The 123,694-nt window shown below is 33.5% G+C and overlaps 6 protein-coding genes and 1 long non-coding RNA gene across 11 annotated transcripts; 2 read left to right on the forward strand and 5 right to left on the reverse strand.

Moving 5' to 3' along the window:
* Positions 1–37,649: 37,649 nt before the first annotated feature.
* LOC148606481 (uncharacterized) lies at positions 37,650–57,807 on the reverse strand. The gene is made up of 3 exons (XR_015915240.1): positions 57,637–57,807; positions 47,867–48,009; positions 37,650–38,975 (listed from the first exon to the last, which is right to left on the reverse strand). It is a non-coding gene; the product is annotated as an uncharacterized LOC148606481 (long non-coding RNA).
* A 1,011-nt stretch (positions 57,808–58,818) lies between these two features.
* Positions 58,819–60,963, reverse strand: LOC148606482 (thrombin inhibitor rhodniin-like). Its single transcript, XM_088545723.1, has 4 exons — positions 60,774–60,963; positions 60,309–60,432; positions 59,778–59,975; positions 58,819–59,199 (listed from the first exon to the last, which is right to left on the reverse strand). The coding sequence occupies exons 1-4, from the start codon at positions 60,814–60,816 to the stop codon at positions 59,133–59,135; spliced, it is 432 nt and encodes a 143-aa protein (XP_088401849.1). The 5' UTR covers positions 60,817–60,963; the 3' UTR covers positions 58,819–59,132.
* A 717-nt stretch (positions 60,964–61,680) lies between these two features.
* On the forward strand, positions 61,681–64,333 carry LOC148606483 (agrin-like). The gene is made up of 4 exons (XM_088545727.1): positions 61,681–61,840; positions 62,426–62,555; positions 62,985–63,188; positions 64,227–64,333. Exons 1-4 carry the CDS (start codon positions 61,804–61,806, stop codon positions 64,297–64,299), a joined length of 444 nt encoding a protein of 147 aa, XP_088401853.1. The 5' UTR covers positions 61,681–61,803; the 3' UTR covers positions 64,300–64,333.
* A 679-nt stretch (positions 64,334–65,012) lies between these two features.
* Positions 65,013–70,431, reverse strand: LOC148606484 (sodium/calcium exchanger regulatory protein 1-like). 2 transcript variants are annotated; one of them, XM_088545726.1, is made up of 5 exons: positions 70,324–70,431; positions 68,942–69,024; positions 66,614–66,786; positions 65,803–65,901; positions 65,013–65,246 (listed from the first exon to the last, which is right to left on the reverse strand). In XM_088545726.1, the coding sequence occupies exons 2-5, from the start codon at positions 69,015–69,017 to the stop codon at positions 65,181–65,183; spliced, it is 414 nt and encodes a 137-aa protein (XP_088401852.1). In that variant the 5' UTR covers positions 69,018–69,024; positions 70,324–70,431; the 3' UTR covers positions 65,013–65,180. The 2 variants fall into 2 exon arrangements, with proteins under 2 accessions (XP_088401852.1, XP_088401851.1); XM_088545725.1 differs by having other exon boundaries at positions 68,942–69,010; positions 70,324–70,427.
* Positions 70,432–73,422: 2,991 nt separating this feature from the next.
* On the forward strand, positions 73,423–85,224 carry LOC148606485 (structure-specific endonuclease subunit slx1-like). The gene is made up of 7 exons (XM_088543979.1): positions 73,423–73,525; positions 76,606–76,795; positions 79,214–79,265; positions 80,402–80,553; positions 81,919–82,144; positions 82,708–82,914; positions 84,595–85,224. Exons 2-7 carry the CDS (start codon positions 76,623–76,625, stop codon positions 84,664–84,666), a joined length of 882 nt encoding a protein of 293 aa, XP_088400105.1. The 5' UTR covers positions 73,423–73,525; positions 76,606–76,622; the 3' UTR covers positions 84,667–85,224.
* LOC148606486 (NACHT and WD repeat domain-containing protein 2-like) lies at positions 85,221–103,482 on the reverse strand. 3 transcript variants are annotated; one of them, XM_088543975.1, is made up of 8 exons: positions 103,079–103,482; positions 100,714–100,797; positions 95,055–95,276; positions 93,877–93,965; positions 93,572–93,685; positions 92,049–92,232; positions 90,732–90,857; positions 85,221–90,351 (listed from the first exon to the last, which is right to left on the reverse strand). In XM_088543975.1, exons 1-8 carry the CDS (start codon positions 103,101–103,103, stop codon positions 85,769–85,771), a joined length of 5,427 nt encoding a protein of 1,808 aa, XP_088400101.1. In that variant the 5' UTR covers positions 103,104–103,482; the 3' UTR covers positions 85,221–85,768. The 3 variants fall into 3 exon arrangements, with proteins under 3 accessions (XP_088400101.1, XP_088400102.1, XP_088400104.1); XM_088543976.1 differs by lacking the exon at positions 100,714–100,797 and having other exon boundaries at positions 103,079–103,481; XM_088543978.1 differs by lacking the exons at positions 100,714–100,797; positions 103,079–103,482 and adding an exon at positions 96,940–97,780.
* A 2,983-nt stretch (positions 103,483–106,465) lies between these two features.
* On the reverse strand, positions 106,466–120,924 carry LOC148606487 (fructose-bisphosphate aldolase-like). 2 transcript variants are annotated; one of them, XM_088546921.1, is made up of 8 exons: positions 120,831–120,924; positions 116,354–116,472; positions 112,667–112,933; positions 110,695–110,855; positions 110,140–110,223; positions 109,523–109,697; positions 108,509–108,708; positions 106,466–107,662 (listed from the first exon to the last, which is right to left on the reverse strand). In XM_088546921.1, exons 2-8 carry the CDS (start codon positions 116,463–116,465, stop codon positions 107,570–107,572), a joined length of 1,092 nt encoding a protein of 363 aa, XP_088403047.1. In that variant the 5' UTR covers positions 116,466–116,472; positions 120,831–120,924; the 3' UTR covers positions 106,466–107,569. The 2 variants fall into 2 exon arrangements, with proteins under 2 accessions (XP_088403047.1, XP_088403048.1); XM_088546922.1 differs by lacking the exon at positions 120,831–120,924 and adding an exon at positions 120,553–120,661.
* Between the last annotated feature and the right edge of the window lie 2,770 nt (positions 120,925–123,694).

Raw genomic sequence — 123,694 nt, forward strand, 5'->3', positions numbered from 1 at the left:
AACTTTAAAGTTTTCTAAATACATGACTGTATGCAATGTTGTTAAAAAGTGGAAATATTTGTGTAATTTAAAAAACTGTTGAAAATGAAGTATATTTTTATTTTCATTATTTCATAAGTTACAGGCCCAAGTAAAACGCAATATTTCAAGGCCAACAACTATTTAGATATATCCTGGGTAGGAAAATAAAAATATTATATGTTGTGAAGTTAAACATGAATTACAATAACGCATAAGTGAACAAAAGGAACTACATAAAACAAATATAAATTAAAGGTACAATATTGACAAAATGCCAATAAGCAGGCGCGTAGCTGAGGCCATATTGAAGTGTAGGCAAAATTACGGCAGGGGGTGTGGGGCCGCTTAAGGCCCCAAGCAGGTCTAGTGCGGAGCCCTGGTAGGGGGTCCAGGGGGGGCGAAGCCCCCCGAAGCTCCGCGGAGATAGCGTTTTAGAGCATCAATTATGCCTCTCCTGGATGTATTTTATCTAAAAAAAAAAATTGGCAAAATTAAGTGTAGGCAAAAGTTTTTTTGCCTAACGGCAGCTACGCGCCTGATAGGTCATGAAATGTTAAAGTAAAGGTATATCTAATATTTAGATATTAGAATAAAGAGTATCATTATTCATAAAAATATACTTCAAATACCATAAACATTCCCACTTTTAAATAAAATAAAACAATTTCCAAACATTCTGATGCTATAATAAGGTTGTTGAGACTATTCGAGCTTTGTATTAAATTGTTGAGACAGTTTAAGACTTAGTCGAGACTGGTTGAGACTTATTCAAGACTATTCGAGACTGGCAAGACTGGTTGAGACTTATTCAAGACTATTCGAGACTGGCAAGACTATTTGAGATTGGTCGAGACAAGTTAAGACTTGTACAAACTTGGTCAAGAGAGGTGAAGACTGTGTCAAGACAAGTCGAGACACGTTCGAGACTAGTTTGGACCAGGTGATACTCGGTCAAGACAATCCGAGTATTTTTCAGACATATTTAGAAAAGTTAAAACTGAGTTAGCACAAGTTAGAACATAATGTACCCTATTCAGACTTATATAACTTAGTAGTGGGAGGTAGACCAGGGGTAAGGGACACAACTCTTACAAATCATTGGAACGTTTGTATTAAGTATTTCACATCTATCTCATGTAAGCATCAAAGTAACTCAGAATGATTTCATACTGTTTCAAAAAGGAAAACTTAAAAGGCTTTGGTAAAATTGAATATGAAACAAACATATCACTGATTTCAAGAGTTATTTCCCTTACCCTAGGTCTATTTCGTTAAATGATTGTTCAATTTTAGGGAATACATCTTGTGTCTAGTTTGGAAGAATACAAAGGTTAAAGCAATGAAAACTAAGGATTTATGCATGGACTCACTTGTTGTCCAAGAAAAGTTCAACAGTAAACTAAATTGAAATCATGCTTACATGTATTGGTCTGACACAGCTAGTATGCTCTTCGGCTTTTCAAAACATCAAAATGAGTTTTCCGTAACTTGAAGAATATCCCCGAACTGTCGTCATGTTAATATAATGTGAAACAATTCGACTGAGAATTCCTAAAAAAAATAATAATCCTAGCTAATGTTGTAATATTTATCGACTAGTTAATGTTTTTGGTTTTTGTTTGTTTTATGTTATAGTGTTTATTTAGTTTGGGTTTTATGTGGTAACGTTATATAAGTTACTTATTGTTGGCCTTTTTATACGAAAAGTAGTGCATAATACATGGGTGTTATATGGTAACGTTATATAAGTTACTTATTGTTGGCCTTTTTATACGAAAAGTACTGCATAATACAGACTAATAAAACCCCTTCCGGTTTATGTGTATTCTATATTTTAATAAATATGTAATTTCATATTGGTCCTGTTATAGGTTTGAGGTCTGTCATATTGGTCGAGGCGGTCATGTTGGTCCCGAGGCATCGCCGAGGGCCAATACGGCTGTCGAGGCCAATATGATTGACCGAAACCTATAACAGGGCCAATATGAAATTACATATTTATTGACAATTTTATTAACTAACTCAACTAGATGATTTGTAGAACAGTTGTTTTCGTGTTTTACCAAGAACATGTAGGTTTATTTGCATTTATAAGTCTTAAATATCCTTTTTTATGAAGTTATGATGCCGTATTGGCCCTGGTTTGATCCTTATTGGCCTTCTTTTTTTCATATTGGCCCCGTATAGATGCCTGGTTTGAATTCATATCAATTGGTCAGTTTTTGACATATTTTAACGTATTTTCGGTTAATAATGGATAAGATTAAATATAAAAGACCTTAATGTGAGTTTACAGACTTACCTGTATTAGAATATCACTGAATAAAGACATATCACTGAATATAGACATAACAAAATTAATGTTTCAAATTATAAAATGAAGATGATATTGTCCAACTTGATTATGCCGAGCCTACAAGAACTTTGTCAACCAAAATATTTTCAATTTAGTTATATTAGTGTCGCAAATCAAATGCGAATTCCACCAAATGAAAAAAAATGTGGAATGTTAATAAGATGTTATTGATTGTGGAATTATTTGCATATAATTATGATGCAGCACTAAAGCATTTGAGTTAAAATAGTTTAAATCTCTCATAGAATCAAATCAGAAACTGCTTGAGTACGGATTTCAAAAATACTTCAAGGCGCATATCTTACACCCAAGAGCTGGCTTAAGATCAAGCTCCACGCAGCTGCAGACGTTTGTACCGCCCGCTGCAGACAGGAAAAATTCGGACTTCATTCGAATTAAACGTCGTTTTACATTCGAGAAAGTTAAACGCCGCGTAAATTCATCTTCCCCTACTATGGTAGATGCTTGCATTTTTGGAAGGTTGTCCTAGGTGTCTAGTAAGTAAATGTTGTTCGGATATGCTCTTCACTGTTGTCATTCTACTGATGGGCTATCTTAATCTGGATAATGTACATGTATTTTAAATTTAAAATACGAGAACCACATAAATAATCCCAGACATTCTAAATATATTTCGATTGTGAGATTATAGTGCCCAATTGAATAAATGAGAGATCGCCCTATCTGTTGAGTTTTCTCACATTTGTTTCAAAATTCAAGTTAGCTAATTTGGTTTTAAGAAAAGAATCAGAAAGTCCTCAAATTTAAATTTTCATTATGAAACTTCGATTCTGAGGCATGTTCCATTTCCAAGACAGATGATACCAAAGATGTTTTAATTACTTAAATTACAAAGACTTGGGTAGTGTTTTTTTTAAACTTATTGTTTATTTTTGTTTCTGTTGTTGGTTTTATTGTTTGGTTCTATGCATTTGTTAATTGTTTTTCTTCGTTTTAACTAACAAAAATATGTACGTATGTTCATTTTGTTCACCATTTACATAATTGATATATAAACTCTACTTATGTCAAACCACCCCCTCTTTCCCGTTTTGAGGAAATCAATGTAAATTGTAACATCAAATTAGTAATTCTATATACTATATACACTGTTCTCTTTCAGAATTTTAAACTTTCCCATGAATAAAGTCATAATTTCCTCTCGCCCTTTTTTTTTCTTTCGAGTCATCAATATGTCAAGTTCTACCTTTTTCTAAGTAGAATTGTAAATAACTAGTGACCATGAACAAGGTCATTGTGACGTAAACATGTCAAACTTAAGCATCAAACACACCCTGACTTCAAAACAAACGCATTACAAATTCTGTTTAAATTTCGATATGAATTGCATAATATTAACCGTTACATTTTAATACAGACAATTAATTTAAATATATTGTTTTGAAGTATGTTAAAGTCACGCTAAAATTAAACTTAAATATGGAATAAGTTGTGAAGAGATACGAATTGGTTGTCTAACAATCTGACAATTTTGTAAATGAGTGGGATTTAAATGTTTGTAAGAATCGGGCAAAACGGGAGAAAATCAGAAACATGCATGCCAAAAACCAACCGATCTGACAATACGATTTCATTCAAGGATGCTTTCTCTATTTGAAAAAAAAAAATTATTTAATCTCTGCAGCTCTGGATTTGCTCAGAAAGTTAGAAAAAAGAGGTTTTTGAGTTATCTGCCCTAAAATGTCCATTTTGAGTGCATTTCAATGAAATTATAACTCAGTTTACCAAAATGAAATGAAAAACTTAGTCTTTTTTCTTTGATTCTTATGGTGCAAATAGTTAAATTAAACTTCAAAATGGTCGTGTTTCACCCACTGCCTGATTCTAACAGAGACTGGCACTTAATGGTCCCTTATGTAATGTTTTGATAGATGTTGTTATTGGTCTTGACAGAAATTTTATTCCAAAGTTACAAAAAGTGCATTTGAGCACTTCGATCTGATTTAAAGATATCGGGCATCAATTGAGGTCATGTAATGTCGGAATGACCTGAATGTCATTGCTTGATCACGTGGCTACTTGTTTCGCTGGATTTTGTTGAAAACGGTCCGAATTTGTCCACTGAAAAAGAACAAAAAAATGCCAGAACTTGATCTGACATGTGATAGTTATTTTATGGACCACATTTCGACCCATGGGTAAAAAAAATCCATTTCTCTTCTTATGGGGAAAATAATAAATTGACACCTTCTACCAACTGTTTAAATAAAAGTTAAACTGACACACATGTCACAGTTAGGGTCAACATATTCACACTAGGCCGTATGTGGTCTTGTAAAGAACTTTTTAATTATGTGCTGCAAAGGTTAATTACTGCATTCAACAGATTAATTGAAACGTCATGAAGATTACTACAAGGTAACCTGTACAAACCGATCCCATTTTGAACATAAAAATTGGGTTCGGTTAAGACAAGTGGTCGGTTTTAATTACCAAGGTTCAAGTTTAATTTAAACTGATATAAAGCACCGTGTCTAAACACCAATTACCTAATTTTGGTATAAAAACAGTCAAATCTGTCGTTAAATTATAATTCCGTGATTTTGCAGTTCAGTGCATTTATGAAACAATGACAATACTGCAGACTAAATGATGACTAAAGGATTGTCCAATATGCATTGGAGGTACCTGACAAACCGTTTTGAGGGAAAGAGAGAATCAATGCGGCAAAAGTGGCCTTGTTTACATTTGCTTGTCACGATCGAATGATTGAGAAACGTTTGCTTTAACCTCTGTAAACAAGCAACCACTTAAAGGCTGGTCAATTTTAGCACCGACTGCTCATATTGCTATATAGATTAACAAAATTGTCATTCATATTAGAGTCCTTTATTTACGCTACCTTCTTTCTCGCAGGAAATGACCGTAAATTAACAAACGTCTGCGTTTGAAAAAAAATGTGAATTCGGCATAGAATCCGTAAAACCTACATGTACGTTAGGGATTAGATTCGGTGTAAAGGGACTTTGGAGAGTAGACATGTTTTCGTATTATTCAGGGTTTGGTTTAAACAGGATTCAGTGGCAGATCCAGCCCCCCCCCCTAGAAAAAAATTGTTGTAAAATAGTGTGTTAAATCATGAAAAACACTCACTTCGTGATCCTCACCGGTGATCCTGTCAAGAAATTTTGTTTACCCCTCCCCCCTTACCTAAAACTCTGGGATTCACTGTAAATTACCGCCACTTCACTATAAAGTAGTTGTTATAGGAGCTAACTTAGTTCAGAGGCCTTGAAAACAGCTTTAAATATGACAGTTGCAACTTAATGAATGACCATAAATATAGCTTCTTCCTATGGCCATGCTTGCTATACAGTGCGTAAGGAACCGGACACTAAACATGTATATGGCCTACAACATTTTAAGTGACAACTGCTGAACGAAAAAAAACATTTCCTGCAAAAGCAATTATATTGATATTTTAGGTACATAAGCATGACTATCGTATACATTAAAATATGACAATGAAATGAGAATAATTATACTTAGTTTTTTTATTAATATACATATACATTATCTGCTCTTGTGGCAATAATAATATGGTGCAACTTTTATCATGTGTCAAAAGCACAAAATACATATTTACTCCAATCGAGTAAATTTAAAGTTCAATTTATGCGGCCTCTATAAAACTCTGTAAATTTTTAATAAGTACTATTAGATGTTAAGTCAGAAAATGATTGATCTAAAATGGTATCCAACTTGGATGTATAACGCTCTAATAATCCGATATAAAATACGTAGTTGAAAACTAGTTCAACAGTGCATGGTACATTTATTAGTACATGGATAGCAGAGTACAGAAGGGTTGTTTATCTGACATTTAAAGACACAAATAAAGTGCAATTAGGTTAATTGAAATGTTAGCAATTACTATCTTTAAAAAAAGATAGCCGACGCAGTAAAATTTGTTTTCTTTAATGTTACTTATAATTTTCTACAGCAATTTTCGATACAATTTTTTCGAACGCCACTAAGTTATCAGGATTTGGTCAATCGAGAAACACAATTGCGATCAGGTGACTTGCGTTTCCATGGAAGAGCGTCTTTAAGGTCAAAGGGTAAAAAGCGAAACTATACCGACTGCGTCGGAAAAATGTAAAAAAAAATAAATATTTTTAATTCAGTGTTATCATAGGTTCTACTACTATATGTATAATTCATCCAATGGGCTAGTCTTATACAAATTTAGTACACCTCCTCCTCAGACCTAAAACCGCTTCCTGATTTACTATGTATTATTTGGTTAAATTTGGAAGCACCTGTGCGTTTCTGAATACTGCCGAACTCGCTTAGTCTAGCGTATGTTGTCTAGGAACTTATTTGTTTTATAAAATTATATTTTTGTATAATACAAGAGGAAATAAATGTAGCCCTGGATAAATATGGTGAACAATGATACAATATACACATGCAAAGTTATTATAAATATCCATCGGAACAAGGGAAAGTCGAGAAAAACACAACAGATATCAAGCAAACAAGACACGATTGGTATCCATACAACAATAAAATATAAATCAAATCAAGGTACTATTGTGCTGAATCAATTTATATCTATTGTTTAAATTTTTGCGCTTCAAACAATCGTCAAAAATAAGGATAAGATAAAAGCAAAGAACCGGGGTCGTTTTTAAACGTATTTAAACACAAGTTTGTTGTTGCAAATTGTTATTATTATTTAAATACGCATTCTTATGACGATCAATTTATCTTTAGAGTATCACATTAAAATTCAATTGGCACCTTAGTAGTGTGCCAGTTACTGTGATATTTAGGTTTGTGGTCGGTTTACATGGAATACCTAGATGAAATAACACAAAACTCACTGATATCCTGCATAATTGAACTAAAACTACTAGTTGGCCTTTTTTAGTTTATATATCATCAAGTCGGAATTCAATTTAGCGAACTCCAGATCGAAACTGTCAGTCAAATTATTCAAACTTGAGCCACAATCGTTGAAATCAAACCTGACCTTATTTACATGTACATGAAATCCTGATCTATCTACAACGTATTCTCAGTTGATAAGCTATTATACAATTTAAGTGTTACAAATTGTCTCATAGACACCCATACAGATGATTAACAAAGCAATAACACCATACCAAAGACTGACACCATTCCGTAGAAAATTGAATGATCAAAATAACCATGCCACCGTCTTTGCAAAGTTCTATTTTATTTGACATTTCTTTTTCCGATAGCCGTGCTTAAATTCTTTTGAAATTAAGAAAAGAATGCGTCATCTGGATTAGAACTATCGCTGCTTTGCATTTGAGATTAGTCTATAAACACAGTACGTGGAAGTTGTAAAGCAGCTACTCGGCGAAGAAGTTTCAATGGAAAGCCAAGAGTAACAAAAATAAAATAATTATTCGATCAATAGCTTCGTTTTGACAGAGAATGAATGACAAACAAAAAAAAAACGAAACGATCGTGCACCTGTCCATTTTATCTTTGTTTTGAAGAGATCTTAGTTCAATACAAATACGTCATATTAAATAAATGGAAAAAAAAGAAAATTCATTCGTTAAAATATAGCAATCTGATTTTCTGAATTAGAATGGTTTAAAGTGCTATTTTATAAATCGCCTTCTCCGTGAAAAACTGTTTCTCTGCCTTTTATGTATTTTAAATGCCATTTCCATTATTTTAAAATTCATTTGAAACTGAAGAAAACACTGTGTCCAAGGCCTAGTCTTCATTAATTTTGCTACGCGTACTATATATGTAACAAGTGTTGTAGCAGCCTAGCGTTTGAACATTCACAACCGTATAAACATGTAAAGACATGTGGACGTCGCCGAAGTAAAGTATAAACGTAACCGGAAAAGACAGTAAGTATTCCCACTTAAAGAGAGCATGAAGGGTTAACGAGCTCCGTTGTCAAGTGATTTTTTTATATCGTTGGATAGCCATTACAGTTGATAATATATATATATATATATATTTAATCTAGGCACCGTTATCTCACAATACTAAGAAATGATTTAATACCTGCCGTTTTTTTTAACAATTTCCCTACGTATCCTATGTATTTTCATCATTGTACTTGTGTAATTCTAATCTATGTACAAAGAAAACGATGTCCGTGGACTATGTGAGCTATTGTCATCACTTGGCGACCGTCGTCGTCGTTAACGATTTCTTCAAACATCTTCTCCTCTGAAACTACTGCATAGATTTGCATGAAAATTATAATGACTGTTTCTTAGAGTATCCTGCACAATATGACTGTTTGGATTTTTGATCGGTTAAAAAAAATGGCCGCCATCACTAAAAATAGAACATAGGGGTCAGACAGCAGATTTTTGCACATATCTCCAAAATCGTTAAATTTAGCCAAATTTTGACTAGATGAAAGTATTAAGCATGATGAGATCTATCTGTGGTCAAATTTTGGTGAAAATCTGTTGATCCATGTTGGAGTTATTGCCCTTTTTGGATGTTTTTTTGCTGTTTTTGATGTTATCACTTTAAACAATCTTCTCATCGGAAGCTACTGTAAAGAATTCAGTGAAAGTTGGTATTTTTGTTTTTAGAGTATCCTTAACAAAATGACCGTTTGAATTTTTGATTGGTTAAAAAACATGGCCGCCTTTACTAAATATAAACATAGGGGACGTACAATAGTTTTTTGCATATACATGAACCTCCAAAACCGTTATGTTTGCCCAATATCTTTCAATTGCTGAAAAAAAGGCCTACAAAAGTCTCTAAGGGATCAAAGTTGTCAGACGACTCCATATAAGAGTCATTGCCCTTGAAAGGCAAAAATTACGGTTTTTTTTTTTGCAGTTTTCAGTCAATATCTTATTATGATAGATAGAATGAAACTTTCGATTGATGAAATGATCCTCATGATAGGTCCTACCAACGTCTTCATAGAGTCAAAAATGTCGGACAATTTCTTGTTAGAGTTATTGCTCTTGAAAAGCGAAAATTTAACAAGGTGAGCGATTCAGGCTTTTGGGAGCCTCTTGTTTTCTGTCATATGACTGCATTCGAGCCGATCTTTCCGCATGTAAAATTTCAGAAAAAATCTAGGATGCGATATTTACGTATCTCCTACCATAAACGCACGCTAGGAGCGTTCTTTTAAACGTACGATGACGAAGATTTTTTTCCGCACATTTTTCACTAAGTCATAGTTCTTCTGGTGCACGTCCTTGTACAATTGTCACCTATTTAAAGCGCGAGTACAATGTAGTTCAAGGGTATATATGCATTTTTATCATTATTTTGAAATAGATCAGACAAAGGGTTTTTTTATATTAGAGAAATATTATTTTTTGTATACTGGAATGCTTTTTACAATTTCAAATTCAGAAAGTAACCTTAAGAATTATATTATTTTTACCATACTCCCTTTCAGTGATATAGAATGATTATAAGCTACGTTATTATATTTGATTCATTAAAAACTGTTGTAAAGTTTGTATGTTGATATACAGTTGGAACAGGTTTAATACCGTTAACTTCCGTTATATCAATGTTGTATTTGGACGAGGTTTCAAACTTTATAACTACTCAAATCTGTATGTTTATTCTCGGTCTCTCGAGTGACAGATAATCCAGACGCATACAAACAGATAATCCACACGCATTCAAATAGATAATCCAGACGCATACAAACAGATAATTCAGATGCATACAAACAGATAATCTAGACGCATACAAACAGATAATCCAGACACATACAAACAGATAATCTAGACACATACAAACACCATTGACAAATATCTAACGATTATATAAATTGCTTGGGAAAATTTGGTAAAATGACACATTACGTTACTTTTCATAAAATTATTATCTTGATAATCGACAAAAGATCAAAATTCATGACGAACATTTACGACATACGACTTGGTGGTTAATTCTGGGTTGTCATATTGAACACATGATGCCCACTTAGTAATTCTCTACTTTTCGGTTAATGTATGAGAGTCTTTAAAATTGTTCGGTAGATTCCCTGTCGCTCAATTACATTTCGTTTCATATAATAATGCATGTCATTGTATTTGATGGATGTTGACCTTTTCTCCATATTCAAGTATCGCCTTTGTTAGCTCCTTTCACAATGATATTTTAAATTCGCTTTAGTTGTAGTCACTCTTCAGTTCGCAACTAAAGTTTTTTGTTTCTGTTTTATTTGGCGAGTGACTAACAAGCTATAAATTTTCATTTTTTTTATACACCCATTATAATACCGCATTATTATACATCAAATAAAGCTTTTCGAAATTGTCGATCGTAAATCAGCAAAAAAATATGGTAGGATTAGTTTTTTAGTTGGAATCAAAGGTCAAACCTACTGGAAATAAATTATGTTAATCGAATTTTAACTATTTTTACTCTCATTTTAATAAGTGATGTTAGTGCTTTAAAATATCTCTTCTTTTTGAAGTGCAAAGACGTCGCGTACAATGTTGACGAGAACAATAATTTGGGCTATTCCAGACCACGTGGTATGATGCACTCGTGTTAAAAATATTTTGAAATTTCCTTTATGATAAAAGAGCAAATATTATTTGTTTTGTTTCACAACTCATTATGTTATTAACATTAATATACAAAAATATGAAATTAACAGACAGGAAGCTGTAAACATGTAACACTAAGTGACAATAAAAAGTTTTTTACATATCACTTTTTCTAAACTAATCAGATTTCCCTAATTTTGTAAAATAGAATTTCGTGGATTCGGACTTTAAGGTTATATGAAATTCACCACAAATAATAATAATAATAATAATAATAATAATAATAATAATAATAATAATAATAAAATTAAAAATGGGCGATGATGACGGAATTTACCTTAAAGAACTGTGCTTGATATTCTAAAAAGCATTTAATTCTTTGAACATGAAATCCTGGATTCGCCCCTTTGTATGCATTTCTTATTTCGAGTATAAGTGCCTACAATGCGCAAATCAAGTAAATCATTTTATTATAGAAATGAATAAAATTCTTTTTAACTTTGATAAAATATAGCAAGGAAGTTAGAAAAAAGGTTGTTTGCCATGCACTGGGATATATTTCACTGCATTGTTGTTGGACCGTAGATGAACTCGTAGATGCAACATGATGGGCACCATCCTTCAATACGTACCAACATAAGATGTTTTGCTTTAAGCGAAAATGTGAACGTGTGCGGAGTTGACAGACGTGGCTTTGTAGAAGAAAAATTTGACAAAACGCGGCGGTCGAGGACGAATATCAAAATGTAAAAATGAATGGAGTTTAAATGGCAAAAAAGCTTTTTGTCGTAAAGAAACACTCAAAAGCATGTGCCATGTTTAATTATTTGAAATAATTACTTCAGTATTCCCCGTCCCATCAATTTAGGGCCTACTGGCAGTCAAAACGATAAAAAAAACGTTGGTGACCAATTTGCCAATTACATATGTTCCAATTCATACATGTAATTTCTCTGAAAACAATAAACACTGAACAGTGTGAAATCTATCGAAATCTAGACTTCCAAAGAAAATAAGAAGTTTCTAAACGAGTGACACTTTTACACAGACATGCTATTTTATATAGTAAACGACTTAAACATCATCACTGGACATTTCATTGTAATTTGACTCATGTTGTCCAGAAGTTCCTCGTGATTACTTAAATACGATTGGATGCGATGTATCGGTTACTGACGAGTTCACAGACGGTTGTAGTGCCCAGAATAAAAGTCACTGCAAAGGATATATCGGTTATGCAAGTTTTGATTTACGATTTCGGAATTTGAAGTTGGTTCATATTGATGATTCCTTCCATAGAAATGTACTGTGCTGCCTTGACGAGTGAAAGGTCGACTAACATTTTGATAACGGTTAACAATTTTTTTCCTTGTCTGTATTTAATTAAAAGGAAAGTTAGAGGTGTTCCATACTCATCCACCGAAAAATGTCGTTTGAGAGTAATCAAGGGAACCAAGGTTTTAGCGCCGATCAAAAGAATGCAATCCTGGGACAAAGACCAGACATGGAGAACAGACATACACAACAAAGAACATAAAGTAACTAAAATCATACATACAAAGTAACAAAAGCAAATGAGCATCTCGGACACCACTAAAATCTGGGAGCATGGACCAGGTGTACCGGTAGGGTAAGCGTCCTCTGCGTTTCTAGAAACACCCACCGAGTTGCTCATAAAAAGTCAAGTCCGGGGTAGACGAAAGAGGAAAGGAAAACTATGACACGTTGAACAAATTAGTTTTCATGGCGCAGATGGATACACCGTAACGATCAACGAGTTCATGATGACGATCATAAAACTTCTGTAGTGATGACTTCAATCTTGTAGCAACATAATCCTATTCCAGAAGTGTATTTGTTTCTAGCGCGATACAAAAAGTCTGCTTAGTTTCGGCAAGCTCTGGCATAACGTATAAGTTGTGATATGAATACTCCATACACAGCCGCTGAAGGGATGTTGCCACAGATGTAAGGAAAGTTGACAATTTTGAATGAACACGGGGAATAGAAGTATACAGCGTTGAAAAATCAAAGGTTTTTATGATATTTTATTCTGATAATAGTCTTTAACTGATTGTCTTCAAAAGATCTTTTAATTTTTTAAAATCTTTTTTAATCCACATTAAATTAATACCACTACGGAAGTAACAAGTGCTGTGGTAGGACTGCATACCTTCTTAGACAACTGTGAGTATAGATGTTTAAAGTTTTGAAAGAGGTTTGGTGGTACATTTTGTAGATCCAGCTATGTAACATTGTTTGTATGGATTCCTGTGGAGTTTAGGAATCCAGTACATAGACGGTAAATCACAATCACCGTCCTTGGTAGACAGACCAAAAGAAGGATAGCACAGATTTATAGAAATATCTTTAGAACAATAGCATTTAAAATATTTACCTCGCAACAGTAGATGTTGAATAGATCAAATACTTTGTACACAGAGTCATATTACGAAATTTATGACATTTACAAAAATAAGTAAATAAGACAAATCAACAAAAGAGCCTTCTCAATAACAAATACACGAAAAAATCATTCATTTAGTAAAAACGAAAACAAAAAAAAAAAAGAAAGAATTTGCTTTCAATTTATGAAACGTCCAATTGAAAGGCACAACAGGAAACGTTACATCCATAGAGTCAACTTAATGCATGACGTCAAAACACTCCTCACCATTTTAGATATGTAATTTTTAAATTTCTGTCATTTTTGTCAAAGAAATTCTAAATATTGGGGAAGCAGAAAATAGGCCATTAAGAATTCAACCACTTTAGCTTTCACACCGATGCTTTTAATACGGAAGCGTTGAGAGTCAGATACTATTAGATATGTATCGAATGGTGTTCTTATGTTCACTTATCACCCATTCACATTAGTCAGATTAAAATAAGGACTAGTTCTTAAAAGATGACACTAAGAAGAAGAAAACTTAGGACTAAAAGGCTTTGTCAGATATTTCTTCCTTTTTGTATTGATGGTCTAAAGATTTATCTAAAGGGTAATATAACAACAAAGAGTGGCAGTAAATGCGCATTTAAATGCATTAAATTCGCAATTATTACATTTGTACGATAACCAAAGCTTAATCAACTTTTTGAAATTTTCAAAAACGCTTGCGATTAAAAAAAAAACGTTGATATTATCAAAAAGTTGCCATGCGTTTTTTTACGACCTGTCAAAAAATGAAGGTCAAGTATCATAGATATTATTTAAAAAAATAGATTCAGATACAGATTCAATAATTCATTATAGTATCACCACATTATAACATAAATATTTAAAGACCAATCTGTGAAAGAATCAATTTCCCCAACTTAGTCATTTTCTTTTTAAATATATTCAGCACTGGCATTTCACACTGTTCAGTGTTTATAGTTTTCAGAGAAATTACATGTATGAATTGGAACATATGTAATTGGCAAATTGGTCACCAAAGTTTTTAATCGTTTTATATAGGGGAAGAGCGTGAAAACTTTTCCCGCCATTTTTCCGTTGTGCATTTCAACTAAATTCGACCTTTCAATATCTTAAGTAGCTGTCTTTGTAAGAATCATGCAAAATCTGAAAACATATGATACACCCCACAAAAGGCTACATATTTTTATTTTTGTAATTAGGTTGTTTTATGGGTCTATACTATGAAATGTGTAATTATTCATTCAAATCTGCCTGCTCTTAGGAGGTAATCCACATTGAAAATCCAGTAGATTCTACTGTATTTGAGTGCCATTTACAGAGTTATCTCCATTAATTTTGAATCTACAGTGCATTCTATATAATTTTTATCTCCTAAGAGCATGGGTTATATGAAAACACCACAAGTTAATTTCTGTTTACTATGACATTTCAAACAAAATATCAAAAATAAAAATATTAGGCTTTTTACCAATGAATCACATTTTGCATGATCCTTAGCTGGAGTCCTACTTAAAAAGGCAAATATTACTACCACTTTGATGGTTATTTCTTGCGGTTTTCAAGTATAATTAATTGGTTAATGCAAAAAAATCTCTGCGTTTGTTCCTTCATGTGCCACAACTTATATACATTTTGCCCGATTCTTAGACGGAGAACTACCTAAAATATAAAACATTAGAATTGCATGCACCAATCTAAAAAAAGATTTATAAGAGACTATTGAAAGACTATTTCGTCTTGATCAAATATTGCTGCAGGTTTTGGCAGCTATATTACTCATTTTTTCACCATTAAATAAAAATATATTTTTTTCATTTTCTGATAACAGATTAAAATGTTCATTTGAATGTGTTGCATTATTTAGCATAGGTTGCCTAACATCTGCATATACAGGGCATTGTATAACAATAGAATTGATTGATTGATTGATTGATTGGTTGCTTTGATTGATTGTCTTTATTTCCTCCATTTTATGAAGATTTACAAAGTATGACACATAAAGTAATTTAACTACAACATGTATACACTACTCAAGAAAAAAACAAAAACATACTAAAAAGAGTTGATTGGGCAGATTACAAGTGCCTTAAATGACCATAATTAAATTTGATATGAAGTAAGACAACCTGGAAATCATTGTACATTTTAAACAAACGACTAGCTATACAGATCATCATTGCTTCCATGTATCTGAGTTAAGTTCGTTAACAAAGTCGGTAACACCACCATAGAGAGTGATAAGAAGATCGTCTACATTTTTTTCGAATAGAGTAACTGCGTCTTCTACTGGAAGGAAGTCTACAGGCGCATAGAACCTTTCGTTTCTTTTATTGACAAGTTTTTTTCACAATGAAGAATTAAATGGTCCAGAATATCTGCGGCATATTTATTGAATAAAGTGTACTGTCCGCCTTTGATTGCAGAGGAGCCGAGACATGTCAAAGAAGCTGTTTAGAGTTTAGAGTTGGTTGAAATTAGTCTGATTAGTCTATGTTCCGTTAAGCAGGAGTGTATATTGCTATACCGATTAAGTTCGGGTACGGAGTCGAACGGACGATTTCCGACTTTTTTCTTCGTATTTAGTAATTGATTGAATAACTATATTTGACCACAGTCTTTTATTAGGGAAGTACGTATCTTTAAAAAAACTGTTACTCGCGTGTACATTACGAATTATGATTTTTTTTAATTTAAACTATTTGAATTAAGAAAATTTTGAAAAAAAACTCAAAATCCCTTTCCCCTATTCACATCTCCATGTACCAACCCAATATACCATAGAACGTTATCCCTATCCCCCATTCACATCCTTATCTCCCACCCCAATATACCATAGAAAGGAATCCCTATTTCCCATACATGTCCTTGTCATCCATCCCAAAATACCATAGAGCGGAATCCCTATCCCCCATTCACATCCTTATCTCCCACCCCAATATACCATAGAACGGAATCCCTATTCCCCATACACATCCTTATCTTCCACCTCAATATACCATAGAACGGAATCCCTATTCCCCATACACATCCTTATCTTCCACCCCAATATACCATAGAAAGGAATCCCTATTTCCCATACATGTCCTTGTCATCCATCCCAAAATACCATAGAGCGGAATCCCTATCCCCCATTCATATCCTTATCTCCCACCCCAATATACCATAGAACGGAATCCCTATTCCCCTTACATATTCTTATCTCCCAACCCAATATACCATAGAACGAGATCCCTGTCCCCCCTTCATATCCTTATCTCCTGCCCCAATATACCATAGAATGGGATCCCTGTCCCCCTTCACATCCTTATCTCCCGCCCCAATATACCATAGAACGGGATCCCTGTCCCCCATTCACATCCTTATCTCCCGCCAAATATACTATAGAACGGGATCCCCATCCCCCATTTACATCCTTACCTCCTACCCCAATATACCATAGAAAGGATAGCGACTAAATAGTGCTCAGAACCCTAGCCGGGGGCTAGGGCGCTCTGCCCACAGAGCAACTGGGATGTGTGCCCCATGTGGTGGAATGGGGTACCCCTGGCGTGTTTAATGCTGGGGTTGTCAGGCTATAATACGGAAAACCTGACCGCAAACCATAGTGGTGCACCGTGTTGGGAAAGATGCCACGTTCCTCGCACGTAAAAGAACTCTACTGTGGTATTCTCCCGGTATAGGAACCATAGGGCTCCGCCACAGGTGGCTAAATTGCCCGACTCTACCCACCTCTCCATATTACCAGTGGCAATCAAAATTTGGCGACCCCCATTGTCCTTGTGTCACATCCCTTTTTCATTTCATCGTCATTTCATGTTCATTTTATCATAAATTTCATGTTCATCGTCGGAATATAGCTGAAATATTGTTGCTCGGACGTTAAACCCCAACCAACCAACCAACCTATCACCAATTCACATCCTTATCTCCCATCTCTATATACCATAGACAGAATCCCTATTTCCCTTACATATCCTTATCTCCCAAGCCAATATACCATAAACGAGATCCCTGTCCCCATTCACATCCTTATCTTCCGCCCAATATACCATCGAACGGGATCCCTACCCCACCTCCCCCACCCCACAATTTACATCCTTATCTCCCACCCAAATATACCATAGAACGGGAGGTTTATCATATAAAATGACATACATAAGATATATTTAGATTTTATTTTGTATTCATTCTGTTCTATTTGTTTTGTTTTGAGTTAAGTTGTTTTTTTCTTCTTTTTTTGTCACTTTCTTTTGTTTCTTCCTTTTGATGATCGTTTTTCTCTTTCCCACTCCCATTTGTTCCACGGAGCAAAAATATCCTGATTTACGTATGGAACAATTTTGAATTATCATCTGTATTTTACATGTGCATGATTTAAAAAAAAAAACGATTGTCCCATCCATAATTCTCACGTCCCAATGCTCTACCCCCTTTCACCCTTAAAGTAGAAATAGAAAATCATACCGGTAATGTACCGGTATTTAGTGCCAATTAAAAACATGGTTTGTAATCAACGTGTGCCATTTCACCCCTGACCCACCATTCCTAATACCCAGATTGATCTTTTGTAACATTACCGTATATAATATAAAAAGAGTCGATCGATCGTTTCAAATTATGTATCTTATGAATCATTAGCATTTTAAGTAGATCCGCATATATCAAGTCAATAAATGTGTCTACCTCTCCTCTTGCATACGCTGACGTTCTAGTAAGTTCATGCTATAAGCCTTAACACTTATATTACCATACGATAAGAGGTAAGCTATAGAGATAACTGATCAATGCGGTTGTTAAATACTTGTATGTTCAAGCCTGTGAGAGAAACTGAAAAAAAATTACCTGTCGATTTGTACACTTTTTCTTTTTATAAAAAGGACAGATTGTATGAAGCCTTAGTGTGTTTGGTATTTTGGGATTTTTAATATAACAAATATTGATTGATACATGTATAATAAATAAAAGTAGTGGTCAGACATGTCTGAATGGTGGGTGAATACACTCATGGACCTTAGGTCTACCAGCAGTGGCATCGACCCGGTTTTAACTGTACGTCTGGATTGCATTTTTTTTTTTAGTTTTGATTTTGGTAGTTCATAGTGTGTACACTCCAGTTGGATTTTTGTTTTCGTCAAGTTATTACTGACCTTTAACAATTAAGCACACGAGAACCCATGAATTATGAAGTCTGTAACTTCATTAAAAGATATTGGAAAGCATTAAAAGAAGTTTTTCCGACAATGACGGCAAACATTCCGTGTGGGCGGATGGTGTGCTTAATTAAACTACGCCTGTCATAAGACGTTGGATACAGTATTAGCAACTTGGCGAGTGTTCCTAGGAAAGCAAAGGACGCTTACCCTGTTGGTGCACCTGGTCAACGCCCGAATTTTTTTACAGTAAGAGTACAATAAAATAAATAGGAACAGACGGACAGACATTGATATATTAAATATTTTTGCGTTCTAAAATTATTCTACTGCAATAAGCAGAATTTTGTATGGAAAACAATAGAAAAGGCAACCAATTTAACAGCCGTAGGTAATGTTAGCCTATTTTAAATAACTTTACAAACCAAGACGAAAGCAAACCTTCATTTCAACCTACAAGCACACGTATTAGGTAATTAAACATGTAGATAAGGCTGATTGTAATTTAAATAAAAGTGGTAGCGTTGGTATTTAGTGCACATAAATAGATATGACAAGCATTTCACTAAATTCGCAGAAATGAGCTGTCGAAATTTCCAATTAAATTTTAGGTTACATCCTTGTACGGATAAGATGATTTACAAATATATTGCTGCATTATAATTTGTCATGAAGTTATTATTAAGACTCTCGTTAGTGTACATCATTGTGTGGTTATTCAGTTATACATTTTGACACGATACTGTTGTTTAGTTGTTCGGCTGTAGATTCATTTGATTACGTATGTTTTGTGGATGCAATGTAATTTTCTCTTTTCTCACTAAAGAGACTTGAATATCCCTATTTTTAGCCGTGTGATATTTCCTTATTTCACACACGGGTGAGATAAAATACGCGGGATTTACTTTCGATGCTTTGTACGTATTTTGGTTATATGTTCTTTGTTGTATGTGTCTGTTTTCCCTGTTTCTGTCTTTGTAACTGGATTATTTTATTTTGATTTTCGCTAGAATCTTGGTTCCCGTGATTAATCTTGTGACATAACAATAAAACGTTTTATGACGTCTTGTAAACTCCGTTTCCGTTAGTCGGGCGTTCTGAATTGGAGTACTAATAACAAAAGCAATTTTAAAGGTGAAAAAAGTATCAAAACCCCTAAGAAAACACAAGACTAGGACATCAGACACCCTTGAGTAATCAAATATAATTTCGATGTTTTCTATCGATGTTTTTCAGATCAAACGTTGTTTGAAAATCGGATAACGTCGCGTAGAATCATTCATTTTTGCCCGCCTTTGCAAGATTCATGCATTTTCTGAAATGGCTGCAGCGCCCATAGCGAATTTCGAACGTTAGACGCTGTCCGGAGCTTAGGAGACTGTGGGAACCTTTTAATACACAAGTGACGTTACATTCTACACTTATGTTCAAAAATCATTTCGAAATTTTCTATGCAAATAGTGGTATCTTAGCATGAATTAGAATTTTTTTTCTTACTTTGGTTGTGCGAAAAAGTAATGGTTTACACTTGCCGTATTTTGTTCAAATTATCCTTCTATTTATCTCACGGAAATGGTCATAAGATACATATTTTTTATAAAGACATCAATGCTTTTTCTTTCGAAAACCATCATTCTCGACAAAGAAGAAAAGTTGACAATTTTGTATATGATTATTTTTTACGTAGGTTGACACTGATGTACTATTTCAATATAGATTAATTCCATACAGTCGAATGTTTTATTCATTATAATTGAATACTTTTACTCGTTTAGTTCTTGACCCAAGATTTTGGGTGGAGTGTTCCTCTACGGATATACTAACATTTAAGTAAGAATCATGCAAAATCTGAAAAATATGATACATCCTAAAAAAAGGCTATATATTTTTATATTTGTCATTAAGTTGTTTTATAGGTCCATACTATGAAATGTGTAATTATTCATTCAAATCTGCCTGCTCTTAGGAGATAATGAAAACATTGAAACTCCAGTGGATTCTATTGTATTTGAGTGTCATTTACAGAGTTATCTCACTTAATTTTGAAATCTGCAGTGCATTCTATACATTTTTTTATCTCCTAAGAGCACGGGTAAACAAAATATCAAAAATAAAAATATGTATGAATCACATTTTGCATGATCCTTAGCTGGACTGCTACTTGAATCAACATGTAATTGCAAGAAATGTTTCTCTTCTTTAAGGTGCACCTGGTCCATGCTCCCAGTTTTTAGTGGAGTCCGAGTTGCTCATTTACTTTTGTTACTTTGTATGTATGACTTTAGTTACTTTATGTTCTTTGTTGTGAATGTCTGTTTTCCATGTCTGGTCTTTGTCCCTGGATTACATTCTTTTGATTACCGCTATAACCTTGGTTCCCTTGATTACTCTTTCTTTAAACACGTGTAGGGCTAAATGGAAGAAAATTGTTCATTTTTTACTAGATGTCAAGTAGCCGTCATCTTTTGACGCAAGGCTAGATATTTTCTATTTATATTTTAGAAATCTGCTAGACCGCATAACATGCGAGTCCAATAAAGAAAAAAGTAAGACAATACTAATGCGTTTAAGAATGAAACTTGGCATGGAAAATGAGACGGATTCTCCCTCCTTGATGAACAAGATGATATAATCCAGGTGTAGCTTGTGAATATGGATACACTCTTTCATATGAAAATTGAACCACCTTTTGAAAAATAAATAGTTTTTTAAGGAATTCAAACATATAATTTTTAAGCCTTTTAAAATTTTGTAAACAGCTACATCAGCACATAATATACCCGACGTCTCTTTTTTTATGTACTAAGTCACACGACCCTTTAACTATAAATCTAAAAGCTATGAAAAACTGAAGTGAAGTGAGATTCGCCGACAGACCAACGGATAGTGGTAAAGACAGTTAGCATTATATTCACATTCAAATTAAATTGTAACTCAATCTACCAAAGTTATTTGCAAAATCTTGTACTTTTTCCTTGATTCTGATGGTAAAGTAGTCAAATCAAACTTTCAAAATGTCGGTTATTTCATACAATTTAGTCATCTCTCTGAAATGAGAACACTAATGGTATTTGATCTCTGTTCACTGGAGAAATTTGATTTTTTTCCATTTGAATGTTAGACAATTGCGGTTTTTATATCTTGTCTTCACTGCTTGGTTCTGGTTATATAAATATTTAAATAACACTGTTAAAGCAGTGAGTTATTTCATACTATGTTTCATCATTTGGCCTGATTCTTAGAGAGACTGACACTTATTTTTTGTTCGGTGTGTGGTCGAAACTGTCAAAACCACAATTAACTAAATAGTTCCGGGTAGTGTTGGCTGACCTTGAGATTTTAAAAAATGACGTTATAAATTTCAAAAATGTTGTCTAATACGGTTTTGAACACAGAAAAAGGGTGAAACTTTTAAAAAAAAATGTAAGGCTTATTTTTATGGAGTTACAATTGGAAAGTTATGGTTAACCCAGGATGATAAATTGAGCTCATATTACTGAAGTACACATTAATTACATAACAATATTAGATAAAATATATTTGTTAACCAAAATTGATTGATAAAGTTTTCTGTATTCAATATCGGTTACATCCGCTTTCGAGCAAGTCAAGTTGATTGTACCATTGTAAAAACATTAAAAGTAGGCCTGTTCATGTCACTTCAGGCTGAACATTATACGTGACTTTTTAATCACCTATAAAAACGATATCAGTTCCTTTATATTTAAGTCTACTGCTTCTTATGTAAGGATTGTCCTTGAAACACGTGTACAGCTTATCGATATTTGCAATATACATGACTAATATTTTTTGTATTAAAGAGTCTGAAAACAATAAGTTAATTAAACGATTTTCAAAGCATATTTCAAATATATTGATATTTGTTTTTCATTACCCATTGTGTAACATGTAGATTTTAGAAGGTGGACCTAGGGTAAGGGACATAATTCTTGAAATCTGTGGTATGTATGCCTATCAAACTTTCATTTGAAACAGAATGAAATAAGTCTAACTTACTTTGATGCTTACATGAGATTGACGTAAAATAGCTGAATACAAACGTTCAAATGATTTGTAAGAGTTTTGTCCCTTACCCTAGGTCTACCTCTTTAATATAGTATGTGTAAGTTAAAAACTATGATAAACAGCCTACCTTGATAAATTTATTCTTGCTAATGATAGTTAAGGAGCATATCTTTTATTTCTCTTCTTTATATCTGTTCCCTAAAAACACAATGAAACCCATAATAATTTTATCCTTTTCCATGCCCTTTCATACTAGTTTAAATGCATCTTGAAACTTGGTATTCCAAACACCTGTCTCAACCGGACAATGTCTTTAGCCCATCGAGTTTTCGATATAGACATGTTTTTTTCTAGGTAGGACTAAAAGATACGATTCTGCAAATTTTGTCTCATTTGGTTGAAATAAAGCTGTTTTGAGGCAGTCAAGTTTCAAGCGTTTTTTTTTTATTCATAAAAAGTACATATATGGAGGTACAAAAATTCGAAAGTGCATTAGTGAATATTATCATAAAAACCAGTAGCCATTGTAACATACTGAGTTTTCGTACAATTCAGGCTTTCCAAAATTAACAGCCAAATACTATATTTTATATAATATCAGGCACTTAGAAACTAACACATGAGTAAAGCATGCATGGAGGTGAAAATTGGTAAAAAAAAAATAATAATAACACCCTTTTCGATTCATTTTATCGCAATTTTAATTCACTAAGTTCATTCGAAATAAGGAATTTGAAAAACAGACAGCTGATGATGAGAGAAACTAAAACATTAGGGGATTGAATCATTCCGGTACCTTTCTTCATTTTAAGTAGCTGTCTTTGTAAGAATCATGCAAAATCTGAAAAATGTGATACACCCCAAAAAGGCTAAATATTTTTATTTTTGTAATTAAGTTCTTTCATGGGTCTATATTATGAAATGTATAATTATTCATTCTAATCTGCTGCTCTTAGGAGATAATCAACATGGAAAATCCAATAGATTCTTTTGTATTTCAAGTTCATTACATAGTTATCTCCCTTAATTTTGAAATCTACAGTGCATTCTATATAATTTTTATCTCCCAAGAACACAGGTTATATGAAAAACTGAATGTTAATTTCTGTTTACTATGGCAATTCAAACAAAATATCAAATATAAAAATATGTAGGCTGTTTACCTATGAATTACATTTAGCTTGAGTGCTAGTGAAATACATGTGATAACCATCATTTGTCTAAGTATAAAGGTTTAACAACATATCCATCAAATTTCAACTAATTTTTAATTTTGCAAAGTTAGACCGCGTCAACTTAGTTTGTGAGACGGAGCGTCTAAATGTAATTTAAAGTGCATCCCTATGTTCCTCACTCTTTATGTCAAAATGGGACATAGAATGATGTTAACGGAAATTTTGTATGGGGCATAAAAAAGCAGATTCAGACGTGGTTTATTCCTGATTTCGAAAGTAAACATATGGTAGTACAATGCAGTTAGGTCATTTCTGAACATGTGGTCTCATTTTGTTAAAATAAAGCTGTTTTGAGGCAGCCTGCACAGAAATTTCTAGTGTTTTGTCATAAACATCCTTTGGTGTGTGAAGGTTCAAGTCATTTATAAGTAATTTAGTGATTATTGTTATAAAATGACGTAGCCATGGTAACATACTGAAAAAAAAATACTACTGATTTTTAGTACAAATCAGGTGTGCCTTTCCAAAACTAACAGCCAAATACTATGATTTATAAAATATCAGACACTTAGACACAACCACAGGATGAAACCATGCATGGAGTAGGTGGAAAAAGGGTAAAAATAATAAGACGCTTTTTGATTCATTCTCTCACAATTTTAGTTCCAAACGTTCGTGCGAAATAAGGTATTTTGAAAATCAGCCATCTGATGCTGATGAGAAAACCTAATACGGCAGGGGTCTGAAACGTTCCGGATACCATTCTTTACTTAAATTACACCATGTTTACCATTGCATGTATTTCCTCTGTCTATGCACAACTACATTTAGACGATATATCCATCACATTTCAGTTTTACAAAATTTGACGGGGGCAACTTGGTGTGCAAAACATTGCACCTTAATGTAACTGTATAGTGCACCATATGGAAGAAAAAAGAATCACAACGGTAAATTTGGGATTTGTCTGTTTATTAAAAATGTAATATCAAATACATCTAATCTAACAATAGCATATAAACAGATAAATGCAAACAAAATGATTGATGATGGTAGTGTGAACAAACAATCAGTGGCAAATCTGGAATATAATAGGTTAAATAAACCTCATTAAAACGTGGTAAGTGTTTCTAATACAAAATATAGATTATTTTCTAGAATTAATTTTTTTGTTTTATTCAGTTTTTAACGGAATCTAAGGAACCCACCCTTTGAAAGAATTTTAATACTAAAATTTCTGGAAACAAAACTTAAGAAAGGAAATTTAGATAGAAATGACTAATATTATTTTATATACAACAAAAGAAAGCCTACAGAAACTAGATGAAAAGAAAGACTTCGGACTTCAAAGGTCAGATACATGAGCATATGTGCATTAGTGTAATTATTTTTGAACTACATATTTTTTTTCTGACGCAGTCGGTATAATTTGGCTTTTTTACCCTTTGACCTTAAAGACACTCTTCCATTGGAACGCAAGTCACATGATCGCAATTTTGTTCCGATTGGCCATATACTGATAATTAAGCGGAGTTCGAAAAAAAATGGTATCGAAAATTGACATTGCGTGCCATGTGTTATTTCCTGATTGAAATGTAGGAAATCATAAGTAAAAAGAACAAATTTTACTGCGTCGGCTATCTTTGTTTTTAAAGATAGTACTTGTATTTAATTACTTTCGAAAAACTCGCGTACACATTATTGAATTTTTTTTTAGTATCGGTAAATACCGGGATAAAATTACAAAGCATTACAGTAGAACAATTCAGAGATATCAAATCTGACCTTGAAACAGAAAACAAGCACGATCCTCATATATAATTCTTATTGAAGATATATTATCCCAATATGATAATATCACCATGTTGCCACCATAAAACTAGAGTAGGAATTATTATAACGAACGCTGATCATATATATGTCATAGAAGCTTAATTGACACTATCCTCGCTCTTCTAAGAAAGTGGGTGCAAAATGGCATGCACAACAGTAACATGTTAACTATGAGATCTATACTCTATACACTGGACATGTCAGTTTCTTTGCTACTACGAAGATGGAAATTTGAAAGTTTAAATCATTGCATGTATCACGTTTCGATCCGAAAAGTTCTGTGATTGAGGTCTAGGTATATATAAGACGAAGATGTATTTGCTATCGCTTTAATTCTGTGAGTGAATCATAGCTAAACATTCCTTTAAATTTGGATTACTCTTCAAAAAATGCACCAAAGTACTAAGCCAAATGCCTCTAATATTCTATAACAAACCTTTTAAAAACTAGCAATACACGTATGTTGATAGAAGCAGACCGATCAACAGTGACACACAATCTGTTCTCATGGGTATTCCTATAATTTGCTGGTAAACTATACCTCCAAATTTGACTTTTGACTTTTTAATTATCGAACAGGATAATTCCAACATCAAAACTTCGGAATCCCACAATGTTTTTCTTAGAGTCATTGCTTTTGATTTTTTTAAGATAAAACTTTTCTATACCTAATATATAATAGCAATATATTTAAGTCAACCGTTTTGTATAAAGAAATGATGTATAACATAGTAATACAGAACTGAACTGATTTTAGGCTGCTTTGTGACAGTATGGTGTGGGTAATACATCAAAATTAAAACAAATTATAACAAAATGGAAATCAAAAGTGTGCATGATATTATACAAAATACGATATGAAAGCAAAGCAACCAGGAATAGAACGGTAATAAAAAGAACACAGCCTAGGTATATAGACTAAACAAGGAAAGCAGACATACACAACAGAGAACTTGAATACTGCAGGTCAAAGAACGATTACACGAACATCATAAAATATTTATGAATAACTTAAATATTTTACATAATAATGTGTTTTGTATTACATCAATGACTGCAACGGTAATAATAACAATATACTTCTTTTGTTATGGGAAGTAGTAATCAAGGAAACCAAGATTCAATCAGATATCAAAGTGTATATAATCCAACTTTGAAGGATACCGATCAGACAGGGAAAGCAGACACATACAATAAAGAACACGAAATAACCAAAACAACATGTACTAAGAAACAAAAGCAAATGAGCAATCCGGACTCAACCAAAAACTGCGGGCGTGGACCATTGTGCAACGGTAGAGTAAGCTTCATCGGCTATGTTTAATCGAATTTTTAATCGACAACATATTTGTCCAGTGTGGTGGACGTGTTTTTCAACAAACGGTCGGCATTCCAATGAGAAAAAATTGTGCTCCGTTACTTGCCGACTTATTTCCTCACTCTTATAAGGCTGACTGTATAGCTGATTTGATCAAAAAGAAAGAACATCAATTGGCAAGATCCTTCAATCTCAGTTTCCGCTATATAGATGACGTATTATCTTTAAACAATCCTACTTTCGGGGATTTGATACATCGCATCTACCCAAAAGAACTTGAGATAAAGGATACTACAGACACTGTAGAGTCAGCCTCATATCTTGACCTACACCTAGAAATCGATGGTAAAGGAAAATTATTGACCAAACTTTACGACAAACGTGATGACTTTTCATTCAAATTTATCATTTTTCCTTTCATCTGTGGCAACATCCCTTCGGCTCCTGCGTATGGAGTGTTTATATCACAACTCATACGTTATGCCAGAGCTTGCCGAAACTACGCAGACTTTTTGTATCGTGCTAGAACTCTAACAAATAAGCTTCTGGAACAGGGTTATGTTGCTACAAGATTGAAGTCATCACTACAGAAGTTTTATGGTCGTCATCATGAACTCGTGGATCGTTATGGTGTATCCGTCAGCATCATGAAAACTGATTTATTCAACGGGTCATAGTTTACCTTTCCTCGTTTGTCTACCCCGGACTTGACTTTTTTGTGAGCATCTCGGAGGGTGTTTCTAGAAAAGCAGAGGACGCTTACCCTACCGGTGCACCTGGTCCATGCTCCCAGTTTTTAGTGGAGTCCGAGTTTCTCATTTGCTTATGTTACTTTGTATGTATTATTTTAGTTACTATATGTTCTTTGTTGTATGTGTCTGTTTTCCATGTCTGGTCTTTGGCCCTGGATTACATTCTTTTGATTAGCGCTAGAACCTTGGTCCCCTTGATTACTCTATGTAACAAATATCGGCGAAGGCCATAACGTTAAATGTCAAACGTTGCCAAATGTCAGTATAATTCTTTCACCGAATTTGTACTTAAAAAGCCTTGTCGATTTGTTTAATTGAAAAAGACCATTGACACCAGTTTATTGTATAAGGAGTCAAGTTTGTTTTCATCTGGAATAAAAGCTCATACGTGTATAATAAAATTTTAATGTTGCTTCAGTCTGGTAGGTATTATATGAAAGATAAATTTAATTGCAACACCGATTTAAAAGTTCAAAAATTATGTATAAGCTTTAACGTATGTAACTTAAAATTGATATCAAAAGTAGTTTTTCCCGCTCTATAAATTCTATTTCTCTTTGTGGGACATAAAGTGTAGAAAGATCATGACCGAAATTATCAAAATAACTTATGGGTTTTCATAAATCGTATTTTTTTACCAGTTCTTATACATGTATACACAATTCTTTATTACAAGACTTAAACTGAAATCTTTATGATTATTTTTCAGTTGCATTTTGGGCGTATAAATTAACTTAATGCCTCTTTTGTACTGAGCAAGTCTAAATTATGAAATTAAGAAATATAAAGACGTACAGACATACATATAGGCATTTTAATGACTTTTCATCTTTGGCATGTTTTTTTTTCAATACACGATGATATAAAACAAACAAACTTGTTCTTCAATGTTTACTTTCCTATTACTTTTGGTTTGCGTCGCGTCGGTATTAAAGAGTAATCAAGGGAACCAAGGTTATAGCGGTAATCAAAAGAATGTAATCCAGGGACAAAGACCAGACATGGAAAACAGACATACACAACAAATAACATAAAGTAACTAAAATCATACATACAAAGTAACAAAAGCAAATGAGCAACTCGGACTCCACTAAAACCTGGGGGCATGGACCAGGTGCACCGGTAGGGTAATCGTCCTGTTTTTCTAGAAACACCCGCCGAGTTGGTAAAATTGGTAAATGAAAAGAATGCACACCAGACGGAAAAGTGACATCTTCTTGTGATATCGACGTTTGCTTATTATATGAGTATGACCTTTGACTTTATGACCTTAAAATCTGATAGAAATTCCTTAGAAATATGCTGACCCTATCATGCTTACATGGCAATGGATAATTCGTAAGTTTATATCTGAACTAGACATTTGAAATCTGATTGCATTTGAGACTGAAGCGAAATCGTATGAAGCTCATGTTACCCTAATCCGTTCATAAAATCATCGCTCAGTTTACAAGTGGCTGTTATACATTGGCCATTGTAATAGGATGATATGCACGACTGAATCTGTCATATGTAAAAGAAAGTGTTGGTGAAACTAAAAAAAATTTTTTATCAAATGTATGCTAAAGAAAACAAAAGAGAGACACTACATGCATTAAACACACACACACACAACTCTTCTTAAGGAGGCTTCTTCCTTTAGGTACTTTAATGAGACTTGGAGATCTACATTTTAATTTAAAGCAACGTTAAATGCACAGATGTATACATAAACCTGGGGTACAATGTGATATTATTCATTTTGTTATTGGTAAGTATACGTAAAAAAACAATGATTGAAAAAATGAAAATATGATTCCTCTTATTAATAAAAAAAAAACAGTGTGTACTAAATTATACTTTCTTATATTGCATTAATTGTATGGTAATTTACCAATCAATGATGCAAGAGTTTTTACTGTTAATATTTATCGGCTTAAGTTGTCCAGAAAGTAACTGTGCGTTGAAATATGAATGTTCTTTTTCCCCTGAGGTTAACTATTAAATGTTAACTTATAATAGGAAACATGTGAGTGCGTTACTTGTTTGTGAATGTGCCAACTTAATAAATAATTGATATGGTTCCATCCCATATAAAAAACTTGACTTTGACATTCAATTTTTAATGCATGTTTTCCTATAGAAACGTCACAACGTATTCCCGACTTGCGGACCAACATTTTGTCAATATGTATCTCCCTTTGGAGCAGGTGTCTATTCGGAACACGTAAGGTTTTCCATCCGATATCGACGATAATTTAGAAAATCTCGAAAGTCAGAAGGGAATTTCTCATTCTACTGACCCTGCCATAAATTTTCTTTACCCGGGATACAAATGAAAATCATCCTTATGTAACCAACCAACAAAACGAAACACCCTGTAAATTTTAGAAACACCGTTGTGTTTGTCTGCTGGGGATTCCATTTTCATTCGAGTTATCTCTTTTTCCTGTACCCGAATCCGAACATCGATTAGAGAGACTTCGAAATTATACCTGCTCTTACGGGAGGTAACTCTGCAAAAACAGGATAAAATATGGCTGCATCCCGAGCTCCGCAAGTAGGGAATTAATAATTCACAACGTAATATTTTATTACTTTGTGACAAGTAATTATGCACGTAATACTTAACTTTTCCATTTGCATATTATCAAAATAGTTCTAGAGTAAGAAATGGCTCAGATTTTTTTTTTAATTTTAAATAAGACTAAAACTTGTTTTAAAAATATATACAAAAAAAATATAATAAAAATGTTTGAAAAGTAATATAATTGATAAAAATGTCTGCAAATTAACAACAACTAATAATAATGATTGCAAGCAGTTTGAGTGATGTAGAATATTGCTTAAATAAAAATAAAGCATATTTTTTCAACAATTTCAAAATTAACGGCTTATTTCAACTCGCCCTGTACGTGCGCTTTTCTGCGTTTGAAGATGTAAACAAATGCCGGTCATGTGGAATGAGAAGAAAATTCCATTTTAGAACAGATTTATTGAATTCATTGAAGATACGCAAGTTATTGTAACGTACATATTAATAGAGTATATATTTGATATCACATATTGTGTAAATAATTCGATTTTTTATCAGATCGTTTGTGATTCATAGAAAAGGGGGACTCATGTATAGACAAGTACAATGCATAACACAGATCATTTAATTAAAAACAATTCAAGGGGGAATTACCTAATTGGTATTTGTCAATCATTATATTACAGACATCAAATTAAATCAATTTTATGAAATGAAAACATGCACAAAATGAACCAAAATTATGTCCGTCATTTTTTGGACCTTATTACCTTATTACCAATATGACTTTGTGACGACGTTGTGTGGATGGTCGTATTTACGTGCTCTGGAGTCTACGCAATTACGTTGCGACGACATAAAGTATAACGTTGTGGCAATGTCCTCCCAACGTCGGATTGTTTGCTAGCCACAAAAGCTGTAAAGTTTTAGTTGATACATTTCTTTTCAGTTTGGTTAGTTTCAAATGATCGGTAACATTAACAAATATTCAGTGGCATGACATAACTAAATTGAACTTTTTACCTGATTAAATTTCCATTTAAAAATGAATTTGTAAACAAACTGAATAACTGAAACAAGGGTAAAGTGCCTTTGAAAGAATTCTATTTGTCCTTGACTTTGACTTTGAAATTATTTCAAACCAGAAGTCAAGTCCTTAAGTGTCAGTCTCTGTAAGAATCAGGCAGTGGATGAAATGGTATGAACAAAAATCGCCATTAAGAAAGTTTTATTTGATCATTTGCAAACAGAATCATTTTGGTAAATTAAGTTATAATTTCATTGAAATGTACTGAAAATAAACATTTCAGGTGAAGATTACTCTGTCAAAAACCTAACTTTTTGTAACATTCTATTGAAAGAATTTGCTGATCAAACTAGAGATGCAAAGATCAAATTATGATTTTTTTTAAAAGAGGAAGTATGTTTAAGTAACAAGTCAATATTACTGTAAAAACATAACATTTCTTTACCGAAAAGTCAAACGTTATTGGATGTAACGGCTTCTACTACTTAAATAATAAAATGTTAATGATTATTCACTAACATAATTCTGGCAATTATATACAAGTGAGGGATAGGTTTCAAGTGAAAAGAAACTTTTTTTTTCTTTTTAAATTAAATTAAATGTTAATGCTTACACTTTCATAACTAAAACAAACAAACAGGATGATACTAAATTTCAATCGGGTAATTACCCTTATTTTGTTCCAATAATTCTGCATGGTTGCAGCCAGTACAAATATGCTAACAGCTTAGTTCGAAAAGGTTGAAGACGTCGAAAATCATCGTATTAGTATCATATTCCTTGTGACGTTATACTGGTAATCTCTTTAACATAATTCAAAGGCTATTATACTGTTCGATCCAAAACATTTGTGATTGAAATGAATGCAACGCTTAACTGGATTCTAGAGAGGTCGCCTTGTGACATGGACTTACCAACTAAACATGACCACAAAGATTTATGTTGTTCCAGATTTCCCTCTGGATGTTTGGATAAGTCTATGTAAGGGTGCTGGTTCTATGATGTCCTTATAGCGATTGATCAATTTAAAGTTGAACAGTGTTTCTGAACTCTGATCTGTAACCATGGATATCTTACCGCATCAAAATAACATTAATTTTAGAGTTTCTTTACTTTGCTCAGCATTTTGCTAGTTTATTGTTTTGTGAATGGAATTAGACGGAATGGGTTTGTTTGTTTGTTGGGGTTTAACGTCCGAACAGCAATATTTCAGCTATATTCAGACAATGAACATGAAATAGATGATAAAATGAAAATGAAATGATAAAAAAAAGGATGGGTCACAAGGACAATAGGGTCGACAAATTTTGATTGCCACTAGAAAAAGGGGGGATGGGTAAGGTCGGGCAATTTAGCCTCCTGTGGCGGAGCGCAAAGGTTCCTACTCCTATCGAATAACACAACAGGGTTCTTTAACGTGCGAGGAACGTGGCATCTTTCCCAACACGGTGCACCACTATGGTTTGCGGTCAGGTTTTCCGTATTATAGCCTGACAACCCCAGCATGTAACATGCCAGGGGTACCCCATTCCACCACCTGGGGCACACATCCCAGTTGCTCTGTGGGCAGAGCGCCTAGCCCCCGGCTAGGTTTCTGAGCACTATTTAGTCGCCTTTCACGACAAGCTTAGCGCTGCTGCAGGCCTATTCTTTTGACACCCGGACCTGCACGGGGTAGAGACGGAATGGGTAAAGCTAAAATAATACTATATATATTAATTATGATATTTTCTTTTCTGTTTTGTTAGAGACGCTTTTGTTGAAATTAAAGCAGTTTAGAGAAATTTCAAATGTACATTTTTTTTCTAATCCTTGATTTATGGATATTTAAGTAGTTTATAATATATAACCCGTAAGTTCAATTATCTCCCTTTAGAATCCTCCAACAGGAGCTACATGTATATTCCTTCATGCACATTTAAATATCATGCCCAATCTTTCTATAAAATTTCATCAAACTCCCTTGAGTGGTTTAGGAGGATTGCGCCGATGACGATTTAACACGAAGTTGGATTATCTCCCTTTGGAGTCCTCTAACGGTAACTACATTTCATTGTGCAAATCTACAAAATTACAATATATAAAACTGGTATTTTTTTGTATTTGATGCCCACCTTTCTATAAAATTTCATCAAAATCCCCTGGTTTTTTCGGGAGGAGTTGCGCTAACAAGATATGACTGACAGACGAACAGACAGTCAGACAGATGGGGTGATTTCGATACATGTAATCCCCCCCAAAAAAACAAAAAAAAACAAAGATACATAAGAATATGAGTAACCCGGAAAAAAAAAACAAAGATACATAAGAATATGAGTAACCCGGACTATAATAATTTCTAAGAACATAGGCCAGGTGCAACATTAGGGTAAACGTCCTCCGTTCGTTTTTTTTTTTTTTTTTTTTTTTGAGACACGCCCGCGAAGTTCCTCGTAAAATGTCACGTCTGGGGTAGACGAATGAGGACAGAAAAAAAACTATGAACCGGTGAAGAAATCGGTTTTCATTGCGCAGATGGATACACCATAACGATTCACGAGTTCATGATGACGACCATAAAACTTCTGTAGTGATGAATTCAATCTTGTAGCAACGTATCCCCGTTCCAGAACCCTAGGTGTAATGGTCTACTACGGTATACAAGTCCGCGTAGTTTCGTTTCGACAAGCTCTGGCAAAACATACGAGTTTTGAAATTAAAAGGGAAAGTTGACAACACGGAATGAGAAGTCATTGCGTTTGTTATTTAGTTAGAGCATGAGTTTTCCTTTTCAATCGATCACTAAGAGTATGTCAAGATATAATCAAGAGCCATAGTGTCTGAATTGTTCATTATTTGTAGTTCTTTGGGGGTAGATGCGATGTATCAAATCATGGAAACTAGTACTGTATTAAGACAAAACATCATCTATGTAGCGAAAACAAAGTCCAATTGATCTGTCTAATTTATGTTCTTTCTTTTGTATAAGACTAATTTAAATTAAAATAGTGAACGAATAAGTCAGCGAGTAGGGGAGCATACACTATTTGTTCCCATTAGAATGCATACCGTCTGGTGAGTTCACGTCCACCACACTCGAGAAATATGTTGTCGATCAACAACTCCAGCGTTTTGCTACATTGAGAGAAGGGTTTGGAATCGTTTTTTACAAAGTATAAAATTTAAGGTTGTTGAGCAAGTTTCTTTTGGAAATCTGAGATTTTTTTTCCATGAGTGAAAGAAATTCCGTCTTTTCACGAGTGGATCGTCTATTGAATTCACGTCCACCACAGTGGACAAATATGTTGTCGATAGAAAATTACCTCCTTCGCTGTGTTTAGAAGATGATTTGTAATCGTTTTTTTTCTTTTTTTGTATCCATCTGCACCATAAAAAACGATTTGTCGTTCACCATGTTAAAGTTTTCCTTTACTCTACACCAGACGTTACAACTAGAAAAGCTGAGGACGCTTACCCAACTGGTGCACTCGACCTACGTGTATGCCAACAGTTTTCAGTGAAGTCCAGGTTGCTCATTTTCTTTTGTCTTTGTACGCGTTATTTTGGTGTTATTCCACGTTCATTGTTGTGTCTGTCTGCTTTTCCTGCCTAGTCGTTGCCCCTGGAATATATATATTCTTGTTCATTTCCGCTCGAATCTTGGTTCCTTTGATAACTCTTGACGAAGTATACATAACCTCTACTTACATACAGTACTACCAATTTGTATTTGGTAGTTACAATTTTTTTGAGTAATAACGATGTAAAATACTTTGAGTCGAGATTTAAACTGAGAATATTCGTCTATAGAGTTGAAATATCTTCGTTCTTCCGTATTTGTATTACGCAATTTCAGGGCAATTACTAGTACATTTTTTTTAGGTTATAGACCACCAATTTAACCAATGAACATTTGGAACGTATGCAAAAAAAGTCCTACACTGAAATTACCTCCAGTTTCTCATACAGCTGTGAAAGAAGTTCTCATTTTATTTCAAAAATAATTAAAAGTGTTTCTGAAAGGGAAAACATTTCTGTACATTTCATAATGCATTTTTCTTCTTGTGCTGTAAAGCCTTATCTCCATGATTTCTAAATATACCACAATCCTGTGAAAATACTGGTATTTCCCATACTATTTATAGACCCTTCAATTCCGCTGACCAGTGCTGCACTGCAAGTCTGCTAACCCCACATGCCATTCTGAGGATTGTGAGCTGACATATGTGGAATCATGCTTATGAAAAATTGGCAAAATTAAGAGCAAGCAAAAGCTTTTTTGCCTAACGGCAGCTACGCGCCTGAATAGTCATCTGCAGGTTAAAGTTAAGGTAAAGTCCAGAGAAGCCACTGAATGTTATGAAATTAGCATTGAAGCTTATGGGAAGTGGAATTACTGGTGTCTAGCCTTAAGTAAGTCAAAAAGCAATGGCTGTTAGTCAATTTCATGTATGCATCACCCAGTCCTTGGAGACTCTTGTAGATGCCTATTAGCTCTGATGCTATTCTATTCCAATAATGATATAGCATATGATAGAGGGTTTACAGATTTTATCCTGGATTTATCTTGAAATGATAAAACGACGAGAGTAGCAAGTACCATGGTATGACTGAGACCCTCTTTAACAGCTATTAGTATAATAGTTTCAATGTTTGGTTGTTAGCTACGAAGCGTTATTTGTATGGATTTTTGTGGAGTTTTTTTTTTTTATCTAATATGATCACAATCATCGTCATTTGTAGCTTTCACTCACTCCGACAGCAAAGCAAGGTCTTATTCGGCATTCACAGGAATTTTAAGTTGTAAATTCAATTTATGAAGAGTGGTTCAAGGACCTTTAGCAAAGACTTTTCGAAGGGATTCATTCTCTACGATGTCTAAATCCCCGTACATGTAACGACATGACCGGAAGGACCAGTTTTGGCGAGAAGTCAGGTACGCTTAATTGATTGATCGTGGTTTTAGTCCTATGGCAGTAATTTCATGCATCTCAGGACGAGAACGAGTGGCCAATCGAACAGATCCTGCTTTGTACTAGTCAAACATGCTATGCCAGAACTTAATTGCGCTAAAAAGCTCAAAGAGGAACTGCCCGCTGGTAGGCATGCCACTCCATTATTCTGACAAAGACAACCTAACGTCTCTACCTTCATCACTACGTACTTGAACAAACCACTAGAAGCGAACACGTTACCCTAAAATAAAAACAGCCCCATCGAAGGATGTATAGTTTTAAAAGGCACTTATTGAGCAAAAAAGATTTTACCCCCAACTTCCGCTATTCCGTTATTGTCCCATAAAATGCTTCCAGAAGCCAAAAGCAAAAAGATGGCGACAATATGGACACTAATGTTGCCCTGGGAGCACTGGGGCGGTTTGTTTAGCATATATCTTGAGGCTCAGCAGTACCCTTCTGAAGGTCAAAATTCTGGATTCAATAGGTGAAGAAAGGAATATGGATTTATCTTTGGGGTATTCTGCATAGAACGGATGTGGAGATTTTTGATTCGTGGAAATACATGGCCATCGTTACTAACAAGAGGCTCCCAGGAGCCTGAATCGCTCACCTTGTTGAATTCTGAAGACTTTTGTAGTCCTAATAATATGGATCACTTTAACTATTGAAAGAATTTGGATAAACCTAACGGTTTTGGTGATTTATGTGAAAAACTACTGTCCGACCCCCCTATGTTCTATTTTCAGTAACAGCGGCCATGTTTTTCGACGAATCAAAAATCCCCACAACAGTTCTATGCAGGATACCCCAAGGAACATTCATACCAAGTTTGGTTCTAATTAGTCAAGTAGTTTCAGAGGAGAAGAGTTTTGTATAATTGTTGACGACAACGGATGCCAAGTGATGGCAATGGCTCACATGGCCTCTGGTCAGGTGAGCTTAAAATGGAAAATAGGGGTAAGACAGTAGTTTTTCACATACATCTCCAAAACCAATGATCCTTATTTTTAGGACTACAAAAGTCTTCAGGCATAAAAGTTGTCAGACGACTCCTTACAAGAGTTATTGCTCTTGAAATAGGAAAAATGACGAGGTTTTTTTTTTAAGTTTTCAGCCAATATCTTGAAAAATATGATAGATATAAAATATGGAAACAAAATGATATAATGATTTTTGTTAGATACAAAAAAAAATATCCTGGTTTCAAAGGCCTTTGGGTAAATATCAGCTTAAATGGTCAGCCCATGGTAAAACAATGATAAAATGGAGTTTCTGTGATTTATTTCTCAATTAACACATCATATTGGTTTTGTTTAAACGCTATGAGCGTTCATCTATTCTGCATTCAAATGCACGCTAAGAACATTCTTTTATTGTGTTTAATTCCATAATAGGAGCCTTCGTTTAAATGCATGTTAGAAGTATTTATTTATCACGCTTTTGGTGAGTGTTTAGCATGTTTAGGTAACCCACTTGTGGAAAACTTTAATGTCCAAGGAGTGTACCACCAAAGAAAAATGTACATGTACCACAACGAGACCATCCTGGCAGTTCCTATAAAAAAATGTATATGTAGGTATACACTGAATCAAGAATGCATTCATATATTAATTTTATAGTTTTTTAATGTAAACCAGTTCTATAAACATCTACAAGAATCTACAAAAACTGTATTGAGGATCAGAGAGAGTAAATTGAAATTTGTGCAAAAAAAAAAAAAGTTTCCAGAAATATGTAGAGGCAAATCCCTTTTGAACATACTTCCTTCATATACTCTTTGCAAAAACTTCAAAATACACTGTCAAAGTACCTCTCAGTGGAATGTACATCAAATACAAAAATGTACATGTATGAATGCAAAGAGTTAGAAAAATACTGCTTGAAAATGTAAGTAAAACCAAAAAAACCAAAAAACACATGTTGAAGTTATGTTCTAAGTTATTTTCATTAATTGAAAATTAATAATATTTTGGCATAAAACATGAAGTTCATACACATAAAAACGACATGCAAAAATTACATATTTGTTTTCAGGCCAAGTAAACTTCTACAGTAGATTTTCATCCAACCTCACAAAAAAGGTGGGGCAGGTGGGAGAATTTTATTTTGTATTTCTTACCAGATATTTACTAGCCTAATTTTACCAATTTGAAGTATAGATATGTTCTAAATCCACAGCCACGTCAGTTTCAGAGAAGAAACATTATTTAAGTCACCAAGAAATGAAATATTTGTGTGATGTAGTACCTCAATACTAGAAACGGACACAAATAAAATCCTGTGCCAACTTCTGTTTATATTTTTGTCAATTTTTTAGAGGCAGGAGGGGATGATAATCTAACTAATTTTATTAGGCCTACATGTACATGTACAACCAACCTATCAAATGCAAAGCACTAGGGCCGATGATAACCAATGTTTCGTGGATAACCTAAATATTTTGTGGGGGGGCATTTTTTTAATGGCAATATTGAAGTCTGAATTTGTCTTCCAAAACAAAATTTTTGGACATTTCTCCTTATATGATTTTTTGTTTAAAAGACTTAACAATTTAATCAAATTCTTGTAAAAACATTAACTTGTCAATCTCCTGCATTGAGAATAATTTGAGAGGGAGATCTCTCACTAAGAATTTTAATAGGTTAACAATCATAAACAGTTTTCTGTAGAATTTTTTCTCGAATTCCATTGATTTCTATTGTTATGAGAAGACCACTTAATAAGCTAATGCTGAAGTGTCATTCAAAAAACTATAGATTTGACAAATAAAATCTTCTCCGAGTATAGTCCTGTAAACCATTGTCATTGGGACTAATACATACATGTATGTATTTACAAAATCTTCTCTATTTCTTTGACAACAATGTCAGGTGTTTCTGGAAATTTCTCCTTCCTTGGGGGTCCTTTTTTGACACCACTCCAGACCAATGTTTCTAAATAAAAAGATACATAGTAAAAAACAAAGAAAAAAGTATTGATAAAGTATTAATCAAAGTGCTGTCAGTACTGGACGTTTTTGAATCTTGTGAAAAATTATAGCATAAAGAAAATTTCAAAAGTTACATGACGTAAAATAAAATTGTGATCATACATTTGCATTTTTCATGTTTAATATCAAGAACTGTTTTTTCCCTAAAACATATAAACCAGCGGATGTCAATCCATACTTCAGACCCAACTCCCCACATAAATACAAATTTTGTTCCATTTCACCTTTTTCCTTAATTTTTAAAACTGTACAAAAGTTAATTTGCATTAACATTAAAAAAAACTACAGTAAAAGATTATTTATTTTAAAATGTACTCAATTAAAACCAATTTCAGAAATTATCAATATGAATTTTCTTGCCAATTTTACTTGGTTAAAATCACTGCTCCTCACTTCCTGTTTATTAATGATAAACTATTAATGAAAGGCTGGAGAATTTGACCAGTAAGTATGTTAAATGGAACATGCTTAACACATTTTATGCTTCTTGATACATTACTGCAAGAACTAAATTTTCGAAATACAAATTTATTACTAAATACATGTATGATCTTTCAAGGCCAAAAAGGAGTCCCTCAAATCTTCAGTTGATATGAAGACTGGATCTCAATTCAATTTGCACATATAATAGAATATCACTTAGCTGAATAATTGCAAGAAATATATTTACTGGTTATAAAATAGGTATTGAATGATATAAAAGGAATTACATTTGGACTATATTTTTGTGTAGTGTTCAGAAATAGTAGGAAAGTTCCAGTGATAGACCGACGACACAAGGTGTTTTAATAAATAAAAAACCTAAACACTTTATTGTTTAATTACTGTGAAAGTACTATCATTCAAGGGCTACCAATTTTCATGGTTATCATGGGAAAACCAAACCACAAAATTTGTTTCCAAAAGAAAAGAAGATTCCCATTGATGTGTATCCTAAAAAAACCACTAATTCAAGAATCCACCAATGTGTGTTTCTTCCGTAATCCAAGGAAATTGGTATCCACGAAATATAATACTTTCACAGAACCTGTTCGTTATGTTACTATCTCAGGCTACTGTCACAGTCTTTGAACTTGGGACGACCAATCCAACAGCCAATGCTGTAAAAGGTAGCAGCTGTTTGCAAAAATTTTGCTACCAAGCCAGTGTATCATAAAATGTTTTTCTGAATAAGGGTATGGGCATCTTGTCAGAAATTTAGATGGCAATTACTGCTGTCATTAAAAACATCAACAATTTCTAATGACATTAGTTTTGGCAATTTCGCTATGAATTTGCTGATAAATTGGTTATGAACATCTCAACAGAATTTCACATCTAGCCCTATAAGTCTCTATTCTACATGTATTTTCTGTAACAACTTCAACAACTGCAGTTACAAGTACATGTATTCTGTATGCACATTGTACAATCAAAGTCATCTGTATTTTTTTTCTTGAAAGAAAACTTATAATAATGATTCATTATGAAAGTACCTACTGGCTCTAATTTCTGAAAATTGGCAAAAATAAAAGAACAGTGTTCCAATGTCCCCGCGAAAAAAAAAAATTGGAAAAATTAAAATTCACTGATCATTAAGTCCAAGGGCCATAACTTCCATAAAAATCATTCAACTGTAAATCTGTAGCTTCTCATAGTAAGACTACATACAAAACAAAAAATCAATTGGCAAAAGCATTACAAAAACTAGAAGATCTGTTTATCACAGGAGCCCCCGCCTCATTTGTTAGTAGTGATTTTTTTTTTTTTTTTTTTGTTTTGTGGATCAAATGTGTCTGTAAGAAACTAATGATGCCCCCACTCAATAGATTTGCCAAATTAGGAACATGTCTATTTTTGTATGAAGACATGGTTTGCAGATTCAGAAATCCTTCCAAAAATTGTGATACTCATGGTCTGTTTGTTCAGCTCCATCCTTCAAAGACTTGCAATAACAAACTGTTCCAGTACTGTAACTTGAAAAATTTGGAGATCAATTAGGGGGTCAGACATTCCTCAATATATGCATATCTAAATATTCTATCCTGGCCACATAGTGTCGAGAAATTCTGTTTCGTAGTGTCAAGACTAGATTGGATGAGAAAATGAGGACCGATGGACAGATTAAAAAATGTTAATACTCCAATAACAAATCCCGAACTTTGTTGCTGGGGATATATTTCCAACAAAAATTACTAATTCTAACTATCACTCAGTTCCGTAATGCATGTATTCCAGAGTCCAACTATCACCCAGTTCCGTAATATTTCATGAAAATCAAGACCTTGCTCACTATCATCATGTGTAAAAATATCCTGTCAAATATTTCAGATGTAGTTCAAAAACTGTACGAGGAGATAGCTGGACAAACAATAATCATGTCCCAAAGGAACGTTCATACAAAGTTTGGTTTCAATTGGTCAAGTAGTGTCAGTGGAGAAGATTTTTGAAAGAAATAACATTAAAAATGGCAAAAACCGTTGAAAAAGGGCAATAACTCCTACATGGCTTAACAGATTAAGCAAAAATTTGATTACAGATAGATCTCATCAAGCTAAACACTTTTACCCTTGTCAGAATTTAGCTAAACCTCACGATTCAGGAGATATATGTGAAAAACTACTGTTTGACCCCTATGTTCTATTTTTAAAAACAGCGGCCATGTCTTTCGACAAATCAAAAATACCCACACCAGTTCTATGCAGGATACCCCAAGGAACATTTATACCAAGTTTGGTTCTAATCTATCAAGTAGTTTCAGAGGAAAACAGTTTCGTAGAATTGTTAACGATGATGACGACGACAGACACAAAGTGATGGCAATAGCCTTTGGCCAGGTGAGCTAAAAAGTGTGGCAAACTGTCAATTCACTGAAATTTTCTAAGTCCAAGGGCCACAACTCTCGTAAAAATCTTTCAACCATATCGAACTTAATCTGTAACTCTTCATAAGAAGGCCACATACCAAAAACAAACTTATTTGGTAAAAGCATAACAAAAAAAGTGCGGAAAACGCAAAAGAACGGACAGTCACAGGGGACAAAAATGGGCAGCTGGCCATCTTTCTGGCAAAAGAATTATGGAAGCCAGAACAGCCCCTGATACATGTACATGTAGCTCTAAAATAGTATTAAAAATCATATTTTGGTTATGATTGATTGGACAAAACGAGTCAAAATTTCATTGCAACTTGCCAAAAAATAATGACTGCATCTTTTTATCATATTTGCTCAATGCAAATATTTTTTTTTTTAATGAAAATTGCGTATCATTTTTCTCTGTGACATCCATGAAAATCTAAACATTTTCCCATGAACAATTTTTCAACTCACAGAGTCCACAAAATTATGTTTATATCATGCTTTTTTTTTACACACAGAACAATTAGAGGAATCGAAATAATACAGGTAGTTCATAAGGAAGTAGCAATACTTGTATTTAATTATCAAAAGACTATCCATGTAAAATCAAGGCAGATCCTATGATATATGATTACGGGTAAACTTTACACCACCATTTTGTGTTTGGAGGTATTGTTAAACTCATTGTGATGTTAGAAAGAACAGTGATTTTCTGTATCAAAAGTGGATGACTCATAATTTACATGCATGTTTCAAGTTCCATAACAAATAAACTAAATAATGAACAGATCAGAGTTATTTCCCTTTATTTTAATTGTGTAGTGATAAATGTGTAATTCATTTCTTTCTTTCCATTTCAGTTAATTACAGAAAAAACATTGATTTTTGATAAAACATGAGTTAGTGACCTCAAATGGATGAATATTATTTGAAAACAGAATTTGGCATGTGCCAACCTCTGCCTACATGTAGGTCAATCATGGACACCTTCTTGTCAATAGGAAAATTATAAATATCTCCCTTTCATGATTTTTAAAAAAAATTCTGATTATACACGAGTTCTTATGTGCATGCATTTGACAGTCAGACTAGTCAAAAACCTTTATATATTTCTTTCTTCTGAAAGTAAAGAAAATTGAGAGCCACATGTATGGAACACCATAACTGTCTTATCTGGTCAATTATATTTATATGCGGTGCTGTTTTCTTTATATTCAATACTTTCTTATTTATATGCGGTTGTATTATCTTTATATGTAGTGGTTTTATTTTTATATGTGGTGGTTTTACCTTTATATTCAGTGGGTTTACCATTATATGCGGTGGTTTTATCTTTATATGTGATGGTTTTATTTATATATGTGGTGTATTTTTCTACATCAGCACTCTTCTTTATATGCTGTAAAAAGCTTTGATTATCTAAATGCAAGGCTTAAATGTTTGGAACTTTTAAACATGATCAATTTTGTACAGCACATTGTGAAAAAAATCGAGGAAATTTTGCTAGAATTAGGCTTCGAGAATCTTGTAGAATCATTTTTAAAGGAAAAGGTTACACCTGACATTATTGGACATCTATTTTTTTTCTCTCAAATAAAACAGTTAGGTGTAAAGGATAGATCGGAAATGATGAAATACATCTGAAAAACTTGCCTTATAGAAGTCGAAACCACCGTTTATATGCCAAAGTAACATTTCAGTTCATGTTGAGGCATTTTTTTCATGGGTAGGGGTGGCAATTTTTCACCAAACACAACACGGAAAAGTTAAAATATTTATTACTTAGGCTCATTTTGAAGCTTAGACATTATAACAATGTACCATATCACAAAGAAGCTTGTTTAAACTACAGTATTCTGACTAAAAGACAATAACGGGTGATGTAGAAGCAAGTTCTGAAATTCTGAAAATTCCTATTTTTTCGATTTTGTAGTTTTGTCAACCTAAAAGGAAAATCTAAGCGCCTGAATTGATCAGATATGTTTGGTACATCCTTATCTAAAATTATGAATGCCTAAAATATTAGTTCTACCATGTCGGTATGCTGTGATTGAGAGTTCTGTTTGATATTGAGAGCAGTTTTCTAGGGATATGGGTAATAGTTTCAATATTTTTTTTAACTTTCTTTAATGAAAATTTGTTTTTTTGTGGTTTATTTATGTAGAAAATTTAAATCATCTATTGAATGATACCAAATTTCAGATGTTTCAGTTGAGCAATATCTTGAAGAATCAAATACATCTGACTTTTTACAGATAATTCGAAAATCCTATTTTTTGGATAAATTCTGACAACGAAAATCGCCAAAATTCATCAAAAGATCCCCAGAAGTATAGATTTTGATAATAATAAACAGAAAATACCAAATAAGCAATTTTTCACTGAGGCATAAATACTCTTGAGGTTTTGACATTGAAAAATATGTCAATTTAAGAAATTTTTTCGGCGGGGTAGGGGTATATTTTTATTCATTTAACTCCAAAACACTAAGTGTTTTCACAACTTTCTTGGTACCGTTGTAAAGCTAAGACATTAAGCTATATGATGATATCTAAATATGTTTAGTTTGTTCACACATGCTATCCCATGAAGGCTTAGAAGCTCAAGCAATTAAGTCACAAAAATCTACAGTTTTTCACCCAGTAGAGTACAAATATAGGCTTATACTGGAAAAGAATCTGAGAATACTCTTTGGCGACAAATTGATTCGGTAATGGGAGGTATAAAGGTACCTCAAAATCAACACGAAGTTGATGAGTGGGGGGGGGGCACTTCATGGACCCTCCCAGCCCATGGACTAAGATAAGATGTCGGATGAGGAAAACGTGGGAATGTTTACCAAGGTTCAAACCTTTTTGATACAAAGCCAAAGCTTCAAATTAAAAACCTAAATTACAGAGCTATATTTTTTTGGAATAATTCTGAAAATTGCTTATGACCTGAGTAAATACTTAGAGCATTACTTATATCAACCTCTTCATTTTGCATCAATCTCACCAAATACACGTTATGAACATTAGAGCTCTACTTCCTTGAGCTATGCTACATATCAATGATATACATGTAATTATTGTTCATGATTTCAGGAGACAAATTAATACAAGACTTTAAGTCTTGTTTCTGAATCCCGTAATTAATTTGCTGTAGTTCATTTTATTCTATTGTTTTGACTTGGTGTTAAGTATGCAAGTAACTTAATAAATATGTTTAAACTTTATAACGTCATCAAAGTCATGCTTGCTTAAATCATGCATACTCATTTTTCTATACAGAACACTTTCAGAAACCAAAAGAATCTTACTGAAGTCCACATACATGTATATATAATTGTAAAGTTGCTTTCTAACAAGTTTTCAAGTAATTCTTTTGGAATCTCAAAATTTTCACCTTTTTGACTTGGTTTTGATTTCCATAAGGCAAATATATCTGACGTAACTTCATCATTTCCAAATTATCCTTTACACCTAACTTTTCTATTTGAGAAATAGATAGATGACCAATAATGTCGGGTATAATTTTTTTCGTTTAAAAATGATTCTACAAGATTCTCGAAGCCTAATTCTTGCAAAATTTCCTTGATTTATTTCACAATGTGCTGTACAAAATTGATCATGTTTAAAAGTTCCAAACATTTAAGCCTTGCATTTAGATAATCAAAGCTTTTTACAGCATATAATGAAGTTTGAACAGCATATAACGTTGTATAAACAGCAAATAAAGAGTGCTGATGTGGAAAAATACACCACATATATAAATACGACTGCATATAAAGATGAAACCACCACATATAAAGATGAAGCCCCTGCATATAAAGGTAAATTCACCGCATATAAAGATAAAACCACCGCATTTAATGGTAAACCCACTGAATATAAAGGTAAAACCACCGCATATCAAGATAAAACCACTACATATAAAGATAATACAACCGCATATAAATCAGAAAGTATTGAATATAAAAAAAACAGCACTGCATATGAATATAATAATCCAGTTAAGACAGTTATGGCATTCCATACACAAGACTGCAGAATTGTACGCCAGGCATTTTAACTGAGCCTCATGTAATTGCTGAGCTGCTTAAAATCAGCCTGTGGTATGGTGAACACTCAATTGTACTGCTTAAAATTGTCAATACAATGACAAAAGAAATCTGTCTCTACAGAAAATTGAATAATGAAAAAAAATCTGTCTAAACTAAATACTTTTCAATTAATGTCCCATTACATCAACTGAACCTACGGGTAGGTTAACAGAACACCTGTCTAAACTTAACAAATTTAAGGAGGTAGACATAGGGTAAGGGACACAACTCTTACAAATCATTAGAACGTTTGTATTCAGCATATTACATCAATCTCACATAAGCATCAAAGAAACTTGGACTGATTTCGTTCTGTTACAAATAAAAGTATTGATAGGCTTCAGTGAAATTGAATATGATACAAACAAATCACTGATAACAATACCCCTTACCCTAGAGGTTTATCTCCAAAAAGTCCCAAATAAGTTCAGTTTAGACCAGTTTCTATCCAGCATTCAAGGCAAAATAAAGTCTGTTTCCTGCTACCCTACCTACCCTATTCATTTTATAGCCATTTTAGTTCAAGCAGTATTCAAGTCTAGATTGTTTCAACATTAACTCAATGTAAAATGCTTTTGAAAAATAAAATAATTTCCCTACCTACCTACCCTATTTTTTTCTTCATGGTAGCAGGAATAAAGACTAATATATTTTTAGGCCTAAGAACATGTACACTGTACATGTGTATATTACATTTGTAGCTGTCTAACTAAGAGTAATGTGCCAATAAAAAGGTGATTGATGGGTCAAAAGATCAGGTAATTTACATGTGTAAGTTTCAAGTAGGCTTAAGAATATGGTAACTTATTAAAGGTTTCTTTTAATTTTACTTTGCTGGTGGGAAAAGGAAGACAACTCTGATTTTACCAACACTTACTGCTGCAACCTTCCACCTAAAATACCAGAATGCTAATTCATTCCATAAACAAAATGCCTTTCAGAAAATTATGTCAAGAATAAAAATGTGTGACATTTATAGATGTAAACTGTGCAATAATGAGCAGAGCTGTGAACCCAAAGTTGTAAAAAATAGTAAGGCATGGGGGTCTGCTGGAAATTTTTTGTGAGGAACAGACATTTTTGTTTTATAAAGCTTCTACAAGTACATGTGCAAATGCTCATGAGCTCAATCAAAAATGATTGATTGATTGTTGGGGTTTAACGTCCGAGCAGCAATACTTCAGCTATATTCAGACGATGCTCAATCAAAAACAATGAGGTACCGCATACTCTATATTGTACTAAAATACATTACTGGCAAACTCCAAACAGAGGCTGTTGCAGATTTTACTTATTTTTAAACCGGTAACTGAACTTCAGTTGCAAATTTTTCGTAATTTTGTCTGAATCATTCTGCTCCTTTAGGGAGCATGCAATTTGCAATAAAAATTTTTTAGCTATTATTCAAAATTATTTCTTTTACAACTACATTTGTACTTGAACCAATTACTTAAGTGACAGTCCATATAAAATTCAGACACTGTCTTTGGCAAGGTTATTCATGGTGTAGAAAAACCCATGGATCAGACAATATTTTTTTTTACGCTATTTTGTTATGTCACATGTGACAATAGTTCTTTCTGTATTTAGATCTGTACTTTAGAGAAAACTATTCTTTTACCTCCACTAAAATCAACCAAATCAAGAACGACCTCTTGCAAAGTGCTAATTTCATGTACAATTTATAAAAATTTTATCTCAAAAGCACAACCCTCAAATGAAAAAGTAAGACTGGTTATGTGATCTGTAATGGTTACTGAACAAGAAATAAAACTGAATTTGGCGGGTTTTTGAGTGACATGCATGAATCACCTCCTGTCCGATTTTTCTAAAGACTGCTACTTAAATTTTCCATGATACATTTACATGCACTTACATATATTAGTGACAAGCTACTTGTGTACTAACTCACCTTTGCCATCTTTCACTACTGTAAATTCAAATGTTCCCCGGCGTGGTTTTGAGGGATTGTACTCAACCTCAAACTCACCAAGAGCATCACGCAGGCCAGACACTAATGCCTCAGCCTTGCGTTTAAACACTTGTCAGGATTTACTGAAAGTAATAGAAAAACAAATTTTAAGAATGGCTGCAGGAAATTGCAAGACACAGTTTACATGTACATGTACAAATGTATTACTCTCGATATTACGCCTTTTCAGAGCCTGTTTAAAGATGTGTTTACACTTGTTGAAGACCTTATGATGAAATCTGAAGGTACATTTGTACGTGAACTTTTTATTTTAAAACTGTTTTATTTTCATATTTTGTGAAATATTTGTTTTTTTGTTTTTTTTTTATTATAATTCTTTTTCAACACTTCAGATATAAATATGCATTTTTTTTATTTGTACATGTACATGTACAATGCATAATATAAAATTATTCAATTTCAATATTAAATTATACACAATGAATTGTAAATATTTTTTTTTTTATCCTTTACGCTTGATACATGCATTTCCTATTAACTCCACATGTACAAATGCATATAAACTGTGACTTTTCTCCTACATTCTAATGATAAGATAAAGCCTAGGAAAATTCAGTTAGTTAACAACAGGTTCGTTTTTAATCCCAAAAACAAGTAATTAAAAAGCTCAATGATAAGATAAAGCCTAGGTAAATTCAGTTGTAAATAACCGGTTTGTTTTTTATCTCAAAAACAATTACACAGTGCAATTTTGTCTGCTTTATTCTTCTAGTTATTGCCCTTAGACCTGATATGTCATATATTGCTACAGTTCAGTGAATAGTCAAATACTACTCACTCTGATTCTTTTGCCATTATGTAAGAAATTGTTAGAGTGGTTTGACCAATATTGTTTCATAATACTGACATTTTGTCTGTGTAATCTATTACAAAAACTCTATCCTATCGAAGACAAAAGGGCTAAGAAACAAACAAGAAACAGCTTTTACTTATATCTCCGTCTAGATTAGGACCTGCTTCTTTAATTACATGTAACTGTTTCTGGATGTTGAATGTTAACAGATGAGATTTTCAGATAAAATGTCAAAATTTATTTTACCATAACCCCTCATTTGTAACCAAATAAAACATCATATTTTAATCAATAAAAGAGTTACAGACAGAAACATACTGTAAAAACAACTTAATCAGTAAGTTTCTTTCTTTTTTTTTTTAACTCGTCTAAATATAGCTGAAATATTGCTGCTCGGACGTTAAACCCCAACAAACAAACAAACAAACATCTTTTTTTTACATGCCAGATTTGTACCTCATTCATATTTCTATTCATTCATAAGGGACCAAGATTCAAGTGGAAATCAAAAGAATACATGCACATGTAAATTGTATACGAACATGTATAAACAAAAGATAGACTAATGACCACAATTATAATATTTTTTCATCAAAAACAGCAAATAGCACAAATAGAAATAGTCCAAAGACAAGCAGCCTGATTCACCTGCAACAGGTACCACAACACAATTTCAAAAGTTCTGTCAGACATGCTTTCAAATTTCAATTGGTATCCTTTACAAGTCAGGCATTTAAGACATAGGTTTTCTTTTATAAAATTATTCATAATATTGAAGCAGTTCTAACATCAAAGAATTTGGTTCGGTAAGGACAAATTTTGGCCACAAAAACATGTAGAAATTTTTTTTTGTTGTTTCTCCAGCTCTTTAATGTGTTTTATACAAGAATTTTTTTTATTTATGGTAATAATTTGAACATATAGAGTCATATATGTCCTTCAAACTTGGCTGAGATTGGGAAAATCAGTTAAAAAGGCTGGTAAACACCAAATTTTGTGCAGTTTCTTACTCTCTTAATGGCATGTGCGTGTTGACTCTAGTGCTTCATATATTTTGTGTATAATTTTCAGTTTCAACTCATGTAAAAATATCTGGAGTCAACAGATGTGTGGCCACTTCCATTCCACACAAAAACCACCTTAAAAATTGTAAAAATGTTAAAAGGTCTTTGTAAAAGTTACATAAATGCATACAGTTTTTTCTGGCATAATGTCATAAATCTCGTCAACAACATCTTTTATTCAGTGTTTCTGACCATTTTATGATTCAACTACACGTAGTACAATGTACCTCAGTGTTTTCAATAGTCGCGGGCAGCCAGTAAAATCAGTTTCGCGGCTATGAAATTTCCGATCAAGAAACATTTTTTGGTCGATGTTAGTGAAAAAGGAATTTGAATCTGGATACGGATCGGTATTGAATCAGTCGTGCATCTCGGCCATTTTGTCTGGTGTGGAGGTTAATAACCGACGAGTTAAAATGTCTATCGTTGTGCGTTTGAAAGCATGTGCTTGAAATGATTTAGCATTAAGGCCTTAAGATCACTTTAGAATTTTGCAATGGCTCTATGGCAGAAAAAGGAAAACCATGATTTAAGATACAGTACAGCTCACAGCATAGTCTGATAAATACCTGGCATAGCCCATACCTTTAAGATACAGTACAGCTCGCAGCATAGTCTGATAAATATCTGGCACACCTCATACCTTTAAGATACAGTACAGCTCGCAGCATAGTCTGATAAATATCTGGCACACCTCATACCTTTAAGATACAGTACAGCTCGCAGCATAGTCTGATAAATATCTGGCACACCTCATACCTTTAAGATACAGTACAGCTCGCAGCATAGTCTGATAAATATCTGGCATACCTCATACCTTTAAGATACAGTACAGCTCACAGCATAGTCTGATAAATATCTGGCACACCTCATACCTAGCATCCAATGCCAAGTATTAATTGCTCATTGGCTCCTAGTTAACTAGACCCCCATCTCCCAGCATCACCTGTATCATATACAACAGGAAGTGACTAATTAACTACACAGGTACATGGACCTACTGGTAGTTTTACCTGTACAGTTAATTATCACACACAGGTGGCTAATCTCAGTATTTTGTAATTGATATAAAAGTACAAAAGTTTAAAAAAAAAAAAAAAAAAATGAGCTAAAAGCAAAGTTTTTTTTTTTCATATTTCACAAATTTCAAATATAAAACAGAACTTTTTTTTCTAAATGTTATTTAACATCAAATTTTGCATTTAAATAAATATTGTATTTCCAGATATAAAAAAAGCAAATTTTGAATATACAATCACATTGTGTATCGGGGCCCTATAACATTATATTGATTTCTTTCTTGCATATATCTTGGTAGCATTTCAAGGTCATTAGTTTCACTAACAAAAACATTTAGTTAAAATTTGAGTTTATTTCTTTTAATTTACTGTTTAATATTTAAAAGTATAACTGTGAAACTAATTAACTGTGTGTTCAAACTTCTAACTTGAAAACCGTTCAAACTTCTAACTTGAAAACCTAATATTTCATGATTAAGCCTTGGGGCCTGAATAATATACACCATATCTATTGTCTTTAAATTGTTTTATTTGGATGCTAAATTTTAACAAAAAAATAAAAAAAGAAAAGCTTAAGTACAGTTATTTATTTTTTTATACAACAGATTTAAGACTTTTCTTATTAGTTTTATTGCAATAAAAGAAACTGTTAAGATTTTAAGTAGCTGTCTTCGTAAGAATCATGCAAAATCTGAAAAATGTGATACACCCCAAAAAAGGCTACATATTTTTATTTTGGTAATTAAGTTGTTTTAATGGGTCTATACTATGAAATGTGTAATTATTCATTCAAATCTGCCTGTTCTTAGAAGATAATCCAGTAGATTCTATTGTATCTGAGTGCCATTTACAGAGTTATCTCCCTTAATTTTGAAATCTACAGTGCATTCTATATAATTTTTATCTCCTAACAGCACAGGTTATATGAAAAACCACATGTTAATTTCTGTTTACTATGCCATTTCAAACAAAATATCAAAAATAAAAATATGTAGGTTTTTCACCTATGAATCACATTTTGCATGATCCTTAGCTGGAGTGCTACTTAAATATATGATTATATTAATTGGTTGAAAATGTATGAAAAATTCAGATTCTGTCCTTTATTTGTAAAACATACATCCAGTGTTTTTGTAATTGATATTTGCAACCAGGATGACAGGATGTGGAAAAGGTCATAAAACACAAAGCCTGGCACTGATTACTCAGAATTAACCTGAGGGCAAATTAAAAACTTAAAACATCAGATGCTACTGCTTCATAAATCTATCAATTTATTTTACTTTATTGTGTACCCATTATTTTATAATTTTATAATATTGCATTTTTATTTAAAAAAAAAAAAAAGATATCTAATATTGCTTTTTAAAAAATCCAAGTCTTGAGAAGAAAAAAGATTTGCTACACTTCAAGTGTTAAAAATAATCATGTACTCAATTTTCAGATATACATGTATGTAAATGCAGGGAAAAATTCTTTTAAATCTTTGACCAATCCTTCAATCGGGTCATAGTATTCCTTTCCTAGTTTGTCTACTCCGGAGTTGTTTCAGGACACTTAAGGATCTTTCTGTGGCGGCAGATGTCACTGGCATGGTAAATAAACCTTTACAGCTCTGTGGATATTTGGACACAATTCAGGATTTGCATGTTTCAGAGTGTCAATAAGTGTACTAGGCTTATTATTAACTCTTCCCATTTACATGTACATTGCCATCTGATCTTTTTTTTTGTACTAAAGGTAGCAAACTCATTTTCAGGCAGATCTACTCTGAATGGTTAAAAAACCTCAGGTTCTTTTTCCTTTGTTAAAGACGCAAGTCTGAAAGGAACAAGAATTTGAGCGAGAAACCTGTCTTGGGGAACAACAATCCGTTCTTCAATTTCATTCGCTGTATGGTTGAGCAATGGATAAAATATTGATCGTCGCCAATATTGTTCAGGTGTATCTGCTGGTATATTGTTTCTATGCTGTTGCCTTCCTGCTGTTCTAGGTTTGCTTGGTTCTACACGCTGATCTTTTGCCAGTTTGAGGATTTGTATTTACCACACCTGCCATATTTTAAGACTACATACCGTATTTTCCGAACTATAAGTTGATATTTTTTTTCAGCATAGTGTCAGCCTCGACTTATCGTCCACTTTGACTTATCTAAGGACTTTTCAAGAAAAATGTTCACAAACAATGCTTTTCATCAGATTTGTTTGGTTCACTTTCAATTGCTTTAATTCAAAATTATTGGTAAGTTTACTGCAATCAACACAAGCCGTCACTCAAACTGGCGATTGAATTCAAATATTATTGATCATTGCCACTATCCTTTATGAATGAATATGATGATATTTATAAAAACTCTGAGACTTTAAAACCATTAAAATATAAAAATAAACTCTAAATGATACGTTAACAACTCCTTTTTTAACTTGGAAAACATTATCGAGTGTTTTGGAGTTATCAGTCCTTTAATATGCAAATTTATACCCATTAACAGTATGTCATAACATATTTGCACGTGGCTCAAATTATAATTCAATTAAGGTGTTATCTGAATGGCTAATTACCGACCAAATTCGCAGGTAACAATTATTTTTTATTGTATTCAGTGATTTTGTTAGCCTTAATTTACCACCAAATTTCGGCTATTTCCCCCAGATATAGTTTTCCAATTCTGTGTATTTATTTCCCAAAATTATAAAAACTTCCAACGTAAAACTGGTAAAAATTTGATTGTTTACTTTTGAAAAGAAAAGCCTCTGCTTATATTTCAAGCATTGTGGTTCTAATTTTTGTTCCCTGAAGCGTTCAAGAGATTCAGATATCGTTTATTTTTTATCCAAAGTCGGCGCAGCCGCAGGTACGATTTTCCATCCGGAAATTCAACTTTACTTCGTTTCACTCCCTAATACGTATTTTACCGCAATATTTCTGGAGACGAATCATGTCTCACAACACAAATTATACAAATCTAAGAAGTAAACTAAACATCATGCAGCAGGTTCTAAAACCATAAAGGACTTATTCTGTACAACCCCATCTACAAGTAGTGATAAAAGTGACACAAAGAAAATCGTACAGAAAATTGTTGATGGCATTATTTTAAACATGCTTACATCTTGCTCCAATCAGCCCAGTGTTGACAATTGTGAATCAGATGACCATATTGAAACTCCTCCATCAAAAATGAAGAAACTTATGGTAAATAAACCACCCTTTATGGATCCTGTTCAATTAAAATTTCAGCTGAAGTTTCAAAATGCAGCCTTTTATGTTGAGGTATACTGGTCTGATGTCAACCATTTGACCTTCAGCAGTACTCATCTGTTTCATTTTAATGTTTTTACCAACTGTGTTCCAGCCAAGGGTACCTGACTACATGAATCAGATACATGTCAAATTCAATCATTAAGACTTTTCCAAATTTTTTCTCAAAATGTCCAAAGTAAACAGTGTTTGTTTGATTGTCTAACTGCTAAAAGAAACCAGCTTACATAAACAAATTTTGATGCAGTCATGAGAATTTGTCACAGGACTTGAATGAAGAGTTAACAAGTGGAGACCTAGACAAACAGGTTGAAATGTTTAAGGGACTTAAAGACAGAAAAATGAATCTTTAGTTAGCAAAGTGAAACTGTACACTAAAGTGAATTATAACAAAGATCAAACTTACTTGTTCTCTTTAGTATTTAAAACAATGAATCAATTTTACATGCAAATACATTTTATTTGTATGTATATGGCTGTTATTTGTTTTGGCGATATCGTCATTGTCTGCATATTTATCATAATACCATGTAATATTGTTTACTAATTACTGCTCGTAATTATGACCGATTCAACGAATTTCCCGCCTTTTTTGCACATGCCTGCCCACGTCTGACATGTTTATGATTACATACGATATAAATGCACACGTCTGACCCTCAACTTATCTATGTCTTTTTTCGTTGATTTTGGTCAAAATTAGGCAATTCGACTTACAACCAACGTCAACTAATAGTCCGGAAAATACGGTACATTAATAGCGTTTCTATATAATATCAACCTGGAGGTTTAAAGCATACATGTATAAGCTAGCATAGTTAGGCTACTAGTCTGATGATCTAAAATGTGTAACCCGTACCCATGCCCGTACAAACTTTTCCCGTACCAAAATAATGTATTGCTAAAATATTCATTCTTATGGTATGTTAAGAACTTATAGTTACTCGAGATGTGAAAAAGTCCATTTCATTCATTTCTCATGAAGGAAATGATGTATATTTTTCTGATTTTTCTTGTTTGATAACTTTTCTGAAGTTAAAAGGTCTAAAATGTGTAACCGGAAGTTACCGTATTCAACTATTTATTGACTACATGAGTTTCTAACTATTCTGTCCAATTTTCACGGTTTACAACAATATACAAATGTAGTCTTCAGACTTTGGATAAAGTTTTGAAAGATTTAATATTGCTTTGAAAAAGAAGCGATTGAGTTTGATTTCCACATCGTACCTAGTGTCAACCCCTGTACCAGCAAAGCATGGATACAATCTTATCCAGAATGAAGAGCAAAGTCACGTATTCATAAACAGAGTCTGATGCGATTTTAATTTATCCATACATGTGAACCTACTGGCGGTAGTTCAATTCTACCGGAATTAGAACCTTCCTACCATTCTACTGTTGAAACAGAAAATCTACCGCTTTCCGAACATTATATTGTTAACTAATTTTGGATGCCATTTTTTTTATTTACTGAACAAAATAATCTGAGAGGATCTAATAACACCATTTCTGGTTGATCTCAGGTAGACAGGTGAACATGTTAATTTGGGTCATAAACAGTAATTAAGAGCTTTAGTGGTTATTGACGAGATGTAATTTAGAAGATGTGAATGAAACGAATGAGCAAGTCATTTAAGACAATTTAAACGACGGTTGGTGTCAATAAAGTCGTAGAAAATATTTTTATTCAAATTTTAACAGTATGCTATTTATGTGACGCCGAGTATAAGGGAAAGTCATTACTCAAAATCTACTTTCCCAGTCAATACAATAACTTCCGCTGATATTTTTAAGGTTAGTGCTTTTGTTTCTGTTTTGAGCAAATAAAAACTGCTTTGCAGATAGATCATTGTGGTATTTAAAGCCAACTTCAACACCATGTGACTTAGCTAGAGTACATTGCTTTTCCATATCACTTAGTGGTTTGCCTTCTTTGCCCAGAAAAAAGCTATTGTCAACAAATTGGTCATCTTGTTTTTTTTTGTTTTTTTTTTCAGCTTCATCAAATTGACTGAAAGCCTTGTCAATTGTTATATTACCATTGCACTCATCAATAGGCTTTTTTTATTGCACCAAGCTTGTTGCCAATGTTGGAATCAGAGCCAAATGGTCTGTGTTGTACCGTGTGATATGCATTGGATATGACCTTTGCTACTATCATGTGACCTTATGTTGGTAAGGTGATAGGTGGTAGAACCAGACACAAACTATTATGTTAGGGTTGGATATTCTTTGCAATACAAACAAAACATTTTCTTATCCTCCTCCTTATATTCTAGCCATGGGTAAGTTCATTTCCAGGAGGGCAGAAATGACCCGCTTTTTCCTCATCATAGGCTTTATCCCTTGTTTTTTTTTTTGTCAATTTTAACTTTCTTTTCAGGTGGAGGCTTGGGGTCCCCTTTTGAGGATTTAAATCCAAACTTTTCCAAATTCATTTCACATTTGAACTTTCCAACCAAATATACTTTTATTATAAAAAAAGAATCATTTCCGGTAACAACACCTTCAAATTCTGTCACCGATTCCAGAGTTACAAAAAAAATCCAAGAAAACATATACATCAAAGTATTTTAGGTTAAATATTGTTCAATTATTTTCAAAAAGACAATAATTTGTTCTCATTACCATGAGTGTATTAAATGCAACCATACACGTGAAAATACGAATCCGTGTTGTTGATTCTGTTTACGATTTATAATAATGATCCCTTTCGTTCAGACACTTTATTAAAAGCACCAAAATAACATCTATGAAAAATGTCATGTTGTCGAAAATCGTGAGTAAGACAAGCGAATTCTTTGGTGAAACCATCATGAAACAGAATTCGGGATATACATGTAATCGTGATAAATCAGAGCAATTTAAGTCCAAATGAAAATGAACTTCAGGCAAATTTTACTTGCCCACGGACAGCTAGCATCTCTTTTTAAACTTTCCCGACCCTAAAAATTACTGTCCATGGGTAACAGGAAATGGTAATCCTAGAACACTGTACTCCATCAAAAAGGTCTTTCAAATAATTTTCACACATCTGACTTGTTACAGCGCAAAAAAAAAACAAAAAAACATCGATTAAAAAGCCTCCCGTTTTCAAACTAAATCTGCTGAAAAATGACAAATCTCCAGGTTTGAAGGAATGACTTTAGATCTATCACATGCATGATTTATCGTCAATGAAAATTTTGATAATATTATAATGTTCTAATGTCAAATACGCATTGAATTACCAAAGATGACAAACATACCAGACTCTCATTTTTGGGTACTGGAATTTCTGGTTACACATTTTAGACCTTTTGTTTGAATACGGAAATTCAAACAAAATCATTTTTTTTTCAGCAAAGATTTTATAAACCATTCTATCTAGCCTTACTATCATGTCATTTTGCAAATGTGTACCAACTTCAAGCTGGAAATAATAATGAAGAAATTGTCAAAATAGTATTTGGGTACGGAGAAAAGTTGGTAGGGGTACGGGTTGCACATTTTTAGACCATAGACTCCATACCGATGATCACCGCGTGGTGTGATGTATATTAACATTACCAGTGTTCGACAACTATTTTCCAATCGTTATCTGATTTCTTGGAAGTTGCTTTCTTCTTAGGGCTGCTATCATCTTGCGTTTTCTCAGCTGCAGGCTTCCTTTTCTTTGCAACACCAGGCATAATGAAAATATATCGGCAAGATAAAACGCGGGAATAAAATCGTACCATAAGGCAGTAGTTCACTTCGTACCAACAGGATTTCGCACCACAATGCATGTGAACGTCTAATTTTAAGTACGACTCTGTCTGAAAACCAGGAATGTGAATCCATGTTGGAAATCCCTCAGTAGGCCTCATAGAAACTGTAAACGCAAAGGAAAACTGGTCACTGGAGACAAAACTTTTTTTTTAAAATAAAACTAGAATAGTTATTGTGTAGAGACAATAATTTAACCCAAACGTCATCATGAACATAGTTTTCCTTTCCTCTTAATTCCTCTACTCCGGACTAGACTTTTTATGAGCAACTCGGCGAGTGTTTCTAGAAAAGCAGAGGACGCTCACCCTACCGGTGCACCTGGTCCATGCTCCCAGTTTTTAGTGGAGTCCATGTTGCTCATTTGGTTTGGTTGCTTTACAGTGTGTATGTCTGTTTTTCATGTCTGGTCTTTGTTTTTAAATATAACATTGTAGTTTTTGGCATAAATGGGTTTTTTCCATGCACGTACATGTATGTACACTGTACTGCGGTTGTCTAAAATATGATGGAAACGAATATTTTATTACTTTGTTGTCGGGCCTTCCAGAGCTTATTGAAAACATTTTGGTGATCTCTGAAAGTACTTACTATTTCACATTAAGGTTATATGTAACGTTTCACCATATCCGTTCTTTTTCTGCCATATACAACCGTATATAAATATGCTCAAATATGGCCTAATCCGTAACCATTAATGTTCATGTGGCGTTAATTAGTACCTTAAATTGTTCGTTTACTTATGAACACTTTGTACCATAAAGAAACAGGTATTAAAGGTCTTGTGCCTTTTTTGTTGTTTTTGATGTTTTTGTTTTTGTTTTTTTTTCGGTTTTGGTTTGTTTATTTTGTTGTTTTTGTACCAGTATTTCAGGGAATGCTTTGTCATTGGTTACAAGAGTTTTAAATGTTTTTTTTCTAGCATGCAACTATATGATAAAATACACGAAACTTATATCAAATCATTAAGTTTTTGTATAACAAAACAGAAACAAAAAATCATAGTCAATATACAAAGTTTGTGGACACAAACTTCGGTTTAGAAGACGAAACGCTCCACCATGGTCACGGCGCAATATCTAAATGTGTTGAGCAGCACGACATATGTTCACAACGTTTTACACAGTTGCACTGATGAAGTTAGACGGACACAGACACTATAAAATGTGGATATTTAAGTAGTGTCAATTTAAATGCATGTAGTAACATGAAAATGTGTCATCTGTTTACTTGCACAAATAGATAATCACACAAAAATCTGTTTTAAGAGTATTTGTGGCTAACTTTATGAAATGATTTCAACATGCTCCATGTTTCGATATATGTAAATGTCTGTTTGTACATCTGGCTTTATCAAACTCACACCTAGAAATAGAGAAAAAATATCATGAGAAATATGAAAAATTAAAATAAAATAAAAAAATAAAATACAGAGAAATAGACACGTTGTTAGTTTTTTGAAAGATCGTCATATAAAATAATAAAATTAAAATTTATATATAAAATCTATAACAACGAAAACATTGCATTCCAAACTTCGGCCTCATACAAATCACATTATGAATATGGATATAGTCACTGAACCCTAAAATGTTGTGGGGCGTTAATTCTATATTTTTCACAAAAATCTAATCCTATTTTATGATCGAGCAACTCGGCGTGTGATTCTTAAAGAAAAACAACAGGGACGCCTACCTTACCAGTGCACCTGCTCCAAGCTCCCAATTTTTAATGAAAAGTCAGGGCTACTTATTTACTTTTGTTTCATTATAAGTGTGTTTCATGTTTGTCTACTACCCTTGTTAGTCGTGATCATTCAATTACATTTATTCTTAACGTTTTTTTGTTTAATAGTCCTTGATCTCCTTGATTTCCAACTCAATTCTGGATCCGCCCGCTTCTGCTTATATGGGGATATTGATTTACTGTTATAAAATACTTACAGATTCCGATAAACTCTGTTATCAGATCCACATATGAGAACGGTTCTTTCTCTTGAACAGACATGGTTCACTAAATCGTGGCAAACTATATCACGAACAGCGTCGACAGTGGTAGAATGTAACGTGGTCGGGCGACATTCACCGTCGTGTAAAACAGCTAAATCCTTGTTTTTGCACTTTCCAACTGATACAGCACACCTAAAGAGTTAGAAAGTAGATATATACGCAATAAACTAGCAAGATGGCAAACATGCCATTAATAACGCATTGAAGTATACCGGTGTATGTTGCGCGGATCGTGCCATAAAGTTCCATGATCTCGTGTTAACTAAACAATGGTAGTCAATTTATTACATGACTTGTATACTTGATCTCGAATACTCGGGTCGGTGATGTAGGCAATCAAGTGGTGCCATTCTTGCTTCGTATCTGGGTTTCTCTAATTGAAAATAAAGGTACAAAGGCGACTTTAAAATTGAAAAATTTGCCCGAATGAAAATACAATTTATAGGACAGATCTGTAATTCTTACATGTTATAGTATGTCACACCATCAGAGCCACATTTCTTATTCTCTCCCCGTGATCGACAGTTCAGACGTTCAATCAAATCACAATAGTAAAAACTGCCACGTGTTCCAAGAGGAAGGATGAGTGCTGAAAATTGAAGATTTATTTTAACCGAGTGTAAAGAATATATATACTATTCATATTATAAAAATGTATAATCACCGATATAAATCAAATGCATAAATATTTTATCCGATTTGCGTACTTATCAAAAGTTTTAAAAAACAATTACATTTAACATACAAGAATTACAGATGAGAAATTTTAGAAAATAACGAGAAAAAAATTCCATAAATACGACATACTATAAAACTAAGAGAAAATATACAGTTTACAAAATCTATAATTCAGACACACCAAAAACTAGAAAAAATCTATACATGTATTTAAGACAAAATAAAAAAACCCGAAAAAATCTCTAGACATACCATATACTAGAAGAAGATTAAAGCTAATAATATACGTCCTCATAACTCCCTAGTTTTAATAACTTCAGTGTTATAAAACTTCCATTACTTTATAAACCAAATACATTCTTTTGGAATTTAAGAGGAATCCACGGAATGCGTTGCAGGTGTAATTTTAGGCTATCGTTCGATTTGATTGTCCCCCGAAGAGGGTCAAAAGATTAGGTAACAAGTTGACTTGGCCACACGGGGTGCTAGAATTTCCTTATTTGATGTCAAATGTATTGGTTTAGTGCGCTAAAATAAAATAAAAAGTCTTGTGAACGTCACATTAAAGATGTCCGTCATATATATTTTTTTGAAGTATTTGGGAATTATCTATAGCTGATAGTGTGGGTTTTTTTTCTGTTTTGAGGGAAGACACGTGTAACCTTGAAGAGGGATCTTTATTTACTTATTTTAGATATGATATGATAATGATGTTTGTTTTTATTTGTCCTTACATTGTCTAGTTTATGAATTTAATAAATACGGATGGACACTATTGTAACAGTGTGAATTTAATTTCTTGTATTTTAGGAGGGAAAGAATTCCTAACAAAAGCCTTCAACCCATTTTTATCTTGAAATCCCCTTTCCAAAATTTCCGGATCCTCTCCCGATATGCCATGTCAATTTTTTCTCTTGAAAGTATGCTTTATCGTATATAGCCCATGCAGTTCTTCGACAATGTTACAAATAAACGCAATACGTTCCTAAATATGCACTCATTTCTATTCGGTGTCTGGATTGCTACCTCTGGTATTATCATAGATGGACGTTGAACGACCAGGTGGTGCGTTGGTCATCACAGTATATTAAGCAATGGTTTAGGAATAACGAAACATTCGTTTCGTAAATGAATATTAACGACGATATTGATTCCGGTTGTTTCCAGAGAGATTACGTAAGGGTATGACCCAAACTTGTGAGAGATAAGAAAGCTCGTGATATCTGTCTTAGTAGACGTTTAGTTTGTTATAGAAGGAACCTCTCTGGTCAACAAGAACAAGATGTTTCGACTATTTTTACTGATTCTACCCGTTGTTGGTAAGATTTGTGTGTCTGTATGAGTGTGTGTTTGGTTCTGTATTGTCTTCTGTGCTCGTAATGTACAGTAATGTATGAATATACACTGTATACGCTCTTGATCATTCCTGTTGTAGTATAGTTACACATGTACACATGCATAATACTAGTATTTTTATTTTTTGAAAGAGAAATTAAGGGAACCAGACTAATTCTAACTGTAATAAAAAAAAAAGAACAAAATCCTAGGAAAAAGAGTAGACAAAGAAAATATAAATAAACACAACAAAGAAAACGAAATTACCATTAAAATAACACGCTCATGGAAACAAAAGTAAAATGAGCACCACAGACGTCTGTGGAGCATGGACTAGATGCACTGATTGTCTAAGCATACTCCACTTTTCTAGAAACACCCGAGATTTTACGCAAGTATTCACACTTTATATGAGCATCCCAAATGAAATCAGTTTGATAAATTTTTGAGACTATTTTGAGTTCTGGATGTAAATTCAAATATACGATGTCCACATTAGTGGAACATGCATTTCGGAAGAGTATATCATTAGGAATTACGTACTTATATTTTTCACACTTTCGTTTCAGTTATGGGAGGTATGATGGACTATCTACGAAACAAGAGAGACTATAGATGTTCATTGTTTCTGGGACACCACTGTTATGGAGAGCCATACGATCCACAATGCGGATCCAATAACTACACATTCTATAATAGGTTTGTTATGATGGTGCCATTGTCACTTGTTCAAAGGCATTATTGTCAATCTAAAGAAATAATTGAATGACAAGTTCCATCATTTACAGTGATTGCTCACCGTTTTTATTTTTTTATTTATTCATTTTTTTTTCACTTGTGTGTGTGTGTGTGTTTTGTGGCACGTTCATTAACATCGTCTGTGTTTTTTTTACGTCTCTGATCGCAGCAATGAAATCACCCCTTTTTCTTTGACAGTTTTGATATTTTGTGTAAAATTTGAACAAAATTAGCAATAGTAGTCCATTTTGTTCTATAGAACAATTTACTGCCCCAGATCGACGAGTCTTAATTTATTTATCTCCTCTTTTGTTTCGGTCGCCTGATATTTTTATCCCAACGCTAACTTCTGACCAAGCAGATGCACAAACAATATGATTTCGTTTACAGGTGCGAGTTCTCTAAAGAGCACTGCAGAGTGTCCACTATTCACTTGGCCCATCGTGGCACATGTCATGGTGAGAGCCAGAACGGAAATCTCACCCACGGAGAATTTATTGTACTACAATATACATGTAACATGATGTTGAATAAAGGATGTCCTGATGATATCGAACAAGTCTGCGCCTCGGATGGAAGAACATACTTAAACGAGTAAGTGGCAAAATACGAGTTGATAATTAAATTTGATTTGTAACAAGCTTTCTAATTGGTTGGTTCTCTTTGAGCAAATCATGTTATTTTATTTAACCTGTCTTGGTACCTATGACGCACTTACGTCGATTGGTCCACACTCACCGATTCAAGTATAATCACAAGCATAAAAACTAATCAATTACATGTATTAACATTTGGACTGTCATCCATTAGAAATTAAATAATAAGGAATGCATAGACAGCCCAGATTTAGTGCTTTGTGCGATTGACTTATCTGATGTACTGATACCACATTGTACCCCAGCAATGTAAGCAGACGTTGGAACAACTTCATTCCTATAAACTGTTGGCACCCATTCAGAAGATAGCTTGCCATAAAACCACTAGCACTGATTGATACATGCATGTACACGAACGGTAAAATGTCGTTTCAACGTAAACCTTAACAAAGCGAATTTTAAGAAAGCGGACCAAACTGTTTCAGTGTTACAGCCGATGTCATAATAATAGTAAATGTCCTCTTTGCTGTCCTATAGCCACAGTTAAGCGCGTTTTTTTTTCAAAAAAGAAAGGATACATAGAGTGTGTTGTACAGTTGAGATGCGAGTGAATTGCAGTAATAGGACAAAACATGGTGTTAAATGGTTTTGAAATGGAGGATTCCTCAACTAAGTTGGTCTCCACATAAACAGATGAGAAAGATTATGATGGTATGAACGAAACCTATTTTATACATGTCAGGTGCGTAGCGCCTGGTACGACAGAAACGGTTATATACAACGACGTACCAATAGTTTTCGTTGGGACGGCATGCTGTACCTATAATTCTTTTCAAAACTTTCAAAAAGTAGCGTATTTTACGACTGTTCCTAGAACCCCCGCCCCTACCCTGGTAAGGTGTCATTCTCGTCGTACCAATCCAGATTTGGATGATACTCCGCTGTATCTCACTTTTAATATAAACATATGATTATTGTAAAAAAAATTATCATTAAAGATTCAAACTTAAAATATAACATGTATTTATTATTGCAGGTGTGAATACGAACTCCAACGATGCATGCATCCTGACTTGACAATAATCAAAAGAGCACCATGTGTTGTTTAAATGTACTCAAATAAATTAGAGATAAATACTGTAATCTGATTGTTTAAAATAATTTTAAATGTTATATCTCATTGGATAAAAGATATTGACACGCCCATATTCAGTTAAATTCAGAGCTACTTTTCTCATGTTTAAAGATCAAAATATGTTTCAAAATTAATTTATAACAATAGCTAATTCTTAAATAAATATCATAAGGTACAAAATGACACCCAACAGTGAAAATAGCCAGTTGTAAGACAAAGTGCATTATAATTCAGACCTGAGGAGGATTCAACCTGAAGCTGAAATTACTTGAAAAAATTAAGTTAGTGCACCGAACTCGAGGCACCAACAGGGGAAGGGGTCACGTGATTTATATAACGGTATTTCGGAAGTAACTTACAGGTTAAAGGAAGTCTTTAGGACTTAAGTAATGGACCGGATACATGTATTACTTTGGTACAAATATATGTCTAGTGAAGAGGATAATTATAATACCACGCCCATTTTTTACATATTTAAAAAAGTGCATATCCTAGAAATCTCTCAAAGCCTAGACTATTTGACCAGAAAAATACACTTTCAAATTTAACCGCATGTCCGTACATGTACATTGTATATACAAGTGAAAGATACCCCGAGTTACGGAACGATAAGTTACACTGATTAAGCTAAATCCTCATTCTTTTTTTTCATATGAATGATGAAATGCGTATGTAGGACTTAAAAAATATTTTAAAAGATTAATTTATTTTGTAGTCCTGAAAATAACACCATTATAAGATGCCACAATAATCTCGTCGTCACCGGTATATCTCAAGTCCATGAAGCTGTAAAGACAGCAAAATCTGACAATGTAACTTGTTTTTTCTCATTTTCTGCTGATCTCATCACATCTTTTACTCGTCCCTCACATATTTTCTTGTACAAACTACTTCTTTGTCATCAGTGTAGGCAATGAGTCTCTGAGAAAGAGAACAAATCGGTATTGATGTATAGAAAAAAGATAGCCGACGCAGTAAAATTTTACATGTTTTTTTTTTTACTTAATTTTTTTCTAAATTTCATTCAAGGAAGTAGCGCATGGCACGCAATTTCAATTTTCGAAACTTTTTTTTTTCGAACGCCACTTAGTTGTCAGTGCTTGGCCAATCGGGAAACAGAATTGCGATCTGGCGACTTTCGTTTCCATAGAAGAGCGTCTTTAAGGTCAAAGGATAAAACGCTAAACTATATCGACTGCGTCGGAGAAGTCAGGTGAACAAGTACACGTGCTTTTTGTTGATTTTTATATCAAATACAAATTTAAGCGCACATCATTTATTCACTTTACATGTATGTGTACTTGTAAATCGTTTGTTTGTTTGTTTGTTTGTTTGTTTTTTCAGTTGTTAATTACGGACATCCGTTATCAATTAAATTAAGTTTTAGTCATGAATAAAATCAATCATTATGTTACAGCTACATATAAGATATTATCAGTAACGGATGATCATTAATATCAAGAAAACAGACAATTACCAATGTCATGTTGCTTCCGTCGAATTCTCGCGAGATAAGCGAGTTGCAGTCACCTTTTTGAACTATATCTAACTTCTTTCCGTCAAAGGATGCTTTACTCTGTAAATGAAAACATCTTTATGACAGCTAAACAGAAAAGAGGAGATACTTATTAAATCAAGGATGTTCGCTGCTCTGGTTTTGTCTTCGTATATTTTCTATATCAAAAACCCAGAAGAAATAACAAGAATTTCATAAACACTTTTGAAATAACATTTTATGTTTTGTTTAATGAAAATCCGAAAAGAAAAGAAAATGAGAAGAGTCCGTAAATCTAACGACAACGGATATATTCAATAAAATTCAAATTTTTAATTTGTTTGTGACTTCGATTTTGTGACCAAGCAACAAAAAAAAGCAACACAGATCAAAATGAATGCAATAAATTTACAATCATCCCCAAACAATAAAACGAACTTGGCAAACCTGCAGGGCACCATAGACAATGGCGATGATTTCACAACCGAAAAAGATTCAAAAGGCTCAAAATATAACGAGGCTAAAAGAGTAAGTGATGTCGCAATTGTCAACATAAATCCAAGAAAATTTTACTGTGTAAAAATCACAATCCATAGACACACATATAAATGGATATTACGTCCAACAAAAACGCATGTATGTATTGGATTAAAAAGGGCATAGGGGTTGGAGTTGGGCTATATACACAATTTACATGTAGTAGTGGAAATGTGTGTTGTAAAAAGAGTCAATAATATTATTTATCCAGATATTATGCGTGTTCATTCATCAGAATTCCCTATTAAAAGTTCACCTTGACTTTCCGTCCATCTGCAGTTACTTCATCGAATTCTTCATCCAGTTTGAATCGAATCTCTGTTGTTTTGACAGTTGTTATGGTCTTTACCATCCAATTGTCGTCAGCTACAGAAATTACTATTGTCGGTTTCGCCATATTTGCCATTTTTCGCATTACCAGACCGACACCTGTAACAGAAATATTCAAAAAAGAATGTTTTGTTTGTCTCCATTTCGATTTGTGCATCCATCTCCACCCTCTTTCTTTTTCTGCAAACAGATGTTAACATGGTCTTTGCATATTTTCAATTTAAAAATATCGTCATATTCATACTGTTTTTCAGTCATCATGACTTTTTCACAAACAATCAGAGGTCATGCTATTTTCCACCAAATCCATTCTTCATTGGACCTAAAGGTTTCTTTCAAAATTGCACCCATTAATGTCGACTCAAGAGTCCAGTTCCTCGATAAATTGTTTAAAAATAATAATATACCCGCATATAGGTACTTTGGGACAGGGCCGCGTTTGATAGTATATATATAAACGTCTCAGAATGTGACGACTGTATTCGCTACACTGCTCCATCGGATCAAATTGATGCAGGGAAGATAAGGGTCTGAAAAATTCCCAACGACCCAACTACCAATGATGTGCGGTACTAAAACTTACCTTATTCTAATACGTGCGCAACAGAACATAATTATTTATGTGTCCAAAGAATAAAATACAACTGTGTTTCTTAGTTAATATATGGGGCAAAGTCCTATATTTTGTTAACATACGCTGATGCAATCTTTTTAATACCAGAAACAAAATACTATAAAGCTTTACAATATTTTGTATAATAATGTGACATCTGTTCAAACTTGCATAAAATTAAATTACGATATGAATCTTAAAGCGATACACGTATGCTGTACCTGATTCGCTGACTTAAACGAACATTTGAAATTGTAGATTTGTGACAATAAATTTGTAGTCAAACAAACTGAACTATTGTGACTGGCGATATTTCAAAACTAGTTTGTGTTTGCGATATGTTGAAAATTATCCGCTTCCCTACATTGTACAATCATTTTTCATGTGAGTTCTCTTTCATCAGTGAGGATTGACTTTCGATGAGCGTGGTGGGTGTCTGCGAGAGGCAGGAATTGCTCACCTTTCCAGAGCTCCTGAGTTCAACGTCTGATTTTAGTGGAATTCGTGCGTTTTTTCTAATTTTTTTTGTGTACAATTAAGTTCCATCGTTTTGCACGAACGTTTTTTTTTATCCTTATTGAGTTCTCGGCTGTACCTTCAGAAATTGCTACCTTTTCTTAATTTTTTGCATACTCCTCACTAATACATGTTTAATGCAATCAATATGTACGAAGTCAATTTGACCTAACCACAGATAGGACATTATTGTAAGATACAGGGTCATGTCCTGTCTAAATTACAAAATAAATCACAAGTGTTATTTCTAACTATAAAGGACAGGTTGGAGATAAGGTTACAGATCAAGTATTAATGGCCAGAGGGTAACGACTTCGTGACGTAACATCCGCTGGCATTGTAAGTAAAATGATAAATAGGTCAAGACTTTTGAAGATTCCTGTAGAAAGTTGCCATTCACTGAATTAGTTTATTGTTATTTGCTATATTCATATACGAGTTAAAGATAGTGATATTCGATCATGTTTAGCTTTTTTTAATCGCATTATTGGAACCGCTCCCGTTATTCCGTTCATTTTCTGCAGATTAAGGTCAAAGTCAGATAGCCTATAACCCCTTACCAATTTTTTAACATGCACCCCTTTTTTTTAAAAACAGAATTTCTGGATCTACTTAGCTTTAGTAAGTAAAATATCTCGACAGGTGAATAGCAACATTTTTTGTTTTCTTATTTCACTTTTAAATTACTTTCAGAATATCCGCTTACGGTTTGTATGTTTTTTATGGTTTTCTGCGTGTAAACATCATTATCCATGTTCTCAACCTAGCTATATGCATGATCATCTAAAGAATATTGATTACAACTGCTGAGTTACAAGAATTCTTCAAGAGCGGTCTCAATCTGTGGCTTAAAAACTGCATCACAGCGTGATACTTTTAATGGTTGTGTGTAACCTTGGTATTTCGTAACTGATTAAAATTAAACATCCTAATATGACAATAACATAAATGTAAATTCAAATCTTGTATGTTAAATAAACAGATAATAATAATTACCAAATATTACTATCAACTTTTCATACTGTTATTGTTCATATAATTTACATGTATGTACCTAACTAGTATCTTCATAGTGTAGAACACAACGACGAAGATAATTACATAGGTGGAAATGTTATGTCTTACCTAAAGCTCTCAAGTAATCATCAAAATTATTAGATTCCACCATTTTCCATGTTCCTACTGCTGCAGACTCTGCCATTATTATACTTAGGATGAAGAGATGTCGTTTGATGTGGTATTGATTCAAAGTACGATAACTCTAGGCATAATTTACGCGCGGATTTGAATGATTAATGTTGCATTTTTTTCTACAATAACTGAGAATAGCCAATAACTACAATAACTACAATATCAAGTTGGTATTTTTGAAACTGTTTTCATGTGTCTGTATCACCTGTCTAGACTTTGTCCATGGATTGCGTTCGATTTCCGCTAGAATCTTGGTTCCCTTGATTACTTTTTTATATACATGTACCACACAAGCGAGCACTAAATTCAGGATACAATAATAAAAACGTTTTCCGTGCGTATTTTACAATAGGGCTTCTTTCTTATAGGTTTAATATGTATGATGCCTTTGAGATTTGTAAGCGGTTATAAGCTATACGATTGAAAAGAAAAATCGCAAAATGTTTTGTACGCGTAACAAACATAAACCATATGTATACGCATTTGTATATACAATGTTTTAATGATCTCACGTGTTTGTTAAATAATAATAATAATAAAAAAAAAAAAACAACAAGAGTTTTTAATTTTGCAGGAAAGCTAGCATCCTCCCAAGTCAAGGTTTTGAGTCCACCCTCGTTTTCTCATTAGGGAGCGAAGGTGGACTCAAAACCCTGACTTGGGAGGATGGAAAGCCAGACGACGAAATACAAACTAAAATTAATGCAGTTGTGAGGTGGCTTATTCAAATGAATATATAAACTTTAGTGAAAAACATCCGTATTTAAATGGAAATAAGTGCTATCTTTAAAAAAAAAAAAGACCGCCTACGTAGTAAAATCGGGAAACAGGATTGCAGATTTGCGTTTTCATAGAAGAACATCCTTAAGGTCAAAGGGTAAAAGATGAAACTACACCGACTGCGTCGAAAAAAAAAGAACTTAATACATTAAAGCTCCATTTACAGATGGCGTAAATTTACATACGTATGTATTTTCATTTCCACGCAGTATTTGCGCACCCGTGACTTTGTATATTTATACATGTGTGTAAAAATACATACCTATGCATAATAATTGTGCATGCAAATGGGGCTTTCGTCAAACAGAAATGATTTTTTTTCTGCCTACAGCTTTTGTCAAGGGCAAATAGTACTAGCTAAGAGGAAGACACCACTAAATTTTCTTTTCAGATTTTCATTAAACAATTTATATAAAATGTTATTTCAAAAGTTTTTTTAATGAAATTCTTGTTATTTCTTCTGGGTTTGGATAGAGAAAATATACTAAGACAAAACCAGAACAGCGAACATTCTTGATTTTACAAGTATGTCATACCTCTTTTCTGTTTAGCTGTAATAGAAATCTTTTCATTTGCAGAGAAAAGCATTCTTTGCCGGAATGAAGAAAGATACAGTTCAAAAAGGTGACTGCAACTCGCTAATCTCGCGAGAATTCGACGGAAGCAACATGACTGATAATATCTTATGTAGCTATATTTAGGAATAACATTGATTTGATTTAAGAATACAACTTCATTTAATTGATAACGGATGTCCGTAAAATTTTGACAACTGAAAAAAGGCGATTTACAAGTACACATACATGTAATGTGAAACAAAAATGTGCGCTTAAATTTGTACTTGATGTAGAAATCCACAAAAAAAGCACGTGTACTTGTGTACCTTACTTTTTCCGTATTATTTCGCTTTTTACCCCTTGACTCTAAAGACGCTATTCTATGGAAACGAAAGTCACCTGATCGCAATTCTGTTTTCCAATTGGCCAAATACTGATAACTTAGTGGTGAAAAAATATTCTTTCGAAAATTGAAATTGCGTGCCATGCGTTATTTTCTTGAATAAAGAATGTCGACCAGTAAGAGGTTGGAAATCGGTTCTTCCATACACCAAGTCTGAAACTAGTATAGTTTGCCTCTAGCATAGACATCAATTCTTTGTTAAAACATATTTTATTTTCATATAATCATAAATGTGATAACATACATACAAATACAATAGATATAGGATCCAGAAACAAGCATAGTTATGCTTTTATAAATTTGTCTCCATAAGAACCAGCATGATATAATTGACATTTTTTGCATGCTCAAATGACAAATACATTGAATAAAATATAACACAGTATAAGAGCTTATAAAGAATTCAGTTGAAACATAAAGTGAAGGAAAACAATTACAAAAAGAAATGTATATATTGGAATAATCATTAAATTTCCAAGAGAAGAGAAATAAAAAAAAAATATTATAGTATTTTTTTAAATAAGTAAATAAATGTATTAATGTATGAGTATCAATAACATTAAGTTATGTGTTAAACCTTTTACTTTTCAGAATGACTTTCTGGAAAAGCTTAAAAACTATAGAGCTTTGTTCATCAATTTTTAATTAATCTTTTTTCTACTTAAGAAAATACTCTTTTTTCTCAATTTATATTATAATTCTATAAGTCATCTATCTTCATTTTACTTAAATTCAAATTTATGTAATATTTATGTAACCATATTTATGTTTTTAAAAAAATAAATGGACGAAATATATTGTGGCCGAGGTAACTATGGCCGAAGTGACTATGGCCGATTTGGTAGTGTGGTCCTAAATTGCAGGTCTATGCTTATAGCACACTTGTCAGTACTCTAGCAATGCTTGAATACTCAGTGACTATATCAGTGACGCATCCAGAACGGAGCGCAGGGGTTAGCACCCTGTTATTATTGGAATATTTGTCGTTTTCACGTGTAGTGGACAAAAACTAGCAAATAATGCCATAGAACTCCCCTTTTTTTTGAGAAACTTCGATTGGCACCCCCTCTTTCCGCGACGTGTCTGGATCCGGCCTTGTATATAATACTATAAAGTCACGGTCCCTGAATAAATAGACCAGTAGCTAATTATAACACGGCTGCTTAATTTACAATTACTTGCCTTTCTCGGAACGATTGCATGCATTCATCCGGTTTTATCCCGTCTCTCCTCTACTTATTGTAATGTTTTAAAATCAAACAAACGGTCGGCCTTCCAAAGGGAAAAAACTGTACTCCTCTACTTGCTGACCTATTTCTTCACTCTTACGGGCTGGCTTTATAGCTGATCTCATCCGAAAGAAAGAGCATTGTTTAGCTAGATCTTTTAATCTCAGTTTCCGATGTATATAGATGATGTATTATCGTTCAACAATCCTAGTTTTGGGGATTTGATACATCACATCTACCACAAAGAACTTGAGATAAAGGATACTACAGACACTGTGAAGTCGATCAGCTTCATATGTTGATCTACACTTAGAGATCGATGGTAAAGGAAAACTATTGACCAAACTTTACGACAAACGTGAATTCATTCAGAATTCTCAACTTTCCTCTTATCTGTGTCAACATCCCTTCAGCACCTGCGTATGGAGTTTTCATATCACAATACGCTATGCCAGAGCTTGCCGTAACTACGCAGACTTTTTGTATGGCGCTAGACTTCTTACAATTAGGCGTCTGGAACAGGGTTATGTTGCTTAAGAAATAATTCGTGGAAGGGTTAGAATTGTACCCATTTTAACATTTGTACGGCATTAATATTCGATCAACATCCCCCGTGTGGAATTTGGATTAAATGTGTATATTTATGTCATCGTATGTGTTAAATGTGTGTATTTATATAATTGATTTCAATTAGATAACCTCTCAGCCGTTAAATCATCGCGTAAACGTTTTTAAATGTGTGTTTTGTCTCGAAGCGACAGCGAAAGAAAAGAGACAGTGCGCAGGTGCTAAAGGTGGGGTTGTACCGACATATACTGTTTGACGATATATATGAAGACGTTATATTAGAATATAAGATTGACGTCATCACTACAGAAGTTAAATGGTCGTCATCGTGAACTCGTGGGTCGTTTCGGTGTATCCATCTGCACATGTTAACTGATTTGTTCAATGTGTCATAGTTTTCCTTTCCTCTTTCCTCTACTCCGGACTTGACTTTTTATGAGCAACTCGGCAGGTGTTTAAACTAGAAAAGCAGAGGACGCTTACCCTATCGGTGCACCTGGTCCATGCTCCCAGTTTTTAGTGGAGTCCGAGTTGCTCATTTACTCGTGATACTTTGTATGTATTATTTTATTTGTTTTACGTTCTTTGTCGTGTTTTCTGTTTTCCATGTCTGGTCTATGACCCTGAAATACATTCTTTAGATTTCAACCAGAATCGTGGTTCCCTTGATTACTCTTAAATAAATAACTTCATGTCTTACAAAATGTACTTTACATTTTCCCCCTCACCATTGTAAACAAGACAAACGGATTTTTTTTAGTTGACTTTAAAATTATTTTTGAAAAATACTTCAGTTTATCATTTCAATTTTATTCTGTTGATTTTTTTCCCTTTTTTGTACGTGGTCTTATAAGTTTGTTTTTATGTATATGGCTATTTCTGTACTAAAGTCACATGACCTTATGATGGCGACGAAAGTGCTAGTTTGACTCAATGAATTCCCTGGTTTGATTTCTGTTTTTACTGGCTCGCCGTTTAGAAAGTATGCCTAAATTGAGTAAAGTTATCCTTATTTACATATTTCATTTTATCGCTGTAACAACACCCCCTAAATGTATGTTTTTTTTTAATTTACAAAGAATTTTTTCCTTACAAGTTACATATTTAGGTTGTGATGTTTGTCAGGGGTGTAGCTGCCTATACGCAAATACGCAGTTGCGTACTCTCGGAAAAAGTAACAAAAATAAAAACACTCATTTTAAAGATGAAATAAAGGTTATTTATCTTATATGCATACCATGAACGTAGTATAGGCTCTGATTGTCTGAAAAACTGGCTCCAAAATCGTTAAAATTCAGGAGTTTCCTTCAGAGCTTTGCCTTGCCGGACTCACTGGAGGCCTTGAGCGACCCCCCCCCCCCCACCCAAGACCCCTCGCCATAATTTTGTGTACAACTAAAACAGGCCTAGCTACGCCCCTGTTTGTATACATGTACTGTTACTACTGTACATGTAAGTGCCCACCCAGTTCTGCCTTGCTGTGCATGGATCATTTAGGGAGGGGTTCATGGGACATTAGACCTTTATATGCAAAAATGTCTTACTAAAAGGTAAGGAGGCATTGGTCAATAGCAATTTTGTTTGTGTAAAAATAAAATGCATTAGATTCATATTATTTCCCCATTGTGTTAGATTTAAAATCAATCATTTAATATTTCTAGAATGAATAATTGACCCAATATAAGAAAATTCAAGAGTTATCTCTGCATTTGTAATTCCTCTCTAAGGACTATGTACAATGTGTTAAGTTTGACACTCTAGATCTGTAATTATCTATATGCTATATTTATTGATATCTATAAATGACAATATATTGATATCAATAATTAATTCTTAATATCAATAATTCATTTATTGATATCAATAAATAATTTAATGATATTAATAAATAGGTGATAAATTCCACAACAGCTTGTTATAGGAACATTGTCTATAAATGTTGAACATTCTTGAATTATCATTTTTAACCTCATGAGCAGCTTCAAATTTTAGTGGATCTGATACAAAATATGGAAGACATAAATATAATAGTTCTCACAGTGTTTTCATCAAGAACCAGAGGCTGGTGGAAATAACCAGCTATTGGCACATTTAATTCTGACTAATCCAATTTTGATGACAAGTCACAACCCATTTAATTCTTCAGTAAGACATTGTTTGTATACTTTTTTTCTGGTTCTGTATGTAAATACTATGTTAGTTGCCGTGTGACACAAAGGACGACAAAAAAAAAAAAAACAGCTGTACATTGATCTGTATCCATTTCACATTTTAAATATTGGGATTTTCTTTTCTTTTCTGCATGCAATGATCAACATCGAGTAGTTACATTTGCACCGCAATGTCCTAAAGGATGCTTTTGGACTTTTTTCACCCACAAAGCATGCATCTAAAAAATCAAGAAGATTGTAAGCCCATTAAAATGGATGTAAAGTAAAACTAAGATTTATGTACTTTGAATGAACAGTTTATGTCTCTTAACAGCAATATATTAATATATTACTAATATTAGCACTGACGAGTCGTGATGACTTTGTAAGTTTGTATTATAACAAATCAAAATGTGCTTTGAGCATTTCTGACATGTGCTATTCAAGATAAGTATCAAAATAGATGTATGTATACTTGTGGAAGCCATGGATGAAAATATTATATTTTCTCGTTTTCATGCTGAATTCTCCTTCAACTTAAAGATAAATGACGTCACAATTTAAATTTACATGATTTCATTGACATCAAAAGGTTATTGGTAAACAAATCTGGAGTCATTCAGAACAAAATGACAAGTGTGAATTCATGTATAAATGCTGAAAAATTATATGAGTATTATTAAAATATGAGTCAGAAATTTACCAAACAGTAGTAATAATGTATTATATATATTTTTACACACTTAAAAAGATCAGTTGTATTTTGATAATATTTCCAAGTCAGGTTATTTTTTTCATTTAAATCTCTTATTTTTTAAAAGAATGAAGGGAGACCACAGATGTGAATCAAAATACTGAAGAAATGGTTCCAAGCACAAAAACTGCTAATGGCCAAAATAATTAACAATACACCCCATTCATAATTTAGAAAAGGTAAACTATCAAAGGATACATGTATATAAAAAAATGTTAGGGCTCTTACAAAAAACTGAATTTAATGTAATAAAATTGATATATTTCAATACTGAAATTAGTTTGAAGAAACACCATGAATCCAGGATTTTGCGCAATTTTTCGTTAGCAGCTGTGGTTCTTTTTCCACTTATTGCAAAAAATTCCTTTTATTGAAAAATTTAATGAGAATACTGTCTTCATGAATGGCTGGAATATTTTACACATACATGTAACCTGTGACATAAATTTATGCACTTCGAACTGAAGCAATTGTCAGCTCTGCATATTGTAATTCCAAAAACAATAGCTTTCAGTTCTTAAAAATGCTATGCTTTGATTTAAATTGTACATAAATGAGATCTATAATTTTTTTCTAAAATGGGTAGTTTCTTTTTGAACAACAAATGGAATAGTTGAGAAATATGGATATATTGTATGAAGCAGAAAAGTAATGAGAAAAGAATGAAATGAAAATGAGTTCATTTCCAATGATTCAAAGTAACGTTAATATGTTTCCATATATCAATCCTGTGTGATTTTTTTTCATTTTCTTGCGGCAAAATTTGCCTGATTTTTTTGTGTATTCTACCAATACCTATCTGGTTTGACAGATTGCTATGATGGGACAATTTCAAGAATATTTTTTTTCAAGTACATTTATACATACAAATGTATCTTGCTGATGAGCCAACTCTGTGCTCGCTATAATCATGTCTTTTTGCATGACAATAATTTTGATCAATGCTGCTCTCCCAATCGCCTTGCCCTTGGGTATTGCCATGAGGACAGCCAGTCTTGACCACTACAAGATAAATTTGACTACATGTAGATTGAAATTGCAAATGATTACATTTGTATGTACATGCAGACTAAGAGATTTTTTCCCTTTTCATGGGTATTAGAAATATATTTAGCTACTTCATCTTATTCAAATTTCAATAACTTGGTTCCATTGCAGGTTGACATGCATTTAGAATGGTTCAAGAAGTGGAAAATTTTTATGGTGTCTACCTTCTTTACAATGTAAATCCAAAATTCAAGGGAAGGACATACATTGGGTTCACTGTAAACCCTAATAGGAGGATACAACAACATAATAAAGGCCGCCATGCTGGTGGAGCATGGAGAACCCATGGGCGTGGTCCTTGGTAAGTTTCCTCTAATGTGTTGATAAATTATCTAAATGAAAAAAAAAAACAAACATGAACATTATGCTGGTAGACTTAGTTGTTCTTTTTCAATGTCTAGCATTACAAAGTGCTTGTATATTCATGAAATTTATTTTTATTTTACTTTTGAAAGGGTACAGGTAATCTGGGAGACTAAGATTCAAGTGGAAATAAAAAAAAATAAAATGCAAGGATAAAGACTAAAGAGAGGGAAAACCAACCCACACAACAAGGAAGATGAAATATCAAAATAACATGTACAAAGAAATATCACCAGGATAGCCTGCATGTAATTTGAAAAAAAACAAACCAAAAAGATACCTAGTTTGCTACAGTTTATCATCAATGTTACAAATGTACATCTAATACATTGTGAAGTGGATTTAGTTAATATTCCCATACTTTCTCGGCTGGTGTTTCTAGAAAAGCAGAGGACACTTACCTTACCGGTGCACCTGGTCCATGCTCCCAATTTTTAGTGGAGTAAGTTGCTCATTTACTTTTGTTACTTTATATGTATTATTTTAGTTACTTTATGTTCTTTGTTGTGTTTGTCTGTTTTCCATGTCTGGTCTTTGTCCCTGGATTACTTTCTTTTGATTTGCACTAGAATCTTGGTTCCCTTAATTACTCTTTTAAGCTTTGTACAAATTTAAGTAATTTTCCTACACAACTTAAAGTATTTATGTACATGTATAAGTACAGATGTACATTTTAGAAAACTTCACTACACAAAATAGTTCTCTCCCTTTGTCTGTAGAAGTTGTTTTGGTAATAGGGTATGTAAGTCTCGTCACGTTACTCCGTGATTTCATGAGAATGGGTCCTCATCTCCCATTCAAATGCATAGAGATTCGTCATTAGCATAGCATTGAGTTCAATGTTAAAAATATCTCTGTAAAAAATACTGATAAAAAATCACTAATATCTTGTTCTACTGGATAAAGATGTACAGAAAAGCATAAAATAGTAGATTTTGCATTGTGATACATAGTTTCAATTTCCCGGAAGTAAACAATAAAATGCAGACCGGTCTTTTGGATTTCGATATGTTCTACATCTAAAATTCCGGAAGGGAAACTAGAACGAGACTTACAAACCCTATTGCATATAAATTAAATCAAATCCAAATCTTGATATTCTGATTAAGGATCTACAAGGGCAATGACAAACTGACATATACAATTTAAACAAAAATAAACACATTGCAGCAGTGTTTTCATTAAGAGCCGGAAGTCAGTAGAAATCAACAATTATTGAGGTATTTTATTCTTGCTATTCTGATTTCAAAGACAAAAATCACAACCATTTTATGCCACAGCCTTAATAAATTATTGTTTGTATACTTTCTTCTGGTTTTGTATGTAAAGACTAGGTATGCCGGCATGTGACGAGTCGGTTTGTTTCTTTCATTTAAATCCCTTGTTTTTGTTTTTTGAAAGAACAAAGGGAGACAACAGAGATAAATTAAAATGCTATAGAAATAGTTCTGAGCATAGAACCTGCTAATAACCTGAATACATGTATCTAAACGCACCATTCATAATTTAGAATTTAAAAAGGTAAACTATCAAAGGATTTATAAAAAAAATTGACTCTTACAAAAAAGTGTTTTAAAAAATGAATATATTTCAATACTTAAATTGGCTCAAGGAAACACCAACAATCCAGGATTTTGCACAATTTTTTGGCAGTGACTGTGGTTGCTTTTCCACCTATAGCAAACAAATTTTCTTCTATTGAAAAACATTATGAGAACACTGTTGCAGAACACATCTTTAGATACATTACATATGCCCAATCACGTTCATATTAGATGAAAGATACTTGACTTTATACATATATTACCCATATATAGTTACATGTGCTGAATTGAGGCTGCATATGATCACCTACATGTATTAATAACCGTCTCTAGCATACATACACATTTATATATATATAATGGTTCTCCATGAGCTCTTTTACAACTGGTTGGCCACTTTGGTTAAAGACATAGTGCCATATTTATTTTAAATTGTCGTCCGCCATGTATAACTTCTTCCATTTTCAGCCTTTTATTATTTTACCTTTGAGAAACGTATCAGTTACTTACTCAGAATAACATGTAAACTAATGACAAATTTATGACTGAAACTGATCTGAGGATAGTTATGTAAGTGTCGATAATTAGTTTTTTTAATGTTCATTGTTTAATTTCCAGCAGTGCAGATAAGGTGTTTATAGAGACAATACAAAAATTGTGACGTATTTTGTAATGTAGTTGTATTATATTTTTTGTGAAAAAGTTTGATTTATGAATAAGAAGAAATATGAATAAAACAAAAGTATATGATTGGTGGTTTTATTGACACATGTTAAACTTCATTGATATATGTGTACATGCATTAATTTCAGGGAAATGGTACTGATAATACATGGCTTTCCAAATGAAATATCTGCACTACGGGTAAGATAATATGATTCTTAGTACATCTAGATTTTGGTTGCATAAATGTACATGTACATGTATGTATTACATGTATGTATATATCTATTAAAGCTTTATTCTAAGGCCAAAATTAGAATTAAGTTCGTTTCCATTTACCCTACATACCCACAAAAATTAGCCCTACCTAAATAATTTTATTGCCATTCTCTGACAAGATTTTTTTTTAAATTTCAAAGCAACATTTTTCACTTCTTTATTTTTGATCACAATTTTTACAGAATCATATATGAACTTTGTGAAAAAAAAAAAAAAACATTTTCCCTACCTACCTCCCCAAAGCCAGGAGTTAGAGTTGGGTAAGTGAAAATGGACTTTATTTGACATGTGGCCTAACAAGACAGCAGTTTGGTTATAGACACTGACCAAACTTGTATTATCTGGTCTTATCAGCATTCGGTTTTAAGACTGGTACTTTTTTTAAGTTTACAATTCAGTGGTGATTAGCGGAGTTCCAAATGGTTCCTGTATGAAAGATATAAGTCAGGTTAAGATTAAAAACGTACAGTGTAAATGAAGGTTAAAATAGATAATAATAATAATAGAATTTATATCAGTTCTCTCAATGTTTAAGTGTCAGTCTTTGTAAGAATAAGGCAGTGGGTGAAACATGGTATGGAAAAAGCCACCATTTTGAAAGTGCACTTTGACTATCACATTCAAGGAAAAAGACAAGTATGTCAATATCAATTTGGTAAATCAAGTCATTTCATTGAAATGCACTAAAAATGAACATTTAAAGGGCAGATAACTCTGTCAAAACCTCTTTTTCATTCCTAACACATTAGAAATGTTCTGTACAAATTCAGTGATGCAGAGGTCAAAAGGTGGTCTTTTCAAAGAGAGAAATAATCTTTTTTATGAAATTATATTGTCTGATTGGTGGGGTTTTGACATGCATGTTTCCGATTTTTCCCATTTCGCCTGATTCTTACAAACACATACACTTAAGTACTTTTGTTATACAAAAATGCTGGCTTTGCATGGTCTTTTTTGTTAATTACCACATGTCAATTCATGTAATTTTTTTGTTACTTACAACATGTCAATTCACTTTGGTACAAAGCAAGTTTGAATTTGTGTTGATTTATTTATAGTTTGAGTGGGCTTGGCAACATCCAGACAAATCAAGAAGACTTCGTCATCTACCTGGGAAGAAAAAAAAGGAAACACCATTCCAGTACAGATTTAGAATAGTATCAGAAATGCTGAGGACAGGCCCATGGAAAAGATTAGCTTTGACAATAAGGTATTTAGGAGATAATGGATATTATAGAATATGGTATTTGCAGATTTGGAGATCAAACCTAATGACAACAAATGTTCAAGTACAATTCAGCAATAAGTTAATTCCATTCTTTTGCAGCTGTTGAGTACTGTGGAAGTACTTTCATAGATACCAATTTTCATGGATTAGGGATGAAACACAAGTTCGTGGATTCTTTAATTCATGATCTTGAGGTTTTCAGTATACACATCAATGAAAATCTCCTTTTTGTTGGTAACCAAATATCATGGTTTAGCCTACCCATGAAAACCACTAAAATTGGTACCCCACAAACAATAGTACTTTTACAGAATATCTGTCAAAAAAGCATGACAAAAACTTTCAAAATTGTGTTGTGCAAGCATTAAAATTGAGAATTTCAGTCCTTGAGTTCATGTTTATATTTGGTCATATAAAATTCAATCTTACAAAAAATGTTGCATTAGAAATAGATTTGTTTTGTGTTAAGTTCTGTTGTCACAAGACTTAACTTGGATTCCTCCTCGATAGTTTCAGATTGTAGCACATAAATCCCATAATTCTTAGCCATGAGACAGCATAAAAAAAATAGTTTAAAAAAAAACAAACAAAACTCTGTCACTCAGGACAATATAGTTAGCAAAGATTCAATGTGAAATATAGACACAGGCGAAAAAATAAAATGAACACACAATTTCCTTAATTGTGCCCACCTCAGAATATGAGCGGTAGTCAGTTAACAGGAACACATCCAGACATTTTGAGAATGCCAACTGGGGTTCCTCAAACAAAAGGGGGTGCTAGGACATTATTTATCATTTTTTGTTCATTTTACACATAAAAATGTCAAATATTCCAATAAAAAGGTTTGTCTTCTATTCTTTGCCCCATAGGCTTCTATAGTAAACCTTAAATTTTCATTTCTTTTTAAATAATAGACAAGGAGTTTCAATCTAAATTTTATTTTAACCATGTTTTTTTGGAAATGTCAAAAATAATTTTTAGGTCCATTTTAGAAAAAAAGACGCAAACTTTGGTACACCAGAACAAGTCGAACTATAAGTAGACTTCTACTTTCACTTTTATTTTGAGTTCATAAAATAGACCCCTTTATGAAGCATTATTTTTATAAAAATACTATTTTTCCTCAAAAACAAGAGTTTTGTGTCATAACTTGATATTTTACTTTTGATGAAAAATGATGATCATTTGCAAACAAACAACATTATTTACAGCTAATTTACGCATATGACTTTTTGTGCAATCTATAACAGCTTTTTTATACGAAGTTATATGTACTACATATATACAAGGTAATGACCTGTTACATGTCCCTGCTGCTTAAGCTTTAAAAATTGTTTTTTATAGGTGGCTGAAGCAGGAATATATCCAAGATTTCTCACCAGATTGTAAACCACCAGTACACATGCCTATAGCCTATGGTTTAGTGAAGGTCAAAAAGGTTGGAACTGACACAGGAAGAAGTAAGAAGGGGAATAACTCTGAGAAAGACACTGATGATGATGATTTAGTGAATATCTCTCAAACAAGCAACAGGCATCCAAGATGTAGTGTGTGTAACAAGAGAATTCAGGTTTGTTGCCTATAGACTGCTTTTAGGAAGCTTGGATATCCTGTCTTTTTTAAGGGTCTTACAAGTGCTGTCCCTGCATTTTTCTGTCAATTTTCGCTAAATAAATATAAATGTTTGCATTAATTTGCCTCTAACATGTTTGAGTGCCATTTTATACCTAGGTTACCCTGCACTTTTAAAAAACTGCAAGGAACTCTAGTTGAATATTTACATGTAAATTATGTCAAGTAATTTAAAGTTATCTAGACTTTAAATGTTTATCAACAATTAAACTATGAATGAATATATCTATATATAGACCATTTTTGCTGTCAAAAACATTAGACTTGTCTAAGTGGAACCACATTTGTTAACAATTTATATGGATTGAAGGGACTTCTGGAAATGGTTGGTTTAGACAGGTTTCCATTTTTTTCAGAATTTGCTTAAATGGGTTTCATTGTAATACAGGTATATTTTGTATTTAATTTTTATGATTACTTGTATAAAACTGTTTTGTTCATTATTTTTTGGCTAATTTTATAACTTATAACGTAACTTTTTGTTTGCTTTTTATATATTAGGCAGATGAACATACACTGAATTGTGTGCATCCAAAATGTCAGATGACCTCACACACTCTATGTTTGTCAAACAAGTTTCTGACAGAGAAAGGAGCTAAAGGAAAGGAAATTGTACCAGTAGATGGAACCTGTCCCAAGTGTAAAGGGGCAGTACTTTGGGGTGACCTTGTCAGGCTGAAAAAAGGATGTTACCAAAACCTGGAAGAGGTAAATATAGAAGAAACATCTGTCAAATAAAAAAAAAATGTTTATTTGAATCCTGTTAAAGCTTATGAAACATGTATCAAAAAAATATTCTCTCTTATTTTATAAAACCAAATTGTCAGTTTCATTTATATAAACTGATCAGATTGCTGCCAATGAAGTATACAAAAAAATTAAAGCCCTTGATAACATCTTGAATAGCTTGCAAACGATAATATTTTGTGAAAACAGTATGTTGAATCTAGAACAAAAGCAGTAAAGTAATTAACATTTAGATCTTGAATTTTACTATGACCATGACAGTGGCTTTTAGGATATTGAACTAAAATAATTGCTTTAGTCTAAGCTCGATTATTTCCCTTTGGAAGTATCTGACAAAAATTTAAATGCAACTGGTTTATTTTCAGTTCAATGTCAGATATTTGTGAAAATTAACACTTGATTGATTGATTGTAGTTTAACATTCACTTGCAGTTATTTCATAATCTTAAAAACATGAAATTTTGCCAGTCCATTCTTGTGACAGAGACCAATTTTAATATGCCAGGGGCAGAAGCACCAGCAAGCAAAAAATCATGTCAACATGCTCAGGATACACGTTTTGCCTCCATACCATTCTGTTAATTCTAATTTCTGTTTTCATCCTATTTTTAATATGTTACATGTATATGCTAATTTGGGGTAGCAGCTACTTCCCATGTTAGTATTTCATTCTACACTTAGCTTCTCCTGGGCTTGGTCTACTAGACCATCGAGGCCATTGTAAGGTACATATATCTCTTTACTCTTAAACAAATTATTAGGGGTTGTTGTGGTTTCATGAGAACATTTCTATCTACATGTACTACTAAATACAAACATCTATATGCTTTGTATGTTTATCAAGTAAATAACACTTGTTTCTTGAATTATGGAAATTTTTCAGCTTAATATTCATAGAGTTGGTTGTATATTTATACCCCCGCAAACATAATTCCACGCTGTCTGTCTGTCTGTCCGAACTATTTTCTAAGCTGCTTGCATATTGTTATGAAACTTTGTTGGATGAAATCTAACCACATGGATACGATGATACTATTAGGAATTTTTATTTGGGCAAATATCGTAGAAATGACGGCTGATGGACTTAATAATTTTTTCTGCAAAACTTGGTCTCACTTCTGCAACTCTCCCTTAATGACTTGAATGATTGTTATGAAACTTGACAAATGTTAAATTACCGTATTTGGATGTGCATATTGTCAGGAATTTATGTTATGGCAAAAGTTCAAAAAAGGATGGCTGTTGGACTTAGGTGGTTTTTTACAAATCTTTGTCCAATGCATGGTTGTCTGCAGCCCCTCCTCAATGACTTGCAGGATTGTTATGAAACTCAATGGAATGTTAGATTATCATATGGAAATGTGCATATTGTTAAGAATTTATGATTTATGGAAACTTCCCTTCATATTCTCTCATTGTGTTGTCGACAAAACAAATAGTACTGACTTGTTTTGAGTCGAGTCCTTGTAGTCTATCCCCCATAAATATTGGGTCCAATATGAATTGTGTGTGCATATTGGTCCCCAAATATAAGGGTTCAACAGGCTGCTGGAGGTATTAGCCCTGTTAGGGACAAGGTCTAGTTTTTTTAGGAGTCATCAATTTTCACACATGTGACTAACTTTGTATTTTCTGTTTCAGTGTGGTAGTTCTGATGAGAATACTGATGATGAAGATCATTGGGCCAATGAACTTCAGACACAAATTACATGACCTTTTTATGTATGATGTTGGCAGATTATTTCTAGTGGTTGACATTTGTGAGCTGAGTATAGTGAGGCCACATAAAACAGCTAAGTGGTGAAGTGGCCGATTTAGCTTGTGTAAACTCAAAACAATATGTCTGTATCTGTGCTAGAGTAGAACAATTCAAAGTGTTCTTAGTTCTTAGACTTTTAATGAGATTAACTATCAGAAAGTTGAGAACATTTTTTTGTGTTAGTATTTATAGTATTGTTGAACAATGCAAAGTGTTCTCATATTAAAGAGATCAGAATGGAAACTCGTTGATGTTGAACAATTTAGTGTTCTCAGATTAGAAAATACAGAATAGAAACTTGTTGATGTTGAACACTTCAAAGTGTTCTTAGATTAGAGAGAACAGAATGGAAACATGTTGATGTTGAACAATTCAAAGTGTTCTCAGATCAGAGAGAACAAAATGGAACTTCGTTGATATTGAACAATTCATAGTGTTCTCAGATTAGAGAGAACAGACTGGAAACTCGTTAATAGTTGATTATATAATGTGAATAAAACATTTAAAATGGTTTTGAATGTTTATATCCTGACACAATAAATACAATTTACTGAGTATATATAAAGGTAAAACATACATTTTATGAAATAAGTACATAATATTAATATACTGAGCCATCTTTTACAAAACAAGATATCACTACCACTGATTTTTCTATGCAAGTAAATTTGTGTATGAATTTAAAACCATTATGTAAATGGAATGGAAGGGTGGCAATTAGCGGGCATCACTGGCAGTTTAGTTTTCCGTTGTATTTTATCTTCGATAAACGCAGAATTTGGCCATTTTAGGATAAAATGCATATAATTTAAATGTATTACTTGTTTTGTTAATTTTGAAAACGTAAAGGCAGTTTTTAGTTAAAAGATAAAATTTTGAAAATAGGACAATGATGAGTATTTTTTTTTTGCAATAACATGTAAACTTAATATAATTTAATATATTTAAAAATTAGATCATTGAAGTTATTGAAGAACGTCTCTTACATCTGAAAGTCTTAAAACATTAAGAAAATATAGTGTTATTTTCTAATATTTAGCAAAGCCTAAGATGAACCTATTGTATGGAGCACACTTCAGACCGAGACCTCTTCATTTGCTGTGTCATAGTTACGGCAGCTGATATAACTTTGTGACTTGGTGGCCGTCGATTGTCTTCTAAAGCGCTTGTTTGTAGTCTAGCTGATAAACGGGCGTGATCTGGAGTCCTACACATCATATGTCTAATGTCTTTTTTAATTAATCTTGCAGAGTCTGGTTCCTTTTCTGGTTTAAGCTGTCGGCTCGGAAATAGTTCTATAACTTCCCGAACCGGATCACAGAGTTCCAAAATTACTGTCAAAATAAGAACTCGTCCGTCCTCACATCCTACGACTACCGTCCTGTCGTCTGCTCCTACGGAAACGCATGTTGCGCAGCCATGAACGAACATGTGACCTTTTACGACCCCATCACATGCGCGGACAACGATTACTTCTCTGAAGTTTGGGGTTAGTCCTACTATAAAGCGACCATCTAAGACGAATCGCGGCGTACCGATGCCGAACTGTTTGTCGATTGGTGTGGATGAACGGGGATTAACGACACTGAACACATTTCTATTCTGATCCATGATCACTAGCTGATTTCGAGAAATGACCAAACTGTTTATGTCAGATGATGGCAGTAGGAATTCAGGAATGTGTTTCAAAATTGTACTGTTCTTGAAGTCATATAGAATAAGACCCTTATGCACGTAAGATGGTCGAATAAGACCTTTCTCCATATCAAATACATATTGATCCACTCCTTTAGCATACAAGAGCACTAAATTATTCTTGGAGTTCGTCTTTACATCGAGAAATTGGCAATCTTCTTCGATGTCCTCAACGATATTCTGTATCTTAAGAAGTGTTACTTCGTCCCCGGATTCTGAAATATCCTGCATCATCAATTGGACTTCGTAGTGCCGTGAACGTTCCTTTTTAGTATTTGGGTCTAGGGTCTTTTTACAGAGTTGAACAATTGCTGTAAAATAGTTAGCGGATCCACTAAGTACTATGCAAGGCGGGGATACAAACTCCGTACACGGTGGAAAGGGTACTGTTCTTGCTATTCCTGTTTCTGCTTGGACGACAGAAAGAGAATATGTATTATCACTCCAATCATATCGTGAATAATTCACCAGCGATATAAATACGGCATGTTCGCTGTCTTTCGTGAAGCTAACATAACGATTGTTTCCTGAGTAATGTGTACGTCGACTTGCTTCTAAATCCCAAACGACGTCTTCCCGGAGAACGCGCCAAACCGTCGATCCCTCTGTCATGTCCTCCGCTCGCTGACCACGTGTCACCGCAAAACGTCCGTTAGGTGACAGAACAACGTTTCGAACTTTGTCATCAGTGTTATGACTATGTTGTAGGATATCTGTTACTTTTCCATTGCGCAAGCTCAATACTTTGGCCTCGGGTACCCGTCCTTCAAAAGCAACAATCTTCCCGCTAACTGTTGACATTTCAACTCCAAATACGTTACCTGGGAAGATGTTGTTCGAATGAAGTATGTCCGAATCGATATTGTCAAGATTCCAAACCTGAAATGAGTTGTCGGCAAGAAGCGTGACAACTTTGTTGACAGCACTGGACGTGTAAACACGGAGTATTGGCGATACAGACGAGTGTAGTACTCTTAAAGGATCACCTGTCATTGTGTCCCAAACCGCTAAGAATGTATACCTTGTAGCGACTATGTACTTGTCGTCGGGGGTGAAACCTGCTCCAGTGAAATTCGATGATTGTTCAACGATAGTGTCTTCCGGCAATTGGTTGAACTTGCGAAGCAATTTGTTGTCATCGGTGTATATGAGGTGAAGACATTTCGACGCTCTACATAGAATGTACTTATGCGTGTTTGAAAGAACGCACTCTTTTAGTTCAAGGTCACTAAATATAAATTTGCACGTAAACTTCCGGCTCATGACATCGAACTCCAATGACTCTACAATCTTCGACTTTGTGAACACGATGCACTTTGGTTTGTTGTCGATGAAAATAATATCTTGTGGAATGTCTGTTACTTCTGCTACACATTTTCGTTCCATCAAAGGCATATTGTATAGCAGTATATTTTTCTCAGAGTTAAACGCCAGGAAACTTTCATCGGGACTAACTGCTACGGCGTGTGCGTGATAGCTAAAGCGGTGCACTACGCTTTTTCTCTCAACGTCTATTATATAGGGACCTATACCCTTTTCAACACAGAATGTTATAAACTTGTTTGACACTTCAATGTCAGATACTCTCCCTTGACCATAAATGACTTCACCGTGTAGTTCTCCACAGTCTGAGCGATACATTTTAATCATCTGATTATTTTGGAACACATTCAAGAACTTACCATCCCGGGTTGGATGAATTTCTCCTAAGGGCATCATCATGTCCGGTCTAGAATCACCACGTGACAATTCCCAAACACGAACTCTTGAACTAAAATGGGGCTTTGCCGTCAATAGTATTCCATCCGGGCTGTTGAAGACATCGATATCAATAGGACAGAACACATTGCCGCCTACATCACACTCATATTGCAATGGACCGCCTGGTGCGCTGTATATCTGACAGTTAGGTACAAGTGGGCAGTGTGTTTGTGCTGTTAGATCGCATTGATAAATCAATTCACGAACGTATTTGAACTTTCGTAAATGAGGCAACAGTCTACCTGTCAGTTCCATTCCTAATGAATCGATGTCTGCTTGCAGCGCGGCTCCAGACATGCGCAACGCATCAGCAACTAGTGTTGTTTCCCGGTCATTGAATATTTCCAAGTCCGCCAGTAAATGTTGCAATGACGACGCTTTTAACCTGTGGTAGATGTAGTAGAAGTTACAGAATGTCTCAGCTCGTAGGTCATTCAGCCTGTTGCTTGATAATAGACCGAACGGGAGTTCGGTCATTTTTCTTTTATTGTAGAGGCCGCGCATTTCGCTTTCACCATAAAAATTAGGTTGCAGCGGTAGTAGACGACAAAATTCACCTTCCGATTCTAACATCTTTCTTCTTGCCATGAGTTTTGGTGGGTACGAACAAGGTTTTTTAGTTGTTCCGCCCCATTTACCAAGAAAATAGTCAGCAATAGTCGAATGTATTGCTGTTTCGTCATTCTGAACATAGAGTTCGTGCGCGATGTTTTGAAAACACGAATATTTCCAACATAACACTCTTGCATTATCGCATTCCTTTTCTTCAATGTATGAGTCCAGTGCTTGACGAATTCCTGCCAGCAGATAAGAGGGAAATCGTCTCACTTTTGGATGCCAACTTTGATAAACAATGTTCAGTAAATCTTCATCAATTGAAAGTACATCTACAAGCTCAGATTCCGACAGCCCGTCTCTTGATGCACTGATGTATCCAAGAACTTTTGACACAACTTGTTTGCCAAATTTTCTCTCCGTTCTATCAAATATGTTTGTGACGATTTCACGAATGTTATTCCCTAGAAACTGGGTTTCCGAATCATCGTAAGAATGCCATTGGCTAACCTCTTCAAAAACTAGTTTTATGAATAATGGTAGTGTGCAGTTTTGGAATGCATTTTGAACAAGTTTCCATTGATCATAGGATACGCTTCGTCGGGATTTATTCGTCATCACTTTCATTACATTTTCACAGTCCGTGTTAGAGAACGATGGTATCTCAATGATGTTCTCCGCACATTTATGTTGCATCCTTGTCCAACTGTCCGCATTGTCAGTATTGACCGAAACAATGATTTTTACATTAACAGCAATTCTAGATGGCAACCATTCTAGCTTATGTCCGTATTCAAACTGCGATAGCAAATCCACAGAATCAATCAAAATTATGAGCATTCCCCCAAACTCGCCTCTCTGAACCATGTCAATGAAAAATAGTTTTAGAGATTTGAAATCTTTTGGAACATCTTTTCTATACCTGCCCATAATGAACGCCATCTGGTGGCAGATAGAATAAAGCAGTTCCTGTGCTGTCACTGAATGTTGCGTTTTTGCAACAAAGCGGAAGACGAGGGCAGTTCGCATCGCCAAGTCTTCGTTTTTTATTGCTATATTCACATCAGCAGCAATTTTAGACATGATTGCCGTCTTTCCAGATCCGGTTTCTCCGGCTATGACCAACGGTTGGTCAGTTTCGGACAATAGATATTCTTTTACTCGACTGAGTATATTTTCTCTTCCTGTGAAGGTCTTCGATGCTTCGATTGTTATATTCCAGTGTTTAGCTACCTCACGATACAGTTTGTCGTTGTGCAGGCTGTTCTGATTTTGGACACTTGAATCAATCAATTTGGTGATGTGATTATACAGAAATTGTGACACTCTTTGAATATATTCATCCGAATCTTTGTAAAGAGTACCGTTATTGCTGAAACTGATAAAGTTTGTGTTGCAGTTATTGGAATCCATGATTCCAATGATTTCTTTCCGCAACATATTAGCAGCTATCTCCGCAGAAAGATCCTGTTCGTTACTGCACGGTAGTATATCCAGAAACTTTTGCTTCTTTGATGACGTCAGAAGCTCCTCCATATTTGTAATGAGTCTACTAACTATTATGCAGTTTTCTATTCTCTCCTTCTCTGGAAGATGGAGAACTCCTTGCTGAATTTCCATATGCACTTCTGAAAAAGAAAGCTGGCCCTGTAAAGTTACTTTCAAGTTATTATGTGTCTTTAGGAACCAGCTGTTAGTAAGTCAGTTATGTATGAGTGTGTTTTTAAGTTCGTGTCAAGACGAGTTTTTTTGTAGCTAAGTACGTACGATGAACTTACTGCAGCATACAGATTATGATGACAATGATATGCTATTTAATGCACCGAACTACTAGTAGCACTTATAATTATGTGTGCATTTTTTTTTGTATTCATATACGATTTTTTTGAAAATATTTTTGTTTGGCAATCAAAACGAGACTTCTGCATTCAACTGGATAACACTCTATATATAATAATCTCGGTATATTTAAGTGACGTCAATTATTGGAGATGGTCCAAATACCTACCGCTTGATGTGTACTTGACGTAGGAGTCACGTGATATTCTATTGGTGTCCATACAATATCTAGCTGCTTCTTCTAGAATTTCTTGTACAGTTTTCACATTGTCAGTCCACATTTTCGTAGAAGGGTCTATAATGTATCAAAAAGGCAATATGAAACGAAGAGGATTGTATCGTAAAAATACGTATGGAAACCTGGGCAACCCAATATTGTGCAGAAAAAACTTTCATTGATTGCACTGTGTGTGTGCGTGTTTAGGTGGGAGAAAAAATAACATTTTATTACTTTCATAATTAACAGAAGCCGACAAAATATCGCTCAATTTCTTAGGGACCGGTCATTATTTATCTCCAGAGGTGGGCCGGCAAAAAAGTAAGGGGTTCAAAGAAAATGATTGATTGATTGTTGGGGTTTAATGTCCGAGCAGCAATATTTCAACTATATTCAGACGAAAAAAATAGCAGTACTTGAAGGGGGGTTATTGTATTTTTGGACTAATTGATGAGGTGGGGGGGTCATGATTCTTTTAAAGAAAAATAATTTACACATGTATTTGTGCAATATCTAGAATTTTATACATAATGTCCTGTGTAAGAGTAATCAAGGGTATCAAGGTTATAGTGGTATTTTTACTAGGGACCTTTCAGAGCTCACTACTGGATAAGGTTATCCTCATGATAAAGGTCTTGTTGTGACCGCTGAAGTTATTAAATTTAAGCTAAAACATAGATCGCTTCGCTGCCTATTAAGCCTAAAATGCCCCGAACCAGGTTAAATTGTAAAACCTGTTCAAATATTGGAAACATTCCTTAAATAACTTGTGATTGAACTATATGTTTCCTGTTATGTTTTGAATATATCAATATATACAAATGTACATTGAAATTTCATTTAAAAAAATGCAGGGGGTTGACTTCTTTTTTTTTTGGTACTTGAGAAAGAGGGGGTGGGGGTGAGAATTTTTCTGTGTTTGGAAACGGTGGGGGGCAGTTATTTTTTTCCGGGATCATTTTTCAATTTGCCGGCCTACCTCTGGAGATAAATAATGATCGGTCCCTTATTCAGTTTTTAAACAAGATATTTGTCGAAGTATTACAATCAGCTGATTGTCTCTAGGAACACGTTAAAGAAAGGATTGACTATCAAGCCAATTAGTAAATTTCAACTGTTACTACGCCTAGAGCATAGCCTTGTGGGGAGAGGTGAGTTACTTAACTATTACAAATGTTCTTTGCTATATTAAGATGCGTGTCAACAAGAACTAAAACATGTGTCATCTCCCTTTAAAAAGGAATCTATTAATATCTGTCGTCAACTTACCTTTATCATTAGCTGGCTTTTGTAGGCGATAGACTGCTGGGTTTGTGTTAGTGTCTTTCTCATAAAACACATCAAGAAGGGCAATATTCTCATCTACAATAAGCGTCTCCTTCAGCAACTCAAACTCGTCCTCTTCTATTGTTTCAGGAGGAGTCAATCTCTTGTATTTCTGACCCAGTATTGACTGTAAGTGACAATTGTTTGTTAGTGCGTTTATTTGTGAGTGTGTTTTCTTACTTTAAATCCAGACCTTTGCGTGCAGCTTCTATTACTTTCTTGTATTGTATATTTCAGTTATATAGTAGGGGTGATTTATAGGGCGTAGTTTATATTTCGATGTTTCAGAGTATAATAATTCAAAGATTTCACACAGTCTTATTCTAGCAGAGAGAAAAAATGCACCATCTTTTCTGTAAAGGGGGATAACTCTGATTTGCCTATGCATTTTTTGTTTTTATTTTCTTCTTAAATATCTACTACTTGAAGGCTTCAAAACAAAGTCCATTCCATAATCAAAATGTATCAGGCTACAGTTGTACCTTACATCAAACACTAAAATAAGGTATCCTAAAATTTTGAATGAACCCGTCAATTCTGAATTTCATCTTTACTAGATGTAGATACTGAAAAAAAACCAATTTTGATATTACTGTATAGTCGACATTTAAAAATTACTACAACTCTAAATGAATCATTTGCAGTTATTTGATAGTAATAAATAAAGCATACACTGTATTAACAAACAAAAAAAAAAACACACGCATTAAATATGCAGTTGCGTATATCTATTTAAATGTAAAGTGCACATAGATACGATCAAAGGAATACAGGAATTGTTCATTAAAAGATGCACCGAACTGACACGGGTCGGTCCTTAATCTTTTATAAACAAACTTAACCATTTTATTTGAATTGGTTACGTCAACGAAATAGACTTTAGTAATTTAAAGTATTTTATTATTGATATTTATTACCCAATAATTTTAAGCAGGTTAAAAGTTTAAACAGATTAAAGTGTTAAATGGAATGATTTTCTGTACTGATGGAACACGATCAAAGCCCTTTTAAATACATGTATTTTAATAAACTTTCGTGTACACATTTTTGTATAATATTTGATTAATTTTCCTTTGAAGGCAAAGTATTAATTTACCAGCTTTTGTCTATTCCCAGTGTAATTTACTGGCATTTTTGGCATTATTGTTATTTTAAGTTGCCACATGCAACGTTTCATAATTGCATAGTGCTTGCCAAAGGAAAAAAAAATATATTTATCAGAAATGGGAACATATTTTTTATTGATAATCATCACGTAAATTTCACATGATTTTCATTTGAAGTGAATAAATAACAGTTACATGTGACTGGGATGTTAATAGAATCCCGTGCATGGGTTTACATTGCATACATTCATATGAATTTAATGTGATTTTATCTCGTCTGTGAAGCCAATTGAAACAACCACCACTTTCTAAAATACAGATTTCAGTCTTTGCTGTGGTTTAATATACATGTATACATACCACAAAACATGGCCCCATGGAGTTGGATTGGCAGTGTTTAAGCTCTCTTAGACATGTCTCTGTAGACGGCCATGTTGTCTCTGAGTAATCCATGCCCCATTTCATATCAACTGCCTGAAAATAACATGCAAAAATATGCATAAAGGTACCGGTATATGTTAATGTACATGAAGAGTTTTAAACAATCTAAAGACTGCGAAATTCCTACTGAAGGCGAGAGATATAGTAGATGTAAAACTGCTTAGAATGATCGTTATACTAGATTACATTTTATAGTGTAATGTACAAAAAGTCATATAACTCACGTGGAAGTCCAGACCATGTGTGTCCCTGCAATAGTCACGCAATGCTGGGTATACATGCTCTACGAATGCATCTCTCTCAACTTCTGAATCTACATTGCAAAATGAAACAAAAATATGTATGTTATAACCATGCACGTGAAGACAAATTAAAGGTTTGCTCAGTATTTCAGGTGACTGGTTAAAGAAATATATACTGTTTTCCTTACAATCTGTTTAAAATCACCACATTGCAGAGAGCAAGCAGTAATGACGTTTATTCTGAATAGCGGATCCAGAATTTCAGGTGTGGAGTAAACGTAAATGCCGTTCAAAGTGAGGTAAACAAAAATTTGGGGGTTACAATTCGTGATAAATCAAGACTTCATTTTATAAAGGTTTCCAGTTGCAGTGGACGTATGTTGTCCGGCACGCCGGTACTTGGACCAGCGTCCTGTTGTTTATTGAGAAGCATTTAATTTCAAATACATTCATGTAGTCTGATCAGTTGAAAAAAACTTTTCTGACTGTGAAGTCAGCCTACACTTAGAAATCGATGGATAGGGGAAACTATTGACCAAACTTTACGACAAACGTGATGACTTTTCATTCAGAATTGTCAACTTTCCTTTCATCTGTGGCAACATCCCTTCAGCACCTGCGTATGGAATGTTCATATCACAACTCATACGTTATGCCAGAGCTTGCCGAAACTACGCAGAGTTTTTGTATCGCGCTAGACTTCTAACAAGTAGGCTTCTGGAACAGGGTTATGTTGCTACAAGATTGAAGTCACCACTACAGAAGTTTTATGGTCGTCACCATGAACTCGTGGATCGTTACGGTGTATCCATCTGTGCCATGAAAATTGATTTGTTCTACGTATCATAGTTTCCTTTCCTCTTTCGACTACCCCGGACTTGACTTTTTATGAGCAACTCGGCGGGTGTTTCTAGAAAGCAGAGGACGCTTACCCTACCGGTGCACTTGGTTCATGTTCCCAGTTTTTAGTGGAGTCCGAGTTGCTCATTTGCTTTTGTTACTTTGTATGTATTATTTTAGTTACTTTATGTTCTTTGTTGTGTATTTCTGTTTTCCATATCTGGTCTTTGTACCTGGATTACATTCTTTTGATTACCGCTAGAGCCTTGGTTCCTTTGATTACTCTTTAAAGCGATCATGATATATACGTGTACGTGTACCTGTTCCAGCGGAACTGATGTAGAGTTTTATTTCCCGAGATTGTATCCTTGGGATCTCCTCTGATGGAACACCACCAAAGAGGACCTGTTTGGTATGCGTTCGTTCTGTGTCCATAAGGTCCTTATATCGGAGAGGAATTTCGAGTTCTTTTCTGGTCTGTAGGGACTCATCTTGGTCGACGACATCGTCGTAATGCCGGAGTTTAAATTGATTGACAGGTCCTAGAAAGAAGGAAATAAAATAAAAACTTACGATATTATGTTAATAAACTAATCAGTGTTCGTTTGTAGGTAGTAAATATTACCAAACAAAACATATTGAAATATCGTATTCTAGGGTGCGTTTGAGATTTTTAAAATCAACTGCAAAATGGTTGTTTTTTTTCATACTTCTATGATCACGAAAACGCATTTAGACAAGGCTTTGATAAAACAGTAAATCACGCACCATCAATAAAATATTTAACGCGTTGCTGTATACAACAAGGCCATAATTACATGCAGCAATTTATATGTGTCAGTCTCTGTAAGAAACAGGCAGTGAGTGAAACGTGACATGAAATGAACCACCACTTTAGCCATGTGATTTGCCTGTCATTTCGGTAAAATGCGTAACAGATGAAATCAGTTTTAACCTCTCACAAAACTGTCCTAGAAATGTCAGGAGAACAATTCTATGACAAATTGAGAACAGCTCTCGGACAGTTCTAGAACCAGCTCTTCTGACAGTTCTAGCATAGCGGGCTCTGCTAGTAGAACTATTTTCATAGAGCCAGCCCTGCTAGACCTGTCAGAAGAGATGGCTCTAGTAATAGAATTGTTCTCGTAGAGTCGGTTCTGCTAGTAGAACTGTGATAAGAACTGTAGAACTGTTCTGTGACACTTTTAGAACTGTCCTAGAGCCGGCTGTTCCTGCAGTTCCCCTGGGAGGTTAGAACTGTCCTAGAGCCGACTCTTCCTGCAGTTCCCCTGGGAGGTTAGAACTGTCCTAGAGCCGGCTGTTCCTGCAGTTCCCCTGGGAGGTTAGAACTGTCCTAGAGCCGACTCTTCCTGCTGTTCCCCTGGGAGGTTAGAACTGTCCTAGAGCCGACTCTTCCTACAGTTCCCCTGGGAGGTTATAACTGATCTCATATATATAATTTCATTGAAATGAACTGTAGTACAGTGTAGAAATCTCAAGGTCTTTTCTAACATTCTAATAACGAATTTCATAGTAAGTGAGCGTTTGACTGCATGCTTTAAGATTTTTCAAATTTTGCCTGATTATTACACAGACTTTTATTCGAACCAGTTGAAATAACTTAGTAAAGCAAAACATCGGCCCAGTTACGATAAATTGTTTTTTCTTCTTCAAAAAATACAACAGCAATTTACAGCGCAACATTAGCCCTTTCATCAATAATTGAAGAACAATCAATGCTTTAAATGTTTATCTTCATACAGATATAGGAAGACATTAGAGACCTGTTATACTTGACGTTTTATAATAGGGTTTTCGATCGGATGTCTGTAATAGGAAACTAAAGTCCAAAACTGTTGTTCACGTTCACAAAACATCACGTTGAATTAAAGTATAGCAATAAATAGTATATCAAAAACCAGATTGACATACACATCCGATTGAATGATTGATTGTGGTTTAACATCATGTCACGTTTCAGGATGAAACACAATTTTAATGCCACCTTGTCTATTTTAGTCTTTAAAATCGACGTAATATATGTCCCTGAAACATGCCATGCGATTGGTCGTCAGTTGAAATTGTAAAGCAAAAACATCTGCATATATTGCGGAATACAATACGTTGTGCAATATTTCTTATACAAATTGGAAGTGACTTATTAGCCTTGGTTACATTTTATATAATTGCACGAGAGTTTCTTACCTTTCAAAGTCATTGCGATCACTAGTTACTCCATTTTGTAAAAAAAAATCAATTGAAAACATGTATGATTTATACGTGTATAGTGTTTGTTAATTTAATTATGTTTTAGCACCAGGATTAATTTTTAATCTTTATAAACCGACTCATTGTGGTCTTAATGTTACATTCATAAATCTTAATCTCATGGTGTTTTCTCAATAAAAATCAGAGGTTTATAAAATTGACGTGCAAATGGTATTCAATTAATCGATTGAAATACGTTTTCAATGTTGACAATTAAATAAGTGACAAATCAAAAAGGTTGACTTTCCTGTTTACAAATAGAGAAGGAGCGAATACGGACATGCCAGTCACATTATATCCATTGCTTTACGGTTTCCAAAAACGATTGACGTCATAGATATATACGAATACGAATATTTATTTTAAAAATACAATGCAAGTCATCAGACACATAAATGTGCGACATGAGACATAATATATACAATCATTGAAATTCAGTTACATAAATAAACAAATAATAAAATTCATTAACTAGACAAAGTATGCATGTATAAACATACAGATATTAAAATCACAACAATTGTATATTTTGTACACAGGCACTTGGGACCAGAATTTTTTTCTGACGGAGACCGGTGGAGACATTCTATTATTGATATTGTTGTCATACCCTTTTAGTACACTCATGACATCTGTAGAGATAAGTAGCCAAACAAAAAAAGTATCATCGGAGAGAAAATTTTATATTTAACAGAGAACACCTTACCCGATGTTGTCTAAGATTTTTAACGATGACTGTTTTTATCATTTTTTTTAAATTAAATTTTGTAGCCAATATACACGTTGTCTAAAAATTTAAAACAATCTATAGATGAAAACTAGGCCTAGTATAAACAGTAATAAATAGGAAGCGGACGTATCAGAGAATATACATAATAACTCAAATGTGGAAACAAAATGATTTAATAATATTTTTGAGTGGGGGGGGGGGTGTCCTGTCCCCATGTGCCTGTGATTTTGTATAATGACGCTGCGTTCTTCTGTCATTGGTATTTAGATATTCTATTGAGTGACTTCACGAATTATACGAAATGGTAGTGAAAATGGTCAATTTGTCAAGGAGACCACAACCCAAACGAACTAATAGCCAATATCAGTCTAAGGGCCTTCAATGAACGGTGAATAATTTCCCACAATCAGATTCTGCCTTCAACTGGTCCCTGAAAGACAAATTATACGGGTACTGTCGGGTTTCACTGTACCCCTCCTTAACATATAAACTACAACAATTAAAAATCACAAAATGCTAGAGTTTTCTGGCTTAAGACAGTGGCAAAATATGCAGCGGGGTTGAAATAAATTTAAAGGCGCACAAAACCATCATCTTGTTGTAGTAAATGTAGACAATAAAGTTAATATATTCTATTAATGTCGTGAAGAATAAAGATAACAGACAATCTTCCTGATAAGGACCACATTTTCCCAACTGTGCTCTTCTTTGTGCACATGTATATTCGGTACATCGCACTGCAAATGCTTGTACTTAACAAGCTCGTCTTAGGACTTTTAAAAGGACTGTAAATCACCCCTATAATACCCTATCTGAAGTTTTCACACCTACTTAAGCGAATATTACCCATTTCATAATGGAAATTTATGTATATTTATGTTTCGTCTTTATTTCCATAGACAAACATTCTTATCAAACTTTATGACACTTAAGGTCGTTTGGGTCATTTTAAAAGCAGTGTGAAATCGATTCTGAATATGAAGAGATCGAAGTATTCTATTGATTTCTGTGTAGAACTTTGACCTTTGATAGATTAACTTTTTCTTCAGGAATAGAATCTTCCTACCTAAATGGAGCTGGCAAGACGATATGTCAATTTTCATATCTAATTTAGTGAAAAATCTAAAAGTTTTCATCCCAATCAATATCATTTCCCAAGAAAGATCGAACTGATAATAATATTACTGATAAATAATATTGTCAACTGTATTTAGGGATAAACATTTTCTAACGGCAAATAAAAATCATGAATAAAAAGTCCTAGCGCTTTTTTTTTAAACCTTATAAGTATTAAGTATATAAAATGCAATATAAATCTTTCAACTGAGGCAAGCACTTGCTGAAATGATCTCAATGGACCTGAATGAAGTGAAAAGCTAGATTGAGTGGCCGAAGTTGAATGTATATAAACTTTCTCTCTTTGAAACTTTCTTTCAACTTTTGAAGGACAGTCGTAAAACAACTCTGATTACTGGTGGAGGTCAGGTTTATCAAATATAGGTCCAGAGCCGATTTACAAACCGTAAATATACGATTAAGAGCCATAATAAACAAGATAAAAACATGATTATCCCGGGCTCTTTTTGACACATTATCAACACCAAGTTTTAGTTTGTATTGTACAGAACTCGTAAATTATCCACCAGGTATTTATACTGTTTGATCTGTAAATCTTTTTTATACAAATGTGAGAATGCTTTATGGTTCTATAATAGACCAAGGCGAATATAGTTCTATAAATAATTTGAGTTCTCTTAGTAAACTTTTATATGTTTGGTCATACATGTACATGTACATGTATGAAGACCAGATTCTTCAAATGAATATAAAATAGTTGAATAATAGGCGCTACATGCATATGACATACATCAAAGCTACACTACCTACTCTTGTCGGGTATTTTCATACAAACAAGTAATTAACAACAAACCAATTATTTCTCATTTTCACCGGTCGATATGTGGAACGATAACCGATCGATTCACAATTATTTTTTTACGATAGACAAATGATAAAATGATAGACTATCCATGTGTAGCCTCTGCAAATGTGTTAATGTAAAATATCAAAGTATACAAGCTACCTATCGTGAACAGATGAAATTGCAGGATGATCGTGAAGGAGGACGATATAGATCGTGATCAACAGTTTCACGATTATTTCTATCGCCTAACAGTGTGACGAAGTGGGTGATTTCAAGCTTTAAGTATATAAACAATATACATTTATATTTTTCTCACGATTAAAAGATAAACCAAATGCGTGTTTAAATTTAGATTTAATTCGATAACTATCTTCTAATATATATAATTAAATGTTTGAAGTGTAAATAATGCATGCCGGCTACTGTATCACTAAGAATCGTGTTTCATTAAGTACAATAAAGTTCTAAATTACTTCTTCATAGCTTAAATATTTATTGTAAAGATTAGACGCTTATAATTTGTTAGGCTATATATTATCAACACCACATCGCATAGATACGCGGTTTCTTATTTGGAAGGGAATTAACTCTGTATACTTCAAAACAATGTTTCGACCCCGCCCCCTTCTGCTTAAAATGACAATCATCTAATTGTTTTGCCAGTTTCCTGTAAAAAAGTACTGGTTTGCTATATGACTAGTGATTTTAAGTGTTTTGGCATAAGGAACAACGTCGGACTAGCGCCATGCATACTATTACATGAATAAATACACATTAAAACACAACAAATCACACTATATCAACAAACGCATCTGAAATATGATGTTATGAATTAAAATTAATTATCGATGTGCAAATGTTACTTGATGCATGCATGACTTCGAAAGCCATACATATGACTCTACAATAACCTTGCCTTACGCAGGTTCAATTGTACATAAGATCGGAGTTGCTCCAGTATTTCTGTAATTATTTTGATGGATGATGTCTTGTTTATGTTAGAATCAAACAAATTTGAGTCTAGCAATAAATGCAAAAACATAGCAACTGAATTTACCGATTGAAAGCTTTGGTTTAGGCAGGTTCGACTGTAGTTTAGAATGATGTCCGTCCAGTATCTTAGTATCTGATGAATGGTTTGCTTTCAAAAGAATCAAAAACTCAAATTACTATATATGTGAGCAATCAAAATAACTCAAATGGGAAGTTCCATACAATATGACACTATACAGAGGATGGAGTTCTTTTACTGTCTGTTTACTAATATTATTAATGCAAATCGATCGAGGAGTTTTGTACAATGCAACTCTGTACCAGAGGTCTTTGTATGCACCTACAGTAATTTAATTGAAGTTTCGGTTCAGCTAGGTCCCACTGTAGTTGTTCAGCTAGGTCCTACTGTAGTTGGGTTCAGAGTTTGTATTACAGTTTATGATGGATTATTTTGCTTACTCTACTTAAGAATTATACAAATCTGATTCTAATGAAAATTCAAATAGCTGAGTTATGAAGTAAATTTCATGTACGACATACATGTATACTGAATATAACAGTCAAAATCTGTATCACATGTCGTATCAACCAGAAACTCCTATATCACCCAAGGGCCATTGCCCGCGAGGTGATATACATGTAGGTCGCTGGTTGATGCAGCATGTGATACAGATTTTGACATGTCATGTTCATTTTATCATATATATATATATATATATATATATATGTGTGTGTGTGTATATGTCAACTGTGATTCGAGTAGGGGTGTGATAAAGGGTAAATGATATAAGTTTAAACACTTGTAAGGCTTTTACAAAAAAGTACATTTTAATCTAAATATGATATAACCCCATACAGATGGCTAATGTACATTTTTGCGTACATAAAAATTTACTCCTCATGCAGACATTCGAAAGTTTCGTTTTGGGCAGGTCCCACTATACCTGATGTAATAACTCGGTATCTCTTGATGCGTTTATGTCTAGCTAAGAATCGACAATCTGAATCTGATGACAATTCAAATAGCTCAATTAGGAAATTCTGTACAATGCCAATATATATCCGTCGGTATTGTATTATCAAATGGATTAGCCATACCACAACATAGTTTCTATTTGAGATAACGACAAAATTGGTAGTTAAACTAAGTTTATTTGTTCAACTAATACCTAGCTAACAGTGAGGCGCTTTATCATTTTAGAGTTATCAGAATTTATCAATATTTGGTTTCTCAAATTTCCCAATTTAAATGATCGATTTGGAAGCAAAGCAAATAATATGCTACCGGTGAAATGCTAATTCAATATTAGAATAGTCTTTATATTCTTTTTATATAGTTGTAGGTAGTTCATAAATGCCTCGGTTGTGCAACCGAATTGGGAAGAGGTAAAGGTAAAGAAATCTGTTATTGCTCTTAATTGAGTAGCATGGTAGTGTTTACACCTTTCATACCAGCCTAAATATTATCTTCTACCACTTAATTACAGTTTTATCAATTGGCATACTGTCTGCGTGTGGTTGTCTCCGTGACAGTCGTGTTTCACCAATTGTCGTTTTCGGTTGCTATTTGTTAAGTTTTTTTTTCTGTCTCGATTTTTTTTTACTTGTCTCCGACACCAGGTCTCCATTTACAATTTATTAAAAAAAAAACTAAATTTTACACGTATTCACCGTACTCCTTGATTCCTACCTGTAACACACCTTCATGGCCTGTTCTTAACAATGAAATGAGCTTTATATATACTTTATATTGTCTATCTGTCTGTCTGTCTGTCAGTATGCATGTCTGTCTATTTTTGAGAGTGAAAAGTATTTTTACACTTACGTCAATTGATATAGTAAAACTTTTTACTTCTTAACCGGAGCATGATTTTCATAGCGCAAAATAAAACAAAAAACGTATAATGGCAGTTTCTTAATTGTTCTTTAGATTCCGCAATATTTAAGTATTCAGATTGATGTTTTGGGTACGGTTTTATATAGAATAGAGTACATTGGTTTACCTAAAAACAGATGTGGAGAAATTGCCCTGAAAAAAAAACAAAACAAAACAAAAAGACGCACAATATTGATGACAAAATCAAAATGAGATATTATTTAAGCTCCATCAATGTCGGGTACATATTGCCCTGAATTACAAACTCTTATTTGTGGCATGGTAAACGGTAAACACACGGTAGTTCATAAAAAGCCCCTGCTTACCTAACTCCGAACTCACATTAATCTGCGTACTTGCATCTGTGATGTGCAACTTCTAAATATAACTTTTATATGATTATAAATTCAAAAGTAAAACTTCAAAGAGGAATTTAATACCATCTAGCAACCTTGGTTTTACATCGATTTTCCATATATATCATCTTTGCTGCAAAATACAATATCCAATATTATTAATTCAACATGTTTCATCAAATAATCCAGTTCCTTACCATCATCCAGTGCTAATCCCTGCATTGTTCCTTAATCTCTTTTTAATTCCATTTTTGGCACATTGAATAACACTTCTGGTTTTAGCAGGCTAATTCTAGACCATATTCCTTACAAGGTTTCGATGTTTCTATGGGTGAGTTCAAGTTTACGATCGAATTATGTATTTTAATCTTCATTTGTCGAACGCAACTTTACCGATCTCTTTAAAATCCCAAGGCAAAACAATGTATTCTTAAAACCCTAACTACCACCGACAGAGTAAGAACTTCTATGTACAAATTTGCTTATTTAAATCACCTAAGAACACTAGCAGTAGGAGAAATAAAGATATAACACTTCGAAGTTTGATCTTTTTGTTGCGATCTATAACATTAAATGTAAAGCAGGTATAGAGAATAGTTGAAGGTATTTCAATCATCAATTTTATGGCACTGACTTTTTGGGTTTTTGGTTTAGATGAATGACATTTAACTACCCGAAACGTACCTAAACATGTACCGCCTTTAAAACTGTTGAATTGGCGAAACAAATGTTCGATACTTAACTTTGTTGATAAACAAGGGGTTAAAATAGGGTTTTGGTGCTTTCTGCCTTTCATGTATTGAAAGTTCAAAGATTTTTTGAGTATTAGACCATTGAACGCGGATATTGCATTAGAAAAAAAGATTTTTGTATTTGAAATATGAATGTAGACAAATCTGTCAAATCTACCTCTGGCAGATGCAAAATAACTTCAACAGAAGAATATGTAATATGAATGGGAATTCTCAATAACGTATTGTCCTTTCAATGACAATAAATTAAGATTTAATACTTTTAAAATCTTATTTTTTTTCCATTGAATGTTTGATATTATGTCATTGAAATTCGAATTACAAAGAAAATCATTGAAATGCATAATACATGTAATAAAGTCATTGATTTGTTTAAAATCGTTTTTTGTCCTTTACAATCTGCCCATTTTAGGTATTAACTTTCAATTCCTAACATTGAACTTCTTTGATTACTCGTAAGGATTAGGGAAAGTGGATTAGGAACAAAACATGACGACTGCTCCCTTATCATTGGTCTCCTTGGGTTCCCCGATTATCTGATTTTTTTATAATTATAATAGAATAAATAGCACCCGAAATAGGAAAGAAAATTGGTTGATTTTTATAAATTATTGCTTACATGTATGTTTGATTGTCATACACTATTAAATGACAACTAACAAAAACAAAGCACCATCGGCAATCATACATGTAAACTGCTAGACCCGACACAAGTGATACAGTGACAGATCCAGGGTTGAGGTTTCGGGGTTGGAACACACATTAGTTGGAAAAGTAGCAAAAATGAGCAAAATGATAACCCAGACACTTCCCTTTCTTTGGATCGGACCCGCGTAAAATCACTGTGTCCACTCCTGCATCACGTTCTAGAAACGGCTATTAAAGTTCTAGAAGACATTTTGCTCCGTCAGATACGATGCTTTATTCGGAATGGTTGTATTTAATTTTGATACAATGTACGTGACAAGACTAGGTGGTCTAAATAGTATGACATCTTAGTAGTCTGCAAATTTGCACCATTATTTTTTTTATTATAAATGCATTAATTGGCGTTGGGTTAAAATATAATTTTTCAGTTCTAAATTGTGATCAAAGGCTCAAAACGAGACCATTTATCGATATGTGTCATGCTGCTTAGTAATCAACTGTATGTACATGTAAATTCTCTCTTTCACCAATGATAAAGAAAAGTGAATGTCATAGCGATACAAATTAGAACGCCTAGGCACTAACACATAATGAGAAATTAGCAACTTTTACACACTCGTAAAGAAAAAAAGAAGAAATATCCCGATGCCCCATCAAGGCATGGCGCTCATTCAAGCTTGGTCCAGCTCTCGATTCAGATTGAGAACGAACTCTTGATACAGGATAAGAATGATATGGAGACCAGAATTGATGTGGCCCAAAAGGTTCATATCATAATCCTAGCCGAGACTTTGCCATCTTTCGGTGGTATGACACCTTTGATACAATTGAAAGAGATCCATTCATTTTACTAGATTTATTGTCCGAAAACCACATGTCTACGGACGACAAATGTACACATACCAATATACAACCGCATTTTTTGTGGTCCAATAAAACGTTTAAAAGAATAGCTATAGGTCTGGACTCTGGAGAAATTCGGACTATTCTAACGATCATGATCTCTGGATAGCTAAAATCATCATCTGACACTAATTACTGTCAGATGCACAAAACCATGCTCTGCAGTCTTTTAAATAAATGATAAAATCCTCCAGTATTAAAAGCAAATATATCCACAACCCTTCAGTACCAGTTTTTTAGTAAATGCATTTTAACTATTGTAAAGAAAAGAAAAAAAGACAGTCATAAATATTAGGAAGACAGGTTTTCAGGAGAATATTTGTTCAGAAAGTTACATGCAAGTACTGTTTCATCTAAAAAAAAATATTTTGTGGGATTCATCATTTTTCATATGTACATTCTGTTGAATACAATAGACCATGAACTTTACACTGTTGTCCTACTTAACAGGACTATGCAGCATGAGAGTATAGGTTTTTGTCAGGTGAAAACAGCTAATTTTAAGGTATGTGGATTATCATCAAAATGTGTCCTTTACATGGTGTGAAGTTTCATTCTTAAAGTAAATACAAATAATGGACAAAACAAAAGGCAGAGGAATCTTATATGAAGGAACAACAAAAAGGAACTTGATTGGACTGGATTGAAATTTTTTCACAAGTAAACTGATGATAATTTGTTTGAGTATCTTTGCAATATCTCAACTTCTTTGACAGTAAAAATATGTATAATTACCTCTAAATAAGTACAAAAAAGACATGTAGATAAGAATTTCTGCATAATCTCTTTTAACATTCACATTAAAATGTGTTGATTAACAGACAGCCAAACACAAATATAGATACGGAATTCTCGGTATTATTAAAGTAGGCTAAAACTGATAAAACTAGTTGTAGACTTGCTACAAGTCTCTATGTAATATATATTTCATTTGATTAAATTAAATATCCATTCACTGTCCAGCTCTCTACAGTACAGCCGCTGGATAGTGAATGAAGATATTTAATCAAATAAAATATATAGTACAGAGAGACTTGTAGAAGTCTAAACTAGTTGATCCTGACCGCAAATTTCATGTGTCTGTCCACAGTCAAGAGATGTGGGTCATTAATGTAGTATTTGTGTTGATAAAATACTACATTTTAGTGTAACACAAGAAGTGTCATCGTTCTGTTACCATGTATTATATTTATTTTTTTATCAGATGTTTATAGTTTTTTCTATAACAATACTGCTGACCATATACATGTAGGCTCTTACAAGAAAGGCATACACAAACAGTTAGAGTCTATTTTTTTAATTACAATGCATTCCGAGGAAATTTATTCAAACTTTCCAGATGTGGATTTTTCAATAAATAATACGAGTGATGCAAGTAAAGTTTGGCACTCTTGAAATAATATATATTAGGATTTCCCCAATTCAAAACAGTGACTTCCTTCTTTTGCATAAATTCAAAAGGGTGAAGGGTCAAGGACCTACAAGATGTGACTCTCCTTGATCCATATCATACATCAAATTGTGTTGAACTATATGCTGATACTTTAAATGTGGTTGTATAGGATGTACTAAAAATGTAAAGCCCAAAAAATAAATACCAGACTAGATTTATATACATCGAAATTCAAAAGTATTATAATAAACTATACAAGCAAAAATATGTTGGATTTACTGAGACTGTTTTAAAGTGGAAAAAGGGGGGTTATTAAATAGACATTTGTTCTTGAGAAAAAAAAGACAAAACTAACGCACAGCAAAATAAAATCTCATCATCCTCAAATTACCAACACATGATTAACTTTCTTTACACATAGCCAATATACTGCGAGATAGAAAAAAACAAAACCTATCAACTGATTTTAAAGGTACCTGGAGGTAAAAATTTATGAATAAATAATTTAAAAATTTAATAAAAACAAAGCACTATTTAATCAACAGCTGAGCTTTGATGAGAATATATTATTACCATTACCACATCATAGCAGAGATTCATTGCTAGATTGTACAGGGGAGTTAACTCAGTTGAATCAGGGGAGTTAACAAACAGTTCAATTGGTTTCATGACCTTCACAAAAGGCTATAAACCCATCTTATATAAATCTAACATTAGTTGTAATGTAAAAATACAAACCATACATTACTTCACTATTACAGTACTAATATACAAATTTAACAATTAAACATACACACTTATAAATAGCTATAAAATTGCTATAGAGAGGTCAACAACTGGAGATTCAAATTTTACAACAACAAAAAAAAAACTTCATGGAAGCCATGATTTATGAATTTACTCTGATATGACTAAAGAAAAATTGTTCTAATGCTAAAGATGAGGTCTGCAAGCGAGTTATTATGCTCCTAAATTTCGATGTGGTGTAATGTCTAATAAGCATGTTGGGCTACAAACAGGGAATCAGATCCAGCGGTACCAGCCAAACCTCCGGAGAATTTACCGACAGCAGCTAATCCATTTGCCTGTAAAAATAAATGTAGCAAATCAAATTTGAGGTTATGAAAAGTAAGTGTAAATGAAATGTGATTGATCCATCTATGTTTATCTGTGAGGGTGAATTTGTCTTTACTGTTCACACTATTTCTGTATTCACATTGTGTGACAGTGACATGTGGAGAGATAGATGTTTGAAATGGAATATTGAAAATGAAAAAAATGGTTGCAATGATATGAACTGCCTGTCAGCGTGTATGTCATGTTTTTTGTAAATAGTAAAGCTAGTCTGAAAAAAAAAAAACAAAAACAAAGAGTGAATTGTATCATTTTTCACCCAGATTGTATTTTTATATAAATATGACCACTCAAATTTTAAATTTACAACAGGTACGACCAATGACTGAAAGATTCCCTAAAATTGAAAAAGAAACTGATAAGGGAAATGTTTCCTGAAAGTAAAATTTTAGTTAGTTTACTTTTTGTATTTACAATGTACCAGAAATGTAGTTTATTAAAGATATTCATTATTGTAATGTTTTTTCGCTCTTGTTTCACTACCTTCTAAAAAGTTGAATAAAAATTATTAATTAAAATAAAAAACCACTGCAAACAACACTGATCACAATAATTTTGGAATCAATTCTGTTACTCAGTATCTGACCTGTTAATCCCACTTTAAGACCAACCACGCTTTCAGTTATAATTAATGAAGATAATATGTAAAATCTTACTTTGTGCCATTTTAATATGGGTACCATAGAGAGATCCACAGAGCATTATTTGCTGTCAAATTTCATAAAAAGTACGGCAAAAACGTAATGGTAAACATCTCTGAAGTATTTTAATCTACATATTGGCCTTAAGATTCTAACCTTTGCCCTCTTCATGAGTTCATCCTGAGCACCTTTAACATTTTCATCTTTTCCTTGCCATGCTTTCAGTACAGAAGCCTGTAGAGCTCGGCCGAAGGAGAATGTGAGGGCCCATGGTTTCTTTCCTGGACATGTGTTGATGGCATTGAGATTAACAGTGGCATCATCTTCTGACTGACCACCAGATAAAAATGTAACTCCTGAAACATGAAAGATAACCTATATCATGAAATACTTCAAGGAAGAAAAGCATTTAAGCCAGGATTTGACATTAACTTCATTTCTCCATTTGTTTAGTGGTCAACAGGACTACTTCAAATGTAAAATAAGTAGTCCGCAGATGGCAATGAAGGTTCTGTTCTTAGATTTTATGAAAAATTAGGCAAAATTTAGATAGTTGATAAGACTATCGAGGAAATTTTTTAAGCTTAAGGAGTCCTCTCCAAAATTAGGGTGGCATAGGACTAAAAGACTACTGTTAATGTCAATCCCTGTAAGCCAGATAAAATCCAAGAAAACATCAAATATTTTCCGGGATATTCATCTCAGTATTAACTATTTTGCATATTTCACCTATAAATGACCGTCTTGTTTTAAAAATATGACCAAAAAACCGTACAACAGAAAGCAAAACCACATAAGGAGGCAGACCTAGGGTAAGGAACACAGCTCTCAACAATCACTGGAACGTTTTTATTCAGCATTTTACATCAGTCTCATGTAAGCACCTATACAACTTGGGCTGATTTTGTTCTGCTTCAAATGAAAGCTTGAAAGGCTTTGGTGAACTTGATTATGGTACAAATATATCCCTGATTTCAAGAGTTAAGTCCCTTACCCAAGGTCTACCACCTTAAATCTAGAAGAACATTGATGTCAAAATCTCATGTTCATTGTGGTCTAATACAACAGAAAAGGCTACTTGGAAATTATCAGTAAATTTGGAATTCCTTCTTTAATTTCTTTCAGTTCACATTAATTTTAAAATAACCTGAACAAATAACAAAGTTTTACCTGGAACTGCTGGGGGTACAGCTCTACTCAGGGCAGTTACTGTGGCGAGAGCATTCTCTGCTGGTGAATTTCTCTTGGCACAGCTCATACCAGCAGTGACCATGTTAGGTTTCAATAAGGTTCCTTCCAAGAAGACGTGATGATCAGCTAATGCCTTGTATGTAAACGCTAGCACCTATGAAATAATGACCGTGTTGATGGTAAAGATAATTGCTGATTGCCTTAAACAAAATTAATTTTTAATCTAATGAGTCCGCATGACAATAGTAAGAATAGTGAAAATGGTCCTTGATAATCTGTTAGCTGCTATTTTGCCAATAACATTTCTTACGTAAAGTTTCTTGCCATAATTGCCCTTTTCAATATACTGTACTGTGTTTGGTTCACGTGTCTGACTTGTTATTCTTAACCATTTAATCCCAAACCAGAGCAGTTATATTGATGGCTTATAAAAGCATAATGAAACCAAAATTCCTTCGAATGCACAATGAAAATTGAAAACCATGCAATCTAAAAAGAGAAACATAATCTTCCGGATGAATTAATAAAAATTGTTATTTTCCCACGTGTAAAGACGTAAGTACAAACATTAAAGGCCAAAGATCTTGTAAGGTTACCTCTTCTGTGACTTTCTGTGCTGTGGCCAGATCATGTTCTCCATCAGGCAATACTTCTGGTTCAACAATGGGTACCAGTCCATTCTATTAATAGATTCCAATAGAAATTACTTTTTTATTCATCTTAGCAATATATATATATATAAAGGTCTGAAAAATTCCCGAACGATGTTAGAACTGTCAAATTTGGGATGCAAATTTTTAGTCACTCCCTCCGCGGGATTCTAACTTATACCACTGTGACATCTATGGCAACTGCCCTAGACCATAATCTTAAACATACCGGAAATGGGCCTAAAAAATCTTTCATTTTTCTTGAGTATATTTTTTTGGGGGGACAAATTTCCAACCATCAATTTATCACAGGTTCATGTAATTTTACAATGTAAGTTCCAACCCTTACATGTACAAAATCAGCTGCAGGTTTGATTTCCTTAAGTCTTACTTAGATATTCTCTAATATAAAGTGAGTTTTCTAGCACTTAGACATTGATTTTGGACTACAATTCTACCCTAAGTACCAAGCAACAGTGATTTAACTTCTTGACAACTGACCTGTTGACAAATGCTTGCATATCTGGCTAAAACATTGGCATTCTCCAGCATAGCTTGGTAAGATGGTGTGTATTGCTGGATCTTTAATACACATCTCCACTTGGCAAACTGAGCACCATCTTTCTTGTACTGGGCACATCTCTCTGACAGACCATCAAGACCTAAAAAAAAAAGAAACACTTTAAAACTATGCCTCTGTAATACATTTACTCTAGTCTCAGTACAAAGGAGAATCCAACAGAACCATGTTTTGTTTTTTTGTTGTTGTTGTTTTACCAGGGATTGAATTTCAGAATTTTTTCCACTAGCTAAATTTAGGAAGTACTGAAAATTTACACTGGCTAAATTTGAAGTTTTTGGGTTATTTCGAGACTTTATCTATAAGACATATAGAATTCCACTTGCAAACCAGTGGATATAATTTCTACTAACAAAATTGAATTTCAACTTGCATTTAGCAAGTATTTCCCCTTAATTCAATCATTGGTTTAACTATACACATAGTGCAGGAATGAAAATAAATTCCTTTGAAGATTTTTTAGCAAGCCTAAACCATATTCATCTTCCGATATAACTACACGTTACATTTACATGAACACACAATGAAATAGTAGAAAAACAGTCATAAAATAGGTCTACATTTTTTGTGGGAGAAGGGAAGTAACTCTAGATCAACCAATGAACACAAAAATATAAATATAATCTTGACAAATTGTTTAAATGCCTGTGGGCTGATACAGTATGTCTCTCCTTGTCCTTACAAAGAATATATATCAAGATCTACTCTTTTGTTCCACACCAGCAATATAATAGAACTAAAGGATAAAATTGACCAATGTACAATGTGTGAATAATGGCAGATGGCCAAGAATCTAAGGTCAATTAATGTGTAACAAGTTTATCATGTACATGTCTCCTCAAGCAATTATACATGAACATGGACTGAATTCAGACCATTTACTGCATCAGTCCACAACTACTAGTCTAATTTTAACTATAACACTATGTGATGGAAAATTACTGTACTAAGGTTAACAGTACATGTAATCAGCCTTCAGTTTGTGGACTTAAACAAAGTGGGGAAAGGTGATTTCTGAGCAGTTTCAATATTTATGTTGATAATAATTTAAATTTGGACAAAACTTTCTGTAATAATGATTGTATATAGAATATGCTGTAAACAGTACTTAAGAAAATTTGTAGCAGACATTTGCTACAGATGTTAGGCATGCACAAATTTTACAAGTCACGACTAACAGATAAATGGTTTTCTGGGAGACAATAATTCCTGTACCTCCAAAGAAAATCAATAAGGCCAACAATAATAAATTATCTGTTTTGCCTCCTCTACTTAATAAATAAAAAGTTTATTTCAATACTGCAAATGTGCTTGTATACTGATTGAATGATTTAGCCACTAGCCCGAAGCTCAAGTCTAGTAAAAATCAGTTCAGGCTAGTGAAATGAGGTGTACATTTCTGGTTTCAGGCTAGCTGAAGCCTATACAGTCCTCTATTATGTGGGCTAGTCATTGACAATTTTGAAAGAAAGGATTGCAATCAAACTGCTAATTGAGAAGATAAGCAAACAGTACCTTTTTAGACTTGAAAACTGAAGTACAATGGCCAAACTAAGTCCTCAAGGACAGAATCTGCTAGGCCTATATGACCACAGAGCGGTCATATTGTACGGTTTTATTGTTTTCTTTGTCAAGTTTACACATATTTATATAGTGTAATATATTTAAACAGTAATTTATGCATTTATTTTACATTCTTTCAAATTTTAAACAGATTTAACATCAATTTACATAATAAAACTGTGATGAGATCGGTCATCGGTCATAAGTAATCGATCCATCAGCGATCAATCAGTCAACGGTCATCGATCCATCAAATTGGTGTGCGGATCGGTTCAAGGACTGTATAGAAACACTAGATTCAAATTTTTCTTCAGTGCCAGTTTATATTACCTTGTGTAGTGCATTCATTGTCTGTTCCAGCCAAAGGGACAACACCTTTGTCGACTTTGATTCCTGGAATGATGCCGACAGATTGTAGGAGTTTTGGGAATGGGGTACCATCTTTGGCTTTTTGATAAAATGTCTCATGGAACATGATCACACCGCTGATGTTTTCAGCCAACGATTTGTCACATGTGAACAGGAGTTCTCTGTACCGACGACGGTTTTCTTCTGTGTTCTCCACATTGATGGGGGCAAATCTTTTTCCAATGGATCCTGAAAAAGCAAGGAAGATTAAATTAATATCGACCAATTCACTGAGAAATCTAAAAAGGATAAATTATATGAGCATGAACCTTTAAAGGTTTCAAATTTTCACAGTGTATCAATAAAGAAATGTAATAATAAAAATCATATACATGTAACAGAAAGGGAGATAAGTACCAGACAGGTGTCATATGATTTTTTTACCCCTGCGAAATACTGACCACCTGGTTAAAATAAATGATATCTTAACCCCCTAATACTGACCCCGGGGGGGTTATTTTAATACAGACGGGGGTTAAATTATCATAACAGAGGGTTACAATATTGCAGCATGGGGTTTCAAATATCACAGCAGGGAGTTAATTTATCACACCAGAGGGGTTAAAATATCACAGCAGGGAGTTCAAATATTGTAAGGGGGGTCAAAATTTCTCTATGATATTTTAACTCCATGGTTAACATTTCAAGGGAGTCAAAATATTGTATGACACCAGTAAATAAAATGTACTGACAAAATCAAGGATATACCTGAGGCTGAACAAAATAAAATTAACCACTATGTTCTTGATTGGGTAGAAGTACTACTTAACCATATTTTAAAAAACGACAAAAGTTGATCAGGAATTCCATGGTTTAAATTAAAACAATCTTTGGTAGGAAGAACTGTTAGGATTTCTATGTTTTCAATCATGAAAGTCTATAAGTCTTTACAAGAATTAAGGATCAGGTCAGTTAAGATTGGAAAAAAAGCACACAAGTCTCTCCATGAATAATAGGAAAACTAATTGGAAACAGTGAATAACCAAAATATGATCACAAGTGCCTAAGAATGCCTATATTTTATGACTGCGCAGAACTTGTTCTACACATGAGTTAAATCATAATGCATTCTTGGCATGAGATAATTATTGATTATCCAATGATTTATCATATAGGTTTTCTCCATTATTCGTTGATATTTTCAACATAAATTTAAACTTTTGTGAACGGCGGATTGATATTCGTGTTGGGAAACTGTGGAAGAAAGTGTGAGAGTGAAATTACCATTTCTATTTCACATTGTGAATTATGGAAACTTTTTACACTGAGAACATTCGTTAATTTACTGCAATCTATATAATAAATGATTAAATCTTATTTAAAATATCACCTGATTTGCAGAAATGGCCATCATTTGTTTTTTAAGTGTCAGTAACTCGAGGTACAGTATCATATGAAATGCATTGTAATTTCATTATCAAAGGGAGATAACTCACTTTTCCTCATCATTCTAATGTAACTTTACAAACTCTAAAATTTCTAAGACAAAGAAACTGTCAATTGGACTCATTAGACCATAAACTAAGTTCACTCACTGGAAAGCTGAAATTCACGTTTTATTGCAGAGGATGATTTTTATTTTTTTTAAATTTTGCCTGATTCTAACAGATTCCTGTACTTTAAAGGTTAGAGTATACAACCATTCTTATAATATCAATAGAGGATCACAGAGATGGCATGCAGACAAATTGAAATCAGCGTATGGTTCAATAACTGCACCCATTTAATAACCATATATACTGTAAGGATAATACTACTTGGTGTTTATATCTAAAAATAAAATCTGATTTGAAAAGAGAGGATTAGACTTCTACCAAGTCGACTCAATTTGAATACAAGTAATAGAATGCACTAAATCAAGACATCATGTACAGTGTATGTGAACATAGGAACATGTACTTGCATTGGTGTACTTTTACATTGCAGGTGAATTATGAGTACATGTATATCCGTACAAGTACATGTAGCTTGAATGTTAAGGTGTAAATAACAGTCTGTGGCTTTAGCAATTAAACCTGTGTCCATGTCTTGAAAGAAAAAAAAATGATTAGGCCAAGTAAGACAAAATGTCTGTTTTAAAGATTAAATTGGATGAAAAAAAGCATAGGGTAGGTAGATGAGATCCAAAAAAAATATATCGAAGAAAAAACCCAATACAATGATCTAGGGTAGGCAGAAGAAAACAGGGTACAGTAAGAAGGATAACCTGAATTTTTTTTTCCGTCTTCAGCTTGATACATGTACATGTATATGTACGGATAATAGTTCAACTCTATTTTGATATTCTTATTCCTTTTCAGTAAATTTTTAGTATGCTTGCCTCATATTTTCCCTTTTTGATATATATTTTTAATTAATGATATTTTCATAGTGTCATATATTCAATGCATTCATATCTTGATAGAAATTTTTAACGATGAATTAATTGGTTTTGAAATTTTAACTTTTTCCCCCATAGGATTTTATATTACTATACGTTTTATTTATTTATGTAGTATTTACTGCATGTTTTTTATATTGTACAGTGCTTTGAGTTATTTTTTATTACATTTTTTTAGATACGCACTTTATAAATATTATATAATATATAAAAAATAAATGATGTTTTTTTTCCAATTAGGTACACACTGAAACCTACATATTGATAGGGATTCAGGGATTTAAAAGTATTAAACACATGTACACTTTCACAGTAAAACACATGTACACTTTTACAGTGAAACACACATACACTTTTACAGTGAAACACATGTACACTTTTACAGTAAAACACATGTACACTTTTACAGTGAAACACACATACACTTTTACAGTAAAACACATGTATACTTTTACAGTAAAACACATTACACTTTTACAGTAAAACACATGTACACTTTTACAGTGAAACACATGTACATTTTTAAAGTAAAACACATGTACAATTTGACAGTATATCAAACAACTCACTTAGATATGATTTACATGTATGATGACTAATGTAGTTATACATATCAGACACCAAAACTCAACATATGCTAGTATATTCCCTATTTTGACACATTATACAACATGAAGATGTACACATGTATGGGATCGTTTTGTTAGTAATTCCCAGCTTGTACAGAGAGCTGATGCTGGACAGCAATCAAAATCACTTTCAATGTATGCCCATCCATATAAAGCAACACACTGAAAGCAAAATCAATCTGTCCAGGTGGAAATTTTTGTAATGAAAATCATTGAATAATTGATTCCATATAGTGAAATTGGCAAAGTACCACAAAATAGGGAATTGATATTTGACAGCTATCTAATTCACTTACAACATATGCCCCATCTACATGTATATAAAGTAATGCTAAATATGAATTAAACCTGCCCAGTAGGAGGTAATTTTTGCAATGAAAAATTTGATGGACAGAATGACAGATGGGCAAGATGAGTCCAATATTACATTTGTACCACCAACTTGTAAAATTGGGGTTTACGTAAAACCTCCAACCAGGAATCAAACTGATTGACTAGTGTTTTGAGTAGATTTTAAACATATGACATTCTAAAAAAAGTTTTGTAATGTACATGGTTAATCCAAGTAAAAGTCACCTTATCATGACAGATGCAGCTTACCTGTGGATTCGTCAGCAGCCAAAATTCCTTTGCCAGGAGCTACGATGGCATTGGCAATTTGTCGGAGCTCATCCTCCTGTTCTTTAGAAAGGTATTGTGGAAAAACTGGCATCTTTGGTCTGGGAAGACAAAATCAGCTATTTGTAAAATGCATAAATGTGATCAGGTGAAATAAAACAGCTTTATACTGAAAATTAGATTAACATTGATTGATTGCAAGGGTAGAAGCTACGTGATACATGTATCAAACTTCAAGCTTAAGGGATTCAAATTTGTTGTTTTGTTTTTAAATCTATGAACCTTTGATGATTAAAGGTAATAACTCCTAAAATAAAATACAATCAGCTATAGGGTTTAATTCCTTTGATGTTTATAGCTTCTAATATGACCCAAATTAAAGACACACAGAAGCAACTAAACCTTGGACCTGTCTGACCTACAACAGTAACAAGCAGAATTTATGCAAAGGTATGTACAGAGTGGATACAAATCGCTTCCCCTTTTTCTCTACAAACCCCCTAAACACATAAATCAGGGATTACATTTTATTTCTACCACTATATGCATTTTCAAGTCCAGTTATATCAAGTAACAGTCATACATGTACAAGCATATTATACAACCAAATAACAGTATTTACTCTACCAATACATGTACATGTATGTACTATTCCCCTGAATACACATATCAGCATGATCAGTAGAGAAGATATGTGATAATAATCAGTGAGACAATTCTCAATAAAATATATGTCATGACGACATGTAAATAGGGTGTCTGAAGACTGGTTAACATTTATTCAAAGCATCACATCTATAATGATTTTATAGGCCTGGCAGAACTTGCTTATTCTGTTGGCCCCAATGCCTGACAGGATATTGTTTTTTGCATTTCTGAAGAAAATGATTCAATTGATGTATGATTTTACTAGCCAAAAAAATGGGCATTGGTGAAATTAGAAGTTATATATACCGTAAAATAAGAAACTTAATGAACTAATGGTAAAATCTACATTTCAGACATCTCGAAACTTGATGACGTGTTACCGGATATTGGTACCAGCTGCTTGGAAGTTTTAGTCTGACCACACTGACCAAAAAGATACCTGCCTGTCAAGTGTGTTCATGTTTTCAAATTGGAATCGCCCACTGTACTTGAGAATGGACATATATACTAACCACTTAGGTCACACTTGTTTAAACTATCAAAATTGATGATTGGCTTATGAAAAAAAAGTCTGTCGACAATCATGTCTGTATAGTTATTGGGAAGAGGCCAAAGTTACATGAGTAGTGGTTGTTGTCGCATCTGGTGTTGTGAATACATAATTTTTGACACAAATACACTTATAAACCCATGAAATCAAACAGTCAAACTTATTGTTATGGAATGGAATTAAACAGTACATGTATATTATTGAACCTTACAGATAAATTAACCAGAAATTTGGTCTATTCTATTGGACCTTCCCAAATAGTACCAATCAGCTGGACTGGCAATTTATGAGATGTCTGCAATTTGAACAATCAGATTTCTGATTTAAATTGGAAAAAAATCGTGTTTGTGAAATACATGTACTTTCTTTACTGTTCGGGAATTCATTACATGTACATACATTTCCGGTTTTTTCATTAAGAATTGGCTGCCTGCCAATTTGACCGCCTCAATCTACTGACTGGCCACTAAAATTGTGTTTGGAAAAAAAAATATTTCAGGTATTTTTATTATTCAAATAGTCGTTGTTGAGTCTTGTCTGAATAATTGATTCGATATAATTTATTTTTGTCACTAAAATAGATCGCGTGTATATCATTTCCTTGTTGTTATGAGCTACCTAATGGATGAATGTTAACAAATTTTCATTGGTCGCAAGTATTTTTGGTCATGAATTTCTCATTCATTGCAGCATTTAAATGAAACAGACTTTTGATAAAGGTTTCAAGTTGACAAATAAGCAATTACCAATTATTTTGTGCTGAAAAAAAAAGCTAAACAAAGGTAAAGATTCTATGAAAACATATCAAAGCATGTGGTTCGTATTTGGAATTGCCCCATACTCATCCTTTTTCCCAATATTTGTTGTAATTTGTGCAAATGAGTGCAGGAATTTTTTTTGTTGACAATGAGTCAACATGCGAAAAAAACTTTTACAGAATATGATTTAAGGGACAACCATTCAATTCAGCTGGGGAAGGGCAGTTCGGTAAAAATATTCTTGCAACCCTAAATTTGAAAAGAACATATCTGGCCTTTGCTCCCAAGAAAATTTTAAAAAATTTGACCACAGATGCAACACTGCTATAAATAATAAAAGAAAATAAATACATTGTAATGTGAAAAAATTCAGCACAAGGAACCACAATCATGTTATGGAATTTCATTTAATAAATGTTTAGTTTTTGTTCCTATGCTTTTATTTGCATGTGTGAGTGTTCAAATTTTGTAACAAGTAAATTAAAAAGCCTAAGAACAAAACATGACATTTATCAAAATTTCATATAAAATGGCATAGTATTAAACAGTCAACAAAGTTTATCAACACAAGTCTAGAAATGGATCTGGTGGGAATCATGGGGAGCTCCTGGATTTCAGGGTTTTGAGACTAAATCAGTTATGATTTATCATATATATATCTTGATTTCAAATTCATATATTTCATACAAAACAGAAGCAAATATTGCACACTTAATCCCATATATTAAAGGGATATCAAAATCTGAGTTCAAAATAAGCTAAAATCCAGGAGCTTCGCGGGCCTTATCACCCTTGGCCCCCTAACCACGGTGTTGCCACCTGGGGGCCTTGAACCCCTGGACCCCTCGCTGAGTATATAAATTTGGTACCCCCTTATTTCTGTAAAGTACCTCCTGCTTGAAAAGTTAATGAAACCCTTGCGTTTCCAAACCTTTCCCTATTATATATACTCAACCCAAAACAAATTTAAGATTTAAATAAGAGCAGTGCTCCAGGACAGCCACCTGGCTGCAAAAAATGCAACAGGTTATTACCATATATGGAATATTGAAAGTGGATTCTGAAAATGTAGAGCCTAAGGCCTTGCCCTTTTAACAAGAATTTCTTTCCTGATCATGACTTACATGTACATGTACAAGTACATAATGATGTTCTAAAGGGTATGACATTTTTGACTAGTTCGGCCCCAAAATTCTATTTTAATAAGTCAGGTAAATATAAGTATGTGTGACCTTGACCTTAGACCTATTGACTCTAAAATCAAAAGGTGTCTTCCTAAATATCTCACAAGCCTTTAACTGTTTTAGTTTAAAAGGTCCCAGAAATCAATATTCATTACATATGACCTTGACCTTTGATCTACTGACCCCAAAATTGTATGACATTTAAAATTGGTTCATGCAAAAGTTGTGCCCTGGAAACCAATTTAGGATTCATGGACTAAAAGCCAGTTTTTCTACCCCCCTTGCTGTTGCAAAAAGCAAGCTCAGGTGGATATTAAACAAGCAAAGGGTGCAAACTTCCTTTTTAAAATATATAAAACTAAAGGGCAAGATTAGTTAATGATAGAACAATTTATTTCTGTAAACATTGATCAAGCAATAAGAAATTGAAGATGGTTAGGGCAATCAAAATTATTAAATATTCTGACAAGATACATGTATACAAGTACAAATGCATGTGTCATAGTATTTCCTTGATTTAATGAGAATGATAAAATTTCTTGCATTAGACAACACACATCATGACATAATATACATGTACATATGTACATAAAAGCATATATAGTACTGAGAATGGCATATACACATGAATGATGGTTAACTTCAAGGGTTGTCAGTGAAAAACCTAAAAAAATTGAAGACATGTACATGTACAATGTTAATGGGACCTAATCAGACAGTGATTAAATCATGCAGCAATTAACAATAACTTAAAGACAACAAATTTGTTTCCTCAACCCTAAGATGGTGAAATACTGAAAACCTAAAAGTTCACATTGAACATGTACATAACGAAATGCTAATTCCAATTTTCAGCAATAGAAACAAAATATATCCATCTGCCATTTTATGATTCTTTAACACAGAACAAGATACGATCCCTACTTTTAAAAAAATGACATTAAAAAAGATTCCACGTATATTAACTTGCAATCTAGCACAGCAGTCAAGACTCACTTGAATCAATTGTTCAAAGAAAATAATAAATAAATAATTACTTACAATCACAAGTACAAGGAATGTTCTCTAACGTTCTAAGACCTAGGACATGCACAAATGTCTTGACGGGTTATAAATCAAGACAGACACAGGATGAGAGAATTCCAAGGACAAGGTCGAATACATTCACCTTCGCTCAACGTGAGCCTTGACATTGAATCGAATTATTTCTGATAACCAAGCTAAAAATCTTCTATCGACAATTAAAATAACACAAAATGTTACTTAAGTCATTGTTGTACATAACATAGAAGACAGCAAACGTGTCATATCGAAATTACCTTGTTTTCGAAGCTGCGAAGTTTCGAAGAGGAGAACAACTGTCGGCAAGAAAAAGTACACAACTTCCGTATTTTGGTTGTTACGTCACTGTGCAAAGAACGGTAACTCGAGATTTGAGAAGATTGCAGAGCAATCCTTATATAGATTCAATCGGAAATTATTATGAGTGCAATCAGTCTTTTCCTAAGATGAAGAGTTATTTCGAACATGAATACAAGTATAGACTAAAGACAATCGCAATTGAATCCTTAGTAATGATTATCATCAGGACGGTTTTATCCTTTTGACTTGATTTCTGTCTGTTTGTTTTATTTTCAACGCTTTTTAGGTTGAAGCAGGCTCTGATTTTATAACAGGAAATAGTCACTCCCCAAGTTCAGTCATCACATTTTTTAAATGTACATCTCTGGCCTTTATACTGTGTATAAACATAAATCTTATATAAGGTTTACAGTGTCTTGACTTACTTTGTATATAAATAAATACTTCAAAAATTTAATAGCCAGTCCTCCTATTACATAACATTCAATTTCAGATCAATAGATATAAAACCTCGGGAATTTCTGCAAAAATACAAAATATATTATGTCAAAATTAACCTGTAAAAATATTTTAGCACATTTACAAATGTCTAGCTCTTTTCTGGTGGAGCTACATAGAGACTCACAACTGAATTATGACCCACAACATATTTTCTCCGTTGCAACAAGAATGGTTCATAGTATACTACTATGAAAATCATTGGTTGCAAGTATTTTTTCACACCACAGGGAGGATTTTAAATAAGACAAAGATACTAACAGTTCGGCCACATTATAACTCTAAGAAGGATTAAGTTCATGATGTAAAATCTGCTAATTTTCATATATTTCATCAAAATGTAATTATCAAGTTCAAGATAAGAAGTTCAACAATAAACGGTGAAATTGTCCAAATATTTGCAAGTATAATAAATTGCCAAATTATCTAAAATCACCCAGGTATGAATCACAAATGTCATTGCCTCGTTGTTTTCAATGGTCTATAAACGGGCTTCTTTGTAGCTTAACCAGAATGGTATAATGTCAAAGCCTTGTACTGAACTGAGCAATCATACAAAACGTGTCTCCCTTAGAGCATCGTTTGTTGTGTATTGCAACCTCTTACCTTGTAGGAGAATCTTTTTGAATATCGAGCAATGTAAACTGGTATAGCTTAACAGGTGCATGCATTTTCCATTTAACACTATATCATAAAATACCCAGAGATTCTATTTTACTGCACTTTTATGCACACAAGTAGTACATGTACTAATTTGAAATTTGAAAAAAAAATTAAAACAACTCACCTTTCCAAATGAAGATACTATGATATATGAGGCATGTGTCTGGATATCGTTACGTTGAATATGATATGAAGTCGTAAATAGACCGGAAAGTTCAAAAGTTTAAAACGTGCAGCTCCACTAGTACTGTACTTATATAAAGCCAATTGAACAAAATGTATGTGTTTATAATAAGGGAGCTAATTCAATTTTATTGATATATCTTAAACGACTATTTTTTTAGCAGAAGTTAGAAGACAAAGTAGGTCGTTTAATTTCAACGATGGATCCAGGTAGATGTGTTCCGGGGGGTCGGAACCCGGCTGTTAAGTTTGTCAAAATTTGGACAAAACAAGCAAATGATAGCATATGGACCCCCTTTCAAAAATCTCTTGCCCCGCGCCTGCAAGGTCAGAGTATATTTTAACGACCCGATCTTACACTTAGTAGTCAGACTTCGTTTTACATTGGTAAACTCTTATAAAACACCATGCTCTTCAATGTAAACATAAGTCAATAGTGTATAACTCCCAAGAGCTTTATACCATACTTCAATGAAAATCTCATTTATTTCGTTTATTTGTTTGTAATTTTTAAATTAAAATTTTGATTACTAAGAATAATTACTTAATAAATATCATATGCAAAAAAGGACTCGAATTCTTCCTGCTGGGGCATTTCTCTGGCATCATCATCAAATCCAACGACCAAGATCACCCGACTCCAGCTAATCTCCCCTTTTCGCTTCCTGATTTACTGCATGTCTCGCAGCTTGTTGTTTTGAAATAGTGAATATGCCGCTGGCACAGAAGTGTGGACTCGAGCTTGTTACAAGACGCATGTTTATAAAGAATTGCCGTTGTCAACCGGATTTTACCATGCAGCGTACACATACCTTTCCTGTAAATTTAGATCATGAAGATGAGTACATTATAATTCATAGTTTCCAAGGTAATATGATATTATGTCCGCGCTGTATGGATGTCTTCAGTAGCAAAAAGCATGGATAATTATAAATGATCTTTATATCTACAACTGCAATGTATAGTAAAATGATACACATCCATATGTCCAACGTTATTGAACACCACCCTACATTGCTACTTTTGAATTCATAGTTCATACGAACTATGAAAGCTTTTGCTAAACTTCGAGAGTCAATTGGCGGAAAACGGGGCCAACAACTACCGAATTACATGTCGTCTGCTTAATTTCAAAAACAATCATAATTTGCTACCATTCCATTTTCTATGATTCTATACGACTGAAAACAACAGCTACAAATTTCAATCTGAATGTATTTTCATTGAAAGTTTAAAAGAACATCTTTATTTATACAATAATTTACGACGGCAAAACAGGGTAAAAGTATTTGCCAACAATTAGAAATTAAGAGTTTTAAAAGTCTACATGAATTTTAAATCTAAAGGAGTCGGTTGATGGGGAATTCTCAAATCCGTATTACAAATCATTCAATCTTGACTTACACATCTGATTAATCACAACATATTATCATTACATTACTTTCAAAGGAACCTCAGATGAAACATGGATAGAATC

This window comes from Perna viridis, chromosome 9 (genome assembly GCF_037379345.1).
Source record: "Perna viridis isolate PV_CMFRI_1.1 ecotype Kerala chromosome 9, ASM3737934v1, whole genome shotgun sequence".
NCBI lineage: Eukaryota > Metazoa > Mollusca > Bivalvia > Mytilida > Mytilidae > Perna > Perna viridis.

What these genes read in the sequence shown, in the direction of transcription:
- LOC148606484 (XM_088545725.1), bottom strand. Translation starts at nt 70,375, where the DNA reads ATGCTTTTCTCTGCAAATGAAAAGATTTCTATTACAGCTAAACAGAAA. An exon ending in TACAGCTAAACAGAAAAGAG is followed by an intron (nt 69,011 to 70,323) that starts GTATGACATACT and finishes TAATAATGGCAG; the next exon opens with AGTCTGCAGCAGTAGGAACA. An exon ending in CAGATGGACGGAAAGTCAAG is followed by an intron (nt 65,902 to 66,613) that starts GTGAACTTTTAA and finishes TTTCATTTACAG; the next exon opens with AGTAAAGCATCCTTTGACGG.
- LOC148606487 (XM_088546921.1), bottom strand. Translation starts at nt 116,465, where the DNA reads ATGCCAGTTTTTCCACAATACCTTTCTAAAGAACAGGAGGATGAGCTC. An exon ending in GGCTGCTGACGAATCCACAG is followed by an intron (nt 112,934 to 116,353) that starts GTAAGCTGCATC and finishes TTGCTTTTTCAG; the next exon opens with GATCCATTGGAAAAAGATTT. An exon ending in CAATGAATGCACTACACAAG is followed by an intron (nt 110,856 to 112,666) that starts GTAATATAAACT and finishes TTTTTTTTTTAG; the next exon opens with GTCTTGATGGTCTGTCAGAG.
- LOC148606485 (XM_088543979.1), top strand. Translation starts at nt 76,623, where the DNA reads ATGGTTCAAGAAGTGGAAAATTTTTATGGTGTCTACCTTCTTTACAAT. An exon ending in ACCCATGGGCGTGGTCCTTG is followed by an intron (nt 76,796 to 79,213) that starts GTAAGTTTCCTC and finishes CATTAATTTCAG; the next exon opens with GGAAATGGTACTGATAATAC. An exon ending in GTTACCAAAACCTGGAAGAG is followed by an intron (nt 82,915 to 84,594) that starts GTAAATATAGAA and finishes TTTCTGTTTCAG; the next exon opens with TGTGGTAGTTCTGATGAGAA.
- LOC148606486 (XM_088543975.1), bottom strand. Translation starts at nt 103,103, where the DNA reads ATGCAGGGATTAGCACTGGATGATG. An exon ending in AAAGCCAGCTAATGATAAAG is followed by an intron (nt 90,858 to 92,048) that starts GTAAGTTGACGA and finishes GATACATTATAG; the next exon opens with ACCCTTCTACGAAAATGTGG. An exon ending in CGTCAAGTACACATCAAGCG is followed by an intron (nt 90,352 to 90,731) that starts GTAGGTATTTGG and finishes TTTCTTTTTCAG; the next exon opens with AAGTGCATATGGAAATTCAG.
- LOC148606483 (XM_088545727.1), top strand. Translation starts at nt 61,804, where the DNA reads ATGTTTCGACTATTTTTACTGATTCTACCCGTTGTTG. An exon ending in ACTGATTCTACCCGTTGTTG is followed by an intron (nt 61,841 to 62,425) that starts GTAAGATTTGTG and finishes CTTTCGTTTCAG; the next exon opens with TTATGGGAGGTATGATGGAC. An exon ending in AACTACACATTCTATAATAG is followed by an intron (nt 62,556 to 62,984) that starts GTTTGTTATGAT and finishes TTTCGTTTACAG; the next exon opens with GTGCGAGTTCTCTAAAGAGC.
- LOC148606482 (XM_088545723.1), bottom strand. Translation starts at nt 60,816, where the DNA reads ATGAGGACGTATATTATTAGCTTTAATCTTCTTCTAGTATATG. An exon ending in GGTGTGACATACTATAACAT is followed by an intron (nt 59,976 to 60,308) that starts GTAAGAATTACA and finishes CTAACTCTTTAG; the next exon opens with GTGTGCTGTATCAGTTGGAA. An exon ending in AACAGAGTTTATCGGAATCT is followed by an intron (nt 59,200 to 59,777) that starts GTAAGTATTTTA and finishes CTCTATTTCTAG; the next exon opens with GTGTGAGTTTGATAAAGCCA.